The 121154-nt window shown below is 39.7% G+C and overlaps 4 protein-coding genes across 9 annotated transcripts; 2 read left to right on the forward strand and 2 right to left on the reverse strand.

The window, feature by feature from the left end:
* The first annotated feature begins 7869 nt into the window (after positions 1-7869).
* On the forward strand, positions 7870-21369 carry igsf8 (immunoglobulin superfamily, member 8). Its single transcript, XM_010732104.3, has 8 exons — positions 7870-8057; positions 8243-8392; positions 11477-11857; positions 12752-13198; positions 15002-15180; positions 15921-16173; positions 16338-16790; positions 18797-21369. Exons 2-8 carry the CDS (start codon positions 8335-8337, stop codon positions 18922-18924), a joined length of 1899 nt encoding a protein of 632 aa, XP_010730406.2. The 5' UTR covers positions 7870-8057; positions 8243-8334; the 3' UTR covers positions 18925-21369.
* A 1482-nt stretch (positions 21370-22851) lies between these two features.
* On the reverse strand, positions 22852-36775 carry soat2 (sterol O-acyltransferase 2). Of its 2 annotated transcripts, XR_003462409.1 has the most exons (17): positions 36192-36775; positions 33861-33984; positions 33527-33585; positions 33290-33429; positions 33108-33161; positions 32464-32571; positions 31452-31734; positions 29873-29948; positions 28996-29080; positions 28397-28442; positions 27954-28083; positions 27399-27496; positions 25971-26069; positions 25629-25764; positions 25061-25206; positions 23671-23805; positions 22855-23311 (listed from the first exon to the last, which is right to left on the reverse strand). XR_003462409.1 is itself a non-coding variant. In XM_027278814.1 (16 exons), exons 2-16 carry the CDS (start codon positions 33937-33939, stop codon positions 23758-23760), a joined length of 1587 nt encoding a protein of 528 aa, XP_027134615.1. In that variant the 5' UTR covers positions 33940-33984; positions 36192-36774; the 3' UTR covers positions 22852-23757. The 2 variants fall into 2 exon arrangements, 1 of the variants encoding a protein (XP_027134615.1); XM_027278814.1 differs by having other exon boundaries at positions 22852-23805; positions 36192-36774.
* A 2329-nt stretch (positions 36776-39104) lies between these two features.
* Positions 39105-100376, reverse strand: kif5ab (kinesin family member 5A, b). Of its 4 annotated transcripts, XM_027279845.1 has the most exons (30): positions 99918-100376; positions 99640-99810; positions 81588-81675; positions 79841-79914; positions 79424-79528; positions 78967-79015; positions 77762-77817; positions 76779-76866; positions 76421-76545; positions 74528-74632; positions 72758-72906; positions 70756-70904; positions 67941-68143; positions 66670-66738; positions 65285-65491; positions 61892-62038; positions 60407-60595; positions 59670-59787; positions 57667-57722; positions 56661-56770; positions 55119-55220; positions 54011-54071; positions 53817-53888; positions 53559-53663; positions 50459-50675; positions 47039-47321; positions 46712-46776; positions 44518-44545; positions 43931-43991; positions 39105-42364 (listed from the first exon to the last, which is right to left on the reverse strand). In XM_027279845.1, the coding sequence occupies exons 2-30, from the start codon at positions 99766-99768 to the stop codon at positions 42269-42271; spliced, it is 3306 nt and encodes a 1101-aa protein (XP_027135646.1). In that variant the 5' UTR covers positions 99769-99810; positions 99918-100376; the 3' UTR covers positions 39105-42268. The 4 variants fall into 4 exon arrangements, with proteins under 4 accessions (XP_027135646.1, XP_027135645.1, XP_027135648.1 ...); XM_027279844.1 differs by having other exon boundaries at positions 99640-100376; XM_027279847.1 differs by having other exon boundaries at positions 42280-42364; positions 43931-44013; positions 99640-100376.
* Positions 100377-101881: 1505 nt separating this feature from the next.
* dctn2 (dynactin 2 (p50)) lies at positions 101882-115944 on the forward strand. 2 transcript variants are annotated; one of them, XM_027279223.1, is made up of 15 exons: positions 101882-102161; positions 102452-102520; positions 105209-105214; positions 106043-106139; positions 107392-107453; positions 107658-107756; positions 109061-109221; positions 109783-109936; positions 110163-110228; positions 110467-110505; positions 110677-110754; positions 111142-111213; positions 112410-112512; positions 113632-113723; positions 115093-115944. In XM_027279223.1, exons 1-15 carry the CDS (start codon positions 102126-102128, stop codon positions 115177-115179), a joined length of 1221 nt encoding a protein of 406 aa, XP_027135024.1. In that variant the 5' UTR covers positions 101882-102125; the 3' UTR covers positions 115180-115944. The 2 variants fall into 2 exon arrangements, with proteins under 2 accessions (XP_027135024.1, XP_027135025.1); XM_027279224.1 differs by lacking the exon at positions 105209-105214 and having other exon boundaries at positions 101886-102161.
* The last annotated feature ends 5210 nt before the right edge of the window (positions 115945-121154 follow it).

Here is a 121154-nt window from a genome sequence, read left to right on the forward strand (position 1 = left end):
TGATGAGTTGTGATTTAACTGAATCAAAATGTGATGTGTAATTTTCACGCTTAGCTGCGGTTAGATTATTGTTGTAGAGAAATACCTTTGACTCACCACTCTGTCGCTTGGTTTTGGGCAACAGACACACAGTCTAGTCTTTCTTTAGGGAGCCATCTTTGGCAGAGAACACAAACATGATATCGACATTCAGAGCACATTTGGCAAACAACGGCCAAGAGCTTCATTTTGTCATTTGGCAAACTCGCCAAATTAATTCGTTACAGCTGAATAATCCAAAGACGAAAAGGGAAAAGGCGATCTGTCAATGTGTAATAACTGTCTAAAAGGATATTTTGTTACATATACAACCTCAGACTCTGCGGTTCTTTGTGCAACAGCTATTATCTTCCTCCATACAATACTGATTTGGTTTTAATTCTGTCATTAAACGATATGTACATACCATGAAAAAGTGTACACAATACACAATGCCAAAAAAAAAAAAAAAAACTCTACCAACCCCTCTAAAAAAGCCCAGTTACTCTGCTATGACTTTGTCATCTGCATTTGTTTAGCGTTTGCTATTTGCCATCTTTCTTCCATAAAATACTGCCAGTCCGCTACGAAACACTGCCCATGTATCATCACCTTCGCACTCAGCCTCACACCATTTCTGGCCCATCTCCCGTCTTTGTTGTGTGTGGTTGTCTGGATGAGGCAGAGGGGGGAAGACCAGCAGTCAGACCACTGCATATGTTTCCAATTCCCCTACCCCTTGTAGACCTTCTCTCTCCTCTCTTGGCCTCCTCATGCCCTCCCATCTTCCCTCTTCGCTCCTCCACTCTGCTCTGTGTGCGCGCGTGTGTCTTTCTTTCTCTCTGTGTCCACCAAATTGCCCATTAGGCTTTCTATTTGTCTATCTGCTGGCCTGCCTGCCTGTGGCGTGGCAGCCAGCTAAAACTATCCTCCAGTCTGCGCCAATTACACCATGGGAGACCACTTCTAACATTTTATACTACATGGCTGCCAAAAGCCACCTAGATCTTCTTCCTACACGCACAGACGTCCTAAGAAGAAACTATTGGGATCATGTGTGGTGTACGTTATGTGCCATTGTGTGTAACTTTGTGTTTTGTATTATGTGTCCTGTGTGTTTTTTGCTTTGTACTGTTTGTTATTGTGCTGTAATATGTTTTAATTGTGTCTCCAGAAGGGACTGCGGATGAAAAATAGCTGTAAGCTAACTCTGGTGCAGTACATCAAATGTAATCTTTTAAGTTTATGTTTATGTTTAATACTGTACATGGTCCCATTAAATAAATGAATGAATGAATGAATGCAACATACACATGTACACTATGCTTAATTGCATTTTTGTGGAATAGAAAAACAGTCTGGTAAATAGATACTGATTTTTTTGTGTTTCATTTGAGGAGATTGTGGACAATCAAGCTCCTCCTCTGTCCTATTTTTGGTTTATATTCATCATGTAGCTGAACATAAAACTGTAAAAACATAGTTCAAACGGGTACGACATTACATCTGGTTTTATCCTCATGGAGTCGTACATGTATGTTATATATGTGTGTGTGTGTGTGTGTGTGTTTCTTACATTTCTTTTTCGAGACATTTAAAAAACTAAAAAAAAAAAAAACTCTGTTCCAAGAAAAACTGACTGATCAAGCTCACACATTTCCAGTCCAAGACAGTGACTGAAAGAAGTCAAACGTTGCGGTCAAATGCTTAGCTAAACATTGTTGTTGCATTCTGTAATAAAGAGAGGAAACCTACAAAACCAAAGGCCTTCTGAGAGAAAGTTATTAATATCCTGTCAGCAGTAAATTAGCTGTATGTGTACATGTCCCTTCTCCTTCTCTTTGTTTTGTCTAGCAGTGGTCCTTCCATTACCACGAATGGCTGGGTGTGTGTGCCCCCCTGTAGCGGTAAGACTGAGACAGCATGGTCATAAAACTGCTGACAGAACCGGAGAACAAATGGAGCACATATATAGTACATGTGTACATGTGCTTCACTTGTGGAAAGATGATCTATAGTCAGCACCAGTGTTTGTATGTACTGTATCTATATGTGAGAGGAATAAACCAATGAAGCCAGTCATTCTCAAAATCCATGACTGGCATGAGAAATGGTGAAAAGGACGAAGACGTGAACAGAGAAACAAACAGAAACTGTGTCTGCCTGTGCCAATGGAAATAATTTCACAGAAAGATGAATGAACAAAAGGTGCCAATATGTCTATACCTACAGTCTGAACCGATGCCACACACAGTGAAAGGATCTTCTTGACAGTGTCGGTGAAGTCCCACCGATGACAGGGGTGTTTGCCTGACTATAGTGACTGTAGTACAAACTAATTAGAGACAGTCTCCAGTAGGTCACAGTTTAGTCTATAGTGGCCTTAGAAGAGACAGAGTGGGAGTGAGTGCACAAAGAAGAAGGTGAGAAGAAGAACGAGTACGGGAACTAGGAGGAAAATGTAATAAAGATCATTCATCACGGTGCACAATTTTGTACGTGATACACTGGTGACACACTACTTAAAGCTGCACTAATCGATATTTTTATATACACAAGTGATCAAATGATTACGTCTAATATAAAAGGGGTCACTTGCACTGATGAACCCACAGATAATTATCACCTGACTCTGCAGTTCACCTCAGCTTTAAAGAGCTTTAGTGCATTGTTTTGGTTTTTAAGACCCCCATCTCTGCTCTCCTCAATAATTTACACCAGTAACAAGCAGCTGTTTCTGCATTTTATTTTTTAAAGATACAATTTGAATTTGACATTTTACTTGTGGAAACCAAAATATAGCTAAAAGAAAAGTGAATATTGGACTTTTTGGGTGACCAGAAAGACATCGCCAAGTGAATGCTAATGCTGCTGGATGCGTAAACACATGAAACATTTGCAATAACAACTTTAGAAGGTGAAAATATGTCAGATATTGTGTTTTCAGCTTGTTCTGCTGCCCCCTAGTGGCAAAAAAAGAAAGAAAGCGAAAACATTGCACTGAATAAAATGCATCATGATGCATATACTTGTAGATTTTTTAAATGATCAACTCACTATCAGATAAATGCAGACGAAGAAAACATATAATATTCTAAATACTATAAGTGGTGGAAAAGAGTACACATACCTCAAAAACTGCTCTTATGCATAGTACTTTAAATGTACTTAGCTACTTTCCACTACTGACTGAAGGTATAAAACGGATACTTGACATTTGATAAGCATTAGAAGAAGTTAATGTTGGAATTAAGCTTCTAGAGAACATGAACTTTAATAGCAAAGAGTTTGGGATTTTAAGATTGCCTGTCATAAGTAATACAGAGACATATACACAACAAATCGTCTGTAGATCAATGTAGCCTTTGGAGGTTTATTTCCCTGGAAGTGGATCAGACTACATCATGCTCTAACTGTCCAACTCGGTTAGAAATTGTGATATATTGGAAGCCATATGGCTGAGGAAGTTTACTCTGCATGAGTGCCATCCCTCAGTGCTGGTGTAGGCTCCTGCTGAAGTCTGCATATCCTGCTCGCCGCCTTGTTAACCCAGAATACCCTAATGACTTCCCCTCTCTCGCTGCCGAGCCACACTGTGAAGTCATCCATGTTTCCATGTAGCCTAAAGTGAAGAGAGGAGAGGAGTGAAGAGGAAAGGAAAGGAAACTAGACAGGATGAAGGACAACTGGTACCATTAATGAAGTGTGTTCTGATGGGATAAATCCTCCTTAGGGTAAGCAGCATCTGAGTGACTCTGGCCACCAATGAACATCCCATATACATACTCATAACCATGTATAGGACCATATCCTGCCACACTCAGTTGTAAAGCTTTAATATTTCTCCTGACTCTACTTCAGTGTGGAAAAATAGTTAAATAACTGATTAGACTCATTTATTGCCTTTCATTCGAGGGAAATACAAAAAAGAGACAGGGAAGGCGGGAATGTAGCAGCTCTGCCTTTGCAGGCCACAGAAATGTTAGTTGGATTTTATCGCTGTTTTACATCACTGTCAGCTCGTGAACATTGTTGTTGCAGAAAACCTCACATACTGTATTGATGATTCAGGATTTTAAGAACTAAGAATAGTGGCTATTAGTGTATTAAGAGCACACTTTCACAAAAAGCTGTTTTCATTATGTGTCAGCATCTTTATATGTTAACATTATAACAGACACAGTGAGGGACAACATATTCTTGTTTTCATTATTTTGAAGTTTGTGGCGTTACATACACAGTCCCTGTCCTTGATGTAGATGGTTGGAGCTCATAGTATGGTAATTGGTTGTCGCCATCTTGTGGTTGAGAACTCACTTGTCCTTGTATGTGATCCATGCATGACACACAAATAGAGCCGCAAGAGTTTCAAGCTTGCAAACACACCCACACATGCAATTGCATGAAGAGCTATTTGCATAAAGAACATTCAGATATAAGAAAAAGAAACAAAAGCGCAGTTGCACAAGAGCACATATATTCATACAAATACACACATACAGTATACAAGAAACGCATGCATGTCTGCACACAAACATGCACAGATATAACTCTGAGCAATAGGCAACATTTTGCCTTTCATAGTGGCAAAAACATGTGTAACAAATAACATTAACAATGGCTCTGTTCTGTTCCAGTTTATCAGTGAGCCATGACAGTGTGACAGTCAGGCCAAGCATTTACTAAAAGGTTTGGAAATTTCTTTCTTAAGGGGATTCTAGAAATAATACCCTGTACCGTGTGTAAGTGTTTATTGCCTTTGTTTGTTATGTGTGTAGTGTCTTGTAAGTCCATGTATACTGGGCACATTTGGTGCATGACACTTGAAAAATAAATAAATGTATCTACTTACTCTCTAGTATACGTTTAACTGTTGCTCCCAATGATCTGATGTAATTCCTAAATTTGTTATTGATTTCAATAAAAAAAAGGGAGAGTGAAGCTGACTCTTTGAGCTGCCAGTTCCGGATAGAAACAGAAATGTATGAGTGAGATCGGATGACATTATATTTTATCTGTGAAGTTTTTGTGCAGTAGCCATTGGGGTGACTGTGACTCAGTGGTAGAATGGGTTGTCTAATAACCTCCAAAGTTGGTGGTTTAACCCCTCCTCAAAAAAGTTTGCCATGGCTGAGGTGCCCTGGAGCAAGGCACTATATGCCCCTGCCTCCAACCTGGATGGGTTAAATGTGGAGAAGCAATTTCATGTTCAACGTGTTCAATAAAGTTTCTAAAAATTATTAAGTCAGAAGCAAACAAGCTCAAAAGTTACTCTGCCTTTTAGTCATATATCTCTATGACCTGAATTTCCCTTTACTAGACAGCCATGAGTATAAACCCAGTCAGCAGTCAGTGCTGAATGAATGTTATGTATATCCTGCCTACTGGTTTTGAGAATGGGCAAATGCTATCATTTGTCATATGCGTACTGCCATTTCATTTTTATTCACAATGAGCTAAAATCATAAAACCAAGAATGTATTTTTAGGCAGGTCATTGTTTGTCAGTTTGAAAAGGACAATGCAAACTGAATTTCCCATTCAACTTCAATATAATTATGGGATGGATACACATGGGAGTACAGTACATTGGAAATTTGTTTGTCGACAGAGTTTCTATTTTAATTTCAGCTTTGGCAGTAGTGGTGGAAAATGAAATTTGGATTTATTTGTTTAAATCATACATAGACCAAATGGTAAGTGGATACTGATTAAAACATTTTCAATATTTTCACTATATTGGCAGACCTGAAAAGGACGAAGAGTTGGAGCCTCGAGTTTTCATCAGCAGGAGTGATTTCAGAAAACGACAGCTAATTAATGCCAGCTGTGTCAGCTGATTCTCTAGTTAATTAGCCTGACGCTGTCAGAAAGCCTGAAACTGAAACGATGATGAGGATAAGTGATTACAGAAGACTGAAGGAAATAGCTCTTGAACATTTGTATATACATTTTTGTATATAAATTTTATTGAACAGTTTATCCTGTAGCATCTTGTGATGTAACCTACTTTGATTTCACTAATTTCACCTGATTGATTGTGATCAAAACCTACTTTGATTTCACTAATTTCACCTGATTGATTGTGATCAAAGTGCTCTTCTCTTCTCTTGCCTTCTCTTGCCTTCTCTTGCCTTCTCTTGCCTTCTCTTCTCTTCTCTTCTCTTCTCTTCTCTTCTCTTCTCTTCCTATTTATAAAAAAACCCTTCAATTTTGACCCATATATAAGTCTCATTACATCTGAACAAAACATATAACCACTGTTTACTCAATACAATTTTGAGGTACTTCTTGTGTACTCGTCATACCAGTTACGGGTTACTTTTCAGATTACAATTGTTCATACTACTCCTGTCAAATAAATTTGGTGATTTTGAATTCAAATTTTTCTCCTACTTCTTTTGAATGCAGCACTTCTACTTGTCGAGGACTATACAGTGTATTATTGTTAGTTTTACTTGAAGGAGTGGAATGTAGGATTTTGTGTCTCCTGGTGGTGTAGTTGCTGATTTCAACTCCCTCACCTCACCCTCTCTTTCCTAAGATAAAGGAGGAAGTATGGTGGCTGTGAAAAACTCTAAAGGCCCTATCTAAAATCATTGAATGAAAAAGGGACTGTTCTTATGTAACAACTTTCTAATCTTCTGGCCACTCAAGGCTCTTTTACACTACATATCTGCCAACCAATCTTTGCCTCTTTAGCCTCCTGGCTAATCTAAAAATGGGCAAAGACGTGGATCAGTGGTAGAACTGAGGCTGAATAACACCTGGGTGCTCAAACAAGTCTTCTGTAATCTTCTACCTGTCAATCAAAGCTGCCACGCTGTTAACTATGCATAACTTTAAGACTTTATATTTGAACAGGTGAGTTATCTATTAATTCAGCCTCAGTACAGCTGTAATGAACAGGAAAATAAGCTTTAGAGACCAAAACTGTTTTTTGTACCAAGCTGCAAACATGTTTATTTCTGCTGTGAAGTTGGAATGGAGTTAGAATGGAGTTCAGCGGTGCAGCGACTAGTAGTTTAGTTGATTAGTTGATCAAAAGAAAAGTATCGATAGTTGATTTGATGTTTGCTGCTTTCTGGCATCTCTGATGCAAAAAAAAAAGTAAAAAGAAGCAACTTTAGGTCCTGGGCCTTTTATTATTACCATTTTATTATGGGGCCTTATAGAGATGGACTTGTTCTGTAGCAAGTAGGTGGACGTTCAAGGAACTGTGAACCAGAACCAGTGTTTGGATCTAAAAGGGTCTGTACTATTCTTATTTTTTAGGTGATTATACACTCATAAAAACACAGCTATGAATATTATATACAATTTCTGCCATGTTGTGTAAAAAAAGAGCACCCTGAATCTTACACAGTGGATCTTTAAAGGTCACATCACCCTCGCCTTCCCAGTGTAAAAGAGAAACAACACTTGAAAGGGCCTATTTAGTTTGTCTGTTCTGGGATACTGTAGAAACACAGTGTTTCAACATGGCGGTCTCCGTGGAAGAGGACCCACTCCCACTGTAGATATAAAAGGCTAATTTTTAAGTAATAAAAACTAAAAGATTCTTACTTTCAGGTGTTTATACATGCATAAAAACACTGTTATGAATATTATATACAATTTCTGGCATATTCTCTAAAAAGAGCATCCTAAATCTGGCACACTGGACCTTTAAGTGAACGCCTGTAAAGGTAGGTTAATGATTGTATTATGCACACAGGGTATGTGTTTAACTCTGGCGCCCCCTTGCGGTTGGACATAAATGTTTCAACACTCTATTATCATTGGTTCAAAATGTCACCGTCGCTTTCTTGACCAATGGCACCAGATCGACTCTTTCTCTGGGATCCTTTTTTGCATGCATGCTCCTCCCTTTTTTGTTATGGACACACACCAACCCCCTGTGATGCCAAGCCAACCTCTCCATGGCTGAGCATGTCTGTCGAGGCGGTATAATCTAAAACCGAACCGGGATATTATTATTATTATTATTATTATGGAGCCGGCGACGTGCTGACGCAGATGCGATGGTGCATGAAAAAGGTGATTAAATCTGCAGCCTTGCACATTTTTATTCACATTCACCCTGTTCATAGTTAGCAGACGGTGCTAAGTCTGTGTGTGTCTCACTGTCTGGATTCATTTTGCACATTATCATGTATTTTTCTCTCCTCCTCCTCCTCCTTTACGAATAATAATCCGATCGTGTCTGTGGTTTTCGTTTGCAGACACTTGGTCTCCACGGCGGCATGAACTATGAGCAGAGGAACACTGAGAGAGAAATCTGAGTCACTATAATCCATCTGGACATCAGGGTGGGATGATGAGGACCGTGATGGCTCCGATGAAAACAGCATTATTCGTATTTGTACACTGGGGTGAGTGCAGTCCGTCGTGTACCTGTTTGCTCTGCACACAGTGACTCAAACCGCCTCGCCATCTGTCACACGGAGATGCATTTGCATGATTGTGTCTTCATCAGGCTATTCATTTAGACATCATCTGCAGCGTGTAGCTTTATTTTGTAGGATCTGACCTTGTAATCGAGTATTTTTACTCGAGTAAAACACTTAAACACAAATTCAAGGTAGTTGTGCTTTTTTTTTTTTTTTTTTTTTTTTTTTTTTTTTGTAGCTTTCAACTTGAACTCCAGACAAATATTGTCATGTTTCATACTCCACTACATTTGCTTTAGTTACTTTTTCAGATTACAAGTCTTATATCCTTCCTGTCCAATCATCTCCAAATCTGGTGATCCTAAATTAGATTTTTCTGCCTTTTTTAAAATGCTACTTCAGCCCATGTGGGTCATCTTTATCTTCATGTGGCCTATAAGTCACTTTATAGGACTGATAACAAAACTCACACACTGTTTAGTGTTTGGATGTTGAGCCAGCAGTGACATAGAAACAGGTGTTTTATAGCCAATAAAATTAGTTATTGATGTCATCCAGGAGATCCAAAGAAAAAGTATTCACCTCACTAAGGTCTGTAATTGTATTTGCACAATATTTTTTTCTGTGCTACTAATACCAACTCTATATAAACACTCATTTTGTTTATTTATCACCTTTGACTGTATGGGAAGAGGAAATAGAAGTATATCCATATCACTTCCTTTGTTCTGCCTCAAGAGCTGAAGTTAGACAAGTTAATTAAGTCTAATGGTTGTTTAGTAATTTTATGTTTTCAACAATTCTCCTCAGTGTGGTCGTGTTTACGTCCGAAAGGTTTTGTTTCAGCACACCAAAGCAGATATCCCCATATTAGATATGATCGAAATGGCAATAAAGTATTCAATCATGGGTGGCAAAGATGATGACAGTGTTTGTTCAGAAAAGATGTTCTTTGCAGAAGAAAAATATGGTGAGATAACTAAATAAATCCAAAGCTAGTGAGAGGGAAATGTAAAGCTGTGTTTGAATATCTTGTTTATAACTTTTTGACATTTTGATGGATGTAGAGTGTGACCTAGCGGTTTAGACAGTGAGAACATGTCAGACTGGCACCGTTTTTATCTTCCTGCTCATATTATTAATAATAACATGAGTCATATCTAATAACCACTCAGACAGGTGTGTGTGGTCTAACTATGCAAGAGAATTGGGGCTTCCATCCTGCTGCATGGTACTGAGGACCATAACAAGCGGTGGTGTCCCCCAGCCCTATCAGTCCAAGCCCAATGTTAATTAGGACTTGATCCGCTTAAGCCTCCCACTAGTTTCCCATGTCATCATCTTTGGGCATGTTGCTGTGGGGCTGTGGCCCGGCTCGTGAGAAAACTCCAGTTGTTGTTAGGTGTGACACACACACACACACACACACACACACACGGGTGGGGAGTGCCAAAAAACGCACCATTCTTGTATTTCTAGTTGTTCAGGTACTAATCAGTTTAAAGTGACGGTGAGGGTGTGACGGTCGGGCCTGATCCTTTTGTTCTGTGTCTCTGTTAGTGGGCGTATGTTTGTCGAGTGTTATGTCGAGTTAATCGGGTCTCATTTGCATTTTAAGATAATGAGTTTGTGTCCCAGCTTTCAGCCCCACTTAAACATCCAACACTTGATAGACAATCCATCATATTTTTTGTGGAACAGGTTATTTAGGAGAACTAAAATGTCAATAAATATGTAATGAAGTCAGTGTTGACTTGTGTGGGGTATTAGGTTTTTTTTTCAGTGATGCTGATATTGACCTTATTAAGCTGTTAATACAGTTTCTTTATCACTGTGTATATAATGATAGTGTTTCTGCTTTCTAATGTAAAATGTGGGAGGCAAAGGGAGCACTGATACACTGGGGGAATAATGGCCTGAATCTGTATCGGGAGAGAAAAAGCTCAGTGCATCTCTAGTTTTTAATGTACACAACGTCCATAGTTTGGAGTATGGTATGAGAAGTAGTAATGGCATGAGAAGTTTCAGTGCCTGTGGCTGAAACAAGGTTTCTGTATTCAGATAACTCAGCTTGGCGCCGGCCTGAAGCTATTTCAGAGCGGCTCTTGGGGAAGTTGGGTATGCAGACAGACAATGAGTGAAATATAATGATGCTTGAACCTGAAACTTGCGTCTCTCACCTCTGACGTTCACACTGAATATTTTTTCTCATAACTAAAATCTGCACTAGGTTTTCTATTAAATAGTAAGGCGACAGAGATAGGGTGTTTATTGTTCCTCTTTGGCCTGAGTGTCTCCGTCACTGGAAAACAAATTTGGAAAAGATGTTACGGTTGAGTTGGTCAAATGTGCTTTTTATCGCATTAGTGATCGACAGAAGATTAATCTGTAATTATTTGGAGAATTCATTAATTGTTCAGGTCATTTTTTTGGAGGGAAGTAAGTCAAACGTGACCTTCAGCTTCCCATTTGTGAGAATTTGCCCGCTTTCTTTGTGTCATGTGACAGTAAACTTTATACTTTTTGGTTTTGGACTGTTGGTTGGACAAAATAAGCAGTGTGAAGATGGCTTTAGGATGTCTAAAATATATTTTAGCAGACAGATTAATTGATTATTTGAGAATATAATTGTCATTTCAATACCACTTGTGCTTTTGCTGTATTGGAGTGACATACAGCCAGTTTCAGCAAATCTTATTGAAACCGTATCACTCTTTGTAAGAGTGCAAACAGTTTTTCTGTGAACTTTTCATTTAAATTGGCCAAAGTAATCAGAGAATAAACCAAAACGTCCACTAAGAAGATTGTGTTTCATTTATTAAATGTGTCATTGTATTCAGGGAGAGCTGGCCTAGTCCCAGCCGTAGTGTTTTTTTCTCCAAAGCTATTTAATGTATTGATTCCCTGTTAGCCAGTCATCAGCTCAGGGTATTGATCGGTGAGTCCATGTACCAAACATGCTGCAAGGCAAAACTCTTACCCATAGAAATTGACACTGTTAGTTTCCAATCATTTCTGTCCACTCATCACTCTTTCTCCTCCCGTCTCTCCATTTTTCTTTTATAGTGCTCCAGTTCGCTGTGTGTCGTGACGTGACACTTCCCGTTGGACCCCTCTACCGCGTTGCAGGGTTCCCCCTCTCCCTGCCCTGTTCTGTGTCAGCGTATGACGGCCCACGTACGCAAGAGTTTGAGTGGTTCTTGTACAGGGAAGATTCTGGTGGGAGGCAGATGGGAGTGGTGTCCACCAGGGATAAGGGCTTCCCCTATGCCCCGTTTCAGCCCCGGGTGAGGAATGGGGAGGTGAGGGTGGAGAGGGACTCGGGTGACAAGGTCCGGCTGGTCATCCAGAGGCTTCGAGCCGAAGACCAGGGGAAGTTCGAGTGCTACACACCCAGCACGGATAACACGTACCAGGGGAACTACAGTGCCACAGTGGCTGTTAAAGGTATGTTTCATAGTTTCTAGGAAACAATAGAGGTCTGTGGTACAGAAAAAATAAGATGCATCCAAAAAAGACTAATTCTCAGAAATGTAACACAAACATAATAAAATAGAAGTTGAAGATTAAAAGGGTACTGAAAAATGTCAAGTTCAGAAGCTGACGTTGAATATCTGGTTAAATTCATAATCTTGTTTACATATTCTTTGATCGGATCGTACCTGGGTTAAAATCAAATCAAAACAGAGTCATTTCTATAATTTTTAAATAGAAATTGTTTTGGTATTTTACATATAACCTTTGTATTATATCACTACCTACTATCACAGAGTTTAAAAACAGCCTCATAGTTTAGTTGTGACGAGTTGTGGAAAAACAAACTGATATTCGAACTCTGTCATGGGAGTTACCGTAAGATTTTATCAGCAACTCTGCACAACGTCAGCCAAATATTTTTCATTGATAAATGTGTTTAACTTGGTTCTCATGAGTTGTTGTTATTCATACTCAGTATCCGGAGTTCTCTGGGCTCTGCTTTTTCTTTCTGCTCAAGCTATCCAAAAAAACTTTTACACCATATGGATACCATTTCGGTTTCTATTCATCATCTACTTTGTGTACTACTGAGTTTATGTTTGCAGGCTCCTGGGTGTTAGTTTTGTGGTGTTATCTTCATAATAGCCAACTAATCCTTCTTTCTTTGGCAAAGCTAGTGCCCAAGGCCAAGGGTGGTAAATCCTTTGCAGTCACTCTCAGCAGCCCAATTTCCTGATTTAGTTTTCTAAACATAGGAACAGCACACAGGCAATATAAATTAAATTTGTCATATTTTTTTCCACCCATCTGGCTCCTGTATCCTCTTGATGTAATATAATTGTCTGTCTGTGTCTACACCCACAGTGATCCCTGACACACTCCAGATCAGCTATTCCCGCTCACTGACCGGGCAGCCCATGCCAGAGGGGGCCGAATTAACGCTGACATGCTCAGCTGGCATCCAATCGGAGCAGCTCACCCATCTGTCCATCATGTTTGGGAAACGTTTGGGGAGCGAGGCGGGAGGGGAGGTCAGCACTGTTAGAGAGATTATCTCCATCGACAAGCTGATGGGGGTCGTCCCTGGACGTTTGTACAAGAAGCGGTATGATGATGGAGAGATCACGCTGGAGAAAAGAAACGGGGTGGCCGGACTGGATTTGTACGTTATGAAGATGAGAGCGGTGCAGCCAGATGACACCGGCTCGTATTTCTGTGAGGCCTCACAGTGGATTCGTGACCAGGATCGATCGTGGCAGAAGATCGCACAAAGGACCATGGATATTGGCAACTTGACTGTCCAGCAACTAGGTTGGTGAAACCAAAAAAAGCTGTGCCTGTGTTTGCTCCCACATCTGTGATAGCATGTGGCAAGGGCCAAGGTCACACTAACACAAGTACATTACACAAGATATCATAAAATAAACTTGGCTGCTCTAGTTACAGAATAAACCCAAGGCAGTAAAAGCAGAACAATTGAAGTTTGGTTTCTACTTGTCAATGCAGGACTCTTTATTCTTTCCCAGTGGCGTCAGTCAGCCTAGACTTGTACTGCTGTTGAGTACGTTGGACTCTTTCCAGATTTCAGACTGGATGTTTGTCTTACTTAGAGCTTAACTGAATGTCTTGCTTGCTGGCTGGCTGACTGAGAATTTTACTGACAGATAGATACTGAGGTGATTAAATATTCGATACACATTTGTAGTCAATGTGTTGCCTTGCTTGTTGCCTGTATATTGGATAAAGGGCATGTTGGGGTTTCTGATCAGCTGATTTTGATTATTTCTTGAGTAAACGATTTGTCCTTATGGTCTGAAAAATCACAATATCTTAGAAGTAACTTGATTAAATGTCTTTTTTTTACTGTACTATGTTGTTTACTATGATGTAGGATTAAGAAAAGCAGCAAGATCTCACATTTGAGAACCTGAAACTACAAATTTCTTTAGTAGATTTTAAACTCAAAACTTAAATTAGATCAGTCATTTTCTTCAATCGACTAATAGCAGCTCAGTCCAGGATGTCAGCTGTCTGACTGACAGCCTTGATGCTCAGCTCTCTTGTTGAATGTCCAGGTGGATTTGATGGTTTGATAGCTGGCTGGCCCGGGCAGCTGGATAACTGCCTGTGGATCTAAAAGATTAGATAATTTCTTCACCCACCTTGGGCTCTCGTAACCTGCAGAGAGGGTGACTGTGAGACGGATGTGTCCATTACGGTCAGAGCAGCGTTGTCTGGAAGTCCTTCCTCAGACATTTTTCTTGAACAGGGAAGTCTGCTCTCTACATATAATCATACGTTTGCTCATAGGAAAGTACTGTGAATGTTCCAGCTTCATCTGTGTAATCTGATTAACATAAATGTTAAAGACCACCTGGTTTAGCTTGAGTTATTCTCACCACATGGTTTTTATAAACTGACGAGCGATACAAACAGTTTCTTAGCACTAAGTAATGGAGCTTAAAGTTATTTAGGTCAAATCGTTTTCTCTTCGGCAGTAAAACTGAAGCTGAAGCTTTGCATCTCATCAATGAGTGCATTGTTTTTTCCCCCCCAACACTCACTGACAAGCGCTATTTAGTTCTGTATTTTCTGGCCCTTGTTGTCTGACTAATGCAATGGTCTTTTGTTTACATAAATAAAGTGTCTGTTATTAAGCAGATATGTTTAGAGAAGTGCTGTGGTTAAATGAGACTTTGCTTACACAATGGACCAGACTTTATGTCTACGAATTATACCAGAGTATTAGTGCTAACTAGCTATATAAAGCGTTCCAGTTTGTTAAAGACTGTTACACAGACTTATTTGTGCAATGCTGCTCTGCTGTTATTCTTTCTTTACACCTCTGAATTCAACATGCTGTGCTCTTTCGTAGCACAATAGTAGAAAATTACTGTACAACTATGATTGTGTAAAGCTGTAATCAATTTTGTCCTGGCCATTACACGTGTAATGTACTACAGAGCTTTCCCACAGAAATTATACTCAAAGTATATGACTTCCTGTAAAGGTTTTCCTTGTCACAGTCTAAGTGCTTGTTTGAGGCTCTCCACAAATGAGGATTAGCTTTCACTTTTACTGAGCTGTCTTCCTCTGCATCTTTTCATTTCCCAGCGGAGTCTCTGAGTGTATCATCCTCACCTAAAGGGGAGGTAACCCTGCAGGTTGGTTCTCCTCTCATCCTGACCTGTGAGGTACTGGGCCTGCCGTCTGAAGTAAACTCTGGCCTGCTGGTTCAGTGGATGAAGAGGGGAACTATAAGCAGCGATGGAGTTAGGCCCGGCAGAGTTGAGGTACTAATTTTTACTCTGATGACTTGTTTGGACAAACATAGTTTGTAGTTTGTGGGTTATAGTGCAATCTTTGTAATTGTTTTATGTAGTAGGACAGCACAACGGTGTTGGTGTGTTTTACACCTGCACAGTGGAACTGGAGTATCTTAATCTTAAAGTAGCTGGATTGCAAATGTTGTTTGCATTTCACCACAATTGGCAAAACATGTCTTTGTTTCCTACTTTATTAAATCAGTGCTGTATGAGAAACAGGTAGCAGGGAATTAATACATGCCTGCTTTCAAAGACTAAAAGATTCATTATGTATAATAATAAAGAGTAATTGCCAGTTGATATAATTATAGAGGTGGATAGGTAATCCATCAGTCACCATTAGGTCTTTATTTAGGTATTTATTTTCCGTCAAAGTTACATTATTGTTTCACGTTCATTCAGCTGAAATTACAGATAGATTTGAAATATTTCCAGGTTTAGTGTTTTCAAGTACTGGAGTTAAAGTTCTGATAAATGATACCTGAGAGTTGGCTTCCAAACGGCAGCCTTTTTCATTCAAGAAGTGAAAAATATGGCATTATTTCATCACGTTAGAGTTTGGTCGACATCATCAATCTACTAAGCAAAGGCACACTTTTGGAAACGGCGAGCAATAATATAAAGCATTCACAGCTTCCAGTAAACTGCCTAAAATAAATCACTTTTACAGTCTAACACTTAACAACGCGCTTGTGCTTGATGTGAAGGTGGAGGTGGCCCGGATGAGTCCCGACGGTGTTGTGAGTTGGGGAGACGACCTCAGCCGAGCTAGCGGGGGCTCTATGGAGAAAGTGGCAGAGGGGAGGTACTCTCTGAAACTGTTCTCAGCCCGGCCTTTAGACTCAGGGGTGTATCGATGTGTGGTGAGTGTGTATGCTGGAAGAAGTAACCCTAGCCCCTCGACTCCTGCAACACTTACCCAGAGGTCTGAGGGAGTCACTGTCAACCTCAAGACCAAAGGTGAGAGATGCTGCTCTTGTTTTTAGTGACACACAGACTTTATCAGTGATCAGTGACGAATCTGCATCTGCGGTTTGGTTCTCTTTATATTTATCAAACATGCAAATATAGGAAACATCTTTTATCTGTAAACTCATTTTTGAACGTACCACTTCCTTTCTCAGATGTGCTAGTTTCAGCTGTGGCTCAGCTCCCTCGAGGCCCCCTGTTAAAAAGAGGCAGCACCATCACCCTGATCTGCAACGCCACCGTGACAACCACAGGTCCAGCCCAGGCACAGGTGCAGTGGCTACGGTGGCCAATTCCAGATTTTAAGAGGGAACGGGACTCAACATCCGATGTTACTCTACCAGACCCCCCTGTTGTGGAAAAACCCAGCCTGGTAGCTGCCCTCATGTACGACGGTGTTGCCAAGATCTACGCCAACAGTAGCGAGGTTAGCGTCGACCGTCTGTCCGCTGTCAGCTACAGACTGAGGGTCCACACTGCAACTATGGAGGATCAGGGCATGTATGCGTGTCACGCAGAGGCGTGGGGGCAGGACCCACATGGAGGCTGGTACAACACAGGGTCCAAAGCGGAGTCAAATGCAGTGACTGTTTACCTGTATGCCAGAGGTGAGTTGATTTTTGTAATCATCCTGATAAGTAGATAAGTAATAGATTACAAAAAGACGCAGATTATTGATTATTTTTTGCAAGGTCTTCGATTCTTCTTTGCGCTTTTACAGTTAAAAACATTGCTAGTGTACTGCTGCCTAGTACGACCACAGTCTGATCTCTTGGGTGCTGAGCAGCTCCACTGGAGTGATTAAGGGGCAAGTTCTGCGCTTTCACCTTTCCCATCCAGGTTTATCATGGCTGGTCTAGGAGATCGAACAGGGGGGATCAAAAAGGTGACTTTTGATCACAGGCTGGAGGGTAGTCTGTGTAAATGTTAAGTGTAAATTCCAAACATTTACTGTTGACCCAAAGAGGTGTCTGCACATTTTAAGTAGATTGATTCCTCTCTACATTCTTCACTAGCAGATTGCAAAGCATGATTCACTTGTATTTTATCCCATGTAGCAATAATTTTATTCTAGAAATGTTCTGACATAATTTATTCCTTCGTTATACTGATTTTAGTACCTTTCGCTAACTTGCGTATTGGCCAATACTGAGTACAGATCCAATTCAAGTGCATTGCAAATATATATTATTATTTTTATACTATTTATATTTTATAGTATACTACTAACCCTGTGTGACTGTGAGACAGTCAAATTACTGACATTGCGCCAGACAAAGAGTCAGTGTAGAGTGACCCAGTGTGTGGGTCATGTGCGCCCACATGGCGCCCACATGGCGCACATGACCCACTCTACACTGACTCTTTTTGGCTAGTATGCTTCTTTTGTTGCTTAGGTTTAGATATAAGGAGTGAGATTAGTTAGTGTTAGGGTAAGAGTACCAGAGTAAGCCAGTCAGAGTCAGTGCAGGTCAGTCATGGCTTCGCCATCCTGGTGAAGAAACACTGCCGGGAAGTAGCAGAGTGTTGTTTCAAAGCTCATAAATTATGTGATATTGTTTTAGTGTGTAGACTTATGTATTTGCCAATACCCTTGCATTTCCAATACTGGTATCGGTAACAACCCGAGTTGTTACAGAAGGAGCTACATTTGTATCAAATTATCTGCTGAACATTCTCGCAATCAATCATTTTAGCTGTTAAAAATGCACATTATGACATAAAATTTCTTGTTTCGTCCAGCCAACTGTTCAAAATCCAAAGATATTCAGTTTACTGTCGTATAAAAATGGAAAAATAAATACAGCAGTGATTCATTACAAATAAGAAGCCAAAACCAGAAAATATTCAGCATTTTTCTACTCTAATAAAAAATAACTGCAACTTTTAGTTGATTTATAAAGGAAAGCTGCTCATTACTTTTTTCTGCTGATCAATTGTCAATCAATTGTATTTACTTCTTCTTGCACATTATCATTTATATCAGCATTTAAAAGGAAGATTATACATGAATCTTGCCACATGTTTATCTGCATCATCTATAGATGGTTTGGATGAAGTGATCTTCAGTGCATCTTGGATAGATTTGTATTTTGTATGTGTTTTAGTCCCATTCAGTTAAAGTCTAAATATGCTGAATATATCAGTATGAAGTATTTATTGAAATATCACTGTTGTGCTTTTAACAGTGTGGCATGATCATTTTTACACTGATCATGGGTTGGCACAGGTCGCAATGTAAGTTGTTGACCTGCTTTCCGTTCTACATAGGGATGGATCCTATATTGAGACTAAATGGACTAGATGACCAAATCACAGCAAACTGTGCTTTTAGTTTATCCAGCAGGACACTCCATTAACTTGCTTTTCATCAATACGTGAGCTGCCGGGATGTTAAAAGTACCATATAAATGTCTGAATTGGTTTAAAGCAAACAAATCAAAGTTCCCCTCCTTTTTCTACTTAATGTACTGTTGACTTTTCCCAATCTGAAAGTGGGTTATCACGCAATTAAAATAAAATATACATATAATTATCTTTGAGCTCATCTTGCTGTGTTTTCCTATTACGCAGTCAGTTTACATAACAGCATCCTCCTCTTTTCTTTCCCCAGCTGTCGACCTCCTCCTCATCCCCTTGGTCATTGGAGTCTCCTCTGCTTTGTTTGTGGGCATCGTCATCATCGCGACAGTGACTTGTTGCTTTATGAAGCGACTGGCGAGGCAACGTGCTCGAAAATAGGCGTCAACTGTCGCTGTCCGAAATATGAATGTTCTCGAAGAGGCACAGAGAGGCGATGCGTAGAACAAAATGGATGAAAAGGCCAAGAAATAACTCCCAAGACAAAATGACTGTCACCCTGTTAGATGATTTTGTGTTTTGACCTACCTGTTTAACAATCAATGCCAAAAGATTCAGTTTTATAAATCTCTTGTATTTTTATATCCAAACCTTGTCTGAAATAACATATTTTAGTGACTGCTGCATCTCGCACTGGTAGGTGTAATATTCTAGATTTTTGAAGCCACCACCTAATTGCCCTTCTCAGCTCCTCAAGTGGGCAAAAACTCAGTTTTTTTTGAGTCTGTTTCCATGTGAGTCTAACCCACATTTTTAATTATCCCTTTGACTCAGCTTATTATTGTTTCTACTGGAAAAGGGTCAAAATACACAGGCAAGATTTTTTGACAAGCAGGTACTGCCGGTTTACTTTGAGTCTCACAGATGTGAGAAATCTTACAGATGCTGTAAAAGTAATGTTTCTACGATGGAAAGGCCAAGCAAAGTGCCCTCTCAAAGGTCATAGTGTTATTATTGTAGTATAAAGGTATAAATGGTTCTGCAGCCTGCCAGATGTTTTTGAATGATGCTGGATATGTAAATCACCCTGCTATGAGTAATGCTTCTATTTTCATGCAAACAGAATAATATTCTGTGTTTTCACAAACTGTTGATGCTGTTATTTCCTAAAAACTGCATGTTTTTTTTTCTTTTTGTTACAAACACAACAAGGTCTAGAAGAAAAATGTTGTTTTTCTTTGCATGGTTAAGCCTTTACCACTGCCACTGATGGTCACATGAATGCTGATGGGAGCAGTTAAGCCTTCTAGAAACTTAAAATGAGCAGGAACCTTCCACCACCGCCTGCAGCCCAGCACCACTCTGCATGTAAACAAAGTCTCTGTCTGTTATTGAATAAGGAAGGCGCTTGCTGGGGACTTTCTGATGCCAAGGCCAATTGAGTACTGATTCTAAACACAAGCATTCATCGCCTGTGACGCTTCACGCTGTAGTTTTCTATACGGACTTGTATAGATTCAAGGAAGACAAATGGACGAGAGATCCGTTATGCACTGAGCTAAAATATGTAAATACTATATGGAGTTTAGCTGTTTTATTTTTCTTAATGTAAGTAAAACTATGCTGTAGCGCCATGTTAGTTTTTGGCAGAGCACCTGTGTTAACATTCTGCTGCAGTCTGTTCTGCTCTTGTGAAGCACTTGGACTGGGACCAAAGTCCCTCGGCTTTTTACTTGATTTTCTCCCAGCTGAACTGTCTCTTCTTTGCTGTACTTGGAGCAATTACTTTGAGTGTTTTTTGTGCGATTAATGGTTCCTTTGCTCTTGTCAAGTGACTGAGATGGAAACTGTGAAAAATAATTCCCTGTTTGTTACACTGAGTAACAGAAAAACTGTTGTCTTGTGTCACGCTGTTGAGGATATTTGTCCCTCCCCTCACCCCCGAGGTAAAAATTCCCCATCGCAGTGCAGTCATATGACCTGATAGTTTAGCGAAGTCCAACCATCGTCGTCATCATAGTTATCATGTGGTTCAGGCCACACATTTCTGCTGCCAAGACCTATTATGGCTATAGCCCCTGCTGCTAGCCCACAGAAATCTGTTGGACAGATTTACTGTGTCTGTGCACTTATAATGAGTGAAATCCATCCTCCTCTTCCTGTTGAAAATAACACTTACAAAAAGTTTGGTCACGAGAGTGTGCCCGCATTGTGTGATCATCAAAAGCTGGGTACGTGTGGAAAGGAGGAGGAAAGTTAAAATTCGTCGTTATCCAGCTCTCTCGTGAGAGCTCAGTTTTTTTGCTTATCTAAATTGGTTTGAGACGAGGCTATACTTTAACCGTCTCACTTTGTCTCAACTGTCTATCTGACTCTGTCTCCTGGTTGGTTTTCGACGCGAGCGTCCCTCCAAATCTGCCTGTCCTCCCTAACCTGTGTTCTATAAACCCCGATTATAAATGTTGTTCACGAACATTAGGGAATAAAATCACAGCTCTTCTTGCTTCCTGAGCCACTTTGTTCCAGATCAACTACTCAAAGCTGATTTGTTCCCCTACATACCCACCCACCACATGATTACACACATACATACACATAGACAGATGCACATCAGCAGTGGCGTAGTGCTAGCTGGCTTTTCTGATGGAAGTAAGTATCTGCGTGTTCATCTCTAATCCCCATTTATGGCTGCAGTGTGTCCCGCCGCCCTTCCCCCCTCTCTGAGTGTGTTACAGAGTCAGTGCGGCTCCAGTTCGATTTATTTCAATCCCTGTTCCCTGAGAATTACAGCCAGCTGTAAAAAGTGTGGCACATTGAGTGCAAAATATGAAAGCTAAGCTAAGTTGTGCTTTTGTTTGAGCTGTATTAAACCCATTTATGAAGGTGTTTTTTTATTAATATTGTTTACTCATGCTTTAATACCTGAAATATATAAAGGCGGGTTATTGCTCAGTTTGTTTCTTATGGTGCTTTGGCAAACCTGCCACTCGATAAACCAATAAACCACTCTGGATTTATCATGTCACTTTAGTTTTATTTATTTCTTGCTATGATATAAGTCTGTTTTCAGAAGAGAACTTGGAAATGCTCGTATCAGAGGCCACTGGAGACAGCTGAGGTATTGCAGGACATTCTGCGTGGAGGGAAATAATCCAATCTGTCTGCTAGTTGAGCATATTTTCCATCTATATAGTATGAAAAAAACCAAAACATTTCTTGTGGTTGCTGCAGTTTCCGTGTCAGAGCCAGCCAAAGAGAGGTTTGTGTTTCAGCTCAAGTTAACCAGCTCTCAGCACTTTGTGATGCTGTTTTCGAGATAAACAGGCAGAAAATTTGTCTTTTATTGTTAAGGAATAAGACGTACTCATGCAATACAAATAACAGTACATTCATGTGGCTAATGCTGGGTTAAGAATGTTTTGATTAACCACACAAACAGAAAAAAACAACCCAGGATCAAAAACACTGTTTTAAACTACACTAAGAAAGAGGAAGTCTGATGGTTGAAAATAATTCTGCATACATTTATACTGGCCGCATTACATCAATCAGAACATAAATATCTCATATTATAGCTTTAATTTGATTAATTTATAGTGTATGTGAGAGTACATCACAGATGTAGATTCAACTAATAAATGACTGGAAATATCTTCTTGTCTCGTTGCTGGAAACGTGCAAAGCTAAATTAAAGCTTCAGTAATCAGTCTTCATATATTAAAATGGATAAAGATAAGACAATATAGAGTTTACTGATCCCACACGAGGGAAATTAACTTGTCACAGCAGCTTCTATACACAAAGTGAATAAGAACTTACTTGTAAAGAAGAAATGTAGTGAAACAAAGTTTGACAGCTGTGGTATGGTAGCACTCCTTACATGGTGAATACATAAGTGACTATATGTAAAGTGAAATGGATCAGCCCTAGTGACAAACCCACAGATAATTATAACCTGACTGCAGTTTTTATTTCAGCTCTACAGAGCATTTTCACGTCTTGGAAATATGGCCACCAACCTTACTGTTTTGATTCCCTTTCACCTACTTTGTTTCTAGCCACAGCTGTTTTCAGCAAAAAAACTACTGTGTGCTACGTGCCCAGCACCAAACAGACAGAGAAAGATGGTGACCAGCTATTTATCCACATGTATTAGATTTATAATTGTCAGATTGCCAGAAACAAAAATCCAGATGAATTACATTGTTGTTCCATTTCTGCTGGATGTGCAACAGTTCACAAAAACAACATTATATGATAATTTATGTCTCATGCTTTTCGTGAGGGTACATCAAGTGATTTGTTTTTTTAGTTCTTCAGATTTCCGTTCCATCCTTTTGTATTCATCCAGCAAAGATGTCATTTCAATTTTTCAGCAGTGTGGAGAAGAAGGAGAAGGCGGCTCATTAATGGCTGACATGGAGAACTGCATCCATCATATAAAATATGTGACAACCCGTTTCAAGTATAAGTTAAAAGAAAGCTAGAGATAAAAAAAAAAAAGTCATAATGTCACGTTTATAAAATACAAGAGATTTTATTTTTAAGCATAACTGTCAAACATAGACATAAATATATTGAACTGTACCACTTCCTCTGAAACTGTGCTGTGCCTCTCTGAGCTCCTATGGTATTACTGTATATCAGTTTACAAAGCATTACATCACTAATGCAAACACTGCACTGACGTTAATCCTCTTCTTCCTGTATGACTTCAGAGGGACGTAGCAGGCAGACAAACACAGGCTTTGTAGCTGACTGATAAGACGCTGTGCTGCCTGTCATTGGTTGGTTAACGTACCTGCTTCTCCCAACCAATCGCTGCCAGCTAAACATCAAGCAAGGCAAGAAGAAGAATACATGAATGCAAATGAGCTCTTGAGAATTTATCACAGCATTTAAATACGTTTAATAGTTCAAAGAATTACATTCAGATGAAGAAATTAACATCTACTGTACACACATCCAGAGCAACTTGCTTGGTAAAAAAAAAAAGAGTTTTACACAGCCTGAATTATTAAACATTATTTAATACTGTCAGTACAAATAAAAAGTTCAAATAAATCAGAGGTGATGGATTGGTGATGTATGGATATCATCACACATGAGTAGCAACATAAAGTGACAGTCACACTGTGACTCAAAGAAATCTTTACACACTAAAAACAGAAAATCAAATATATTTACAATTTAAGTTACTTGTTCTGTGCTTTGTTTTTTAGTCCATCGTGATTATCAGCCCTCCATCTTTCCATCATTTACCCGACCAGCTGTTCATCTGCAGGACCATGAGCGAGGTGTCACCAACTCCAGGAAACTATTCTGTTAAAAAAGAATAAAATCATTTGTATAATAGAAATATTTATTCAGTCCTCCTCCCCCTGCTTCTACTAACATATGTTTAATCCCTTTATACATCGTATCTGTATGATTTAACATCCATTTATTATCACTTTATTATCTCATTTTACAGGTGTCACTTCTATTTTTAGACAGTAGTTATCTGTGTTAAGCCATTGTGTGTGTGATTGATGCCTCTGGCTTAAGACGATGCCTCGGCTGGGGATACGCAGAGACAGCGGTGCAGGAGTCCATAGAAGAATAAGTATGTTATGTACATCTGTGCCCATCTGTCATGGAAATCCTTCACATCTGTGTCTCGATGAAATGCTCGGGGTTGGACATGGGCTTTTTAAGGGTTAAATACATATCAGGTTTTTACAAATGTCTGTTACTCAGCACTTGGCTCTTTATATGTGTGGGTGTGTTATTTCTTTGCATTCTACATGTATGCATGTAGCCTGTGTGGTAACAGATGCTCATGAATGATTGGAGATAAGAACAGATGACGCTTTGTCATCTGGTCTTAACTCCAGGATGATGAAACAGCGAGTTAAGTTAGATTGATGTCTGACGTCTAACGACAAAAGTACTCGAGTACTGGTCATGTAATGTACTTATGTAGTATCGACACAGTTCTGTTCTAGTCTTTTAGTATAGTCATGTTATTTGCATTTCAAATTTATTCACCTGTTTACCATTTTATTATCTCAGAAACTGGAGTCTTAAGTTTAGTGTATGATGATATTGTAGTGTCATAAACTACAAAAAAAAACTGCAGTAATTCCTCACAGGTGCAATCATGCATCTTTTCATGTCTATTTAAAGGATATGTTCTTGAAGTTTTTCAGCCATGCAGCTTCTCACAAGCTTGTTCAAGCCTTCAGCCATCATTAGAAATCTCTCAGGAGAATTTCAGAATATAGTTATGCACACACGTCTTAAACATAAATAAATGAACACAAATATCACTTTCTGTCAGGTTTTATTGGTTTTATTTCAGTCAAATCGCTGCTCTTGTCACAGATATAGCCAAGAAAACAAAAGTTTAATGAAACCTGACAGAAAGCGTGATTTCTTGACCCACTTTTTTGTTGCTATAATGATATCTGTCTTGTCAGCAAGCCTGCAAGGAGGCTCCAACAGAATCAGCAGGTCTGGTATCACAAAAAGTTCCAAAAGACTGAAATCACGTATCAGATGTGTATTAGCAGTACGCATGTTGTGGAGTACATACCTCTGTCCGAGGACAGTGTATCTGGGCGTACCACTCCTGGCAGTACAGACACACCTGGACACCCTGACCGAGGAAGAGACACGCCCACATGATGACGTTGAACACAGGACTCTGTCGCTTGTCATTCAGGGTAAAGTTGAACACCACTAAGAGAGGATTACATGTTTTTTTTGAGGGCCTATCTGTAGTTAAATAGTAACAGTGTATTTGTGTTTTTTCACAGATGTGTGAGGCCACTAACAAGGACATGGACAAACAGTAAGAGCATGTGAAACATTTTTTTCTACTACTTGACTTTTCTACTACTTGAGTCCCAGAGAAAAAGGACAAGTGAACTTTCTGTAAATATAATGAGAGCAACTGATTTTAACTCTAAAGGCTTAAACAAACACAAAGTTGACATTCACAGACTTTTTAACAAGCTACATGGATTCAGGGACAGTGTTTTAATGAGGCAAATTTTTAAACAAATTCTTTTTAGCAGCCTGGTCAGATCGCTGTGCTGGATACCAATAATTTTCTGTTTATATCACTGTAAGGATCCCTGAATAATGACTATAACTCTTACCTCCAAAAACAGCAAAGAGGCAGAACATGACAGGATAGAAAAAGCCAAAGCCCATGGACAAGGCGTACTCGTGGACGACAGCAGAGACGATGAACACGGAGAGCATGGCAGCTGTTCGGAATTTCCTTTTTGACAGCTGTGAGGATCAGGGAAAGAAACGAGAGGGTTTGGATCAAAGTGCAGGGGTCAGGCTGGTTCAGTGGGGAATTTGTGTCACTGGAATTACAGGAAGAGTGTTAAACTACTATCCACACTTCATCATGTCACATGCTGCTGTGGGAATACAGGCAAACCCAAGTGTTGTTGTTTAATTTTTTTTATTTATTTGCCGTATCTGCTCACCCAGAGGAAGTCTCTGTATCCATAGTAAAACAGCCAATCATGAACCACCACGTTCCAGGTACGGTAATAGTTGGTGAAAGATGTAGAGTTCCACCAGTCCTGGAAAATCAACACAGGGAGTAAAATCAGTGTGTGGATCAAAATAAAAACATAATAGAAAAATATAATCTTTTTAAAGTGAAACCTGTGAGAGTCAAACCTGTATGATCTCTGATATTAAATGAAATATGGCCTTTAGTTTAGCGTTGTCGGCAACAGTACTTCAACATACTGGATAAGTAAACTGGTTGGACTTAGATGTAGAGGTAGTGTTTTGAAGATCCCATCTGCTGTATATGTATTTGTTTGTAATGCAGAAGAATAACAAGCACAGTAGTTCCAGTTCGCGCCTTCCTCTTGGTTATTGGATCTGATAGTTGCACATACTTAGATCAATAAAACACTATCATAGATATAGTGCACTTAAAGCAGGTTTCAAGGAAATTGTGTGGCCACATTATCATCACAGACGAATAAATATACAGCCAGTAAGAACTTCTAACTTTAACACTGGGCACTGCTGACTTTGCCTTTAGGAAAACATTTGCTTTCTTTATGAAATTAAAATGAGAAGATTGATACCACTGTCTGCCTCTGTGTATGGAGCTGCAGCCTGGAGGTTAAATTAGCTTAGTGTCACACAAAGACTGGAAGCAGGGGGAAATAACTCTACTAGCTCTCTCCGAAGTTCAAATAAAAGCTCAGTAATGAACATGTAACATACTGTTTGTAAAAACAACATTTTGGGGGGGGGTTTAGTGGAGGTTACAGTATGTGCTGTAATTTTCTGCTATTTGTTGATATGCAAGAGTTTATCATTTAGCTTTGCCTCATTTTAATTTCAGGTTGCTATGTCCTGCTCTTCATAAAATCACAAATTGCAATTTTTACATTGTGGTTTTTGTACATGGTTTTAGATACAAGCTTTCGAGGTGCTGGCAGGCTGATTTGACCGAGACATGAAAGTGATATCAACATATTATGCCTTTAAAAGCACTATTTAAACAAAGGTGAACATGGTGATAACATATAGCAACTTTATCTTAATTTCAGTAAAGCTCTTTCCCACACCCACCGCCAAGTTAGAACTAGTCCTCCTCATTACTATTTCTGCCAATTTTAAACAAATCTTCAGACGTGCAGGGACAGATCAGTCAAAGCAGTGAGTCACATGAGCACAACATGATTTTATCTGTTGTTTAAGAATAAACTGTATCAGCAGAATATAATGGATGGAAAAGTTGAACTGTTTTGGGCTCATCAGGCCACTTGACTGTAATTTCACTTGTCATTAATCAAATGTTTTTCCCATCTGGAAAATCATGCATATCTGAAAATAATGTGTTCACTGGAGAGATGATGCCACATAGAATAAACCTTACTACACACCTTGTAAAACATTCTGTCAGCAAAACGCAGCAGCTCCCCGAAGAGGTTGAGCCAGCAGTGCAGGAAGGCAAAGAAACACAGCAGAAGGAGCATTATACCTGAAACAGACAGACAGACAGACAGACAGAGAGACAGACAGACAGAGAGACAGGGAAGGGGTACGAGGAACACTTTTATTCTGGGCATTGCTCCCATGTTTCTCATAAGAACTGTAACTTGACACTGGTGCTCTTATATCAGCACTTACTCAAAAAGCTATTCACTTAAAGAGAGTAATAAACGCACTGGTCTTTGATACCTGTATCTGATTGCATAATAGCATCTTTAATCTTATCACAGACTTGAAAACACAAGAGACTAACACAAGAGTAATTTCCTCTATTACCATATTAAATTATTTATTAACTAGTGCACAGATAAGAGACAATATGAGCAGAAGTGATGTTACAGATGGAGTCACAGATGAACTTTAATTTTTTTTGTCCTACACATCACTTCCTCCTAATGTCGCTTGATTACACAAAACAAGCTCCGTGAGAGTAGAAAATATAGTACCTGGTAATATTGAGTTGAACACAGCCAGAACCATTGTTCGTTTACTAAAAGGCTGGTGGGCTTCATGTCTGAAGACGGGCACACAAAGGCGGACCAGAATGAAGTAGCCATAAAAGAGGCATCCCAATATCTGCAAATTGAGCATTAAAATATAAAAAAAAAGCAATAATGGGACTTGGGAATCAGCCATAGAGAACTTGAAATAGTGGTGTGATCTAAGATCTCAAAGATTCAAGCTATTAATTGCCTGTAGTTTATGACTGCTTCACTTTATCACACGATATGCAAGTGGTTTGATCAGCTTCTAGGTCAGACGCTTTTTAGGTCAGTAACCCCACATAGGCCTTTTTATTACTTTGTTACGTAGTCGCACTAAAGGGAGATAAGTGTAAAATGAAAATGAACTTTCAACAGAACAAATAAAGGAAAGAGCTTCGTCTTACCATACCGAGCGTGACGGCAACATACTTCCATCTTATGTGGGAATTCCTGAGAAGAACACACAGTCAGTTATCTGCAAATGCATACATTGAACTATGCACAGTGTGTATTTACATATGTTGTGTAAGCTGATAGTATGGTTTCCTTACAGGATGATCTATGATGTGAAATGATCTGTGCACTCAGTGTGACCTTTTTTAGAGCAAACTTCCTAGTAGGATGAGCACAGGTGTTACTAATAATGTTAACAATGGCTCTGTGTTCAAGTGTCCCAGTAAACCATGACAGTGTGCTAGTGAGGCATGATCCAGTCTGACTTAATACTTAATAATTGCATTTAACTGAATTCTCCAATGGAACATGCCGTGCACTATTTCTGCTGAATAAATGAATATTTTTTTATTTGTTGAGACAGATTTGGAGGGATTTGGAGCTGCAATAAATGCAAAATGCTACTACTTTTCTTCAAATTCCAGCATTTTGCTCATTTGTGACAAGTAGATATGACATCTACTCTGTCACATGTCACTCACATTACTAGATATCATTAATCAAAATAAGAAAAATATGCGATCCAAATTAAATAGACAACATGTCTTACCGAGGATATGATTCCCTGTAGATGAGTGTGGGACAGAACAGGAAGTACAGATAGCTGGACAGTGTTGGGAATCTTGGACTTTCTCCTGAAAAACAAACACAATTCAGGAAGCATGAATATCAAAGTGGATAGATCCGGTTTTGGTTCCCAAAATAAGTCAATGAAAATAGCTTTGAATGAAAATTATTTAAGGTCTGTGGTTCAGACATAAGTTGTTTTATTATTGTGGCATAATACCAGTTGTTAATGGTCCCATTTCTAAAGCTTTACTGTGCCTTAATGGAGACCTGCAAACAAATGGCTGTATTTAAAATTAACTGACAGTGAGTTTATCACGAAATCGTTAAGCCGTTATATCTAATTGTCTGCATTTAAGCCTCTAAGGTCTTACTGAGTTATTAGCTGTACTTTAGTCGAGGTTCAACTTTTTACTAATGACGTTAAAAATAGTAAAACAGAGCTGTTCATTTAACGGAACTGTACAAGAAACAAGGAACTTTTTTAGTTCCTTTTCAGTTTCATTAGAAAAACACAGGCAAACAATAGCATGAAATGGAGATTTATATAAACCATTTTGTGTATTTTGACTTGTTTATTCAAGCCTACACAGATTTGTGAGGTATTTTACAGCAGTAAGTAAGTAAGTATCTACATTTGTTACTACCAGCCTACAGTCAAAGGAGACATGTTATTTCAGCATATTTGTTGTATGTGGGTGTGTTCATTGTTAGTTTTAACTTCAGCATGAATCATTAGGTGTTAAACCTGCTGAGATTTGTTTTAGTCATTTTTCTTTGTTGTCTGGGAATGTCACTGTGAGTAATTATCCCTCCTGAGGAGTAAAAACACCTGACATCAATACAATACGGCACAGTACCTTCCTTTGGTGTATTCTTCATAACAGCAGGAGCAGTTTCTCTTATGAATGAGTAGCTTTTCATCAGGAGTCGAATCTGAGGAAAATTGATACAGTCAGTATGTGAAGTATCAGCTTCTACACTGTCTGTCTTTATTACATCAAATGACAAGAAGTGGCCTCAATCTCACGTTGGTGTGTTTGTACATGTTGACTCACTGATGAAATATTGAATTGCTCTCCTGCTTCTGAACGTTATCAGGAGGAATTCAACAAAAGGGAAGGGTATAGCACGACAGGACAGTCAAAGCACAAGTGGAGAACTGTCATAAACTGTAGTTCACTTTAACATGATGTGTCATCAGTCTGTATACAGCAGACAGCAGGGAACCCACCTATACATATATATCTATATATATATGCAGTTTATAAATGGGATGGGCAGCAGCAGAATTACAAGACTGACTGGACCCAGGTCAGATGAGGAAGAAGACCCTGTTTCCCAAAATCATCTAAGCACTGGAATTATCTCATCAGTCGAATGGATAGCACTGGGGGGGCTTGTTTACTAAAGAGGATGAGGAGGTATTACAGTATGGGTCTGTGATGTTCAAGCCTTGGCTACACTGAGATCTACTCTCTCTTTTGGTGTCCTTCCAGCTGGAAGTCTCCCATCTCTGGCCAGCAGGCTGTTTTTATTACAATGTTTCTGCTGATGGTTGCATTTATAATGTGGACTACCAGTGAATATAATGTTATCTACAGAACAGGATGCTTCTAGCACAGGTCATTCATAACAACACTTTTTTATGCTTGGAATTTATTCTATTAGATTTTATTCTCACATTGAAATAAAAACTTGAGTCATACTGCAGGAGTTTCGAAAGAATGCTTTTCACAATTGATGCAGCGCTGTTCTGTGTCATTGACTTCTTAATGCATCATTGTTTGGCTACCAGTTGACTTGTACAAGTGTACAATGTGGCTTTTACAATCTTTCATGTTAACTCCCTCCAGCATCCAAACATCCTCCTTGCAGTATGTGATTTAAGCTTGTTATTGCTGTCTTGCTGAGCACAGGTGTTAAGGGGGATTAGCTCTACCAGGCGGAGTTGGGGAATTTGAAATGCTACATGAACAGCAGCAACGGCCGCAAGTAGCAGTCCTCAACGGTATTGTTCTCAGGTGAGTGGTGTGGCAGCAGGCATGCAGCAAAAGAGTAAGCAGAGCAGTGATGGATTGAGCTCTCTGCCATGATTGAAAGGGTGCGCTGAATTGTTGCAGTGACAAGCCTGAACACATCTATATTAAGGAAGTGAAATTAAAAGGTGTTGCTGAAAGTGTCACAGCATGAACTGTGAACACATAACAAAAACATTATTCATAGGGAATCCTTGAATTTAAGTTTAATAAATTCAGTGCGCTCTCTCTCTCTCTTCCTCTCTCTCTCTCTCTCTCTCATTTCTGTACTGCATTTTCTCATTTTCCTACATACTGTATTAGTAAGGCTCTAACAAGGATGGCATTTTCACTCAGTAACGCCTGAGGTAATAAACAACAAACATATGCAGGAATAAAATACTTAATCCTTAGCACTCACCTGTTCCAGTATCACAATGAACCGTGAGGCTGGTGGCAGCTGGTAGTGTACAACCACATAGATGGGGAAGTGTCCCAGTACATATGTCTGCACTGCAGCCAGGACCAGGCCCGTGCTGAGAGATATCCCCAACTTAGAGGGGAAGGTGTGATACAAAGATCCCCAAAACACCAGGGTGTAGTAGGGAACAAGCAGGGTGTAGGCAAACATCACAGTCCAGGCCCAGGTGACAGTCCCCAGCTTCCCAAAGGCGAAAAACAACAAGTCGAACTCCAAGACCAACCTGAGATTTCAAATAAATGTCAAATTGTAAGCATTTCATTAAGACAATGGGAAACATATTATTAAAAAATAAACTGTAAAGCTAAAATCAGGACATTTAGGTCCCATAGGGGTCTGTTTTTAGCTTTAAACAGGGTTTTAAATAACCATTTTAATACCATTAAAGCATGACTGGAATTATAAATGGCGGGCAGAGTTAAATCAACTGAATGTTTCCCCACATTATTTTCACCCATATGAAAAGACCCCTCTGGCAATAACAATAATGTATTTAAAATACCCTCTCACTGTAGCAATGTCAAAGGATTTATTTAATTTAACAAAACAATTTATCTCTTTTTATTTCCTCAATATACCCATATTCAAATCAAAGTTAATTAAGGATGTATGTATTGAATAATGTGTGCAGGGTGAACACTTGCCTGCTGGTACTTTCTTTTAGTGAGAAACATAAGAATTAAAGTCACATCTTAAACTCCAAATCATTACCGGGCTCCCGAAAGCAACAGCAGAGATATTTTCAGAGGGATTGATTATTCTATCTTTCTGCTGCCAGATGAGTATTGGGGCAGGGAGAGACAGAGGGAGGGACCGAATAAGGACAAAAAACAGATAAGAAGTGAGTACGAAGTTTTTAAAGGCCTTCGGGTAATTAGATTTTGTTCATGGAGTTTGAGATGTGGCAGTGTCGTAAACATAGGGCGCCACCACACACACATGTCACACTGACCTGCCCTGGTCAATGTAGTCGACAGCCAGTGTGCTCATGCAGAAGATGAGGAGTACGGCTATGAACATGTGGTAGATGGTCCTGATATGGTTGATCTCAAACAGTTCACTGGTGAAGAGGAGGCAACACAAAGAAACTGAAAAAAACACTCACATGATACACACAAACCATGAGAAAACATGAGATTATCTGAATGGTGTCTGTGTTTGTACAACTTCTTACAGTCATATGCCCTCATGAGGAAAGTATATAAAGTTGTTTACAGTTCCTTAATATACAATCTGACTTTGATTAAACAACTTTACAAGATAAATCTGAATTACAATAAAAACAAAACATAAAACAAAACCATGATAAAGGCAAGATAAAAAAATGTCTGGCACAGTAGATTGGAGAAGATTTGTAAAACACCACTTTGATAATGAAGTCATTTTATTAAGCAAAAACACCAACAACGTTTGCTGTTTTTCTTGTCCTGTCTTATGTAATTGTAAAATCTGATATCTTTTAGACAAAACTATTTTATAGACCAAACAATTGATCAGGAAAATAATTAGCAGATTTATCAATGATCATTGAAATTCACACTGGTCATCACATGTTCACATTCTGTAAGTTAGAAACAGACAATCTTTGATACTTACTCCAACAGTGATTGCCTGGTCATAAAAACTTTGCCGTCATCCATTCTCTGAGATCTAAAACAAATGCCACAGAGAAGCAAACACAAACATTTTACTGCTGTTAATGAGGGCATAAACATGTCTTCCACATCAATAAGGAATTATATATGTGCTAGTAAAAGTTGTCCCTTCCTCCTCTTCACCTGGATGAGGGTTTTTTGTTAGTTTTTCCATTAACTGTTGGCTGGAGTTGGGTAAAAGGCTGGACAGACTCAGTCAGAGCTTTGTCGAGTATATCACTGAGCTGATCCTGGACCTGCTCCAGGACTTTCACCTTCACATTCTGCAGACAGGATAAAATGTTTGCTTTAGCCCTCAGTTTATAGCCTTCAAGAACAAGTTGCATCGTATCACCTCACAGCCTCTTAGCTTTGAGTTACCTGTGCATGTTTCTGCCACTGTCTTAGATCTTCTTCTTGTAGACAATTATTGCCTCTGTCTATCAAGAGAAAAAACATAAATAAGATTATCAACCAGTACAAAATATTGTACATATCACATCTGAATATATATATATATATATATATATTTTTTTTTTATCACCTTGGCAAAACAAAGACTGCATATAATTATATTATATGTATTCCTGTATTTAAGTAATAAAAGATAAAATATGCAACCTCCAACAAAGCAACACAGTAGAACACAATACAACACAGTAACAGATTCAGATTTTCTATAACAGATGAGTCTATCAGTTTATTTTGACTGTACCAGGATTGGAGACCTCATCTGACTCAGGGGTCCTGACATTTCTGTGACATAGTCCCTTAGGTTGCTCTGCCGTCGTCATGGTTACCGCTGGAGCACGCCACGACAGACTATCAGGTGGATAATCCTGTGCATATCAAAGTTGGAGGTTAGTCTCACAGACACTGTCTTGCTTCCCTGAAGAAGCAAATTATGGAAGTGAAATGCTAATAAGACCTGCATTGATTGAAACCGCCTTGTTTGTGTTTGCCCCCATCTAGCCTGTTGTTTGTTGGTCCGTTATGGATGTAAGAAGCATAAAAGCCCTAAACTTAACTCTGGATCAATTCTACTAGATCACTTAAAGCAGGTGTTTTACCCTCTGTGGATTGAGACTCTGCCGATAATGGATGATGAGTTTTCATCACCTTGAAGTACTGTGACATCTCTGGACGTACTGTAGCTGCAACATGCTCAAAACTTTCAACTTTCAACCCAAGGAGGAGCAAAAGTTTTTGTGATTTACTATGAATGTACCCTTTGTTGAAGTTTTAAATGATACACTGAGAGACTAAACGAGGTTACAGTCCCATTGCTGGCAGGTTGCCTCATGCCAAAAAGCATTATTATTCCTGATGAGTCTTCAAGGAGGTGAGCTTACTCATGTGAATCCCAAACTGATAAAGTGCACAAGCGCCTGGTCTGAATGCAGAAACATATAGTTGAAGATACTTCTGGGTCTTTGAACTGAAGTTACCTACAGTGCTTTTCCATAACAAGAGGGTTATCACCAGTCAGCGTATCTGAAGCTACACAATGTAAACAAATGATAAAACTGTCCTCTATGAAAGTTCACACACTATAGATAAGAATACACACAAGACTGAAGAACGCATTGTGTTCAGGGGTAAAAGACACAGAGTAACCTTAATTTCTAATCTGTGCTGTTTGATGACTCTTCAGGAGGAATGTCAATATAGGTATATACAGATTATACATTACATTGGAAAATGAGATGGCAGATAAGGAGCCGAAGAAAAACATGTTTTTGAGTAGATCAGCCTGTACTGTTTGCATGTTTGGGGTGAGCTGAGGTTGAATGATCTTGCATCTTACAAACTTGCAGCCTGTATAACGTTCCTCTTATAAACAGCTTTAAAGAATCCGTGTATATGATTTAGTGTCATCTATTCAATTCAATTTTATTTATATAGCATCTAATCATAACAGAAGTTGTCTCATGACACATAGAGCAGGTCTAGACTGTATTTTTTCATCATATTATTTACAGAGACCCAACAATGGTCACCATGACCAAACACATTGCCAAGGAAAAAATTCCTCTCCAAAACCTCCATCTCACAGTCAGTCCATTGCTGTTCCAGGAAGGAGAGACTGTGGTGGGTGTTAAACATGTGAGGAACGTAACAGGCCATATCTAGAGCCAGTGTTTAGTTTGTCCATTCTGGGCTACTGTAGAAACATGACAGACTCTGTGGAAGAGGACCTGCAGTGTCTGTAGATATAGTTGGTATAGGTAACAAAAACATAATGATTCTTATTTTCAGGTGATTATACACTCATGGAAACATAATTATGCATATTATATTCAATATCTGTCATATTCTGTAAATCTGGATCAGATCAGAAAATAAAAGTTTTGATCTAAACAGGAATTAAGTACGAATCAACTCATTTCAAGAACAGTAATAAGTAATAACTCTGAATGAATTTCAATTCATCTTGAAAAACATAATGCCAATGTCATCACATCGCATCATCAGGCGGCTTTGGGTCAGAAGATCAGTTTGACCTCCAGTCTGTGCATCAAAGTTTCCTTTGGCAAGATACTGAACCCAAAATTGCTCCCGAAGACTGTGCCATCGGTGTGTGAATGATGAGCAATTGGCACCTTGCATGGTAGCCATTGCAGTCTGTGTATAAATGTGTGCGAATGGGTGAATGAGACATGTAGCGTAAAAGCGATTTAAGTGGTCAGAAGACTAGAAAGGCGCTATATGAGTACAGTCCATTTATCATCACCCAGCAGGTTTCTCATGAGTTGTTTTGAAACTTGGATTTCTGTTTTTCTCCATTTTCTCTTTGCTAAAAGTTTCCAGTTTTCTAAGACTAAAGTTCACAAACAATAACCGATTAAATCACAACTTCCCTTCAGAATAAATTTAAAACCTAGTCATTTTTTTTGCTTCCTGTATGTAAAAGATATTTCATCTGTCACAGAGTCATTCTTCAAGCTGCAACTTGTACAAAGCTCATCATAAAGGTGACAGATGTCAGATACAGATGTGTCAGGCAGACGTGACATCCATGAAACATCGTCTTATTTATACTCACACAGTCTTCTAGCCTCAGGCTCAGTCAGCAGTCCACAGAGGTGAGAGGCACAGCTTCAATCGATGAGTCCCACTGAAAGAGACTTGCTGAAGTGTTTTTAAGCAAGTGTGTGTCACAGTTCTTGTGATCTCTGTCCCCTCCTTTACTCAGCTGCTATTTTGCACTTTGCCCTTTTTGGCTCATGGGCAGGACAGGTCTTCGGCTGTCCAACTCCCCCCCCCTTCACCTCCTCTGCTGGATGTATGAGGTCATGCAGCAGAACGGTGGAGTTTGTCTAATCAGCGATGTGTGACTGCTCTTGCGAAATGTATTCAGAGCATGTATTGATGTATTGGCTATTGATTTTTAAGCAATTTCTCCTCTGCACAGCTGAAAATATGTGCGTGTGCTCAGTTTTTCAGGTCAACGGTTTTCTACAACTACTAATTCAAAGGCAAAGTCAAGATTAAAACATAAAATCTAACAAATTTCGTGTTTGACCTTCACTGTGCCGAATAATGTTTGTACAAAGTTTGACACATTTCTAAATGAGGAATGTTTTTCTGTAACTTAAATCTATCTTTAACATGTACATAAGAGATGATTTTAATACATCACAGTTAGTGTGACATGGAAACTTGAAACCTCCAGTGCACAGTAAATTCTTTAAAATTGAAATAAATGTATTCATAAACTTGTTTCTAAAGCTTTGCTGTATAATATCGGGCTAATGAGAAAATAATGAAGCTGCTTTTTCATAACAGCAGTATTCAGTACTTATAAAGCAACAGCTAAAGGAAGACCAGTCTTGCATGACATAATGAAACTAGATGAGCACAATAATGGCAAAGGTCATTTTACTCTGTGACCAGATACAGGTAATATGGCAAATCGGCAAAGAAACAGGCTGTACAATCAGTTTGTTTTGGGTTTAGTTCAAGCGTTTAACTTGGACAGAAAGTTGGAACAAAGTAAATATAGTTTTGGTTTATACAGAACATTTCTGTTTAAAGAATTATTTCTTTACAGCATGTGATGTGTTCAAGTTCAATATCAACATCAATCTTTGTCATGTGCACAAAAACTGTATTAAGTTTCCCAATCATGCGATTGATTTAGAAAATGAAAACCACAGCAGAAAGCAAAGCTAAAGATAAACAAATCCACCTCTCTGCTAGCTTATGTCAGAGGCTGACGGAGAGTACGCCCCGTCTGGGGCCTGGGCTGCCCTACTTATTGATTTGTTTTGGTTCAATGTCACTGTCAGACTGTTGGCTTGTGTGTTCTCTTTAAAATAATAAGCCCATAAATTACTATCATCTCACACAGATGTGTAGTTTTTCCACAAATACTGAATACTCGGAACAGGCTCTAAAGGCTCCATCAAGAGTCAATGTAACATTATCAAATCTAGTGTTGTTGCTGTTGATTTGATTCATATGTGTTTTTCTGTGACTGTAGGGAAGGGATGTCAAACTCCTTTTAGTTTATGGACCACTACTGTACAACCCAATATGAGCTCAAACGAGCCGGACTAGTAAAACCATTTTGCATAAGAACACCTTCAATCTTTTCCCTTTTCACAATTAATGATCCAACCATTTGTAAAACATGATAAACATCAAAAATATGTCTCGGTTTTTGTCATTACATGTGCATTACAACTTACAGACAAAATGTTCAGTCACATGAATTGTGGAACTGAATATACTACTTTTATGAAGAAATGGAATAAATGACTTCTCTCCTGCAATAGTCACCCAAAGTCCAGCGGGCCAGTCCTGGCCCTGGGGCCATATGTTTAACACCCTTGCTGTAAAGGATAATATGTTTTATTTTATAAACAAGCTGAACCCTCCCCAACATTAGTACTAATGACTATCTTAAGTCCATATAATTTTGGCAAACCTAACGTGACATAAATTTCTCATAAATAAATTGTATTTTGAATCTTTTATTTTATTATAACATAGAAGTGTTAGTATCTGTTTAATGTGCCTTGCTTAAAGGTAAACATCTCATATAATTAGAGTAGCAGAGTAATAACAAGACAGTGTAATAATGATATGTACACATGATCATCTTTATTAGAAGGAGTTTCATGAGATAACAGTACTGTTTCTCAGCAGCTACAGAAGAGAGTACTGCATGCACTAAATCACACGTATAAACAAACAAACCAACACACAAATGTACAAACACACAGACATTTCGCCTTTTTTTTTTTTTAAACCACCCTAACATTCTTGTCATAGTTTGATTTCTGCATATTTTGGCTACAGTATCACATAGTATTCACCTTTCCAGAATATTTTCATTTTGGTTATAATTACTGTAAGACAAACAGAACAATAAGACTGAAAATAAATTGCACACTCAATCATTCAAACACTTACAGCTCAGTATAGTACCATAGTGCACGGTCAGGAGAATTGTTTTCTTCGTGGTTTTCATTGATCGACAAAAAAAAAAGGCCATTCACATTCAACTCCTGGTTTTTATAGGTTATGTAAACACACTGAACTTCAATGATAAATGTAAAGTTTCTCAAGTTCAATGACCTGAACAACTGCAGTATTCAGTGTAAAGAGGAGGAAATATAAAAAATAAAAAATGTGAAAAAGTGATTCATGTTTTTCAGGTAAGCCTCAATAGAATGAGAAGAGAGAGCCTTCTGATAACGCTTTAGATTACAGCTCAATTTACAATGTAATAATTAAGTATATACGGGGTATCAATAAAATACCCACTGGGTAACCATGTGGGATCAATATGGGGAAGTATGTTAGAGTAATAAGAGGGTCACAACTTTGTGTTAAAGAGGGGAAATGGGGCAACAGAGCAATGAACCAAGTTATGGCATCATTTATTTTAAAAATGATGATATATTTCCAAACACTTTTTATTTATTTGGGGAAATTTCACTGTAAAATAAATAAATAAATATAGAGTACTTATTATTAATAATAAGGTGTGTAATATATGTAGCTGAGAAAACAAAATATTGGGCTAAACCTTGGTCTACCTTACAGCTGTACCTGATGTTAGAGGAGCCAGATACACTGGTTGTAAACTCGTTTTCAGGTGTGTACACTTTGAAAGTCTATATATTATGTTCACGTTATGTTATGTCATGTTATGTAGTTTGGCACCTTCTCTTTTCATAGCTACATATATGCTCATCCTGTTGGTTCCCTGTCTGTGAGCTGTAAATATTTAACATGTTCATTAAAAAAGTATTTATTTCTACATCCCTTCTAAACATAAATATGTAACCCCCTCATGTACTTCTTTCCTTATGCTTATCGAGTAAATATCTCAACTGGTACCCCACATGTATCAAATACTTACATTGGAATTTGCAGGATGAAATCAAAAGCTTTACTGCTTTGTTTTGTTAAAAAGAGACTTTAAGACTCTCCTCAGAAGATACAGCTCCTGTGCTCTCCCAAAATACACACATGTGAACACACACACGTACAGTCACCCTCCATCATCCTGACTGGCTGATCAGGAGGTCAACAGACACAGCTTGAAGGGCAGCACGGAGTGACTGACTGTCAGTGTGTATAGACAGACAGATAATCAACTTATCTACTTAGACTGCACAAAAGTAATACAGGATGTGATGTATCTGTATTTTGGGGTCAAAGGTCACCTCGTTGGCTGATGAGGCTCTATATCTAAGTGTGTGTCAGAGAGATAACACGAGGACGTATCAGCTCTTGATAACCTAAAGTAACCCTGGGTTTACTGCATGTCAACATCTGAACATACAGAAAAGATCTTCTTTAAACATCTCACTGCAGTATACATACAGTAAGCTCTGATGGAGACATATACGAGGGGTTACTGGGGGTTATCGAGAGCTGATACAGCCCTGCAAGATCCTCTTTAAATGACTCACTACAATCAGGGCTTTGGTCCCAATCAGAGTTGGTTCTTAAAGAGCCGTGGGATTAGTCATCTCTTGAACAAATTCATATTGGAACACGTGCACACATTTTCATTCAATGACAAACAGGGGAAATCCAATTCATTTTGCAGTGTAACAAACACTGTCAGCATGATGTATTTCCACATAAATGCAAACACCTGACATTCAACAACTGCTATAAATTAAGAATAAATAGCAAATGAATAACATTTTAAATAGAGCAAATGATAATATATATATTTCTTTTAAAGTAGAACTAGCAGTATAAAAATAGTTGCTACACAAATCTTTTTTTTTTCTTTTTTTTCACTCAGCCATGCTTTTGGTTGACATGACAATGACTGAATCTCACAGGCGATCCCTGACAGGCAGCTTCTGAAGGGATCATTTACAGCTTCAAAGTCTCTCTACGACTGACAAACAAGCAGGAATCATGTGTTTTAGACTTCTTTTCATATTCAGATGAAGTTGTTTTCAGACCAGTTAAAACCGGTGCAGTCAGGCTTTACCCACTGAATGTCTGAGTGTTTTATTTTAAACAATTCTCTAACCAACTTCTTCATTTAGCGTGACAGTTCCTCTGGCTCTTTGCTCTTCCTGACAGTGCCTCTGAGCCAGAGCCATCTGAAGCGTTAAGATTTAAAAGATTGTGTGATCTAAAAATGGCAAGACGTGGCTACTCTATGTGAATAGAGGGTTTATTTGGTTCATTATTCCTTTATTATTATCATTCATTAGTCATTACATATTGTACTGTATATGTAAACTTAATTTACCTTTCATTTAATTTGAGTAAGAAAGGACAAATTATGTCTAAATTGAGGTTTACTGCAGGTGTTCACGTGAATTTTAATTTAGTGTGTGTTGATCTAGCTACGTGACAGAAGCAGCCTACATGAAACAAAACATTATTGTTACTATGACTACTGACACGGTTGCTAAAACTTACAAAAACAAACTATAATTAGCCTGATTCATGATTTCAGTTGGAATTCAAAACACACTTCCAATATTTCTCTGGTCATAATCTATATTCTTCATAATATGGACAATAAAGAAAAGACAAAAAACATAAACTGATCCTGCTAACAAGGATTGTACATAAACAGGAAGTATGGTATCTAAAGCCTGATGTATAGAGTAGCTTATTCCTCTGTGCCTCCATTGTTTCCAGTGGGTGTCATATTTCTTCATTACAGTGAATATGGGCACTGTGGTTTATTTCCAGTCGATCCCAAATGCACCATCTCGCTGCTGTAAAGACTCGCCAGAGTATCAAATGCGTATTGATCCACATCTGAAAATAGTCTCCAATAAATGCGCTATTTACTATTTTTTTTCTGTAAGGTTTGCCAAAACCTGCAGCGCCCAGTTGTTTTAGGAAATTACTAAGCCTCTTTAAAGAAATGAAACCATATATTCAAGGACTGATTTACATCTTCAGTTGACTTGAGGCTGAGAGCCACGGGCAGTCTAAGCAAGTTAGCAAATACTGAGACAGAGCCTTGCTGGTTTCTGTCTTTTCACAAAATCTGTTGACAATAACACAATTATTGAATAATGCCAGCCTTATCCTGTAAACACGATTATTTTTTAATACTGAATTCCCCATTAATGTTGACTTGTGCTCCTTCTGCACTGGTGTTCAGAAACATTTCATGAAAATGTTGCCTCACTAACTCTCTTCCTCTCTCTTGTATATTCCGAGAAAAGCTGCAAAAATCATGCAAATTCATAAGTATAAATATTAGTAAAATTAGCTCGAGGTTTACATTCTTTTCATGTTGTTTAACACAGTTTAACTTGGAGTTTTCGGATCCATACACACGTTTAATAATAATAAAGATCTTAAAGATTGAACGTACTGGTTTTATGTCCACTGGGATTCCCTCACTGAGACATACAGCACACCCTAGTGGTTACCTAAAACACTGTATCTTCTCTTCCCCATCTTTCTATTAGTGGTCCCTTTGTTTTTCAAGTCGTGGGGGAAGCCTGGGTGTGCAGCAATATGTGTGAAAGCTGCCAGGTCAGGAACTTGAGATGCCATGGATCCTACTGATACCCACATATATCCGACATCATTGCACAGGAAGGAGAAGGGTTGAAAAGGGAGCAAGCAGGGGGCAAGAAAAGGGACACAGGATAGATAGAGGTCTGTTTACAGGAGGTCAGGATGGGAGAGGAAAGAAGGGCTGGGTGAACAGTGATCAGCTGCATGCAGATTTACAGAGAAGATCCCAGAAAAAACATCTGCCTGGAGAGAGACACACACAGAAAAAGAAAGTAAGGGTGACAGTCTGATACATTTGAGAGAAACAGGTAGAGCGAACAGAAGAGGCAGCTGCCAGTGAGTCATGCTAACATTGCCAGGAGGAAGGCGTCTCAAGTCATTATATTTCCGGTGTCTTCACTCAGTTACTTTTGTGTGTTTGAGAATTGCATGGAGCACTGCGGGGCCAGATTTAAACTTCACAGGATGTAAAATTCACCACCATCGCACAAAACTTATATTTACTCAGCAGAAGATTTCATGCAGGCTTATAGAGCTCAAAACCTACATTTCATCAAGTATTTCATATAGCACTAAAAAGTGTTATACAGCGTTTTAACACATCACATCACTTTACTAGTTTACCTAAAGTAGAAGACAACCATGGTCTGAATTCAATTACAGCACTAGTTCTGCAAATGAGGTCGATGTCCTGGTGGTATTGGAATTATTAACTTAAATACATGAAAAAGGCAACCAAGTAAATATTGTGGCAGTAAAAGTAATGAGATGAAGTAAAAAGCCAGAGCTGGTGATTATGTAAACCACATTTCTCATATGAGTTTATAATGTATAACCTTTAACCCTGCAGATGTGAGACAGATGGTGTTTGTTTGCTATTTTTGTGCAAAGTCTTTCACAGTGCAGTCAGTGAGTGTAGGTATTTTTAGCATGGGAGGTCCCAGAAAAAAAAAAAAAAAAAAAAGATTAAATATTCAGTCCCTTCACCAGCTGGCAGCGTTTCTGCTGTAAACTCCACACAGCACCCAGGAGCTGACACAGCGTAGCCTCTAAAGTCAAAGTGATGCTTCATAAGACAGGGTCAGCTCCCAACCCAATATATCTTATTTTATTTGAATGTGCCGTAGGTGAATTAATTACTGGAAAAGTTACTATTCCAAAAGCACAGTAATGTGACACTTGTGACACTTGCATTAGCATATAAAAGAGCTGCACCTTTATCTGCACCTTTATCTGCACACTGCAAGCAACAACTGTGTGTGAGATGTGTGAGTGCTTTTAATTGAATATGCTTTGAGAAACTGGCTCATGGTTCAAACGGTTAACATTCACATGGATTTCAATTACGTCAGTTCATGTATGTCACTGACATTTAAGGTTATCAACAGGAGTGTTTTTATTTATGTATTTTTAAAGCATCCTATGCGATTTTTATTGACAAAAGTTTCAGAATCACTGCCATGTGAACTCATATCTGAAGTCATAATGTTTAATTCAACTGTTCAAAAGCTTTTAGGCTGTCATAACATTAAGTTATTTCTGAATATAAGTAAATACATTCAGTAGAAATAGAACCAAATCAAACTAAAATGGAGAAAAGCTGCTCATGTAGCTTCAAGGCTTCTGATTCTCCATCTATCAGTCAGGGGAATTTTTTCAGACGCTCTGTCAAACCTATTACTGATATGCTCAGTGGTGTAAGGCTTTGGTTGCTTAGTAACTTTTTGAGATTTGTACGTTCATGGACTCATTTTCCACCTCTGATTCATGAACCTGTCTTCTGCAGATGTGTTTTGTCTGTGCTCTTACCTGCTCAGGACTATTAGCTGGCTGAAGCCTCGGGCTGCAGGCTGTAGAGTTTGGCTGGGTCCTGATTGTCATAGATGTCAGTTCTGGACACAGAATTCACATTCAGACACATGCTAACCAACACACACCAGAATCAAAGGTGGTGGTCGCAGCATCGTCAACAGATTCATCACCAGCAGCAGCAGCAGCAGCAGCAGGAGGAGGTGCAGGAGCAGTGGCAGTGGCAGCAGCAAGGGGGCAGTGATGGAGCAGAGAGACACAGCAGTGAAGGGAAGCAAGTCAGTAACGTTACAGTAATTAGTCTTAAGGCAAAGGGAGGATCAGTGCATGCAAGGGAAATGTAGCAGTGCCATACTTCAACATGTTCTTTACCCATTACCGATTATTATCAAATGTATGAGAGGTATTAGAGAGTTAAATGAGAGTTAAAGACATCTGATTATCTTCTTTAAAAGTTAATATTTAAGGAACTTCAGTCAGGTGTTAGAGGTCTCGACTGGACACTGACCACGTGGAAGCATAGAGTAAGTGACAAACAGCAGCAGGTGTTTTGCAGTAACGCTGTGCAGACGGTGCACCCGTCTTACCTGTTGTCATTGATATCTGTGGTGTTTCCTGTGGACAGAAAGAGGTGCATAAGGATGCAGGCTGGTGCACAGTGAGAGGGTTGGTGGTGTGTAAAATAGGGAATAAGTGTGTTTGTCACAGACACATATGCCTTTAACTGAAACAGCCCAAAGCCATTGGAGATAGATGACTTTGGAACAAGCAGCTGCATAATGTGTTGGTTCTGAGACGCATAAATAGAATGAATAGGGTGTTTGTCAGTGCTTTTGAAACATCCCTTGTGTGCATTTTACTGATCTGGTGACCCAATCAGCCAAGCAGAGACACAAAAGGAGCACTTTTTTTCTTTTTTTTTGAAGTTTAGACAACTAAAACTATGTGATTCAGTTATGTTAAGTTATCCGCCACCTCCCCCTGAAGAGCTTTCACAAAGATATAACATAAACATATGTAATTTCACGCTGTTTAAACAAAAGTCCTGACTGCCAGAGGTTGCTTGTCAGGAAAATGTAAAAACTAGTAATTTCATACTGTTTGAAGAAATTACAAATTCTGCCATTTTTCTGATGAGGACAGGCTTTATTTCTCTATTAGGATACCACTAGTACAGCTAACAATAGGAGCTTCCTTGCATAAAAGGACAAGGACAATTGTTCTTACAGGTTGATAGAGCTGCAATTCTACACAGCATTTATATGGAAAATGGGACCTTTAGGCTGGCTCTTTTCATTTGTTCGTGGATCAAAGTTTCATTTTGTGGAGGCCAATTAACTGCATTCATTTTTCAGGTGTTTTAAAGAAGAGTGCTATGTTATAAAAAACTTCTACTAGGTGCTACTCTATTAAGCCTTAGAGGTCTGTGCTTTCCTATACCCTGACAGTGATTAATCTCACAAAACTGACTATTGACTTGTTTGTTTATGTAACAAAAACATTTTGACACCCTGAAATAACATAGAAGTTTCAGCTCTTTCTGCATCTCCAGCCCACGTGCATTTATTCATTGTTATTCACGCAAGACAGTTTACTTCAGTTTGATGAGATGGATATTATCGAGGGACCTCATGCTCGACTGGATTATAAGGCTGCTCAGTTTAATCTCTTTAAAAGAAAGCGGTGACAGTTAATAAATAAAAATCTTATCCTAACAGGAACTGTCAAGGCTACAACTGACTCAACAGACTAAAACTACTGCAAATACCAACAGATCTGGGTTACGAGACTTTGCAGAGCTATGAGTTTTAAACTTTCCCATAAGCTCTTATTGAAATTCAGGAAACTGAGTGGTGAAAGTCACCACTGATGGACCAGAAGGAAGTTTTCCTCTTAGTTTGACTTCAGAATACATTACAGTGTACAAGCCAGATGTACATTTTCGGTGAAAGTTTTACAGTTGCATGGTTAATGGTACAAACATTTACAAATCTAATCTGAACTGCTGCCAGTATTGTTTCATGCCATAAAACGGAAGAAATATCAGTATTTTCCCTGAATGTTGGCAGGGTTGAAACCTCTCTGAAACAGCATCACTAATATCTGTTATTTAATAAAAGTAAGGTGCTGTCGCAGCAGATTGATAGACTTTTAATGATATTCCTGGAGAATCGAAGAGATCCTGTTTTTTTTGGTTTTTTTTTACAAAACTCTACAGCTGTCATCACTGGGTTAGGCTGAGTGCCCACCTCAGCCTGTCTGCTTGGCTGAGTAATGATACCGCAAGCCTAATTTATTTCCTCCAGAGTCTGTTACTGATGGGAGCAGACACACACACACACACACACACACACACACACACACACACATGTAGATGCACAAAGGCCCCAGGTGACAGCATTATCTTTTAATATCTACGTACAGAGGATTTCCATAGTGGTTTTTAAAATGACAGCATCCCCATAAATATATGGACACTTTATCCAAAGACTGTTGACCTATGCTGAAACCTTCATCCTAACTCACCAGTGGGTCAGAATTACACTCAAGACTGCAAGCCCATTACATTGTTAGCATAGCAGCAAGGAAATCACTATAAACTGGTTTAACGGCCACCCCTCTGCAACAGTATATAAAACAACTTTCAAACATAATGGCTGGGATGATAGCATAATGGCAACCTCTAAAAAAACAATCATAATAAGAAGTGAATTCACCCCCTCTGGTCTCAATCATAATATTTCTCATTATCTTAACAGGCTTCATCTGAGCAGGGCTCACCATTTTCTGAATCAAGCATCTCTGCAGTGTTCTTGTCCGCTCGGCTCAGTGGTTCAGCTGGAAGCCTGTGAACAGAAGAAAGAGATCTTGATCTTGACCTTAAGACCTTCTTTGTGCTACAAAGTATGTGTAGTAAGCTGGTACAAAGTATGTAAAGCTTTACGTCACAGCAGCCGCTCAAGGTATTGCAACTTTGGTTTTCATGCCCAGGTCAACCAGGTCTACAGAGTGGTATTGTGTTATTATCAGAGCTGGGCAAATGAATGCAGTGAATTACTCCATGATGTTAAATCACAATTTCTATCACATGTAACTGGGTTTACTCACATGTTATCCTGAGCGTCGTTGTCATGTGAATCATTGTTTTGGGACTCAAGGTGTTTGGTGGGGCTGTTCTGGTTGGAGTTGGTCTCGGGTAACCTGGGTTCATCCTCTGGTGTTGCAGGGGAAACAGGAGAAGCAGGAGCAGCAGGAGCAGCTGCTTCCTTGTTGTTGCTGTTGTGGAAAGCAGCTTTGCAGAAAGGGATGGGGTGGGGATCGCCGTAGCCTCGGATGAAGAAGGGGTTGGTGGGAGAGCATGGTGCGAAGTGGCCAGGACGCACAGGCTTGGCTGTTAGAGAGAAAACAGAATTTATCTGCTGAGTGATTCATCCAAGAAGGACAAAAACATATTTATTTTGTTCTCCAGGGGTAGTGCTACACTGTAGTCTGTAGCAAAATATAATACATTTTTAATGTGAGTGGAATACTGAGAATACATTAAAGTCCAACTCAAATCAAATTGCATTTTTTGGCTGCCACAACAACACATCTGCTCTGTATAAAATTTGTCCTCTGATCTCCTCCCCCTCTGTTAAAGGATAAAAAACAAACGGGAAAAACGAACCAAAACCAAACAAAGGAGAGAAATTTACATTGAAAAACGAACCAAAACCAAACAAAGGAGAGAAATTTACATTTTTGTGTTTCATGAGGCGTCCAGGCATTAGAACAGGCACTGTATACTGTTCTAATGGCTGCCATAAAAACCATGATAGAGCTAATCAAATCTTCCATAAGGGTTCATCATGGGCAGACCCAACAGTTAAGTCACATACTTTGAACAACAACCCACATTGACCTCACTGCTACAGTCTTCTTATATAACTTAGTAACACGTCTTGTCCTGCACACAGACACTGGAAGTAGGGGTGTGACAGCCTAATTGTCAGTTAGGTCTCCACTGTAAGGCAGGTACAGGAGGTGGTACTGACTGTGTCACCTCCCAGCACCCTTTCAAGCAGATCGGTCCATAACGTCAAAGGTCAGCAGGGGAAAATTAAATTGGTTTGCTCTCAGTCTGACCTTGTCCATGCCCCAATATTTACAGCACCCTCTTCCAGAAAATAGTTTCAGTGTCCCTGGTACCATACAGTAGCTTGTTGCACAAGACACCAAAAAAAAATGTTAATCTCAGAAAAGTGCTGTCGTCAGTTTGTTGCTTAGCTGCTGCACATTAAGCAACGTCTAAATGTACCTAAAATAGTCCCTTCTGTCCCTTTAGATGCTGGTGTGGTCCATATACCACCAGGGAATGAGACACAAAATAAACAAACTGCCTAAATGTCATGTGCAGACAGTGTGCTGTTAGTGATAACAACACACTGTCTTTACATCAGGCTACAATGCAAGTGCTTGTTTACTTTGTGTCTCACTCCCTGTGGTGTAACATCGGCACTCTGGCAGCTATTGTCAATCAAACACAGACACTGATACACCTTTCCAACCGGCTGAGATGAAAATGAGTTTCCCCCCAAAGACCCTTTTTTCTTTGCTTCATAAAGAAATAATAAAAAATAAAAAATGAATAAAAACGATTATTTTTCAGTACAAAAAGATTAATGGGATTTTAGGCTGACTTTAACGTACACTACAACATAAGTTATCCTCTGTTGCCTCTGTATAATATTCAACTGAAAATTGTTATTTTTAAAAAAAGACTCTCAAATCAATAACTCATTTTCTCACAGCAGCACATGCCTCTCTCATTTCTTTCACACAGAATTCAAAAGCACAAATGCAATTATCTTCTTTCGGCACGGAGATGAAATGAATCTCTGTGATTAAAATGGATTATACAGCTTTTCTAATAAGTATTATTTCTCTCAGAAATGTAAATCTTATATAACTATAACATTACATATTATATACCATTTGTTTTACAGTGGTCTGCCTGTTTCTAATAGTTCTACAGTCCCATGGTAGCGAACCTGAGGTACTTTCAGTTCCTGAATATGGAACAACACTGGTGCAGAAAACCTGTCTCAAAGCTTGCTCATGCATGAAGAGGAGGTGTATGAATATGTAGTATTCTGGTAAGGGGAAGGAAGGCATGACAGATGATGGAGAATGAGGGAAGCAAATCCAACCATGGATGTTGCCTGTAAGGAAATCACCCAGAAGAGACATGACAGGGATGGATGCACCGTGCAAAAGATTTCTTACAGAGAACACCAAGGCCAAATGCCAGATAAGATACAGATAAAATGGTGTGACATAATAAGCAAGAGTTTACACGTGGAAGCTATGTGATGGACTGATGGAGAGAATGCATATTTCACATTATATCATTTCTACAATAATTCATATGGTCATTTATATTAATCTTAACAGTATATTGAGACATTTATCTTTGTCTATTCTACTATTTCTTACTTAATGCTACTGCTGCTGATTTAGACTGTGAAGAAATATGCATTGTTAAAACTAGAGGTGTACAGCATGATTTTTGTTTAATCAATCATCATACAATTGGCTGCAGAGGACTTTAGACAATACCAATGAATGATTTAAAATTACATTTACTGTTCATAAATTAAAGACAGAACTGAATTTCAGTGTACTTGATATATTTCCTCATTGCACAGCATAAATTACTGTGGTGATTGCACTTATTGTTTCGAGAAGTACTTAAAAAATCACACAGAAGAATATGACTATATAATATGTAATGTGACTCAATAAAATGAAACGATATGGCTTGGAAACAGTGGTCAGCATTTGATTTAATTGTGGACTGAAGTGTGAGAATTATAGGAAAGCAATTAATGTCTAATCAGCAGTATAATAACAGCATGTTGAAAGGATAGTTTGGATTATTTTAAAGTGGGATTGTATAAGGTAATTATCTATATGTGCTGTCTACAGTAGCTGGCGGTCAGCGTGCTTCCAGTTTTGAGAAGAGATAACACAAGTCCCGGCACTGAATGCCTTAGAGCCGTAGAGCTTACATATTCCTACGCCTAACCCTGACTGTGCCGCACAAACTGTATTATGCTGCAGATCTGACAGCAAGGTGAAGTGATAATATCCTCACTATAACGTACGTTTAAACTGATATTGATTTTTTTACATGGCTAAAACATGTTTTTCTCTTGACCCTGTCCACAGCAGTGTTTTGCTCTATTTCTGTGCTGAGATTTCTGTCTGCTTCTCCAAACTGACAGTGCACTGACAGCTGTCTACTGTAGGTAACCACTGACTATGGATAAATACCTCATACAACCCTACTTCAAAAAAAAACAACCTATCTCTTTAATACCCACAGATCAGCTTTTAATGTATAGATGCCGGATCACCGTCAACCTACAGATTAGAACATGCCGCTGTATTGTCATGATTTTATTCGATTACACAGCTTTTATTGAAATAACATGCAGCCGTGTAACATCTGACTGATGGTATAACTGATGGCTGTGCACGTCTTACCTATCTGCGCAGCATGGGGCCGGCGGAACGGATTGCGGGCCCTCATCACATCCTTGATGCGCTCCACTTCCTGCTGGTAGCGGTGACGGTCCTTCATGGCTCCTTCCTTTGCTTCCTTCAGTGCACCCTCCAGCGCCTTAACTCGCTCAGCTGTAGACCGAAGACGTTTCTCCAGTTTTGGAAGCTCACAGCGAAGATCTGCATTGTCGTGTACCAGCTGTCACACACAAGAACACATACAGTGATCTCAGGGATTGTAACCATGCAGTATATCCTCTAATACATGAAGGATATTGATGAGCTCAACATTTTCTGAATACAATTTATGAAAGGCTTGAGTCCCTTTAAATTGCTACATGTACCATTTTGGGACCTGAGTTTAATGCTTCACTTTGTTGCTCTTGTGTTTGGTTTGAAGAGCAAGAATCATCTTTTTTTTCTAGTATCACTTCTACTGACACCCCTTCCACTGGGAAAACATCCTCCCCTTTAGTGACAAGAAGTGCACAACAATACCGAGTGCAATATACAACAATGGGAGTAGCAAAGTGATCATATAAGCCCCCTAGTTTGAACTGGAACATTTCTGTCAGTTGGAGCCAAATAGGTGCAGTGGGGTGGAACAGAGAGTCAAGTGTGATCTGATGTGAAAAATGTCTGAGGGAAAGGCAACCTGTACAGCCTTTTATGTTGAGGCAATATCCTTGACTACTTCAAAGTAAAGGCTAACACATCTGAAAAAAAAATGCAGGTATAGAAGCGATGTGCCTCAGTCATATACTGTGTCCTTCACTAACATCACTGTACAATGTGTCTGTAACATTAGGTACAAAAAAAATAACGAAACATGAAATGAAGGTAATTGAAGTTGTTTAATCATGAGACTGTTTCATCCCTTTGGTGGAAGATCTGACAGAAAAGCTCAGGGAAGCATCAATTTTTGTTCACCAGATACATATTTTCTTTAAAAATCAACCAGTTAGGCTTCATCCTTGAAGTGTTTTCTCATGTAAAAATAAATAAAATGCAGTTTGAAAACACTTTCTATAATCTAAATCTGTGTTGAAAAGTTTTCTAGTATGGTGCCTTCTTCATTACATTGTGGTGTGCTAAGCTCTGATGGGCTCATTAACCACTGGTGCATCCTGGTTGGGGGTATTGATTGGTTCCTTTATTCTGAGACAATAAAGCCTCTACTGAACTAATGAAGCGATTCCTGTCTTTTAATGTCTGTTGTTTTTTAAATTAAGCCACTGCAGAAGTGCCAAAAACTCCCCATGTTAAAATGCCCAACTTCACAGCAGAAACAAACATGTTTACAGTCTGGTACATAATACAGTTTTAGTCTCTATAGCTAATTTACCATTCACAACAACGGTACTGAGGGTGAATTTTTATATCACTCACCTGTTCAAATTATATTAAGACTTAAAGTTATGCATAATTAAGAGCTTGGCTGCTTTGACTGACAGCTGGGTGCCGTCACAGGTGGCTTGTTTGAGCACACAGGTGTAACTCAGGCTACCTCAGGTCCACCCACAACCCACATTTGCCCATTTTTATAGATAGTGGAGGCAGAACTGCCAAATTGGCAGCGGTCAGAGCCACCACACACTAAGCTTCAAAACAGCTCTCTGTGGGTGATGTCACGGATATGACGACCATGTTCAATACAGCCTATGATTTTGACCTACCAAACACCCCCTACAAAGTACAAAGTACTACAAAGAGTTTGTTTATTTACTACATAATAGTCTGAGCTCCACAAAGGAGTAAAAAGAAGCTTTATGTTAGTAACAGTACTATAAAGTCAAGGCATTAAATCATGTAAAACAAGACACGGTTGTTTCGAGATAATAGGCTTGTTTGTTTGGTTATGCTCATGAAGCAAAATGCTTCAGTGTGAAGGTTTATTGGTTTTAAATTGCTGCACACAGCATGTTTCTTACAAGTGGGGAAGGTAAACGTGAAAATCCAATGACTGAGCACCTTGAACACTGAGAGTCTGCTGCTACGTGATCATACTAACTAATCCACACCCTGCAGAGGTACTGAGTAGTCGACCTGGAGATTTAGCAAACAGGGCAAGGCGGAACACAGGGCTTTCAATTGAACCACTAGGGGATCGGAAATACTACTTTATTGTTTGGCAGCGAGTCATTTTTAAGGCGCCTCCCATGGGAGGTAAACATTGTTATAAGAGGACTCGTGGCAGTCGTGTCCGTGTGCAGATTGATTGATGGATAGACGCGCAGATGTTACTTTATTTGTATAGGAGCAGTGAAACTCGTAGCCCCAGTGCTCTGTCCAGTGCCTGTCTTTGGGAGTCTTATCACTTTCTTTCCACTGGGAGTTCACTGATTTATGACAACGGCTTTCATCTCCCATAGTATCAGCAGGTGGTGGATAGGATGGAGTTTCCCAGCAGCCACTTTAGGATTGGTTTTCTGCCTGACAAACTACTGCAGTGCAGCTCTCACCAATCTGCCAACCCAAGTGTATGTGCCAGTTTGCAGAGCGTTTAGCACAACACTCAACACTTAGTCCACTGCTGTAGTCCATTCACGAATATTAAATAAAGATGTAAAACGTGTGTGCGTTTAATCTAGCACAAGGTTGCTTTCGAGAGCTTGGGTGTCAGCTCTTAAGAGGAGAAACACTCAGTGTGTTTGCGTGCACCTGTATAATTAATTAATTTGTATTTATCAAATGCGAGTAACTGTTTTGTGTTGTGTGGTTTCCTTTCCCTGAAGGAAGCATGCGCTGCTCCCACAGCTCTGATTTCAAGGAGACTTTTATGTGAAGTTGCTCTAGTGAGATGACTGATGGTGCTAGCATTACTTTTTCCCATAGGAGAGCAATGACAAATAGCGCACACAGCTCTGTATTTTAATTTGGCTCGCTCTTTTCGTCTTTCCTCAATCCGGCTTAGACATTTATGCCTTACTGCTGTGCCACAGCATAGTGAGAATCAGGCTTGTGGACCGAAGGAAAACCAGATGATTTGTCCTCATTTTTAAAGCAATGGTGTACTGGTAAAATGTTATTTCCTGCCTCATTTACTGTGATTTATAGTGTTATATCTTCTGCTTATTGTTACCTGTTTGTGTACTTTTGTAAGCTGCTCCAGGTTGTTTTCAAGAAAGGAAATCTTCTGTTTTTGGGTGATGTATCCACCACTCTCATCAGGCTCCATCCCTGCGCTCTGTCGACAAAAACAGTAGAAAGCCTTCAGCACAAATACTGTCCCAAAAAGTAATTTGCATAAAGTCTAGGTAATGTCACATTTACTCTAACCTATATGTGGAGAAGTTCAAGTTTCTAAGTGTGTTTTGTAGATAAGTTGTGTCTGTCTTACTTTTCTAACTCGAGTTGTGAGGTCTTGAACAAAAAGCTTGCGGAGGTTGTGCAGGGTATGGAGCTCACGAGCCTTTTGGTATGAAGGGAGAGACACAGGGAAGAAAAAGTGCAGTTGAAGCAGTTAAAGAGTCTTTAGTGGATCAGTGGCCTCTCAGGGAGCCAAGTGAATCACGACAGCAAATAATGACTTACAACAGTCTCTTCCAGCCCTTTGAGATCCTGCTTTGACTGCTCATGTCGCTCATGGAGAAATCTATAGATAGAAAGATAGATATAGTCAGGCAGATCAGAAATATTTTTCCAGGACCTTTTCCAGGACAGTTTTTCTTGACAATACAGGACAGCGCTTTCCCCCAAATAGTCATGAAATACATCTAGATATGATACTAGGCTGAGTATCCTGCTGACTGGCTCGGAAAAATTACACTCAATGCGAAAGAAAGAGTTCATTCTGTTGCACATCTGGTATAAACTGCTAAACTGATGGATATGGGAGCTGAAATGAAAAGGGAGCATTTTTCCATTCTGCTTAGCATCTGGTAAACCGGCTTTGAAGTGTCATACTGAGCAGCTTTTTCTACCAACAAGTCGAGTTTCAAACAAAATACACACCTAGTTTTACATAGGGGATCTGACTGAGCGGCTAAAATTTAATTAGGATTTTCCAGGACAACTTTTAAAAGAATTATTTTTTTTATCATTTTAATCAATTTCCAGGTGTTTCCATGACTGGTTTCCAGGTTTTCCAGGATACATGGAAAGACGGCAGATAGATATAAAAATTCAAAATGTGATTCCCTTTACCCCAAATGAGTACCACATTCTTGCCAGAATAATTCATGAATAAAGAACAAACGCAGCAAGGACCGGCTGTCCCACTCGTGGGCTATTACCCATCTGCCAATCTGACGCAATACGCTGCAAAGGTCAGTGCAGATAGAGGCCTATTAGCAGCCAGCTGCTACCTGATCCCAAAACTACATAATGGAGATGCAAAGAGAATTGCACAGAAAGAAAGAGACCAAGAGGGAGAAAAAAGGTGAAGAGGGAGTTAAAAGGGTTAGCCTTCATCTAATCTAAACCCGACTGTTAGGATCCCACAGAGAGAGAGAGAGAGAGAGGTACATACTGTAAATCGAATGACAGTAGGAACTGTTGAGCAAGAGGAAAATAAATAGACAAAAGTAAGACAAATGACAGAGAAAAATGGAAGACGTGAATCAAAGGAGGCAGCCGGCCCCCAGGCCTCCATATGGTGATGTGTTTGAAAGCCGGCCAGGACAGTAAAGCAGAAACTCACGTCAGCTCCTCCAGCTGCCGGCTCTTGTGACGCTCTTGGCTCCGGAGACGTTCAAAGTCACAGTGCAGTTGCTCCAACTCCAGCTGCTGCTTCTGGTTACAACTGGAAAGGTGAACAATGGCTCACTCAGGATTTCAGTGGACAGGTCCAAAATATTTGAATAAAAATAGAAACTCAGGAAGGAAGATAGAAATAGAGACCGTCATACAATGGATTCAATCTGGAAATGGAGGTCAGCTCCTTTATGAACTCTCATGGCCTTAATATTTTTTCTCTATTTAATTCAACTTCGATTAACTCCATGCCCATCATCAAATTTTACTACGATACCTTCAGCTATTTTACAGGAAATATTACAGCACACCAGACACCAGAGGGATTTATAACAGGTTTAACAGGTTGACAAATTTAACAGGTGATTGCTTGTATTCTGTATTGGAGTAGTTCTTAGAGTGGCCTGACAACACCTCACCATCACATGAGAAGAATAAATTGTATTTCCTCAGTCTGAGGAGTAAAGCTCCAGCTCAGTCAGTGTCGTGCACTGACTTTCAAAGTGACGGGAGAAAAAATTATGAAGAGGCACCATTTAAATGCATGTAAGTCACATCAGAGCTGTATTAGCAAGATCGTGGCTGGATACTTGAGTTAAAACTGAAGCATGAAAGTGAAAGTTTTTATAAAGGTACAGATACAACCTGTTCCTCCTGCTTCTTCAATCAGGGAAGAATATTTATTATGTATACCCACTTTTCCGACCCTGCTTCAAAGATCTGAAGGGCCACTCTGCTCCTATTTCAGATGCTTTCTACCTCACTGACACCCACCCATCCACTCATGAATTTTCAAGCTGCTTATCTAAATCAGACTATGCCAGCGGAACAAGCAGAGCATCCCCAAATGTCTCTTCATTCATAATTCTATGCAGCTGCTCCTTGGGTGTTACCAAACGCTCCCAGGGCAGCTCAGAAATGTACTTTAGTCCCCCAAGAGGGTTTGCCCTGCAGTCTGCTTGCAGAAGATCGTGTCCGGTACAAAACATCTTAAAATCGAGGCACCTGAGGGCCATCCTTTCAAGGAGCACAAACCAGCCAAGTGTCTCCGCGCATTGTGGTTCAGTAGCAACTCGACACTAAAATCTTCCCATGCTGCAGTTCCCTTGTCATTTTAACCACTCACAAATATTGACTCCAGCCCCTTTTGTAGCTAGACTTTTTGGAGAACTCAGATGAGACCATGTTTCCCCAGTCTTACCATTGTCACACTCCTTATAAGGGTGGATTTCAGATTTGAGACAGCTGACAGATGGTAAGCTGTCTGCTTCCTGCATTATATAGTGCCACACAGTCTAGTCTCAAAGAGATAAATATGCATCTTCCAGGAGATTTCTAAATGCCTCATACTGATATTGAATATTGATAAGGTTTATATCTTTGCTTTAAAATACTCCTGTACTTCATTTTTTTAAATACTTCTAAACAAGTTAAGTGAATGATGCCTGAGTCTGTCTGAGAAGGACAAGAATAACGACGAAGCACTGACTCAGTTAAGTCGTCGATGATCTTCTGCTTTTCATTGATCTCGTCTCGCAGGCGGCCAAGCTGTTTGCTGTGCGACTCACGGTGTGACTCCATCTGCTGCTCCAGAGCCCTCTGAGATATAGACAACACGAGGGGGTGAGAGAGATACATACATAATGAGAGAGAGGGTACCAAAAGATGGGAACAAAAGGAAAAACAAATGACTAAATAACAAGAGAGGATACAATTACACACACCAGTGCACATGTGGACATAGAGTGAGGCAACACATACACACAGCAGACTGAGTACGAAGTGAGACATATTGCTAATAAAACTGGAGGGTGTCACACACAAACACAATGACATGCAAAGAACACAGTTGTGAACATGTGAACAAGTACAGACGGATAATCGACAAATTCCAGCTGCACGAGTGTCATACAGCTGAAAACTGCATGTGTCACATGTTTACTGTGAGGCTGAAATAGCAGCTGGGGAAAGCAGCAGGGACGTAAATACATACAGCGCAGGCAGTGTGGTTTAGAGAGAGAGTGCATGTCCAACAACGGCGGAGAAGGGATTTCTACCTCTATGTTTAAAGAACTTGTGTTAGATTAAAAATGGTATCGCTTGCTTGAAAAGGCTCTATCAGAGATATTATATAAATCCACTTTCGCTCACAATCCATGTAAATCCATCTAAAATAAATCAATTAAATGGTTCACTGATGACTGTGTAAATAAAGACATTTCTGGTGCTAAAAGCGTCTCATTACATTGATTATTTTGTGAGTTAGTTTCTGAGAAAAAGAGCAAACTCCCTGCATCAGACAGCGACAGTATGCAAAAACACTCATAAGCCCATGCACAAGTACATGTACACAGTATACTTGAATGCACATTCAAGGAACAGGCAAATACACCCACATGACACCTACACCACCTCAGCGCTCAGCTAACTACAGCTAAGTGCTGAGGTGGTGAGGGGTCATTGCGCTAAATTGCTCTCACTGTAGTCATGACTACCTTTATATCACAGGAATCTTGAACAGATGTGAGATGCTTCCCCCTGGTCAACCTCTCTGAAACATACATTTACAAGAAAAGACAGGAGGAGAAAGAAGAAATGAAGAAGTAAGAGGGAGCAGGCTGATTTAAAAGAATAACACACTAATGTAGATTAAGGAGGTGATAGTGACCCGACTTTGACAGCACAGCAGCTCCGCTGCTTGATGTAGACAGCGAGGTCAGCGCGAACTAAGTTGTGCCGTGGGTGTAATAATATCTATTATTGAAAATGACAGCTATGGTGTCACAGTGATCTGATCTGTTGATAACACACTGCTGTTCCTGGTGTCTGCTGATGAAATTACCGAGCTCTCTACCACACACACATCACAATGTTTGATCGGCTCTTTGTATTTATCTACTTCTGTAATGACTCGAGGAACGCCTGCCTCTGGTGTGGCCAAAATTGATTTACCTGCCCTTAAACCCACTGGTTATTTAATGCAGTTCTGTGGGACTCCTTTGAAAGAATGACTTACATTGCCTTTGGCCTTTATTGTGAATTGTGTCTGTGTCCTGGGAATTTCTCCAGTTACCTGGACCTCGCACAAATTTCAAACGTACCATTAATCTATTCGTGCTGGTGCTGTGAAATGTTCGGGAGCCTATGCTGTTCATCAGTGTTTACCCTTGTTTTTCTTTTTCCTGACAGGATGGAAAGGCCTCTGGCAAGGACTAAAACTCCACTGAAGCCAATAAAATTGTTTTAAGCGACGAGGCACTTCCCCTCAGTTCTAGTTCGATGGAGCTGAAATGCAGTGACAGGCTTGGTGTCTTTTTGTTTTACTTTATCAAGATTTTGTTTGACTGCGTCAGGAGCATTAACCTTAAATTCGACTTTGGCATCTCAAACCTGCATTTTAACAAGATTTACGATGTAGATCAATTTAAATATTGTCCTTAACTGTGCAGTCACACACTACTTCCCCTTTGAAAAATGTCTTCTTTAAAACATATGCTTCCATCGGGCAAATATTCTACCTCAAGCATACAGTGTATTTGGATTTATTGAACAAAGATCTGTTTTGCTGACTATTTGTAAAAGCTGATTGGATTTGCTCCTGGAGCCTCGTGTCTTTAACCTGATTTATCAACCACAAATCTGTTTAGCTTGTCTGACCATATTGATATTTTCACCTCCTTAAGCGAAGAGTCTGAACAAATGTTAAACTTTTTCCTCCTGCTTTGTAATTTCGATCACGTAGCTAAAAAGAATCTTAAACTGAGCCTGGGGAAAAGACACTATTATTACAAATACAGAACCTGTACATTTTATATGCACGGCACTGATCGTCTTTATACAATATTGATCCTTGGACCTCAGGTTTGGTTAAATTGTTAGATTTCACCTCAAAAGCTGAATTCATGTACTATTACATCCTGACTGTGTATTTCAACGCTTAGTATTTTTGAGTGGTACACTGAGAACTGCTACTGAAGTTTTTTATTTGTGTTAGTGTCAGTTTCGGTTCAGACTTGAATAGCTCAACAACTATTGAAAAACTATGATTCATGGTGCTCAGAGGTTGAATCCTAATCCAACCTGAATCATACTGACTAACGTCATACTGACATAGTGACATATTAGTGATCCCTGATTCCTGGATATTTCCTCTACTGCCACCATAAGAGTTCAGATCAAGCGCCAACCTCTGTGGCTGTGAAATGAAGCCAATGTGGAAGCGCCAAAAACCTCAAACGGCCACTTGAGGCTGGCTACAGAACAAGTCAATCTCCATAAGACCTTATGTTAAAATGCCCAACTTCACAGCAGAAATAAGCATGTTATCATAGTAACACATTGAACTATGATGGTGAACATGGTGTACCTACAGTACAACAAAAGCAAGCTTTTAGTCTTGTTTGGCGCTTATTTATTCTGAGTGTGTGAGAAAGCTGCTGTTGTACTTGAATTATGATAATTCTGTTTACTATAATGATATAAATTTGCATTAGTCCACCTTGAGCTTGGAGTTTGGCCAGCTCCTCGCTCAGAGAGTCATAGCTGTCCTCAAGGTGTCTTTTCTTCAGCTCTACATTCTGCATGTAGTCCGTCAGAGAGCGGATCTTCGCCTCATGCTGAAAGTCAAAAGACAGCGTCTCAGATGCAGAAAGTATACTGATGAGCAAAGGACCTCTGCCCACGAGAATATTTACAACAAGGATAAAATGTATTTTTACCTGTTTAAATTTAACTTAAGATCAAATAAAACTCTGAACATGATGGCTTCAAGCAACCAAATCATTACAAAAGCTACAAAATAAAGCCCTCAAAAACTAAAAGCCTCTGATGCAAATAAAGTGTTTTATTGCCATAAACAGTTGAGAGAAATTTCGAGCACACTGCTCTTTATCAGAGTAAATTAAGATCACAAAAAGGCCTCTGTAACTCAATGAAATTAAATTACATTTTATTCATTTAGCGCCAAATCATAACTTAAGCTTTATGACACTTTTGATGTAGGGCAGGTCTAGACTGTACTCCTTATACACAGAGACTTTATTTACTGAGTGAGTGGTATTAATTAGTCTGATGAAGAGAAGTGTGCTTGTTAGTCACTTGTTTGTCGTTATAATTAATATTTTGCAACAGGAAGTATTCAGTGGCTTTGGTCCTGATTCTCCCACTGGATTAACGGATTAACAAACTTTTCTCCTACACCAGATGTTTTCAGATGTTGCTCCATCAGTCCCTCACCTGTAAAACGAGGAGGTGACATGATGACAGCTCTCTGCCCGTCTCCTCCATCTTGCGGTGACACTCCGTCTGAAGACTTTCCAGGTGGCGGCAGCGCTTCACCATGGACTTCACCTCGGACTTTATTTTACTGATGTAGAGGCGAGCCACTGTGAACTCCTCCTCGATCACACCGGTGATTTCCATGGGCTGGAGATAAATGAGGCAGAGTGAGGGAAAGATTGTTAAAAGAGTAACAGAGATGTGTGGTTAAGATTGAGTGGGGACGATTTAAAGACAGCTGTGAAGTTAAAATGGGAAGGAGGGATCTTAGAAACTCTTTCTGTCATTTTGTTCGCACATCCATTTGGTTAACAGCATCATTTAGCAGATGCCATGACTCAGATGCTCTGAAATGAAGTGTGGAGGATGAACTATACATCCAGTTGTCAAAATCAATATTACAGCCAAGATCTATCAGTGGGTATGACTATAACCTATCCTCAGGTGTCATACAGAACACCTGATACTCAAGGGAAATATGATGCTGACTATATTGTATCATAATAGCGCCTCTGCTGAGTCATAAACACATTTTTTTTGTTTTAAATGCTCATCAAGATTCATAAATGTCCACAGATGGCAAATATGTCGACCTGAATTACAGAGAAATGTGTATAAAAGATGCAAAAGACATTTTAAATTTTCCACTCTGTCTCTGGTTTTAATATCTCACAGTGTGATAAAGCTTTAGTGGAGCAACTTCGCCCACAGCCCCATCAGATAAGCTCAACTCTCCCGACAGCAGCAACACCACCCATGTTACAAATTTTAATGGGTTTTAAACTGGATGTTTTAAGCATAAAAGTGTGCATTTATATTACCACCATTTAGGAGTGTCAGAAGCTGGATACTTAAACCCTTTATCCATTACTCTTACTATAGTGTCATGGAGTTGCTGACTCAGGCTGGTGGTAGCTATCTGGTAACAGGTTATTGTGACAATAAATAGACTGAAGATTAGCCTCACAACAATTTGTAATCCTATCCAATTTTTCCATGTAGCCTGTGGCTACTGTAGAAGTACTCCCTGGGGTTAAAATTCTAGTTGTGAATCACCGTTGTGGAACATATTTTTCATGCATCACTGAGTCAGTCTGACCTGTGGGCTACATCTATTTTTAACCTACAGAAATATTATTTACAGCAACATCTGCACCATATTCTAGGACATCCCCATACATCCTCAGACATGGTGTGTTCACTGGAGAGAGCAAGCCGCACTGATCATATAGTATGTGTATTACATGTATCTGTGCACTCTGGATATGACTTTAGAAAGAGGAGGTCCCACTGATGTACCCAAAGAGGGGAAGAAGTTTTATAACACTGAGCATTATTAAAAACTTCATATTATATGTCTTTTATATGTATTTCACATCAGTGACAAACACCTCTTGTAGTTGGATTTAATGTCTCCAAACCTGCATTTTGTGTCCCACTCACCAGCTTGATGTCTCTGTTTCCAACGATGGTGCTGAACTCACTCAGGTCCCTCATCAGCCCGTTGAGGATCTCAGCGATGCGTTTCCTCTGGTGACTGCTCACTTCCTGGATACGGGACAGCTCTGCCTCTAAAGCCATGAGGTGAGCCTGTGGGTGGAGGGGAGTGAAACGAGGGAGTGAAGACAGAGTATTATGAGCTTAAGAGAAACCCAGAAGAGGGGATGTTGGAAAAACAGGAACGATAACAGAGGAGAAAATTGTGTATTGAGTGTGACTGAGAGAGGGGAGGGATTGAGAGTCATTTAACCAGACAGCACACACAGCTGTGAGACACATTTTAACCCCTGACCTCATTGTCATCTCAGAAATCCAAACAGAAAAACATAATGGCCGCTGAATTGCAAATCAATTAACTACCGAGGGAGGGACTGAAGGCATCGACAGTGGATGAAAGGATCTAGAAGAGTGAATGATGGAGCTTACTTCAGCTTTCCTTCATTGTGTACTGCAGGCAGCGTCTAAACCACGCTGTCGCCCCAGTGGCTTGAACGCAATCAAACAATTTGTGTTCAATCGATACTTCTGATGAAAGGTCTGATGAAATAAACTGAAAAACTGCGATTTAGCTACATTGGACACAAATTCATTCATTTAATTAAATCACCATATCTAAGGTTTTATATATTATTTGTACTAGAATTATAAATACTACTTTTTTTATCAAACCTTCAAGCCTTCAAGAACCAAATGTCTGGAAACACTGAGGAATGACCTCAGTGTCCTCATTCATGGCTACAGGCTTTAGATGTTTAGTTCAATGTGACCATGAGCAACACAAATGTATTCATTTAAAAAATTTATCTTTTCTGGTGAGTCTGTTTCCAAAGAGGTGGTGCTACCCACAGTGAATCATCTTTTGTCACATAAATAATGTACTTGAGCTCTTTTTTAATGCTGCATCTTTAGTCACTGAACCCGGGGATTATCAGTCAAACAAAAGCACCATTAACCACCTCCTTAACTGCAGTTACATTTACTCCTTTATCAACCTCTCCATCTTCATCTAGTTCATTAACTTCAAGCCATGTGATCGTTTTCCAGGTCACTCGTCACGTCAAAACATTGACTTGGCAGTAAATAATGAACTGAAATCAACTCATTTATGAATAAGTAAAAAGGAGACGAGAATAGAGGTTAATGAAAATCTTTTAGTTTAGTTGAAGCAAGATTTATTGAGATATATCGAAGAGAGAAAATGTCTGGTTGCATGATGAATGGAGTTTTTAGTAATGATAGAAAGGGGTTTAAGTAGACGGGCGATTGAAAGAAGGTGTTTAGAGGAGCATATGAATGGCAGTGACAGTGAGCGATGGCATGGCCTCTTGCAGAAGAAGACAGAGGTTTCGAGAGATGAAGACAGCTGAGAAGATGGTGGGGTGAAGACAGTGATAAATGTACTCCATTGCACCATTTTTCTAGGTCAATGCTGCCCCATTTCTACTGTAGATATGGAAAAATTCAAAAAGCCGCAACCCTGCACATTAGCATAACAGCTATGATGCAGTAAGTGGAGGTTGGTAATAGTCAGGGGCAATGAAGCTGGAAAAGGCCCTGAGAGGCTGGAATAATGAGATTTTTTTTGGAGATCACTGCATGGTTTCTTGTGTTTAGTTTTACATCTTGTCAAACTGTCAGGCGGCGTCCCAGAGAGGATGTCGGGTCAGGTGAGAGGTCAGAACAGAACAGACTGAAGAGGCCATAGAGAAGGCGAGACCATTTAGGAAAAGAAAGAGGTTTAATCTGGCTTCAGTGGACTAAAGTGTGCGGTGAGTAGTTATATTGTTACATTCTTTCATCAATTTCTGGACCAGCGTCTGGGAAAGACAGTGAGGGAGGTTAGGACACCATGGTTTGAAGCAGTGCATGAAATATTGAAGAGGTTTTAAGATGTGAATAATGGTTCACTCTGTCCACTGAGCCAGTCACAACAACTTTATTAAGGAATGATGAGCTCTGCCAACTGTCTTTCTTTTACTTTCATCTCTACTTGACTTGACTGAAGTATTTCCCTGTGCACAGAGATCACACCACATAAATCTTTAAAATCATGAATGCATATTGTAAGAGCTGTACTATAGCTTGACTGATAAACTAATTAAAAACCTTTGCTTCAAATCTTGATTTTTTCTCTTGGGTAATTCAATGAATATTCAAGACTAAGTCAGCAACAATTAAAGTAAAAAACAGCATTATTTATTAAGAGTTTAACAAAAGCAGTTAATCTGCTTCATCACGAATGTGGTTTGATTGGCACCGACTCAACAACCAACCAGCTGTTATCACGTTCAGATTCATTGCTCCTCTGATTGATGCACAGAAGAACATGACATTGCTTTTTCCAAGTGAGCTTAACCTACTTCAAACCAGAGAAACTAAATAAATAAATACAGAAATCTGTGATGTGAAATAAACAATAAATATTACAAAAATATTATAATATTTATTGATCCCAACACTCTAAAAAGCTGATAGAGAGAAAAGATTTTCAGGGCATTTAAGTTCTTGTGACTCAAAAAAATAAACTTTTCAAAGCCAAAGTGACATGAACGTTCCTGTACAAAGTCACTAGAAGGAACTTTTTGAGAAAAAAAAAACATAAGATTGTCATTAATCACTAAATTTGCCAGCCTTTGCAAATAAAACCACAGCAGATTGAATTAACTACAATTTTGTCCTTGACACTGATTGCTGCCCTCAACCACAACCTCAAACAAGCAATTCAGTGAACAGCTTCTGAAGTGGATTTCTGAGATTTCTTTGAATATTGACCTTAATCAAGAAAAGTCAGACTTGTGCTCTTTGCAACGGCAGTTTGTTTTTTATTTTTTTATATTTCTTAATGTTTATTTGTGGTCAGAGTGCAAAACATCTAGCCACAAAGCTAAAGAAACGCCAATACTAGCTGTAATTTGAACACCATTTGTGATGTTTTATGTCAAGTACTGGCTAGACTAAGAAAAAATTGGCTTTCTCCCTCTTCCCATCCTTTATATTCATACTTTTCTTTTTCTCACATGAATCTGCTCACGACTGCAATTTATCAGAATTTCCTCTCTTATCTTTCCCTCCACGCAGCTCTCTAATTTGACTCATTATCTCTCTAATTGTATTTTGAACCAGTAGTACTACATATTCTCGAAAGACTGGGATTTAAATGTATTGTTAGATTGTTTTATACCTAAATGGTCCATTCAATCATGCAGACATTCTCCTCTGTTACTGTGTTTTGTTCTTCGCTTCATCATTTGTTCTGTTTTTCCCTGTTTGTCCATTTTTTGCTGTAATGTACATTCATCTTTATGGCATGAGACTGAGCCTCCAGGCTAAACCCACCATTTTCTTTGCGAGCTCTTCAGCCAGTAGCTTGTTCTGCACACTCTTCTCTTCCACCTCCAGGCTCTTCTGATCATAGTTGACGGCCAGCTCCTCCAGGGCCTGAAGAACTTCCTTCACCTCGGTCTTAGCAGATTCATTCTCTGTCTGCAGCCTGCCAAGCTCCGACTGTACCTTCTCACTGTCACCCCTGGATGATGCCAGAAGCTGAGGGACACAGAGACTTAACAAATAAATACAAACTGTAAATAAAGAATGGTTTACAACAAGCAGCAGCCTCTTATTCGTTATTCACAACTGCTGTGATTTAATAAAACATAACTATGGGGCTTATCTTGTTCTCTTGCAAATAAGAGATAAACACGTGTACAAACAACACCACACAACACAGGAGTGATTTAGCAGTTGAAACATATTTTAAATATTCATTTTAGACTATCACTAGACACCATAAGACATCATTCAGCCGGTGGTGGTGTTTTCTTGCATGTGCACTGCTGCAGCCCACTGTGGGTGATTTCACTGAATAGATGTCATTAAATGTAGAGGTTGCTCTGCCCAGGGTGCCTATGTGTTTTTGCCTTATTGCATACACATTTTGTTTGGCTAAATGGATGTAAAGTCTTGTTATAGTGCACAAGCTTGGTGCACTAGGTAGAGTAGTTACCATCATGTCAGCTCAACCCACAGCAGGCCCATTTTGGGATATGAATGGAGTAATTTTGCAAATGTGGAGCCTTTTGCTTGGTCGGAGACTTCAGGCCAAAGCTTGGTTCAGGCTGTTTAGACTACTGATTTAAGCTACTGTTATGAATACATGTTGTAAATACTCTTCTTAATTACCTTTTAATGGGTTTTTTAATTGCTATTCCTCCCTTAAGTGGCATATGCAGGAAAGCAGACCTGTTCATTGTAGATTTGTGTGAGAAAAAGGCTGTAAACCATTTTCTTCTGTGGTGGAGTCACACTCGTTCACAGCATATTAAATCACATAACAGATCACTTGAGAGCATTTGTTTGTTTTTTTAAGACTACATGCTTTAATCCTTCATCAATCTTTGTATTGATCCTTCCCTTCAATCATTCTTTCTGAGTCTGAGCAGCCACTGACACCTGCTCCTGATGACAGAGATTATACATATTTTCTTTTTTAATGACAGACACACTCATGATCAAACAATAACGCTTAATATTCTTCAAGTGCTTTCTAGCACCGGAAAAGTCTTTTTTCTTCTCCATTCATTTATTTCAAGGACAAGATAATAAACCTTGCACGGTTGACTTCTATTCAAAGTGTGTTCTTCGATTGCCACATTTGCAGGTGCTGCAGACTGTGGGCTGTTTAACCAAACTGATAAAAGGGATGTAAAACCGAGGCCTTTTACCTCCTCCTGGTCGAGCATCTGCTCCTTCAGTTTCTCAACCATCTGGCTCTGATGGTTGATCTCATCATCCTTGACAAAGAGACATATAAACGAATAGAGCAGTTTATTTACAGTGTATGTATTACTTACGCTGGTATAGTACAGACACTGCTATCTTGTTTACTCTGGGTCCCGTCTTCAATTACAACTATATATTTTCAGCTTGCACTGTATGACAGATGTGTAGGAGTTCCAACACAATTTAAGGAAAAAACAATGGAGTGTGACTATAAACAAAAGCACAGTATGTTAGTAAGGGTATGATAAATTACTGAAAGCAGTTATTTGATGGCCTGTGTTTAACTAATGATGCATAACACAATGGAAAAAGCTAAATTACCTTTAATCACAAACACAGCATGTAAGAGGCAACACTACTACTCTATGTCTATAAAACAAGACAGATGTTTACACGTGTGTGAACTTTGATTCTGTGGAGGCTTTTACGTTATTTACTGTTGTGTCTAGAGAGTCAGTCGGTCACGTCCTTTAACCTTGGTTACTACAGCAATGATCAGAATGATTTTCCTGAACACAAACATACAGCCATACATACATACATACATCCACCCAACCACCTAAGATGCAGTGCTGCCACTACAGTGGCCTCAAGATATATGCTTGACCCTGTGTAACCCCTATATGTGGCATGCTATAAGAGAAAATAACCTCAAAGCATAAATATACTACATATAGCCTCCATTGGGTCTACTATAGCCGTTGCACCACATCAGTGAGTAGAGAAAAACATCAAATGTATGCATCCCCGTGGATTACCCTGCACAGTATCTGAAACCACACACCTGGATAGGCCTGCATGTGTGAAAACGCCAAAGGGGTTGTGTATGTATTTTGAAGAGAAACTGTGCCACTGCACTGACACCGGTTCTAAATATTTAATAGAATATCTGCTGATAAAAATGATTATGACATAGGATATACGATTACACATGGTGGAACACGGCATACATGTGCTTAGATGATGTGTTAAATAAATTAAAGCTTTAATGATTTTCAATGTAATACATTACTATTTCCCCCAATGACATCTATTCCTAATACGTGGAAGATTAGTCACTACTATGTGTCTGATTCTGAATTCATTAACATGAATAATACATGTATGATATGATCTATCTGTGTGCATATCATTATAAAACTGTAAGCCGTTGGGTGTACACAGACCTACATTCATGCACACAAACGGTCCTCACATGGGATCCTTTCGTCACCTTATCATCCAGCTGTTTGTAAAGCTTGCGGATCTCCTCTTCGTACTTCTGCCGCTCCTCCTCAGAGATGTGAACCACAATGGAGGAGGCAAGTGAGCAAGGGCTGCAGGGGCTGCAGATGTCGAGAAGTGGCTCCTCAGATTCGGGAGGCACCAGGGGGACGTCTGATTCTGGGCTCAGATGCTGTAACACAACACCCTCACCTAAAAAGAAGCAACAAAATATTAGATATTTTTGTAAATGTGTTGCTTTTGAATTTATTGTTCTCATCTCTGGCAAATCCTGCCCTATGGATAAAAAAGAGATTAGTGTGTCTTTTCCTTACTCATGAATGCAGATATGTGATATTTCTGTGCTGTAAATGAGTATCTGTTTCTACTCAGAGTACTGCTGTTCTATTACAACAGCAGTACAAATTACAAGCTCTATATACCATTAACATAGCAGATGTCTTGCATCCGGCTTTGGCTCACTCCCCCAGTATGTCACAAAGGAAAGGCCATTTGAATGCAGAAAGAGTGAGGACATTCAATATGCTAATTGTGCACAAGTGCAGACCCTTAATGCCACAAAGAAGTCAGAAAAAGCCTTGGACTGATTGCTGCTCTGGATGGTAATGCTTCTGGCTTGATATTTTATCCCAGGCAACATCAAGAGGTTTTTACACTGATGTGACCTCAGAGCAGGAGGTGATCCACTAAATACTTTGCAGCGTAAAACCGTACATGCAACACATGCGCTGCTTAGAGCTATTGGTGAAGAGTATGATCCTTTAACATATCTGACATATTTAACACATAAACAATTCACATTTTTTTAATAAGGGATAAAAGTACTACTAGAAAGAGCAAGAGTCTGAGCCTCTGTACATGGGGTGGATGCTCTACTAACTGAGCTAAAAAACACCCTCTGCAATACTATGTTAACAGAAAAAATAATCCAATCAGCGTTACATTTCTTTCAAATGGTATTTGATTCTTTTTTCTTTGTGTTATTTGGGAACCTTCTTCCACTGCTTTTTGTGTGACACTCTGTGTTTGACATCACTGATTTGACAGAAATAATGTAGCTAGAGGATCTATTGAGTGCTTTGCCCTTTTAAGACAAGTAATCCATACTTGAAATACACCTGGCTGATTAGGTGTTCTTGTCCAGTTGAAGGTGTGCTAATGAATAAAAACAGCTGCACAATTAAACTGGACAAAAAAACCTGAAAACACATGATTGCACACTGCAGGAGATCCTCACTCTGTAGAGGAGATGGGGTGGAATTTAGTGCAAGAGACAGTTGCTTCTGTCTTTGGGCCATCCTTGACTAAAGAGTCTGATAATGTGGTACAAGATGGAGGTCAACAGCATTCGTCTCAGGGAGTTCCTGGCCTGAGGTTGGCAACAATACAAGGAGCAGTGAGGGGATAATGGGGGCAACGATGTTGTCAAAATGATCCATTAGGAAATTAAAAGTACTAAATTGTGTGAGAGAGAAACAGAGGGAGAGATTGTGTTTGTGTGTATGTGTGTGTGTGAAGGAGAATGAGAGTAACTGAGAGGGATGAAGCAATAAAATGAATCATCTTCACTGATAGGTGTTCAATAAAGATGTTAAAGCACAGCAAAGTTAAAATTCAGGTCAAGCACAGAGGGAATGATTGTCAAGAAAAACAGGATTCATTACACAGCTTGAATGTCAGCCAATCACTACCACTGAGAGCTCTGACATTTGAACTGACCTACAGATGGAGAAGATACTTAGAAATGTGTTTGTCCATGTACGTGTGTGCAATGCTTACATGGGAGAGGATCAGTGTATGTTGTGATATCTTTGTAGATGTGATTAGCTGTTATCACTGTGAGGAATATTAATACCTAAGCAAGCCACCAGTGTTTCTTCCCTTCAGCATAATGTGAGGGGAATCCAATTATACAAAGTGTAAAAGTGAATAATATTAAATAGGAGCAGACAAAAAGGGATTTTTAAGTGTTTTGGGCACAAGTCCAGCAAGTCTTTGTGGCTGCTCCGTTCCAATATCTCCACTGGCATGTATTCAGATGATTTCAAATGAGGTTAAAGCTGCACAAAAATAATGTTTGCAGGCTAGTAGGCTGATAAAACTTTCATGTTTCAAGTATTCTTCCATGCATGACGAGAGACTGAAACAAGAAGAGGGGGTGAAGTGAAGATTTTCTATAGGGGAACATGCTGTGCTTTCTGCAGTTGACTCTCAGCGCTCTAAGCATTTTTTACTATCGCGGGAAGAAAAATGACTTCAGGTCCTGCTTCACAATCAACACATTTAATTAGTTTTGCCTTAGTTGGAATAATACTTACCATGCTCACTGTATTAGTTTTGCATGTCTAATTAGCAACAGGCACAAACTACAGCTGAGGATGATGGGAATAAATTAGGAATAATTCATTTTGGAGATATCTGGTCATAAACTAAAATAGTCAAATTAATCATTTCACCTGTTGATGCTTGATAAAATAAGTTACAGGTTAGATATAAATGTGCGTAACAAATTCCATGGCAACCCACCCAATAATTGGCAAAACAATTCACTTAAAAACAGAAGTGGCGTTAGATGAAAAATCACAAAAGTTAGGATTCATCCTCTGAGGACCATGAATGTCTGTACAAACTGTCATGGCACAGAAGTGGTGGGTCTACCACGACCCTGCTCGTGTGGCTAAAAATATAAACATATTACTCTCACACTAAATATAAAATGTTCGGATATGTCAAAACTCCTGGGCAACAGATTTCACAGCTCTTCCCTAGAAGAGCTGCCAGCATAATATCAGCATGGGCATTACCGTTCCTCCAGCGGTTCAGCTCAGCTTCCAGTCTTTGAACGGTCTCCTTCATTGACCTGTTCTTCTCCTTTTCCTTTTCGTATTTCTTCTTCCACTGCTCCGCCGTGAGCTCCAGGTTCACTGATACAGTATTTCTAATGGTCTTGGCTCTATTTGGAGGGGTGTGAGAGGAAACAGAGAAAGAGCAGAAAAGGTAGAAAGGGAAGGAAACAGTGTGAGGGTAGGAGAGTGAGAGGAAAATATAGAGAAAGGAATTTAAAAAAAGAAAGTATGAGAGAACAGCAGAGAATATTGGAACTGTCAACAAGGGTATTTCAGCCCTGGCTGCTCAATGGGCTTGCATCTCATTAATTGGTATGCAAATTGGGTTCTTGCCAACTGTGATGGGGCATGTGGGGAGAGGGAGGTATAAGAAGCCACGAATTGAAAATATGCTCCAGACCTCTTAAAACACATTCACACCAAAATATTGAAATCATGCAGTTAATAGGAGGATAGAGTAATATATGTGGCTATAAATCATCTGTCAATTATGACACAAGCCAGTGGCGTCCCAGAACATTCATGATGCATACAGGTGCAGCACGCAGCTCTGGCAGTGAATTTCACTTCAGTAGCGATCACTTAATTTCACAGTCCAGTGAGAAAACACTGTTGTGCTTAGTCATTTATTACCTGATATTATCAAGACAAACAGTCCTATCCAGAGTTGTCTCATCAAAACAGAATTTAGATAGCACTTTATTTTGATATGGCTGATAATCAAACATCAGGTGGGAACAAAGTTAATGTTGAACAAAGTGGTAATGGCTTATTTATGTACTGCATCTGTACACTATGTAACCAAACCATCCAACCATAGAAAGTCGATTTCTAATAGTAAAAAACACCTAGATTTAATCCTAATCTGAATACTGAATTTCAGCACGAGACTCTTAAGTGGAGCGTGAGATGGACCGACGGGCGTTGGCAGTACTGCAGACACTGTACGGGACAACTGAGGGGAAGAGGGCTGCTGAGCCGAGCTGAGCTGGAAGACAAAGCTCTTGATTTTCCAGTCCATCTATGTTCCAACCCTCACGTATGGTCATCAGCTTTGGGTTTTGACTAAAGCATATAGAGACAGGGTTGGGAGCTTGGACACCTGGAGAGAGCTTGGAGTAGAGTCACTGCTATTTTATGTTGAAAGTTGCTACTTGAGGTGGATCCCCTGTGGGCCTGTCTTTGGAAGTGTTCCCGGCACATCCAACTGGGAGGGAACTCCGGGGCAGACTCAGAACCCGACCCCGAATAAGTAGAAGAAAATGGATGGGCGGCTTTTAATGTTGTAGTTTCTCCTCAAACCTGTTTCTTGTTCTGAAAGTATATAGTCACTTGATATGTTGGTAACACTAAAATATCCAAATGAAATGTGACAAAAGGTTGTTTGATATCATGTCACAGTATTTTTGGCGTCATGTTGATTTGATCAAGAGATTGATCATTGCGTTCAGCTGCTACTGGGGCTGACAGAGGGAGATAAGAGACCAAATGTTCTGCTTTGTAAAATTCAAATGTGTACTGTGTATTCTGACACTGCCTTTGCTCAGTCATACATTATTTATCTCAACCAACTCTCATGTCTCTATTCAAGGAACTCATTGGGAGGCTTTTTTGGGGATCTTTCTTTCCATCTGTGTTTTTTTTTTTGAGTTGACAGTAAGCAGTCGAAAGCTGGCAAGTCTCTGCTTCTATGAGTGCAGCTTACCCTTAAGATTAGAAAAGATGCTCTTTAAGAAATCCCAGCACGATTACAAATCAAATTTCAACACAAACCCTGACTCCAAAGCAGGGTGCAGGTCGTCAAAAGCAAAGTTGGATGCAGTAATATGTGAACAGCATATTGGAGATGAGCACATTTCAGCAGAAAAATATTCCAACAGCTGCAGCTGAGCGAGACAGAGATGTGTGTGGTGCTGCACAGTGCAGCAGTGCATGGCAATGTAGCATGGAAGCAAGTTACCGCTGGCCAAACATCAAGGTGGATTTGGTCTCTACATCATTGTAGCTTGAGGGAGAGCAACAGATGAACATGGTGGTGCGACAGTTCCCGCCTAATGAATCCTGTAAGATGCGAGTCATTTTGCTGTCACGGTACGGCACGTGGGATTTCTGCAATGAGATAAAGACAAGGGGGAAGAAAAGGGAATCAAAGACAGTGAGAAGGGCATAAAAAAGACAGACCGAAGAGGATTAAAAGATTGTGGAAAACATTCTGAATTTCTCTACCACCATGTGCATGCCTTAATTTTTAAAAAATGAAAAATATGGTGCTGTGAACATCGGCACAGAACAAAGAAATAAGAGATTTCTCTCCGTCTGCTGCCTGCTGCATCATTCACAATATTACCTTTTTAACCTTTTAACCCATGGAACAAAAAGACTGTGTCCTTGCTCAATGAATAATAAATGAATACTAGTAGATTTCTGAAAGATATGTGAGGCATTTACAGTCTGTGAGGCTTTCCGATTCATGTGGAGTTCCGTAAGCGTTGAGAGATGGTGAACAGTGAATGTTTTAATTACTATGATGAAGCCTGGAAGGACTATAGAGGGATCAGAATGTAAATATATATATATATATATAATATAATATATTATATAATAGAGATATATAGATAGATAGATGATATATATATATATATATATAGATATAGATATAGATTATAGATATCTATCGGCTATATATATACAGATGGAAATAAGTTATCAGCTGGAGCAGCATTGTGGAATATGGATAAGAAGACTCACTGCAGCATCCATCCAACTGCAAGACAAGAATATCAATATGGAAGGATTCAGCAAAATCCCGGATTACGTCCTGTGACATAAAATTCTTGCTTTCTACAATATCTGTGCATGGTCACAATGGTAAAATATTGTTAAAGGGGAAAATACATTTATTCCCCAGAGTTAGACGAGAGGTTTGGTACCACTCTCATGTCTGTAGGTTAAATATTAAGCCAGCAATAGAAGTTGGTTATCTTAGCTAACCTGGCTCTGTCCTAACAGCCTAAAGGTCACTAATTAACGCATTATATCTTCTTTGTTTAATACAAACTTCATACAAAACCTAGGCATACATATAACAAGCTGTGGTTTTCTGAGGGAGTCATGTGACCAGAACAGTAACTTCTTTAAAGAGGACTCCAAACAGTTTCAGGGTAGGCTCCGTGAATGAAAGTTAATTTTTTTTTACATTAGTTATCAAAAGGAGATCACATAAAAGCCTAAATGTGTGTGACTTCGTAAAGAGAGTTCAGAGATGAAGTAGTTTTGGGAAATCATAGTATTTTCTTACTTTTGTCCCAGAGTCAGAAACTAATAAATGCCTTAGGACAGATCTTTTTAAAACTAAACTAAAAAGAGGTACCGGGAGCAAGAAAAGTAAATAAGTATATTTCCCAAAATGTTGAACTATTCCTTTAAGGTTATGGCCGTAATGGAAACAATAAAACAATGAGCAATAAAAACAATGAAACAATGAAACAATACTCTGCAGTCTGGCTTTGAGTGTCTTGTCTGTTGACACTCAACGAATCGAAGACACTGAAGACATTTAAGCTGTTCTAATATAATACTTTCACCGCAGCCTTTTGTAAAACATATTGCTTTGGCAGGAAGTATCAGGTATCTGTAAAAAACAAACAATTAAGAGGAAAGGCATTAGGTAGCTAAGACACACTGGAGGCCTGATAGATAAGAAAGACTGCAGAACATTTTTCCACTGTACCGTTCCCTCGGCCAAGGCTGATATGACGTTCCCCAGGGCCGATAGAGACTTGTTGATGTTCTTGGCCTCATCCAGCACTGCTCCCTCTGCACCTGTCTTACTGACCTGACACAGATACACACACACATAGGAGGAATTAGATCATAAAGTATATATATATGAAAATCCATTTATTTTCCAGTTCTGCTTTAATTTGTGCTGCAATTTCTTTTACTTTCCTAGGGATTAAATGACTTGTAACTGTAAACCTGTGCGAAGGTTCCATTAGAATGTAATTTGGTACTAATTATAGGGAAAATGCAGACGGTGTTCAATTGGTACACTTCCAATGAATCACTTATAATTAATTGCTAGCTTAACTAAGCAAGTCCTATAATTAGTCCTCAGCAGGCACCTAGGACATGAAAAAGTGTTGCTACAGGCGAGCATACAATTCAACAGATCTGGTGAATCAAGATTTCAATAATAAACATACTGAATTAATATTTACTCCAGATTAAACAACCAAGTAAACTCAAAATACAGACTCAGTGCCAAAATCAGACAGGAAACAGTCAGTCATCCAGCTTTTTAGACAGTTTATGTAAGACATTGTACTTTAATTGGAAAGGCACGGCATATTGTGTCGTTATCATCATGGAATTATTTACGGCAAGATAATGAGGAGCTTAATTATAGAGGAGAGCTAGTTGTCCCATTAAAGCTTTCTGTGGCGCATGCACCAGCTTCCTGTACAGTCAATAATATTTTGTATCAACGTCTAAGAAGTTGTTGGAGCAGAACTGTTTCCTATCTCACCCCCAGGGATGACAACTAACAGATGCAGCATCAGCACTTATTAGCTACAAACCACGGACGTCAGCATCTATTCAGACCGTATAGCTATCTACTACTCTAAGCACACACTATTCTATAGTTTGCATCAACACTATCAACAATAGACTACAAGCAAGAGCCAAGAGTCTCTAATGTATTTTCTGTCTGCTTTCCAGAGTGTGACCTATGTCCTGGAGATAAATTGTTTAAGAGATGGTGTGATGAGGCAAGCTGACTCAGATTTAACCTAAAAGGCCTTGAAATTGGTACAATTAGTGGTTTGCGGCTCTCCTCATTTGTCCTCTGTCTTGGCTGAAACTAACCTGGCTGTGCCAGAAGGTTTGTTACACAGAACCATCACTGGCAACTGCTTGGAAAAAGGACAGGCACTTTTCAAAAGAATACTCGGATGAACCTATCAGGTCAGATCGAGAACATATAACAAGGGCAGTTGGGAGAAGAGAGAGAACATCTTTTAAATCAAGATAAATCTTTAGTGCCGTCCTTTTCTCTTCCTTCAATCAGGAAATACTCTCATGTTCTGTTATAACAGCCATTATTATTGTTTTTGAGCAAACTCTTCTCACAGTTAGCGTTAAACCATGCCTGTAGCTCATGAATAGCTGGCAGGAGTTTCTGACTGATCCGAACCACTGTGGTTCGAACACATGTGCATGGCTTGAAGTCTGGCAGGACAGATGCTCATATAATTTCATGATCTTGAGCGCTCATCTGAATGGAGAAAATTGATTTTTGAGAAAATTATTTTTTTGTCTCCATCAGTGGAACTGTGAGGACTCTTCAAAATGAGCAAAGACTAACCCTGATATTGCATCAGTGACATCAGCTACTAACCTCAAAGAAGAAGAAGAAGAAGAATCTCTAAAACAGATTCTTTATAATGTAAGATTTAATACAAATGTAGTGCAGGACCATGAATTGAGCGCTTGCTTTAATGCATTGTTTATCTGCTTCTTTGATGTCTGAAAACTACCTACTTTCTGAGAGGAGACGCAGTGTTACAAAATCCTGCTGCATTTTTTATGTTTTCAGAGGAAAACACCCCATTTGTCCTACCTTCTCACTGCCAGCTAGGTCGACCAGGTACAGCTTCCCACTCAGCTTCTGCTCTGTCTCCACGTTTTCTTGTTTGATGTTTATCAGGAAGATGCTGTGACTGCGGGAACTGTGCTCATTCATGTCTGAAGTACAAAGTGAGGAAAGGAGAGACTCAGTCAATTCAGGCTCCTTAAATAAAATGCCATTCAATTCATTATTTCTCTTAGACCGAGTTGTTAAGTGCGATTTTCACTTTGCACCTCATCATGCATTTCTCACCGTTGCACCTTAATGTTTTTTATACTTAACTTGTGAAAAACATTTCACATGAATTGTCTGACAGAGTGAGTGTCAGAACATTAACAGTGTGACTCACTTGTGACAGCAACGTGACGGTTGGCTTTCCCTTGATCTATCACATCCATCACCTCCTCGGGGCTTGTCACAAAGCGCTCTGTGCAGCCCTTAATGAAAGAAAGACACGTGCAAAAATGTATTTGCATTTATTTTTCTATAACCTTGAGGCATACATATGTGCACCAACAAACATACCGTATCTGCAAATGAACATACCAATAATCACGACCAACAACAGACATATAAAATCATACAAGGATGAGTTTGTCATTTGACTTTAGTTCAAATGAGTATCCTTAAACTTTAAAGCAAAAGCTCCACATTTTGGGCTCAGTTGCATCCAAAGCGATTTACAATATGATTATTTATGCTGTCTGGTGTTGAGTTATGTCAGCTAGATGAGAAGATTGACACCACACCAATACCAAAAACAGGGTGAAACAGCTAGCCTGTCTCTGTCAGGCAGCAACAAAACCCAACTACCAGCATATTATGTTTTGTTTGTTTAATCCGTACAAACCAAAATGGAAAAACTACAATTTACTGTTTTATGAAGGGTTGTGTCTTTGACTGTTCCTTGGCTCTACACAGTTGCAACCAGCAGAGACATCAGGAAGTCACACCAAGAAATAGCTTGGCGCATAACCCGACAGCACACAACACTAACGCTTTCTTACTTGTTCGGATTAAACAAATGAGATGGAACATGTTAATTAATGACTTAGAGGTGTTTATGTGGATTTTCACACAGCCAGGCTAGCTGTTTTGTCCTGTTCCCAGTACTGGTGCTAATCACTGGCAGGCAGCAGCCTTGGTTATATTTGAAAGACAGATTTGATAATAATTAACAAACATCTCAATTAACTCTCCAGCAGAAAGCAAATAAGCATATTTCTCAAAATGTCGACTTAATCTTTTAAAATACACCCACAACATAAATTATATCTACAAAATAAATGGAGAGAAATCAAACTGAATCATGTGACACTGCTGATAACTCACCTTCACATAAGGAACTCTGTGTTTGTCTTCATGCACTGACAGGTTAGTTTTTGTCACTAGGGAGTTAGGGAAGATAAAAAGAGAGGCATTGTGTTATCCGAAGCATGGCTGTGTGCAAATCTGCATCTGCACGTGCATAATTATAACCAGACATAGTCGGGCTATGTTCCCTTCTGTATTCATCAAGAAGCTCTAGCTATTAATGTTTTTAGTGGAACTGAACTATTTTTGCCAAAGTCACTGAGAGGTTAAGCAGATGCTTCTGCTAATGTCAATGAATGAAATACACATTTTTTGGCAAAGCCCATTATTGGCTCCGATTCCTACATTAGTCATTCAGGTTTGAAAGTCCTATCATCTCAATGACAATTACATTTCACTGGATTGCGGAGGCAGTTTTTTCCTTGGAGACAGCATGTGTGTTTAGGTTTCGAATTTATCTCCCTGCGGTCACTTTTTTTTTTATGTTGAGGTAGGTCCACGCCTCCATTCATCTTGCTTTTTGTCAACTCTTTATTTTGTTGTTCAAAGCTTAAATGTCCCTCAGCTGCTATGAACTCCCCTGCATACAGATGGAGGCTTTCACCGCTGTCTCTGGTTCGATTAAAGATGCAATCACAAGGATGCTGCACACCTCTCCCCATCCAGGACTCTCCATCATTTTACACTGCTTTTATATTGCAGTGATAAGACCATGAACTGCTGTGGTGCCCCTGTGTGTATAATGCGCAAAACCATAAACGCTTTATTGTCTGAAGCAGGAAAGTATAAGAGGAGGAATTGTGGTTTTCGATTCAACTTCATCAGTCAAACCTTCTTGAGTTTTTACACTGTTATGATAACTCACACTTATTACCATGACAACAAGGGGCATGTGCACTGTTTCCGAAGTGTCTATATAAAGATGTTGATTTATTTTTTATTTTTTACCTCGAAGATATGCAACTAAGTTGTAAGTACTTATGGCTGCAGTTATGGCTGCAGTCTTCCTATTCCAACAACCTCCACCTTAGGATTTTAAAAAGTGAGGTAGAGCTCCACCACCCCCAGGAGGAAATCACGCCCTTGATGACAAGGTTACAGTTCATACTCATGCACTTATATGTAGCTATAAGGGTTTGAATTTCCAACTCATTACTGCTAAAAAGCTGTAGAGTATCCATAAATGTGTGCTTTAATGCCATGTGCTCAGTGCATAAACACACCATCCAGCAGATCCCGGATTTTATCCATGTAGATCTCAAAGTAGGAGACCTGCAGCAAAAAATAAAGAAATAAGTAAATAAAAAACATGCGGCAATTGATGTTAAAAAATGAGAAAGACACAAAAAAGAAGTGACACAGACAAAGAAAAGAGATGTTCATTGTGCAAATATGCAAAATGATGTTGCAGTAATCTGTCCTCCTCTGAGTCTGACAAAGCATTATCCTCTATTAGAAGACTTTGGTATAAAAAGGGGAAAATTGCACAACAAATATTGAAGGATTATCGTGGTTTATATATCATGATTTACTTATGCTTGGATGATCCTCCTCAGCCCATCCATGGGAGGATTACATAAGCGTATTGTATCAAAGTGACTAAAACTGAGCATGTACATCCCTGCATGACAAGTGCACAAATGTATACATGATGTGACACGCATAGAGATTCACACCAACCTTTATGTGGAATTCTAGGTTCTCATCCATGGCAAATATATGTTCGAAAATATCTTCTGAGATCCGAGGAATGATTCCCATTCCCTCGGGATCATGAAGGTTCCCCTTTGAGAAGGATGAGGATAAAACGTGAGTGAAGAGTAAGATAAGTGCTGGCTCCTGGGTTGAATTAAGTGGCGAGAATGGTTAAAGAAAAGAGAACAGAGAGGTTTTTGACTTGAAAAGAAACAGGGCTGTTTCCCAGTGAGAGAGTTGTAAAGGAGGTTAGTTCCCACAGAAGGCTGGTAAAGACAGATAGTGAGTGATGGGGAGAGATGTACTGTCAGGACGAGCAGAGGAGATACTCTATTTAAAAAAAAAATGTGTGTGCCACAGAATGAAGTATACTTTTTAATTTATTATTTAGCAATAACATACCTCCATGGTGTGTGTTTTTCCAGAGGACGTCTGCCCATAGGCAAAGATAGTCCCATTGTATCCACCCAGTACATCTATAAGGAGAAAGAAGGGAAAGGGAAGCAGAGAAGAATGTGACAATGAACAATGGCAGTGAAAGCGCCTGTGGAAGAAAAAATGTGACAGCATTTCAGTAGGACAGGTATGTAAACAACATGACAGGCAGGTGGGCAAACACAAAGACACATATCTTTGACCTTTGCTCCAAAGATTGATCAAACTGTGCTTCGAAAAGTCTGTGTTCACTTAGAAGTACATGGCATTTAAGCTTGGTTAGGTGCTGAATGACCTGTGTGGCTGCACACAATAAACAACATCTACCTGCAATGTTAAAGTCAGCAGGAGGCAGTCTGTGAAATACAAAGCAAATATAGATATATTATTCTGTCCATTCATCTTGTACAAGCCACAGTGAAAGCAACACCGCTCTACCGGTTGAGGTTATAAAAGTAGCACATGGCTGAATGTCATATTGCTGACACAGTCTAATAACCCCCCAGGGTAAAAGTCAAACATGGATGAAGAAAAAAAACACATCAACTTGAAAGGCTGGCCAGCATAGGTCAGTTGACCGCAGACTAATCACAAAGGCTCTCAGCTGAAAACTATCCTTCCCCTCACCCCTCTCTCCTGCCTCGCCTGTGTTGCTTTTAGTCTTGCATCTCCTAGCTCAGCAATATGTCTTCACACTGGTCATAGTGAAAATGAAACGGAGTGAACATTAAAGAGCGAAGAATAAACAATCTGTCACTTAAAGGGGGCGGGAAAAAAGACAGCGGGACACAGGACACCACAGAGGGAGAATGCAGAAGAGAAGAGACAGAGAGGAAAGACAGCATGAGTGTGAGAAGAAGACGGTGAAACAAGCAAAGAAAGAGGCAAGACAATAGAAAAAGGCAGCCAGAGAAGGAGAATAAACCAAACCTCCGAACCTTTCTCTGGCCTTGCCTCATCTCTGTGCTACCCTTTTTCCCCCTAACACATTTTTCCAACGCAGCTCTGCAATACGTCTCACCTTTTTTTTTTTTCTATTTCCGTCTTTCCACAGACTACAAGGTAATCTCACACTCCTTTAAGTAATCTTTCTTACCAAATCAATCTCTTTTTCATGCTCCATCTAGAACTACTTCAATAAAGATTCATGCTCGCTTTGAAGGTGGTGTAATAAAAAAGAAACCATAACAGAGGAGAAAAGAAGCAGACGGATATAGGGAGATCCAGACGGCCAGAGGAGCCAAGTAAAGAAGATCTGTCTCTCAAGGGTATTGGTTTTCGTTTGATCTAGACACCAGTCTCGCTGTGCTGTGATAAGCATGTATCTTGTTAATCAGTGAATTTTGCTGCTCTGTAGGTTTGGTTTTCTCACTCACTTGTAACAAGCTGTGAATAGAGTGTAAACCGACAAAGCTGTTAAGGTGAAGCCAAGGATATGGTGATTCAAGCTGGTATGTGTCACTTATGCATCTTGGATTTAAAAGTCAAACCATGTACAGCACTCACCTTTAAGATTATTATTTTTTTTAGCCTTTTCAAGCTTTATTTGACAGAGAGTGACAGCAATGCAGGGAGAGAGAGACGGGGAATGACATGCAGGAAAGAGCCACAGGTCGGATTCAAACCCTGGGCTTCCGCAGCAAGGACTGAGCCTTCGCACACGGGGCGGCTGCTCTACCAACTGAGTTAAACGCCACCCCCACACAAGACTCACCTTTGACAATCTGCTTGGCACAGGCGTTGTAGACCTGCTCCTGGGTGGTGTTAGTAGGGAACACCTGGTCAAACACGTACGACTTCCCCTGTGAAGGCCAACACAAGCACAGTCAGCTACACGACTACACAGACAGTTTAAAGAGCACTTTAGATTATTGTCAACGCCTTATCCTCGCCTGTGACTCGCTGTCTGCTCAGGGAAGTTTGTGCAGTAGAGCACAAGGGAGTGTGTGTGTGTGTGTGTGTGTGTGTGTGTGTGTGTGAAAGAGAAGAGACTTCACACATCATCTTTATCACTAAAACATTATGTAAAGCCATATTGTCACTATAAAAGTGCTGCATCAATATTTTCCCTTTACGCACAGTGAACATGCTTTATGGACACTGTGTCCATCTGTGTGTATTGGTCCTGAAAGGCAGTGCATATATCACATTAAGAGGCCCATCTGTCTTTTTCGAGAGGTGTGTATCCTGAGTGCAAGTCTAATTTTATTTGTGTGTATTCTGTGCTATTGAAAAGGCAGGGGGTGTTTTGAATGAGTGCAGTGCAGCATGAAGCCTTGGGCAAACGTCTGTGTGACCCCGAGGGACACGGAGAGAGGGATCACATCTGAGGTGAGGCCATTAGAGGGAGCGCTCAAGGACTTGAGGAGTAAAGTGATGCAGTTGACATGACAAATGGAGTGGAGGGGCAGAGGGGTAAGTAAGCATGTGAGTAAGTAAGTAAAGCTTTATTCATGGAGCGTTTCTTAAAACACACAGTTAAAAAATAAAGGAATACAATACAAAGAGAGACCAAACTAAAAAACAAAGACAAGGAAAGAGATCTGTAAGAAGACTTGGCTACGGAGATGGAGTTTAAGGAGAAAGAGTCCAAATATTCAGCAAATCTGAGGTACTGGGGAAGATGACTCCAGGGGGCTGGGGCCAAACCTTTTCTTTCACCTTTTGTTTTGCAGCTAGAGCAGAGGAAGGATAAAAGGCCAAGATCTGAGGGACGGTGTACTCAAGGAGTGGAATAAGGAATGAGGAGATCAGACATATAACTGGGGGCAAAGTCATGCGCATGTTAACATGTCATATGTAATCAGCATGATCTTTGTAGTTCTTGCTACAAGAACAAGGGTAATGTGGAACAGACGGTTAGTTGTAGTTAATAGCCTTGTAGGTGTATTTTGGACTGTAAGTGATTTAAAGCAGCTTGACTGAGACACATGTAGAGGGAATTACAATAGTCTAGAAGGCAGAAAATAAAAGTGTGGAAGATAAGAAATGTCAGATTTTTTAGATGTTTCTCAGCCGAAAAAGACTAAACAAGCATGGACAAGCATGATAACATGATGTTAAAAGTCATATACGGGTCAAAGATGATATCAAGGTTCTTAGGGGTTGGTTTGATATTTTACAGCTGCAATGACAAAGATACCAGGTCCAATTAAAAGAATATCTGTTTTGTCAGGATTTATGTGGAGTAAATTAAGAGACAACCAGTCGAGTGGAAATGCAGTCAGGGCAGAAGAAAGTAGATGACCTGAAACCAGTGACTGTATGTGAGGAAGACAGTGTGAGAGAAAAACACAAAGACTGAAGAGGGGGAAAAGAGAGGAGAAGAGAAGGGAGCTGGTCTTGTGTCAGTTTCAGTTAACCCGGCTGTTCGTCAGTGAAGAACCAAACACGTCAGCCAACTAGCTGAAATTAAACACAGCCAACCAGATACACGCTAACACGACACACAGGCTTGGATTGCCACTCAATCAATGAATTAGCAAGATAGCGTCATTAGTAGAAGAGCCATTTCACCCCTACCCACACAGTTCAACATATTTAATCAATCATGGGCCAAGCTCTGAGCATAGTGACGGAAAGCAGTTCAGTCACCTAAATAAAACATACCTGACTGCTCAAAGACTGTATTTTATGTACAGTATGTGTGTGTGGGTGTAGGGATGCATATACAGTGCATCAATTCACTGTAGCATTGTCTGCAATTGTACACATATGGACATATGCTTATACACATCAGCCATGCAGATATACTACTGTTTAACTCTTTCTTTTTCTAAAAGATTTGTCTTTATTTGATGATGTTACATCGAAGAACGACAGAAAAACAAGACGATAAGAGATCAGGTGGTGCCATGCATGCAACAAAGATCCCAACTGAAATTGAACCAGGAACGTCATCATTTTAATCCACGTAACTACCTGAACATCCTGATTTGTTTAATTGGGGAATGTGCATTGCATTAAATGACTTTGTTTCAGTTCAAACAAGATTCATTTAAAGTGCAGAGGCTCTAATGCAGCCAGAGATAGGATTGATTTGAGGTCTTGATCCTGTCTATAACAGCGACTCAGCTACGTCTCTTTCAAGCCTGAAGAAAGGACATTTCATCTTTTAATTGACAATAAAGGTTACTTATGTAATCTGGATGTAATGTATAAGGGACAGATATATATTGCCCGCAAACCACCAGTTTTACATTCTATCCTTAATGTCCTGAGGGTTGTACAGTGAGTGGGAGCATGTTACATAACCCAATGCATTAAATCCATACAAGCTCCTATTCAATGCTCCTATGTCTTCTATTCAAGCCCTTTCACGAGGAAAGAGACGATGATTTTTACTATGGGGCAAACACCATATTATTGCTATAATTATTCAAACAAAATAAACTTTATTGAGCCCACAGGGATAAAGATTAAAAAATAAATTTAGAGATTTAAAATGCTAAGATGTGGGGAAAAGAGAATGAGAGCTGCTCCCAAGAACAAGCTGCCACACAAGCTGCACCGTCTTGCATATTAATATTGCACATCAAATATTTTCAATTGGTCTTAATGCACTCACCAATTGCCATGCTAATGCTTTTTACTGCCATATAATCTGCTATAAAAAATAACATTTTAGTTAGTACATGTGATTCTGCCCTTTACATAAACACCATATTACTCAGGAGGATGCTCTAAATCGTGATTATGTGTGCACCAGCAGTCTGGGATAAAATACACCAATAATCCCCTGCACCCTTTTAGTATTATAGGAGCCTTGCTGCCTCTGTAAAAGCCATTCAACAACAAGCTAGACATAAAATCCAGATGCACACCGATTTATCAATGGCTTAAATAATTTCTTCACTTCCAGGCTTTCAAGGATGGATTCTTTCATGTTTGAGCCCACAATTATTCTTTATCCTTTTCAGTTCACAAGCACATTTATTAGGTTGGTTTTTATGTCACATTCCATTTTAACACACGCACATCATTTATCTGTCATTTATACACAACTTACCACCATTGTAGGGAGTACTACAAATCATGGACACCAAAGACAGTGCCTATTCAGTGCAATGAGAATGCTCGCCTGGCACATATGATAAGGAAGTTTTCTAGTTTCTGACTTTACTTCTGGTTATATGACCTACTGAATATGTTCCTGTTCAGCCCATAGGCTTCACATTTAATGTCACTTTAACATCACTTTTTATGGCTCAAGTAAGGTTTTACAATTATAAAACATCAGTGAAAAAAACCCAACATAACATTAAGAGTCATAATTCACCTGGTTTGAAGTTTGAGATGTCCTTAGTTTTAGAGAGTCTCTTTTATAATGGTGCCGAATGGAGAAAATCCTCTTGGGGTGGCAGGATAATTTTTCACTGCACTACAGTGGCCACTGGGCAAAATTGGAATCAAGGCTGAGCGGCGCCTGGCGTATCCAGGTCTTATTGTACATCTATGCTACAACTTCATCACAGCAAAGTACTATTTTTTGTATGATCAATAGCCTAATAAATTATGGTAAAATAATCATGATGAAGAGTAAAAAATGCGTGAAGATTTACAACTAAAACCAACATTTTGGCTTGCAAGGCAGTATACAGGTTTTTAACAGTTTATTAGTTTAACATTTCAATTTCTACGTATTTTGATCTATTTTAATAAGATGAAAACTGGATAAAGGTTATACACAGCAGCTCATACTCTTACCCTTTCTGTGTTGCCATGGTTTAACATACTGCCTGGTGTTCAATCAGTAGATACTCAGACAGTGAAATAACCTGCATCAAGAAAATAGTATTTCAATTTCTGTCAGAGCTGCAAAGTTCAGTCTTTTGATCTCTTTCCAAACTGTCTTAAGTAAATATTTTGAGGCCGATATACTGAGTTGATATATTGAGATTAGATGAGAATTGCTGTTTCAGTCTGCCAAGAAAGTCGAGATGTTTTTTTCTCATGCCACTCAGTGCTTCTTTTCTAACCTATTTTATGAAGAAAAAAATACAATTCATGCCACTCCCAGGAGCTGTAGCTGAAAATCAGGCCACATTACTGCAGAGTAAAATGTTGAGTGTGAACATTTCAACAATGACCTCCCATTTTACAGCTCGGCATAAAATAATTTGTTTGTGACAGAGGCTGGAGACAGTTTGGCAGAACCCAAGCTTCAATTTTGTGTACTTCTTATTTCTTAATAAGATGAACTGTTTAGCTGTTGTGTTTGAGTTGCTGTAATCACAGCTGCAGGTACAAACAAGCTTCCCATCAGAACTGATTAGGGCTGACTCTGTTCCCAATGAACCATTTGAAATATTACACAGTACAAACATGCGGTGGGAGAGAGAGGGAGAAGGAGAAATCATGATGTGGTCTTCATCTGCGTGAATAAAATTAGTCAGTTATATAAGCTGAATGAAAAACAACCCTTTGACAATCGTTTGTTCTCCACCATTAAAGCACTAATCTGCTCCTGTGCTGCATAAATAAGATAACAGCATAACTGTACATTCTGTCAGTCCAGCTTGGCATAGCAGCACTTACTTGTTTGTGTGTTTGTATAATTTAACGGATGTCTTTCCAATTATGCGCACGCATTCTGATGTAGAAGGCTGAAATGGAAAGCAAACTGTGTCTGCATACGTGAGTGCGTGTCCATGTGCAGATTATATATCAAATTATGATCGTACATGTAGGAATTGTTCATAGCCTTCGGCTTTGTGCGCTATGTCAAACACCCACATGCCCTGTCCAGCCTGCAATCTGCTGCTGTCTGCCAGGAGACAAAGAGGCAGTGGGTTTCAAGGAAAGAAAAAAAAGAGAGAGACCAAGATGCAGACGGACACAGAGAGAGAGAGAGAGAGAGAGAGAGAGAGAGAGAGAGAGAGAGAGAGAAAGAGAGACAGAGAGAGACAGAGAGACAGAGAGAGGGAGAAAGAGAGAGAATTAAAAACTGCAATAATCAACAGAAAATGTGAGAATCAGTGGTGGTGGGCAGACAAAAGCCGAAAAACAAGGCTGAGCTTAACAGAAGAGGAGAACAATCAGTGAGGAGAAGTGGTTATAGTAGAAAAAGAAAGACATATAATCAGCATAAACACCAACAAAGAGAGAGGGAAAACAATCAAGATCAAAAACGACAGAGGAGGCAGGTGGAGAACATATAGCGAGTAACGAGAGAGACAATTGACAAGAGCCAGGAGAGGAAAAAGAGAGAAGATGAAGGGTTGCAGCAGCAGCAGCAGCTGTTGAATATAGATAGAGGTCTTCTGGTGCACAGGGTTTAAAGCCCATGGGACCAAAGAGGTCCCTTTATAACCAGAGAGCTTGGCATGGTCTCTCATATACACACAGCGTGTTAAAGGCGGAGAAAATTAGTGTTAGCCAGCAAAAGGCTTTTCATGACTGCTGATCAAGTGGCTACCTCCATGGCAGTAAAGTGAAGTGCCAAAAACTGCAGGTCATCAAACAGCCACTTGAGGCTGTCTCTAGAAGAAAGTCAGTCTACATGTCCAACTTCACAGCAGAAATAAACATGGCTGATTTTTTATATAATCCACCTGTTCAAATGCTGGCCTGCAGTAACCTGTAGACCTATATTAAGTAGCTCACACGCTAGTGTTTCAGCTCATGCCTACATCAGAATCACAACCATCCTAATATTTAATATTCAATACAACATATCTCTCTCATGTGATACTGTTTTATTAGCCAGTACTAGTCAGTACCAAAGGCAGTTGGACACATCTCTCGTGGACCAAATAAAATCAATTCATGTAATACTTCCCAATATTTGTTGAAATATTTCAGTCTAGTAGGCAATGCTTAGAGCCATGCTGCAGGCTAAAGACGATTCATATGAGCAGCAAATGGTAAATGTATGAATGGGGCTCCATTTTGTTTGTATTTTGTGCATGAGCATCACGACACACATTCCTGCTGCTACTTTTATGCTATTCCACCTGTTTGATGCTGATAATGTGCCAACAACTAAATGTAGCTATGTGTCAGGAAAGGCAAGAAAGAAAAAGACTGCATAAACATCACAGGTTTCAGAATATTCCAAAACATTGGTTATGCATGTTTGTTAGGTGTCACGGATACACTGCATATGTTTTTGGTGAGAAACAGTGAATGTAAACATAACTTTGTTTACAGGAAAGGTTAAGGAGAGATCACTGTGGAGGTTAAAGCAGGATGCAAACACACATCATCCAGTCTAACTTCCTCCCAAAGAGGCTTTTGCACTATAATAGTAAACTGGTCACTGCTCTTACTCACACAGCCCAAAAAGGCTCTCAGGAAAATATAAACATCACATTTTAAGTGTTGAAACGATTGACCACCGCCTTCATTTTTCTGTCTTGAGGGTACAGTAACAGTATCCACAAGAGACAGCAACACAAAAAAAAACAACTCCCTCTGCATATGGTGAATATTTGGTGACTTCCAATGCTTGCTGCGAGGGAACAATAGTTTCCAACACACACACACACATGTTAAGCTCCCATTCAGGGTGGTTTAATTCTTGTCACATCCTTCTCTCCATTTAGTTTCACACCAAAGCGTCTCTCCTACTAACCAGGAGATATAGCAAAATATTTGAGAAGACAGAGCTGGATGTGAGATGATAAGAAGATTAGGCATGTGCTTCTCCTCCTCCTACACATTGGTGGGCTGACATCAGGCGGCAGCTCATTTTTTGCTCCATGGCTCTGTTGCAGTGGTTTTGGTGTTAAGCTTGAGTGAGGGCAGAGGAGGAAAAGGACAAGGGGCCCTATATTCCCTTATCAGACAGTGTGAGAGTTTGTGTGTTTGTATCAGTCTTCCCCGACAAACCCAATCTACTCTCCTAACACACACACACAAACACAGTAAGACTGACAGGAGAGAGGAGTTCAGGCTGCCAATGTCTGCTCCATCCATCAAGCTAATCAGGCTTCGAGCCCCAGATAACAGCATCATTAGCCATTCTTTCGACAACAGAAAACCCCTCACAACTGCAAAAGCACCAGCCACACAATATTACCAGACATTACTGTATTTTCTAATTCTTCCTGCTGACAAGTCTAAGCACAGTCGACTGGCACAGTGCCTCGAGGGCAAAGCGGCACACAGTGCCTGAGATGTACGGGAGTTAAAGAGTTAAAACAGCTGAGATGTGACGATGAGGGTGTATTTTTGAGTTGTCTTGCAGCTATCTTGTATTAATCACAGACACTGTTGGAGTAATTTTACTTAATCTCTATGTAGCTTAGGGAGGGAAAGTTTACCAGCCAATAGTACAATGTTAATGTAATAACGTATTTTCCGGCATCAAGATGTTTATTGAAGATCCGCACATTGAAGTGGAGCAATTAGTGCCCCATCAAAGTGGAACACTCTGCATAATTTATTAGGAAGAGTGAGGCAAAAAGGAGACAGACGAGTGGAGAACACAGGGTAAGAAAGCCTGGGCTTTGTTCAGTGAGTTCTAGATGAGAAAAAATCGGAGCAACATCAACCTCCCTGTGGAGAGAGAAAGAGATTTGGAAACCACATCTAGCTGAGGAGTGAGACAGAGAGTAACCGATCGTGAGAATCAAACCAAGATGACAGCCAGGAAATTGCAGAAAAGATAGAGACAGATAAAGAACCAGCAATAAACATGCTGGATTTTTTTCTTTTATTCAATTCTGAGCACGTCTGGAAAGTGACACGAGTGCCACCAAAACTCAACCTGCCTGTCTTCTAGTGCTGGATAAGCTTCAATGCATCTTTGCTACACAGCAAGATGTGCCAGGAAAATATCACAAACTGTCAAGTACTAGAAGCTAGCATTGAATGTCTATTCATGTTCATAATCTTGTTTACTTATTCTGGATCAGGTAGTTCCTGATTTAAATCCATGTTATCCAGTCCTATCATTCATTTGGACGTTGTGCATCTGGCCACCTGATGAGTCCAAGTCATGTGGAGGCTGTTTGCATCCTCACCGTCCAGTGTTTTTCCTGTCATCTTCCCCTCCCCCTTGTGTCTTGTCTGTCTCTCAGTGTGTGTGTTTCACTGGGCATGGCCTCCAATGACCCTCTTATCTGTCTGATTGCCTCACCACCTGTTTCCCATTCACAATCATTTGCTGCAGTATAAAACACTGGTCCTTCTTCCCAGAGTCTGCCAAGTTAGTCCATATTTGTAAGTGCTGTGTCCAGCTCTTTTGTAACATTGCTCTCTTGTGATTTTTATTACTAAATATGATCGTTTTCCCTGCGGTCCAGGAAAACATTGTCTGCCATCCTCCTGCCACGTCATTTCTGTTTGTTCCCACGAATGCACTTGACCACCTCGGATACCCCCTCCACTGGATCACCTACTCACCTGCACATTCTCCCTGGTGTTATAACAAACTATTTAAATCCGATTCAGTGTCTGGTTTGTGTTTGCATTTGATCCCGCTACTGTTTGCCTTAAGAGTGCTCTGTTTTGGTATCCACCAACTCCTGAGGGAAATATCTCTTCTTTAGCTGCTAAATGTTCGACTGTGTTCACGAGCTAGTAACCATGTCTGTCTGTTGGAGCTGAGTAGGTTGTGTACAGTACTGAAAACAGCTGAACAACTGAAAGCATCTACAAAACACACTTTCAGGAGAGACTATTTTGTCAACTCAATTTTGACAGATTTCTACATGTGTCACCTGTTTATAAAACATGCAACCCAAATTGTTATTATGTTTTATAGATAAAAATGATTTGATCCTCAAAGTAAAGTATCCGTTTTGATCAAAGTCACTAGGTTCCCAACATTTTATATAACGTTTCAAGTGCACATATACACAGAGGAGAACCCAGAATAACCTCTCATAGCAAAGCAAACAGAAAATGATACCCAGGTCAAATAGACTGGCCATGAAGATACTGCAGAGACCAAGAAAATGAAATAAATTCACTTTGTAAAAGAGTGAGGGGAAAGAGGAAGAGGACACGAGGAAAGCACTTGTCAGCAATGATGAAGACGCGTCATCAACAAAGTGACAGTTTGTCTGTTCCGGTGCTTGCCCACAATGTCAAGTTTGATTGGACCTCCAGCCTTGACATGCCTCCAAGTTATTTATGTTGTAGATTTATAGAAATCCTACAAAAAAAAAATAGAAATGAACCTTGAAAAAGAAATGAGTTGTCTGACATGAACTGGGATCAGCGACCTCAGCCTGGAGCAAAGAGTTTCGATTACAACCTGAGACAGTCTGGGAGCCCGACTATTAGCTGTTCGCCCCTTCAAAGGGAGTATTTGATGTCAAAGGGAATATAAGGCCTTAAGGACTTGAAGTCATTTCTCCTCTTTCAGCCAACAGCAACCTGGATTTAGCTCAATCCATGTATAAGTAAATCCAGTCAAAATTAATTTCCACAAGATGCAAGCTCCACTCCTGACAGCAGCTTTGTCTCTGTCTCTGCTGCGTTGGCACAACAGGGGAAAAAGCCAAACGCACTTAGCATTTAATACTGAGGAAATCTTGTTTTTCAGGTGGCAAGCTTACCTTAAAAAACACTGAGTGCTAATATAGCTCTGAATGTGTAAAATAATCCAATCAACATTTACTAACACTGCGGGAATAGACAGTGCATCAATTTATGACAAGTATAATTCTACCTGATGGTTTTCTTGTTCAAAATGGGGCATATTTTGAGGGGAAACAATGATATTCTACCCAAACTAGCACTAATGGCCCTCTCTTTTATACAGTGAAGCCATGTTAAGAAAGAAAGCTCTTAACCAAGCCATCAATCCCTCTCTACCAGTAATCCAATTTGCAAATAAATCTGTGAGTTAACTGCATCGACTGAATGCAGGCGAGAAGTAATGCACCAATTAAATGATAATGCAGGCAACTTAAATGCAACAACAACCGCAGATATCTCCAGCTCTGTGCCAAAATGAAATAGAGATTTTTTTGTAGTCTTGGTCCACAGTTTTAATTCAGTATGAATCCAGAGTCTTGACACTGTAGCTGAGCTTCAAAAGCACTTGTGCCAGAGGAAGACGCATGCAGTAATCCAACAACTATGCCAACGAGCCTTATTAGTATGAGCCCTGTTAATGACCACATCTGCCAGAGGAATTAATAATGAATTAGACCATAAAAGGGAGGGAAGAAGCTGCTGAAATGTGGAAACATAAGGACACATTTCTATCAACTTGTGTACGCTGGCAGCAATCATTAAACCCAGTGAAGCCAAGGGAATTGCTTGGTGGAAAATGAAGCAATCCATGAACTAGTAGTGAGCAATGATTACAATTTTCTGTAAAAATCAACAATATGGTTATGGGGATTCTCTTTGCCGCAACTAATGACAGAGCAGTGCAATGATACAATTTGGATAAAAAAAAGAGGGCCTCCAGAATAAAAGAAAAAGTAAATGGTGTAATTAATTAGATACTCGAGTAGATTGAAGACAAAAAAAACAGTGTGTGATCATCGATGTACCCATTGGAAGCCACAAAGACATAGCATCATGGTGCTGTAGCCTGGAGAAATGTTCCTAAAACTCTGGACTGGGACCAATCCAAGGCCATGCAAAGATTAAAACAAGCCTGGATTTATGTCTGCCAAGATCTCTCTTTTATGTAATGTAGTTTGATTAAAATAACCTTTACAAAAACAGTACATGAAAGTCAGCTCGAAAGCAATGCTCCCCCGAGAGGGAGGAAAAACAGTGACCTAGAGGAAGATGTCAATGTTCTCAAGTGTCAGATCAATAAACTGAACTGTGATTAATTGAAGGAAACAGGAATCCTGGGCACACAGAGGGTAGGGATGCTCCTTTGGTCTCCTTGGGATTTCCTTGCTGTCCTATTACCATGCTAATACAGCACCAACTGCTTGGGGTCCTGGCATGAGCATGCACGTGTGTGAACATGTGCAGCCAGTTACGATGTACTACCCGCAGACACAGAGGGCAGACATGGCGAACAGGCAGCATCCTGGGCAGGGCCGTGCCTAATGAGCAGAGAACGCTCCATTAACGCTCCCTGGAGCTAAAAGCCTGGTAGTCACAGTAAAAGCCCAGTAGTCACAGCCCACTTCTGTCATAAAGGGAGAAAACGGGGAGGAAAAGTGTTGACAAACTGACACAAGCTTATCTAACCTTGGCATGTGTGCACGCTGAGTAAAAATAAAGATGTGCAGAAAGAGCTGGCAGCTAATGTGCTGTTGAGGGTGGCTGATGACTAAATTGGTGTCAGTATAATGTTAATATCAGGGAAAATATGAGAGGGAGAGCTGGCAGCCCTTATTGGTATGGATCGTGGGTAGATCCATTAGATCCTTTAAGTCCATATAATAATGTTGATTACAATATTGATTTTAATCTTGAGATACAGCAAAATTAATCTCAGCGGGTCTGTTTTTCATTTTGTAGACACATCTCTGGGATGTCTGCGGCAAAGTAAACCTAACCAAAGTCACTTTAGACTCCTGATTGGCAGGAGATTCACCCTTGACACTATTAAAACCTGCAAGCAGCTTCTACCTAACTTAATGAGACGATAGACTGAGGTAAGCTTACACTACCACATATTCCCAAAAACTGCTGCTGAGTCATGGGGAAATGGGCAGCGAGAACATTACACAATGAAATAGAATTAGACAGAGAAATATACAGTGTATGGAGGGGTGGGGGAGACACAGAAGGAGACACAAGAGATGGAAAAGATGAGGTCTGATCCCATGAGGTAGCTGCTCTGATGGTGATGTCCAACGGGAGAAATGAGTGCAGATCTTGACCCTACGCAGCAATCCCATTACGCTGCCTAATTGGATAGGGTGTGTGCACTGCAGTGATAGAATTAGAGCCCTAAAGCGTGCACGGGCACAGGGAAGAGGGGGAGCCCTTTGGACCTCCATTTCTGATTCTGTTTGGGTTGCAGACGATTAAAGCCATTGCAAAGAAATATCCGTGAGGAGAAACAGCTCCAATGGAACTATAAATAACAAAAAGGTACAAGGCAGGTAGATGACTTTACGCTGCGCCCGACATGCACTGTCAACAATTCGTTTCAACAACAGCTGTTTTCCCCTCCTACTTTCTACCTCTGCTGTTAATCACGAAAGGTGTAGGAGAAGAAGAGAGAATCAGCTCTCAGGCAAGCACAAGAAGAAAAGAGCTGCAGCTCCACCAGAAGGCTCAGGCATCCTAGAAAGTAGTCAATGATGAATAATCGGTTAATTTTTTTAAATGACATTACATGCCTATTTCCTGCAACAGTATCACACACACATGATCCTAATTTATTTTCATAAATAGCAGAAAAAAGATTTCAGGAGAAAGGGCAAAGCCCAAAATGAAAAGTGTGAGCTTGAGGGCATAATATGCTCTGTGAACCATTTAATCCTTTAATTCTTAGCTAAGGATGTAAACAAAGTGTGTTTTGAAGCTGCAAATACAGCAGCCTACTGTATAACGCCCTATAGGAGACATGTACACACACGAGAGAGAACATCAGCCAGGGAAAGCTAATCCATAGAATTATAAATGGTGTGCAGAAAATAGAGAATCAATAGTTCTTTAATGCACACATTTCATTTGGACTCGGGTGCAGGGACTAACCCATTTCATTGCCAATAAGCTTATCCTCCTCCCTAACTATGACGGTCACCAAAAAAATCAAATCTGACAATGACAGAGAGGTCAGTATAAAAGTTAGGGGCTTGATATAATGTGGTGTTTTAAAATAGCAATTAACAGGCTTCACTATTAACTGCAGTTTAAAATGTCAAGGTTCTTGTAACCATAAAGGCGCAGCTACACCGAGCGTTCTTGTCTCTTACAACCAACGTTTTTGTTTGTTTTTGTGAAGATAAAAGAAGGAAATTGAGAACATCACTTATGCAGGCATTATCCCCTCGAGATGATTACATGCTGTTTCGGTGGAGTGTTAATCTATAAACAGTGCAATGCTTCTTTTCCTGTTTTGTTGTCAAAAATTTAACGTTTTTTAAACTGCAGTTAATTGTGAAATCACTTAAGTGCTGCATTCCTAGTTTAGAGTTGGGCTACCTGTGAAAAAGAAATCTTTCCATAGACCATAATCATACCTTCAAAATCTATAATCATCCCTAGCATGTACACAGGAGCTGGCAACAGGGTAAGTCTGACGGGATAATGGCTGACAGTTTGGGTAACAAACACAAAGAGGATACCTTTCTTCTTGTTGTTATTTCGGTCCAGAAATACATCAGTCTGGACTTTCTCTGTGATGCAGGCTCATTAAAAATGTACCCTTAATCTTGGAAGCAGTGGTCCATGATAAAACGCACTCACAGTTTCAGAGACTTACGGTTGAAGAGACACTGCAGGGTAAAATCTGCTTTGCTCATTTTAAGCATTTCCTCTTTTCCTCTTTGCTCGCTGAAAACTGAAATTGAGTGGACTCTAATAACCAGTGTTAACGAGTTATGTCATACTACCAGACCCCCTTAAACTCAGGCCAAGCATGCAGCTTGAAATAATCACACAGCTTTGCGACAACAGCAGCCAACTGAGCCATAAAATGATTTCATTTCGGACAAAGGGAATGAAAGAGATGCTATTCATCTTCTTCAGCACTAGTGAGGCTCTTAAAGCTCTTGCAGCTTAAGGAGAAAAGACAACAAACAATTATGGAGTGAAGCGCACAGGTTTGAGATGGCAGCTATTTCTTACAGACTCCTAACTCACATCTTATCATCATATACTGCCACTGGTATGGTGCATATATGCAAACAATCCATTTTAATAAGCCTAGCCTGCGTGCAAGCGCATATGGCACTGGCATGTGATATCTATATGTCATCACCTGCAGGCAAGGAAGGAAAAATTCCATATCTTGCTGCCTCCAAGGCAGCCATGATCATTTATTTATTCATAGAACTGAATCCAAAGCGTGATTCATCGTGGCAGTCTTTTTTGCCTGCCAGAAGATTAGGAGGGACAATCTGGCCCCTGTGACGGCGCATTATTCCAGACAGTGAAATACTAGAGACAGCTGTGTCACTCTACTGTGGAGCAAACACAAAGGCCGTGCCTTGGGGCAGTACAGACTGAGTATGGTTATTACTGTCACACAGCCACTCAGCCCTGCAGAGCTCCACAGGTGGCCGTGCATGTGAGATGAAAAAAAGACACGAGAAGCAAACTAATAATAGTGTGGTCACGTGACATATTGTTATTGTCATTAAAACTGCTTGTGAGAAAAATTGCGTTGCAATGTCGGAAAATGTTCCAAGAAATGTCCAAGAAAAGTGACTGTACTGTGGCGTTTTGCAGCAAAAGGTTTACCTGTTCTACAAATGTAATCTGTTTCTTTTGTGATCCAACATTTCAGAGCTGAATAAGGGATTCTATCCATTACTTTTCTGCTTGTGCTGCTGTTTTGTTGCACTATTGTTATACTTCTGCTTCACGCTTCAGGGAAATGACAGAGTCAGGTCAAGTGGATGCAGCTCAGGACATCTTCTATTATGGCAATGAAGTCACCATATGTGACTCTAAATTGCCTTTAAGCATGAATGGTTCTTTGTCTTTATGTCAGCACTGTGATGCCCAATGTCACCTGGGATTGGCTCCAGCCCACCTGTGGCCCTAATAAAGATAAGCAGTTATTGAAAATGGATGAATAGATGGAAGTCACCAAACCTGAAGCTCAAGTTAAAGTGTTCATGGTGAAATACAAGTCTAAGTCCCTGAGGCGAGGTCTGAGTCGAGTCTAGACTGAGTAGCCAGCTTAGGTCAAAGCTGCTGGTCATAATCACTATTTTTGTCATGGTAATGGATCAAATTATTGTGTAATGCAAAAGAGGTTACTCATAGACAAACCAATAGATATCTATCACCGAATTCAGGCATTTCCCACAGTTCCATGGAGCATTTTATCATCTTTCAGCTCAGTATTTTGGTTACAGTCTTCAACTTTACTGTTTAGATTTAGTCCTCTTTCGCTCATCAACTACAGCTCACATTATCTCACTGTATGCTATCTGCCCACCACTAAACAGGAGACAGACAAATGTAACAGCTAGTCGGTGAACATAACGGAGCATTTAGCAGCTAAAGAGCCAGATATTTCCCTGAAACTTATTGGACTTATTGTACATTCATCAGGTGCCATTGAACATTAATGTTGCACCATGTCACGCTGATGTAGTTTCCGGGGTGATAATATATCAATGTTGTCAAATAAGAAATCAATTACTGCTCTTTTTAGCAACTTTATGTAACTTTTGAAAGAAAAAATATTTCTAGTTCAACTCACAAGCTATAAAATGCATCGTCTGACAATTTTATACACTCAGGGATTTCAGTGTTACAACCCTTTTTGTGGTATGACCAGTAGACAGGTATTGCTCTGTAACTTCAGTTTAATATCTTTATGATTGTTTGCTTGTCACAAATAAACAGATCTTTGTAACTAACTCTGACTTGGGGAATTTTAAAGTTATATAGTCTTGTTTTAAGTAGTGTTGCATTGAAAGCAAATTAATTAAATAAAACAGCATGTTTTGTATTTTTGGTCCTATATTATGGCTAATGTAGGCTTAACAGATGCTCTAAAAACTCAGAGTGGTGCTTAAAAGGATGCATAACTAATGTTTAAGTTGATGTTCAAGACCGACTCATCTGAATTCACATCAAACTGATTCAAGAATCTTTGTTTTACAACACTAGTATGAAAACACATTTTACCAGTCAGACCTCACCTGTTTCCAATGTTTTAAGGCCCCAGAAATGTTTCTTCATCAATTCAGAGCACACCAACACACCATCAACCCAGATCTTTAAACTCTCCGAGTCTCCTCCTGCCTGTCTCCCAGGTGCAGCAAAACCATCATTCAACAACTCAAATCATTGCCTCTGTCAGTTAACAAGCTCTGGAAGGAGCAGACAAATGTGGGTCCATCAGCACTGCCCAGATTCGAATTGTTTTTATCAACCGTCACTATGTGAATGCTTAGTTGTCGCTACAGGGTCCCTACAGCATGCCTGCTTGCCTGCCGGCCTGATATTTTACATCCTGATCCAATTTGACGGGCGGCAGCATTTAAACTCTCAGGAGAGGCTTATTTATTTTTTATTTTTTTTACAACTTCCTCTGAGAGTCTACCAGAGCAACAAGAGAAATGCTACAGATGGAAATTACACACTCTGAATACATTTGCATGCTTAAAAAAAAACCATCCTACACACCACCAAAGTAATCACAGTCACAAAAACGATGACTGCACACATGCTTATGGATTTCATGTGAACTGAAGGAAAAGGCAGTCAGTACTTGAAATAACTGGTAACTGGTAACTGGTAGACCACATTTCCCTAAATTAATGATGATTTCTGCACACACTGTTTGAACTATCGCCATCTGTAGACTAATGTGAAGTATGCATTCCCTCTGTTTAACACACTATAGAGCCTGAATGGAACAGAAGCGTTGACATTTAATCATTTAGGACAGTGATTAAAGATCAGTCTGTAGGATTTAATAGTGAGACATAGCCTTATAATCAATCTTCATTTTTTTCTGCTGCCCTCAAATACAACCAGAACACATTCAAATATAGTTAGACGTAGGAAGAAATTATCTCAAGCTGTTGTAAAACCAACCTGCCACTCCCAAATAACATCAAAATAATTTGATAATGATCATTCAATCTGTTTGTGGAAGACATCCTGCTGATACAACCAGGATTACAAGACTGTCGTGCAGGGATATCTAACCCAATGCTGCCTTGCATTTTAATGTGTGTGTGTGCGTTTGCGTGTGTGTGTGTGTGTGTGTGAGACAACAGAGTAAGCCGATAGGGATTTTCTGCTGTCTTCATCACTGAAGTCAAGCCTCAGGCCAATTTTGTGTGGAGCTCCCTCTCTGTATTACATATATACAGTATATGTGCATATCAGCAATTGCATGCGTGCCCATTTCTGTTTCTACATAAGGCTGTGTATTTATACATTGGTGTGTGTGTGTGTGTGTGTGTGTGTGTATTAGCCTTGGCCCAGATGTGCTTCACAATCTCAAAAAACGAGAACATTTGCATTTAGAATACTTTAATCTTCCACTGTTAACCTCAGCCACAGACTGATAAACATTTTACAGCTTGGTTTCACTGCAGCTCCTAAGAACAGTTGCAGTAATCATCAGCTGATATTCATTTTGCACTGAGACAAAGCCAAAATCTATTCACCGGACAGAAACAACCCACACAGGGTGATTATGACTCTCAGTAGATTTGCAGAACCTGATAATTCAACGGTGCATTGAAGGCTGACTACACGAGACACATCAGCAACTATCACACAGCCTTGCTTCATTTTCTGAAACAAGAAACACACCAAAAAAAATCCAGCAGATCAATACTACAGAAAAACCAAATCATGGGAGCACAAAGGTGGGGTTGAGTTCACTGGGCTTGGGTTAAATGTCAAAAAGAAAAGCATGATTCTGGCAAATCATCTAAAAACATGATAGATCAATTAGATCAAGCCCTTTTTTTTCTGCAAGGCTCAGCCTAAATGACGCCTTGTTGCTCTTTAATGGCAGCAACACACACCTTAATGATGCAACATCATGCTGATCAGAATATTGATAGATGCTATACTTAGTTTGATCCCTGACAGAAGCCTTTAAGCCCCTCCAGTGTTGTCTGTCCAGTATTTGACGTGTGTGCAAGATGAAAAGTGTAAACCCCCCCAGCGTTAGCGTTCATCGGCTGCATGGAAAGATGATAAAAAAGGGGAAAGGATCGTTAGAAATAACTTACCCCGAAGATGACAGTGTCCTCTCTTTGAAATATTGGGATGAACTTATCTCCCCGGATAATTTCGGACTTGTTCAGCGGACGAAATCGACACAACACCTTGATATTGCATTCCGCGTTAGCATCAGCCATTGTGCAGAAGAATGAATAGTGGACGCGCTTCCAAAAGATAGCCTAAAGAAGGATTTCTTTAAGTAAATGGAAAATAAAATATTCCCTGCGCAACCCTTTTTTTGCCGTGAACCACCTGGACGCAGACAGAAACCATCCGTTATACCCACATGCAAAGCGAGACTGGCAGGCGAGGCATTTGGAAGAATGGGCAACTACGAGTTTTTGGGAGCCAAATTCATTGGAGAGATTTAAAACAAACAAAAAAAAGGGTGAAAAGAAGCCGTTTAAAGAGTGCTTCTTTTTTCAGATGTCCTCAAAGTAAACTGCAGTTGAGTGCAGGAGAACAGATGAGGAGTTGTAAATGTGGAGTATATATATATCCAAACTGGTCCGGTCGGCAGTGTCTGGATAGGCTGCAGGCTCCTCACCAAGCATGCCTTGCATCACTGTCATCCCTGCTCTCTCACCGGGGGAGGGGCGTGGAAAAGTAGCGACTCAAATCCTCTCTCATCAGCACCAGTGAGCACAGGGACCGAGGAGCATGGAGGAGAGCTCCAACTCTGCGCCTTATTCCCGCAACCACAACCACACTGGCCTCCACAGAGAAAAAGTTCTTATCACGCACAAAGAGCTGGAGGTATTGCTTTGCAACTGGTGGGATATTTTCTGTGGCTAGTCCAGTAGATTTTTTTTAAGGAGAGCATCTCATTTTTTTTCTAGGTCTGCACCAGACTGGTCGTCATGGCAATGCTGTTTTGCATGACAAACCGGGTAGTCATGTGGGAACCAAAGGCTCTAGAATTTTGCCCTGATATTTAAAGGGGTAGATACTCCAGAGAGGTTTACCAAGTTGTAAAACTTGAGAAAAAAACGATTAAAAGATTGAATGATAGAAGATGAAGCACCTCAGATAGACTTTTAGTTCCTAGGTGACAAGCTCCACTACTTCTCTACAAGTGAACATTTCATGAGACCAACCCATTTTAAGTATCAAGTCCAAGGTGAGATTTTTCCAGACTTTAAAAAGGCCCTCAAGAGTGACAGAATACATTCTCCAAGTGTTATCACAAGCAAACTACCCCCCATGATGAGTAACACAGACTTTCATGTGTAAAATTAGTGAAATGAAACAAAAATAAAACAACATCTGCCAATGGTCTCTCTAGAGTATACAAGCCAAGAAATACAGTAAAAAATAATAAATAAATAAAACTAGTACGCGTAGATTTAAAATGCATGAATTCACATTTAATGAATATTATTAAATAATCAAATTAAAGCTGAGCCAGGCTGTGTCCTGTTAAAAATAGAGCATGTAGTGTGTCTCAAGCTGAAGATTACAGCCCACATCTCTGCCACCACTCTCCATATTTGCTTGCTGATAATAATTTTTGCTTTTAATAACAAGTTCCACTGTTCTTGAAGTGGCCTGAGGCTAAATTCCCGGTTAGACACTAATGATGCCGCTTTAATTGTATATGTGAAATGTACTAATATAAAATGTGTAGTATGTATCTAATATGTGCTGAGTATGAGACAGACAGTTGGTGATTTATGAAAAACAAGCATGCATTGGTAGATTCACACATTTTTATGTTACTATCATTATTATGATAACTTTTTTTCATATATGCACTGTGCGTGCATGTTTTCTTGCAGAAATTTGATAATTAATTTTATTATGTTACAAATGTGTCATAGGGAACAAAATGGTTTTGAGTGAGTAAGTAATTTAATTCCTCATTTGGACATGAACTCAGTATGTTGTTTGGTTTCTATTACCTTTACCGTTTCAGAGGATGTTTCAAACAGAGTGAATCATCTTTTTTAAATTGACAATCTTTGGCCGGTTGATTGAGTTGTTTGCTCGTGGCGTTAGCGCCACCGTGTGACGACTACACCACCATTCAACCACATATATTTTGAAAATAAAGGCCTAATAATTTCACAGTTAAATCAGATTAATTGCTCATTACAGTGTGCGTGTTATAAATATCGTGTTTGATGGCAAAAAATCAAATAAACAAACGGAAAACGCGGACCGTTAAACGGCATTGGTCAAGCGGCGCGCATGCGTAAAGAAGCTCCACTTTGTCGAGGGTGTTCGTTTCGTTGGTTTGGATAAGCCGTTAACCGCTCTCCCTCGTTGATGTACTCAACACATCACCGCCCATCCGCCCCATTCGCCTGCGCTTGTGAGACAAAACCAACGCACACGCTGTCAAGTCAAACGTCCGCCGGCTGAGAGACTGCTGGCTCATCTATCGCTAGCTTTTGTTACAATACGGCTCAGCTTATCGATAATTCACCCGTTTTCAGAGCTGTTATCATATTCTGTCGTGAGCTGCTGGTGTAGTCTTTGCTCCCCGCTGACCATGGCCGATCCTAAATACGCTAACCTGCCGGGAATTGTAAGTGGCTAACAGATTAGCTGGTTTGCTATGTGGCAAAGCTAGCAAGCTGTGACAGCTAAGTCAGCTACTGTTTACTCTGCTGCCTTCTTGTTGTTTGCACTTTCTATACGACTTAAACTTTAGTAATTATAGATTATCAATCACTTACCTTTCAGCTAACGCTGTGTCCTTTGATACAAAACCACCAGATAGAGCAAGGGTTAGCATAATACGTGTTGTTGAATGGGGCCGGGGCGTTGGCCAGGCTCATGACAATAAACTGAATATCTTTTTATTTTTTAAACTAGGCCTTTAACGAGCCGGATGTGTACGAGACCGGTGACCTTCCTGAAGATGACCAGGCTCAGTTTGAGTCGGTAAGTTTTGTTTGCACCGGATCTGTCAAGTCTGCAGAGTGTTGCACATTGAGCTAACGTAACCAGATAACAAGTGTTTACAATGAAAACGATCTTCATTGTAATCAATGTGCATTATGCCCGATCAAACACCTAATCACGCAGTCGATTAGCTGGCTTAGTGTCACTACTAAACGCTTGTAGCTCAGCAGCACTGTATTAATGCACAGAAAGCAAATATGATGTCGCTTAATTTGAATGACTGGGCTGTTAAAAACTGCAGCTGTAACCACGTTATGACTTTATTAATGCTCAATAAATATCTTGTGAGTTATATGACAGCCTAACGCTACCATGAATTTGATATATTTGGTTCATATTTCAGTCAAATGTTGCTGATTTCAGGTTCCTCTATATGTTATGCATAGTGTGTTATTATATATCATATAGGGTGTTTTAGTTTAATATTAGTATGTCTTATATATATTTACATATGGAAATAAGTAAGTAAGGGAAGTCAAATATATATATATATATATGATATATAGATATGACTTCCACTCACGCATCATCATTTATTAATATGTCGAGCGACAGAAAGATCTGTGGATGTTTTTAACGTGACGATCCTGTGACTCTCAGTGTCGTCCAGCCGCAGTCATCTACAGTAAAGCGGTTGCATTGTTAGGCCACAGCCTGATTTAACTGTGATATTTGGTCTGCTCTTTGTAAACAGCTGAGCGATGCTGGTCTGACATTGGTTTTAATGTCTGGGCTGTTTACTGACCAGCTGAGTGATTTCCTAATTGGCATTTTCCCTTCCATGTTTCCACATTCGTTCCCTTCCCATACACCCTTGCCCTTGTTTTGACTCTTCCCCTCGCCCCCCTTCCTGGGACCCTAGTTTGTACAAGTAAGCCTGGCTCCATTTTACTCTCAGTGAGCTTAATTCCATGCTTTTTATGCATGTTTTTAAAAAGAAAAAAAAAATCTCATATCCACTTTTTCCTACCTCTTTTGATTGGGATGATGAAATGAGAAATAGATCGATGGAGTGACCCTTGTTGTTCCCTGTAAATCATCTTTTTTTTTTTGATTGTTTTGAAGTGCAAGGAATTGATCCTTTCCCTCTTATTTGTGTTGCTTATTGAAACTGTTTTCAGGGAATAATGATGCTGATGGGTCTTAAGCAGCATTTTTAATTCGCTCTTTCACTCAGTCATGCTTTTGACAGAGCAGTGAAGGCTCAAGTGTGTCTGTGTGAGTGTGAAGCACTGACAGGAGAAAGAAAGGTTTATTTGCTTTGATATTTCCCCTTTAACCTGTCTTTATGTTCTAACAGTTGCTTCTTGCCTAACCACAATATTCTGACTAACATTTTAAAGGCTCCCATACACTGTGTGGTAACATCTTGCAGGTCCATTATGTTTCCAGATGGAAATAATAAAAAATCTGTGCTGGACTGTATCCATTTTGAGACATGTCAGACTGTTTGATGAAGCCCTGGTGAATCATAGCGTTAATGACGTAAATTTAAAAAAAAGAAAAAAAAGAAGCAGAAACATGCCATCAACTTGTGCAATCCATCCGCGGCACTCGTGTTTTTGAAAATGCAGCCAAACAAAAAAAATAAAACAACAAGCTTTCGTCATGGCGCTGACCTTATTAAGCGGAACAGGTATTGACAAGACCGACCCACATTGAGATGACAGTTTTTTTGTCAGCATCATTATAAAATCCTCTTTTTCCGCCATCAGTTGCAATCATTAAGACACAGCCGGCTGCAGACTCACTGTTTAGTGCCACGGCCATCCCTGGCCCTCAGGTACTCTGTTACTTTACAACACAAATGAGTTGGGCCAGTGTATCCCGAGTGCTATATTCTGATTTGTCGGTTTGTGGATGTCGGTCATAGCAGAAGTCATGTTGAGAATTTGGTCCTAATTTTCTGCCGCAGACTTTCTTTGGTTACCAGCAGTGGACATGTCTCTCAGTGTGATCGAAGACCATCATCTTGGCCCGATGACCAAAGATATCCTCACGTGTTTTTGGACAGCTCAAAATCACACAGTGTATAGGACCCTTAGCTTAGATAACTTCATTAACCGCTTTGGTTTGGTCTAGCAGATTAATTTAGGCTGAGCTGCATGTTATGAAGAAATAACTCACTGAATGATTTATAATGGATTTAAATTTCTATCTTTGATTGGACCTTTTTAAGTTCCTTGGCTCCTTTTTTTTAGGCACCTTCAAACCACCCTGTACTCTTAAAATCTGACTGAAGGATTGCTTTCTAAAATCCCCTGCATTCCTAACATAATGCTGTGCGACCTACAGCGCCGTCCATCGGAGCGGGCGGTCGCACTGCATTACAAAGTACAGTACGGTATCGAGGGAGAAAGTAACTTGTTTATGTTAATGGACCATCTTACCACCCTGCATCGGGAAAGAGAGAAAGACCTGGAGACATCATAAGCCGCCTGAACAGTGTGTGTGTGTGTGTCTCCAGGGTTTTTAGCAGCAACTCTCAGAACACTGCTTTCTTTCTTATCTTTCCCCGACCCTGGCCAACTGTTCCTGTTGTGTGCATGGCATGTGATAACCACATTAATCTGTGTTGTCTCTCTCTCTCTCCCTCTCTCTCCCCCCTACTTTTTTCTCCCCCTCTGCTCTTCTGTTACTTTCTCTAACTCTCTTTGGAAACCCAAGGAGCTGGTAAGAGCCTGACTAACTCTCCTCCTCACTCCTCCTTCTCCTCCTCCCTACATCCGTGAATCTGTCTTGTGTTCTTGTGTGTGTGTGTGTGTGTGTTTTTTTTTTTCCCCCGCCCGAATCTGTGTGTGAGCCCGGACTCATGTCATCTATCTGTATGTGTCAGTGGTGTTTGAATATTACCCATAGCCTCTAGTTCATCATAATTGATCACTAGGAAGTGTTGATTGAGTGATCCCCGTTGTTTTTGTGCTTCCCAGAATCACTAATCAAACAACCATCATTTAGAAATGAAAGTGTTGGTGGGCTGCAGCTTTATTAATTTTTTTTTCTTTCATGTAACATTCATTTTACCATTGTAGACTCATGCCACATGGATGAGAGATTTCTTTAAAAAAAGATGTTCTTAATGGCTGTGATACATATATCTTTGCACATTTTTCTCTTGCCTGCTGGTAAATTATGTTGAAATGATCTCTAAGATGACCGCAAGCAACAGCTGTAAAGCTCTGGCAGATTGTCATAATTCATGGCTACACTGGCTTTTTAATTTTCGGAGGGTATCTGACCTTGGTAAGAAATAATACAGTTGTTGAATTAAGCACATAATTCATTATCTTTAATCATATTTTGGGGCAATGATCAAGTGCAGAATTTCCTCTCAGATCTTACCAAACTGTCAACATATTTCAAGTCTACCTTGGGCTTTGAGGCTTTTGGCTCACTGGCTCAGTAAGCCAAGGCCCATTTTTAAGTCTCTGCTGTCTATACAGTCTTACATGGTTTTTGTTTATGTTCATCTGACTTTGTTTCCTGGTGTTTGAATCACAGGAGGAGCTCTGCAGTGACAGCGTGGAGAGGATTGTGGTCAATCCCAACGCAGCCTATGACAAGTTCAAAGACAAGCATGTCACCACCAAGGGGCTTGGTCAGTTCACAGGATGATAAATCACTTAACTCTTAACTCATTTTATCTTTTTATTATAACTAACAAGCAAATTTAACAAACTCATTATAGTAATACATAAGGTCGACATCAGTGGTAATAAGGATATGGACAGAGACACAACTAATTCAAAATATAACAGTATAATAACTGTCCATGCATTGTACAGAGATTAGATTTTGCCCACACGCGTTGATATAAAGGTGGACAAAATAATAGAAACACCTGTCATTATAATGCAGTACAATTTACTGTAGGCTTCAAAATGGCTGAAAGTTAAATCAGTTCTCTGAATTTGAGGTGTATCGAATATTGTATTGTATATAGGTATATCGACTGATGGGACTGTTGAGATTGATACTGAATCTAGAGGTGGATATAGTGAATTTTTCAGCTAGAATTAAAATAGACCTTTTCTGTGTGGATTTTGAACTGATATGACTACAAAAAAGTACTCAGAAAGGTGCGTTTTCATACAACTTTATTAAAGAATATTTAAAGGACCGGTGTGTACGATGGTGTTTAGCCTTGTAGTCGCTGAGGGCTGCTTCTCCTTTTTTACTCTGTGCTTAAGGGATAATGTACAGCGAGCCAGATGCCAGGCGGTTGTCTCTGACGGCTACTTGCCAAGAAATCAATGATTTGATACAAAATATTAATTTAAAAAATGATTTTATTGCTTCTGCTGTAGTCATCCAGAGCCTATGATCAGAACTGTGTCCAGCAGCGGTCTGCTAATCAGAAATAACAGATTGGCTGTGGAGTGCTGTAAGTGACCAATTAGAATCAAGTACTCAGCCAAGCTGAGTTATAAATAATTGTAAATCATAGTGCACTCTGCTGGATAAACTTTGCAGTGACACAAATATAGTGCCCATGAGCATTTTTTCTGCATTAAAAAAATGTTTTGATATATTGAAACCGGCACCTCAGTGTTTTTCCTTTATCAGAGAGGTTTCCAAAGTCCTGTGATAAACTTCACCTCAGTCAGATTTTCAAATTTGATTTTCAAAATGCTCTTTGCAAAACGTAAGACTGGCAGACAAAGTTAACAGGTGCTTCAAAATGTCGCTCTTTTGTTGCGGGTGTAACAAAACAGATCTGCGTTCATTGTTGGTTTCAAACCACAAATCTTGTTCTGGCTCAGACTGCCTCTTACTGACAACCCGTCTGCTTTTTATGTCCATTTTTTTTTTGCCGATTTTCTCACAACCCATTTGTCTCCTTTTCACAGACTTCTCAGACAGAATCAGCAAAAGCAGAAGAGTGGGCTATGAGTCAGGAGATTTTGAAATTGTGAGTACATTCTGTTCAGCACTTCACTTTTTATTCTTTCAGAAGATGTTCCATGTTGAGGGTAACAACACCATTATGATTTTTATTTCACTGGCTACCTGTGTTTTCTGATGGAAGACTCCGAGATGGTGAGATGGTGAGATCCACTCATTTTGCCGTCGTGTAATATTGATACCATTTCTCTGCTCTCTCCTCTCTGTTTAGCTCGGAGAGGGCTGTGGAGTGAAGGAGACGCCCCAGCAGAAGTACCAGCGCCTGGTGAACGAGATCCAAGAACTCACTCAGGAGGTGGATACCATCCAGGTGAACTGACAGCGAGACACAAACATGCACCCAAGCACACTTCTTCCTTTTGCCCACAGGACTTGGCAAGGGATGGTACATTCTGATTATCCAGGCTTTATCTTGCTGTCTGCACACAAGGGGCTTTCCTCCACTCTGCTCCTCGACCACGTCATTGTGTATTTATTTAGGGGAGTGCAGCCTTGTAGCTGGAACATTTAGAGAGGTGTAATATTTATGTCCAGTACAGACCTGAATAACCAATCCAAAGCTTTTTTTTTTTTTGGTGTGTTCACCGAATCATTAAACTCGCCATGAAAATTAGTTCTGATTAAAACCAGTGCAAGGAAGCGCAGACCCATAAAGACCCGACAACTCAGACGCTAATGAAACCTGAGTCTGCTGCTCTGTGAGTCCAACACCAAATTCTACCTGTGAATTGGCAGTTTTCTGTGAAAATGTCCATGGGTATCAGCTCATGTAGGTCACGCTGGCAGAATATGCAGCATGACTGTGTGGAACAAGCTGCTTCTCTGCTACAGCCTCCAAATTTTCACCTGTGAAAGACCTCCTTGGAAAGTTGCTCTGAGTAATATGTGTCCATTCATCAGGGTGAAAGCGGTGAATAGAAAAAGTCAAATACTGCATGCATGAGTGACAACATGCTGTAAACTCACTTAGACCAGAGATGTAATGGCATTGTAAGTAAGTTAGTAAGTTATCATGCAGGGATCACCCCAGAAATCTGACTGTGTGTATAGCTTTGCTATTGTCAGTGTTAAAGAAAAACTCTGGCATTTGTTGCTTCTTATAATTGTAGCTGTTTTTTTTTTCTTATGGGTCAAAATTATTTTGCACCTACCACCTTTGTCGTAGAGATTCAGGAAACATGAAAAAGAAGTGTAGGAAAAAGCAGCTGCTAAAGTTTACAAAATAAATTTACAAAAATAATTTTAAACAATTGTGTTATCCATTATATATATTGTATAGATAGTATAAGTGTATATATAAATATAAATATAAGTCAATCCCTGTGCATTCAGCTGTGATAGCTATTTCAAACCCATGTTTTAAAAAGAAATACTAGAATATCCCTTTAATTTGATCAGAACAAATCCAATTTACATGCCTAGTGCCAGTGTGCATGTTTATGTATTCAGTACATTTTCCTTTTAATTTGACATGTGACACATGTTCTCAAGGGACATCATATCTGGTTGGCTCAGACACACTTCTAGTCCTCGGTTTCATCAACCTTGCCTTTGTTGTTCACAAAAAAACAGCCGTCACTGACTCACTGACCGCTGCGTTCCCTCTGCTTCCAGGCTGCTACAAAGGAAAGCAATGCAGAGGAGCGCCTGACCCCGGTGGTACTCGCCCAGCAGGCAGCCCAGCTCAAACAGCAGCTGGTTTCTGCCCATCTCGACTCACTGCTGGGACCGCAGGCACACATCAACCTGGCGGACCCAGATGGAGCGCTGGCCAGGTGAGCTGAGCAGAGGGAGGAGTGCAAGACAGTAAAGCAAGAGGACAAGCATCTGGAATCTGAAACCTGAAGCTACAACCTATTAGACCCTGACAGAGTGATGAGCTGGCAGGCAGGAAATGGATGGAAAAGGAGAGAGGCAGGGGAATTCATTTTACTCAGCCTTAGACTAAAACTAAGATATAAGGAGTGGGAGTGTAATAAGGGCAAGGCAGTACAGCTGGTATCAACAGCTCACATAAATCCTGCTGATCTCAGTGTAGCACTACCTGGGGATCACAAGAACTGATGGACAGATGATTGAGGAAGGCATATAAAATCTGGAGAAGGTGAAAGAAGGCATAAAGGCAGTGTCAGACAAAAGGAAAGGAAGTCAAGATAGACAGGGAAGTAGACAGTGACACTAGTGAGAGAAGGTGAAGAAAAAGTGATGAAAACTATTCTTAAAAGATCCACACTCACCACGACCTTGCAGTTTACAACAAAGCGGAGGAGGCCACATAACAATATTAAACATACATTATAATCCCTTTTGTGTCTCCTTTTCTTCCCTTTCCGCAGGCGTCTGCTCACCCAGCTGGAAGCAGCCAAGGGCAGCCGTGGCACCGCCGCAGGAGACCCCAAGCAGACAGCATCAGCTAAGGGCCCAGATGGAGTGGTACTCTACGAACTGCACAGCAGACCAGAGCAGGAAAAATTCAATGAGTCTGCCAAGGTAAAGTGGAAAGAGAGGTTGATGAATGTCCCGGATGAACGCGCTATCAAATGTTTCGGTGCCGCGATGAGGTTAGGCGTGTTTTTGTTTTCATATGAGACAAATGTCAGAATATTTGATGTAATGAACGAGACAAAAGCAGGAAGGCATGTGCGTGGATGTTTGTGTGTGTCCTGTGGGATGCTCGTCACTGCCAGCCATGTGTTGCCTTGTTTCGTCCCTGTAGATGGCGGAATTGGAGAAGCGTCTTGCTGAGCTGGAGATCGCTGTTGGCTCAGGATCAGACAAGCAGGTACACACTGACTTTCTCATGCTTCTCTCTTTCATTCACACCAATCCTCTTTATCTCCTTCTCTCTTTCATTCTCACACCAGCAGAATTTTCACACTCGTGTTGCCGTGTAACCATCCACAAAGTGACATTGAAATCAAATCTTCCACTTGATTTATGTAAATTATGAGGTGCCTTTTATTGCTCCTTGTATTTCTTCTTGTAAAATGTATTTTTCCCTCTTTGTGTTCTTGTTTCAGGGACCTCTGAGTGCTGGTGTACAAGGAACCAGTTTGATGGTAAGAAGAAGAACTTTCTTTTCGATCTGATCTGATGTGCAGCCAGAGAACTGGGTCATACTTGAAATATCAGTTTCTCCAAGTTTCTTTATCGCTACTTCACCAGTATTAAGAGCAAGAACTGTTTCGCCTGCAAGCTTATATAATAAGTTGTGTTTGTGCTTGCATCAGGACACCATAGAGCTCCTGCAGGCGAGGGTCAGCGCACTGGACTCTGCTACTCTGGATCAAGTGGAGGCCAGACTGCAGGTAAAGAAGAAAAAAAGTTGGTTGCAATTTGATTGGGTTCTGATTTGTACCGCACATTACCATTAGTATTATGTTTTACTGTTTAATCACAGGGTCAATATCTACCGGTAATATATTTATTTATACCATTCTATCTTTTGTATTTGTAATAATGTAAAATTATGAAACAAGTGAGAGAACCAGAACTCTTAATGGGGAACCGTCCATTTGCTTTGTGGTGAAATAGTGTTAAATACTTTTTTAAATATGTCCTTACAGTTGGTTTAACTGTGGCATTGCCCGCTGTGAGAAACTGTTAATTTGCCACAGTATTGATCTTTACCTATTCAATGTTTTTTTGTTACACATCTGAATGGTACTTCTCATACTTTCCCCGCTCCCATTCAGAGTGTCCTCGGGAAGATGAATGAGATTGCTAAACACAAGGCAGCGATTGAGGACGCTGATACACAAAACAAGGTTTGTAATCCTCGCACATCAATCAGTCCATTCTAACTGCAGCAGTCTTCTCAGAGTAACTTACAGACCATCTGCAATGCCTCTGTTACAAAGATCTTTAAGATGGAAGATTCCCACAACCGTGAACAGATCTTACTAATTCAGTCTTTGTGACAATATATTACTTTGGAAGACATTCATGAGCAATTGACCGGCTCTGGCAGCCAGACTAACCGGTGAAGAGCAGGACCATATGTTAATTTGAATTCAGTCTTTAATAAACATCTTTGGTCAGTATTGATTCAAACTTTTTGGATGTTAGGTTTAGCTGAAAGATCTGCATGATTTCCAGGCAATGCTCTTGGGCATTGACTATTCTGAAGTGCTGTACGCTTGAAAGACCAGTAGAGGGCAGGGCATATTAATTAAATCATTATGGTGAACGATTAAGTCATGCAGAGTGGTTCATTTTTGATAAATAAGATTATTGTACATTGCTGTTTGACTGTAATGCACTATAATTGTGATTAACTAAAGAGCATAAAAGCAAACTTCAATGCAGTGGTTCTCAAACTGTGGTGTGACCTCCACTGGCTCGGCATAAAGCCACTGCAGTTGGGGCATTGAGGACCAGGGGAAACATGGAGTGATGCTGAAGTTGAAAGAACATGACAAAAATACACAAACACGCTTTTTTTTAATGATATCTTGATGACCATTATTTGACTAAAATTCATTTTGCATCCTTTTTTATTATTTGCTTCGATTGATTAAAACAAATGGGTGTGAACTTTTCTTAGCTTTTGCAGTGGGGTGTGCCATTAAAAATGTAATGTAAAATTATGTAGATTAAAGTCATTGTACCAACAATTACCAGGGCTAGTTTGAATGTTGCTGTGTAATAATGTGTCCCCACACAGCTCAAATGTAGACTACACAGAAGAAATATCAAAGAAACTATATATTGATCATAGACCATAGATTCGAGATAGAGTCGTGTACATTCATCACTTGAATAAATGTATTTAAATTTATGGATTTCAGCTCATTTATTTATGTATCGTGCATTTATATGGTTTACAGTACAATAATAATTATTACATCAGGAAACTATGGACAGATCGCTGACCTTGGGCAAGTTAGACGTGTTCTGTTAGCAAGAGAGGGGGGGGGCTTCAACTTGGTATTAAACTGGCCTGTATGTGTTTACCTGTCAGGTGTCGCAGCTGTATGACGTGGTGCAGAAGTGGGATGCCGTGTCCACTTCTATACCTCAGGTGGTGCAGAGGCTTGTCGCAGTCAAGGAGTTGCATGAGCAAGGTAACACAAAGGAACTGAAACTGGTTTGCTGCAGCACGAGACTTTGTGCTTCGTGTCCTTACATGAATCTCAAAGCCACAAGACAATACTAGTTGTTGTGGTAGATGAGTTTACGGTCACATCACTTGACCCCATAACAATATATGAATGTACTGCCGGTGAGTTATTGGTTCATATTGAAAATATTGTAATAATATTGCTCTGGGGTCCAATTTTACCCCAGTAAGAATAATAACAATGAAAACTTGGATAATTTATGTTCTCTTCTTGTATGTGGGTGAAGAACCTTGAAATGACACCCATGAGAGTTCAAGGAGAGTATGTATGTAGGTTAGTGGGGGGGTGGGTGGCATTAAAGATTCAAAATATGTAGGATGTAGCCACAGAAACATAACAGGGTGTGAACCCAGATCACGTTTCAGGCAGCGCCTGTGCTGGGAAGCACTACTTAGTCTGGAATGATTTGCATTTGCAATGGGAACGTCTGCATGCGAGACAAAAGATGAAAACTAAGCGAAAATGGGATTCAAATGGATAATGGAATTAGCCCAAACCATGCCGTTCTATTATAACAAAGGGCAAAAAATCAGTGAGAGGGAGCCTCAAAATGGTAATAGAATTAGACCAAATCTAGCAATACTGTTAAACACTCCCCCCCCAGGAAGAAAGAGATGCATGATATTATATATCACATTATCATCTTTTTATTATTTAGCACATGAAAGCAGAACCTTGGCATTAATAGATTATATTGATAATTAATTTCTGAGATCTGAACAAGGTCATTTATCATCCCGACTCTTCGTATACCAATCTGTCACAGTCTGCAGCTGAAGTGCCACTCGCTCAATAAGGGTTTGAGCTGCTGCTGATTTTATTTTCCTGTCCTGATCTTTCTCTACAGATGAAGGCAAACAAGTCAAAGAAAACGCAGTTTAATCTTTCAAGCAGCTATTCGCCTGTTTCAGAGTTTTCTCTCTACCCCCCTTCACTTAGGCTGAGACAAAAGACAACGTTGCATTCTAACCACTAATTTATAAATTTGAGAATACTCCATCTTACTTATTCCTTCTCTCTTTGCTTCTGGATTGCGCTTCATCCAACCCCACCCTCTTGCAGCCATGCAGTTTGGACAGCTGCTGACCCATCTGGACACCACTCAGCAGATGATCAACAACTCTCTGAAGGACAATAACACCCTGCTAACACAGGTAGGAAGTTCAACATTAATCATTTTTAACACCGCGTGGAACTTGACTTAAATGTTCACCTCTTGTGGGTGAGCGACTACAACCATAGGGACTGTTGGCATGAGGCCAGTAGATGCATGTTAGTCTCACCGGTAGGTCCACACGGAATGAGTTCAAACAATGAATGCTATCCTATTACAGGAACTAATCTCATTCTGTGGCCAAAGACTAACCTGGTGAAACACTGCTCTAGTTTTGTCTATAGAAGGTTTGTCACAGTTGGGTTCATCTAAAAAGAAACTCAACTGCTTGGCAATAACCTCTGTGTGTGGAACAAATGAGTGTAAAAAATGTCCACTCAAACACTTTCGAGTGTGCTGTGGAGCCAAAACCAACAATGTAACAAAGTGCAGCTAATCATTAGAAGGAAAGACTCTCTAAAGCCTCTTCTGGGTTCAGTCAGTACTCAACCTGTGCTTTCACAGGTTCAAGGCTTCAAGTTGGCAGACAAAGCAGCGCCTTGTCAAGTATTATTATTATTATTACTTGGTGTTGAAACTTCAAATATATGAAATCAGAAAAGTTCTGACCTCACTTTTCATAGACTTACATTGTATCCTAAAGTGGTGTCCTAAGGTTTTAGGTTATTGAATTTGATGTTAACATACTTTCACATTTCTTTTGTAGCGAGCAGTTATTCTGTCGCCTCCTGACACAACATTGCCCATCCATTTAAAACGTTATAAAAGGGATGCAGGAGAAGCAGCAAATCCACTGATGAAACTAGAACCAGTCAATATTTTGCATGTTTGGTTGATTTAATCTATTGAAACGTGAAGCGTTCCTGCTGATGCTTAAAGTTAAGGTTATAAAAGTCTTATTTTTACTTAAGGTCTTAAATATTACAGCTTAAATAAGTCCATAAGTTAAAAATATCAACATTTAAATAACCAGTAACTTTTATTTTTATTCCCAGAGCCCAAGGTAATACCTACTTTCCAAAACAAGATATTCAGTTTATAGAAATCAGAGACATGAAGTGAATGTTTGAGATTCATCTGTTGACCGATCATTTTTCAATATTTATAACCAGGTTCTCTCATCTTTTAAGCACCTTTGCTTTCCATCATGCTTACTGCCTCTTACTGCCCTTTTTTTATATCTCAAATCCACATCCACTCTTTCCCTCCCTACGTTTTCTCTATATCTGCAGAATTTCCTGCCTCACCTCAAATCATTATCCTCACTCTCCACCACAGCTTCTACCCTGCCACTTCTCTCTACTCTGTCCCATCAACATGTCTCAATTGTACACCTTCACACCTAACTTTCACTCCCAACACTACTCCCCTCTTCTTAACCTAACTTTTTTTTTTCCTCCCTCATCCAGGTCCAACAGACAATGAAGGAAAACCTGGTGGCTGTAGAAGAGAACTTTGCTGCGCTAGATCAGAGGATGAAGAAGCTTTCCAAATAAACAGTAGCAGAATTTGGACCGGTCTAGGAGAGTGTTGAACATGGACAAATAAGAGTTGGCTAGAGAGCGCAGAGCGGGGATTGGGGGGGGGTTTAACTCTGTCCTTTCTGGCCATTCCTCTCTTGCTCTCTACTTCGCCTCTGCCTTTTTTCACTAAGTGGAATGTTTAGAAAGTTGGAAAAGATGGAATAACAAAAAAAAAAAGACCAAATGTTCTTGTCCACCCTCCTTTCCTCTTCCTTTCTCTTGCATCAGATTGATATCAATGGAAAACACATTTGTCCACTCTATATATGCCACTGATTGCAGTCCCTTGTTAAGCTTATTGAGTTTTAGACTGGATTGTTTTTATAATTATTAGTATTAAACATAAGAAATTCCTCCATTCCTTTTGGAACATCACACTAATACTGGATTTGTACTGTAAACTGGTCAAAATAAATGGATCACAGTAATGTTGGGTTAATGGACGACACATTCAAGATGTTGTCGACTGTGTTTAAAGAAAATTGAGATCTATTGTCTTAGAGTGTTGTAGCTGGGAGCACTTCTGTGCGAGTGTCAGGGCCATGTCACAGAAGGAAAGCTTGTAAATATGCCTGCGTACCTTATTGTTTCTTCACGCTCGGTCGCTTGTAACTATATTATTATGACTGAGATCGAACACCACAGACAAACTTTTAATCTGCTTTGTCATTGCCTACAAGTCAACTGTATTGTCATCTGTGGTCATGGAAACTGATCAATAAAACAAAGTGAGATAAACATGGCTTCTTTTACTTGACATCGTAGAAAAGCTGCCCACTTAATAAAACAAAAAGAAAAATACTATTATTATGCTTTACCAAATTACTGAATGGAATTGGGTAATAATGTAGACGTCTTGCCAGATGCCTGAAAAGGCTTTAAGGATGATGTAAGATTACGTGTAGAATAATGAGTCACCAGCCGTTTGTGTTATACACTATAGCCATGATACTTTGTCATGTAGAAACACATTTCATTGAGAGGGATACATTTGAAATTCATATTTATCTTAATTAAGGTATTCAATATCTTTAAAAAAAAAGCTTTAAAATAATTACTTTGTGGTTTCTTTATTGTAAAGAATTGTCCATTTATGAACACTGGGTGGCAGCATAGCATCTAATAAAAAAAAGGTCAAACTCTGATTGTACACAGTTAATCAGTTTTCAAAGATACTACCAAATACACTTCATAAATGCAAATTATTATTGTTATATAGAAATGCAGTGTGTTACACTCCTAAAATGTTAAATTACTCACAGTCCAGTTCGTGTTGGTCCCTAAAAGATGAGTAACTTGACAGTCTGACAAACTGGATTTTGAACACTGATAGGAAAAGATAACTATACACACTGCCTACAAGGTGAAAAGTGTGTTTAGAAAACTCGATGTGGCTAAGAGCTTTATGGGCTGAGCGACAGCCCCGCTTCATGCGCCTGCCATTCCCTTATCTCTATCTCCTCATTTTCTATCCTCGCCGTACTGTCGGCTAAGACAATTGTCCTAAAGGATTATGTGTCCCAAATGTTCTGTTAGTATTGTGAACACAAGTACTATGCTTGACAGTGAGTGAAGACGTACAGCAGAAGAGACACCAAAGAAAACTAGCCTGATACTTTGTTATTCACAGAGTAAATCAACACAAGGCACTCGATGATTTTCTCTGAGAATCTATCTGAGGTTGGTAGTTTTACCACAAGCATTAAAACAAAAAGCTTGCTCATGTTTGAGGTCAGTGGACTGTATTTAGTGACAGCGTCAGTCAGGTAGGGATCAAGTATTTCTGATGACTCATCCAGACACAGCGTGTTGTAGTACAGAGGTCAATTTTGTGATAACTAAACATGTTCCTACATGCCCTCTTCAGATGGAGTAAAGCCTCTTTAACTCAAGTGTTTCTGGCTAATGTGCCTCTGAATTAGACATAATATTTAATGAAGCTTTTCACTTTGTCTGAGTTTTATAGCTGCATCTTTGCCAGTATCACATCTTTCTTTTATATCAGAGAAAGATTGAGTGTTGAGCAGCTTTACTTTTCCCCTACTGTAAATGGACTTCAGCACTGGCCTGCTTGGACGGGACATATCAAGTGTGACTTGCAGGGAATTAGATCCAGAGCTCCAACTTAGAAGGGAATGCCCCAGATGAGCACAGAGACATACCATGTACTGTATATCATGTTATACTGCATTTGTCCTTCTATTTTGGGTGTGCTAGATTGGGTGAGCCCTGCCCCATCTGTTAAGACGCATTTATACACAATTACAAACTGAAGATTACCAAGAGGTCAGTCCAAAATATTGTTAACAACGACGGCAAGTGATATTATTTCAGACTGTAGCTCTCGATGTAGCTCTGAATATGAATGAGGATAGAAGGACAATGAATGAATGATAAAACAGAAGCCCTTTTAAAACATGCAAGTTTGAAACCAAAGAGGGCTTTTAGTAACATAAATGACATTTAAAGCTCAGTCATTCTTGACTGTACAGTAAAATTGCAGCAACTCATATAAATATATATATATCAGTAGCTCACACCAACCTTTACTCCACTGGACAAAGTAAATATTTAAGTCCTCAGGCAGAAAAGAGCCGCTGAAAACAGAAAAGGCTGTAGGGAGCACCAATTGCTCCAAAATCTCTGTTTCTGGTGCTGATATGGAGAAACTAAGAGGAGAGGAAGAAAAGGATGGAATAAAGCCTGGAGTGCGTGTTTCGCTGCCAGTATACCCACCTGTTCAGACAGGCTTTTAAAGTTTAATGCCTTACAGTCTCTAGCTTGGGCTTGTTTTTTATGCCTTTGCCTTTTTTTTATTCTTATATCTCTTCTTTGACGCGTATGTTGGTGCCAAGAAATGAAGAAATCAAGCCTGTCTATACTGTACTGCCGGAGATTTTTGAGACGATGAAATCACAATCTAGGAAATAACTAAAGGCAATCAGTTTGGCTCTTTTGAGCAATTTAAAGATTGTGGAAATTGGTTACAATTTAACAAAACATTTAACAAAATTCCAATTCATTACCTTTACTATAGAGCTAATATAACCCTAATATTTATTTGACAAACAACAGTAAAATTACTGATAACAATTCTGAAACTAAAATAGAGGTAAGTAAAAGTATACACGGAGGGAACAACTGACATTAGAAAGCAGGAATATTCTATAGACAAGAGAAAACTAATCACACAAAGGCCTCTGCATCAGTTTGTCAATTATACCTGAATGGGCTTAGACAGGTGATGAGCTTGTGGTGAAACAGAGAAGGACAGATGAAGTGGGTGCAGGTAAGCGGAGTGAAATAGGATGGATACTGTTGTGGGGCAGAATGAGGCTTGTAGCGAATGGGGGGGAAAAAAAGGAAAAGACGACGGGGATGGTAGGGTAAAGAGGTGACGCTCCAAGGTAAACAGGGTTTTAACAGACTAATAAGATTGTCTGTAAAGTCGTCCTAAAGCTCCAAAGACAAAAATCTCAACAAGTGGATCTGGCATTTAGCCGTTTTATCAGGACAGGATGAGTAGAACTCGAAAACTCTCAAAAAAAACAAATAACAACCTGAAATGATTTTTAACTTTATGGGCATTAAGGTAGTTTTTCTGTTGTGTGTGATTGCTGGACATCTTATTTGTTAAAGAGATGATAGATGGGGAAATAAAATGCAAATTGGTTGATTAATGGGCATCGTCAGACAAAAGAGAATTGCAATATTGGCCTCAGCTGAGACGGCCATTGGCAAAAGAGATGAATGTAGTATCAATGGGGACGTAAAGCTTAAAGAAAAAGCAAAACATCCTATTTATATTGTCCTAGAATCTCACCGGTATATCAGACATTTTCAAATGACATTTAATTCCACACACAAGCAGAGATATTTTTAAAAAAATATGACTTCCCCAGTTCTCACCAAGAGCCCAGAATGTCTGATAGGGTGTGGAGGTTTTTCTTGTGGTTGTCTGGGACGTAGAAAAATACTTAAGACAAACAAACAATGAGAAAGCGCACGCCAAGAGAGGAAAAAGAAAAAGGATTTACTGTATCACCAGCACATGTTAACAGCTGTATCAGTTGGTCTCAGTTCAGAGATGGGAAGGATTCCGACAGCTGGTGTGTGTGAGAGTGTGTGTGAGTGTGTGTGTGTGTGTGACGGGGGGAAACTGGGTGTAGAGCTTTGACCAAGGGCACAGGACAGAAAGAAGAGTGTGGTGTGGTGGCTGGAAATTCCCCAGACTGTTTCTGCCTGTAAAACAAAAGAAAACAATACACAAAAACATGATTTGAGGAGGATAATAACTCCCAACATTAAAAACCACTATTGTCAACTTTTCTCTTTTGTGTCTTTCATTGCTGAATGTTGGTTACATTTCAAACGACATGATCTAAATCAATGTGGCAGCATAACAAAGTGTAAGCAAATAGGAAAAATACATTTTTCTTTTTTTTTTAAATTGTCATTTTTCAGTCATTATCATTATAAATTTTGGTTGTTTTCACTTTTTGTCATGTTGTTACAGTCTGGTAAAGTTATGTGGCCATAAGTGGACTTTCTTGTTTTGTTAGCTTGTTTAAAAAAAAAAAAAACATGATGTAATATATCACAGTTGTTATGTGGGGCTGTTAATAATCTCTATTAAAAAATAGAACATGTTCAGCTATTTATGACAAAGCAGACAAAAGGAGTACTTAGTGAGATTAGGCTAAAGCAGGTAAAACATCACAGCAACACCATAGCAACTGATATCGCCATATACACCCATCAGTAATGACTTAAGCTCATCTGGAGGCTGATCCACATCACCAGACAACCAGTTTGGAGCACTTGTTTACACCCAGTTGACAAGTGCCATAAGAAATAACACAAGACAACTAGAGAATAACATAATAGAGGATAAGTAATATGTCTTATTAATAACATGGGTTGTTGTGTTTTTCTCTTATTATTATTATTATTATTGTTTTTTTCATTTTATTAATTAAAACGACAGATCACTCAGAAAACAGAGACCATGGTCGCTTAGACTATGTTGAACACTGAAAAACATGCAACCTAGATCTGGGGTTGTAAACACTGTTTTCTAATGAATACAACACAGACGACGAGACTGACAAAATAAACAGACGGCAGGGGTGGAGAGGGAGGGGTGTAGAGAAAGTATGCTGAACTACTCAGCAACAGCCACTCAAGTCGTGACGTGTTCACGGTGCTTCCTGCAGCGCTTTAACCCGGGTCCTAGAGACAGTATTTGAGCTTTCTATTCGCTGCTTGGCGCTGTTGCTATGGGGCTGTGCATGTTGAGCCGTGCACGTTGCGCCGTGCATGGTTAAAAAAAAAAAAAAAAAAAGAAGAAGAAGAAGAAAAAAAAAACAGTTTGTGTGCTGAGTTTGGGATTAGGGCAGAAAGTGTCAGGAGCGGGTTGAAGAGCCCGCATCAAGAGTGCAACATGATGAAACGTGGTTTGATTTCAGTGTCACCTGATTGTTGTTGTTGTTGTTTGTTTACTAGATTAATGGTCACTGTAACCATCATAGGTATCATTTACTGTCTGACTCCATGTGTGTCTGAGATGTGACCTTGTTGAACTTTGTGCTTTTAATGTCATTATTATTATTTCCATCTGTTTGTCATAGTCAGTGTAAGTTTATCCAGACTTTATGAATACTGTGCTGTCACAATGTTCGTGTGAACCTTCTGAATGGTTGAATTCATGTTGATTAGTTCATCTATCAGATGATATTTATATCTGTGGATGTGACATTAAGGGGACTACATTGAGTCTAAACTAACATATCAATGACGATCTATTTTGAATATCTCCAAATCGGTGGTGACTTTATAGATTCTGCAGCGTGTGTGAACCTTTATAAATATTGAAAAAAAAAATGAATACAGCTTATCATGGGCTATTTATATCAACAATTGTGACACCATAGGGAATAAAGTTGGTG

The sequence above is a fragment of the Larimichthys crocea genome, chromosome VI (genome assembly GCF_000972845.2).
Source record: "Larimichthys crocea isolate SSNF chromosome VI, L_crocea_2.0, whole genome shotgun sequence".
Taxonomy (NCBI): Eukaryota; Metazoa; Chordata; class Actinopteri; family Sciaenidae; genus Larimichthys; species Larimichthys crocea.

Coding starts and splice junctions, on each gene's coding strand:
- dctn2 (XM_027279223.1), top strand. CDS start 102,126: ATGGCCGATCCTAAATACGCTAACCTGCCGGGAATT. Junction 107,454..107,657: donor AGTCAGGAGATTTTGAAATT/GTGAGTACATTC, acceptor CTCTCTGTTTAG/CTCGGAGAGGGCTGTGGAGT. Junction 111,214..112,409: donor ACGCTGATACACAAAACAAG/GTTTGTAATCCT, acceptor TTTACCTGTCAG/GTGTCGCAGCTGTATGACGT.
- igsf8 (XM_010732104.3), top strand. CDS start 8,335: ATGATGAGGACCGTGATGGCTCCGATGAAAACAGCATTATTCGTATTT. Junction 8,393..11,476: donor ATTCGTATTTGTACACTGGG/GTGAGTGCAGTC, acceptor TTTCTTTTATAG/TGCTCCAGTTCGCTGTGTGT. Junction 11,858..12,751: donor TGCCACAGTGGCTGTTAAAG/GTATGTTTCATA, acceptor CTACACCCACAG/TGATCCCTGACACACTCCAG.
- kif5ab (XM_027279845.1), bottom strand. CDS start 99,768: ATGGCTGATGCTAACGCGGAATGCAATATCAAGGTGTTGTGTCGATTT. Junction 53,889..54,010: donor AAGGGCTGGAAGAGACTGTT/GTAAGTCATTAT, acceptor TCATACCAAAAG/GCTCGTGAGCTCCATACCCT. Junction 53,664..53,816: donor TCACAACTCGAGTTAGAAAA/GTAAGACAGACA, acceptor TTTTGTCGACAG/AGCGCAGGGATGGAGCCTGA.
- soat2 (XM_027278814.1), bottom strand. CDS start 33,939: ATGACGACGGCAGAGCAACCTAAGGGACTATGTCACAGAAATGTCAGG. Junction 33,162..33,289: donor AACAAAAAACCCTCATCCAG/GTGAAGAGGAGG, acceptor CATTTGTTTTAG/ATCTCAGAGAATGGATGACG. Junction 28,443..28,995: donor TACAGGGAATCATATCCTCG/GTAAGACATGTT, acceptor TGTTCTTCTCAG/GAATTCCCACATAAGATGGA.